The sequence below is a fragment of the Muscardinus avellanarius genome (genome assembly GCF_963383645.1).
Source record: "Muscardinus avellanarius genome assembly, chromosome: 12".
Lineage (NCBI taxonomy): Eukaryota > Metazoa > Chordata > Mammalia > Rodentia > Gliridae > Muscardinus > Muscardinus avellanarius.
Window position 1 is genome coordinate 96072322 of NC_137798.1, and position 143721 is coordinate 96216042.

Genomic DNA, 143721 nt, shown 5'->3' on the forward strand with positions numbered 1-143721 from the left:
CTCGGCATTTCCTTACCAGGTTCTTGTCTGCGGTGAGCGAAGAATGACACCCGCAGACCGCAGGAAGGGGAGTAAATGGTTTATTGGAAGCAACAGGGAATAGGGAAAAGAGGCCAAACACCCCAAAGGGGCTGTCGGAACTCTGGAGTCCAGCAGCTGCCTTCAGGACAATACTTTAGGGTAGCCCAAGCCGAATGCCTTCAGTTACAAGCTGCTTTCTCCCAGAGTCCACGCGATCTGCCAGAAAGGGATAGGGAAAAGTGGCCGAACACCCCAAAGGGGCTGTTGGAACTCTGGAGTCTAGCAGCTGCCTTCAGGTCACTACCCGAGTGTAGCCCGAGCCAAGTGCCATCAGTTACAAACTACTTTCTCCCAGGGTCCACGCGATCTGCCAGAAAAGTGCAGGTCACCCCTAGGAGCCCTGGTCAGACTTGATGTCCAGCAGAGGCCTTCAGGTCACTACTCGAGAGTTTCCCGAGCCACATGCCCTCAGTTGCACTCCACCTTCTCTCAAGGCTAACGTGACCTGCGAGAGAGAGAAAAGCTCCCCAAAGGGGAGGGGGTCCCCGAAAGGGAAAAACCTGTTTTGGTGGCTGTGCTAAGGGTTTTGCCGATGTCTGCGTGTCCTCTGTTGGTTGTGGTGAGTTTGGAATCCTGGGAATTCTGGGAAGCAGCTCTCAGAATTTGCATAGGGTATTTGCAAGTACCTTTGAAGAGTCTCCTTTCATTCAGTAGGAGTGCCAGACTTGCTCAGGTGATGGCTCCTGGGTTTGTTGATTAGTAAACCGATGGCTTTGTTGGTCCTTCTTATCTCTAAACCTTGCTTTTTCTACCCAGGCCTCTTCCCTATCTGCGTATTTCCTTTCTATCTCCTCACAAGGACACAGTGCGTTTGGTTAAGGTTGACCTTAATGACCTCTTTTAACCTAATGGCCTCTTTAAAGACCCTGTCTCCAAAGACAGTTCTGGGGTGTGGGGGGCTAGGCCCGCAGCATGAATTGGAGGACACAGTTTGGTCCACAACGATCAGGCAGCCACAGTGAAACTTGGACTCAAGACTTGACAGACCTCCAGCTTAGCCCAGCATCCCGAGGCTCCAGGTGGGTGGTAGGAAGGCAGCTGGGAGCAGCCTTGCCCCGGGGAGCCCGTGTCTCCGTGACCTGGGGTGGGCGAAGAAGGCCAGCTGGCAAGCTTGGCTTCTCTGTGTTCCCTGAAGGAGGACTCAGGAGCCCGGAGCCACACATCTGTGCCCATGGGTGAGGGGCCACGGGTTGTGACATACCGCAGGGGCTCACCTATGTCTCCATCCTCTCTCCTGGCCCCGAAGCTGGGGCTGTGCCAGCCATGCTGGGAAGAGCCACCAGGGTTCTGTGGAGACCTAGCATGCCCTGACCTGCTGCCCCACCATCCCCACGCCCACCCACTGCAGCTGGGCACGGGGTCCTCATCATCACAAGGCCTGAACTGGCCCGAGGTGGCCTGCCACACCTTGTCAGAGTGTGTGGATTTCACCCTGGATATCACTAAGTCCAGGCTAGAGACTGGGCTTGTCAGTGAGGCAGGAGACGAGCAGGAGCCCTGGGAGAGAGGAGGGTACACAAGAAGAGAAGGGGCCTCTGGGTGCGGCGTAGACACCACAGACACATGCACACATTGCACATGTGCACTCGTTCACACGCATGCATTTACAGGGCGTCCGGAAAGCCTGGTGTGCACCTGCCACTGCAGCAGCTGCCGCATCCACACGCAGGTGGCTGAACCCAGGGCTGGGGTCATCTGGCCTGGGGAAAGGGAACGACTAGGCAGGAAGCAGGCCCTGCCTTCGCAGGAAGGTCACAGGAGCAGGGTTGAGGGGGAAAAGCGCCAACTCAGCCCTCACACTGTTTGCTGGGAAATGTTGGCTTCTGTGGAGAGCCGTCCCTCCGGGAAGAGCCTCTTTGCAGCCCATGCAGCCCTGTGCCAAGAGGAAGTCTGCATCTCTGCGGCTTCGGGCTCAGCAAACCCACTCAGCAGTACAATGGGATGAGCCTGATCTAGGAGTCCGGAGACCCGGGGCTCAGGCCAGCTGCCAGCCCTCAGCAAGTTGCTTAACAGCCTGTGCCTCAGTTTCCTTATTTATTTATTTATTTATTTATTTATTTATTTATTTATTTATTTGCAGTACTGGGGATGGAAGCTAGGGGCATTCTACCTCCAAGCTTTACCCCCCAGCCCTATATTTTATTCTTTATTTTGAAACAGGGTCTCACTGAGTTGCAAAAAAAAACCTCACTAAGTAGCTGAGGCTGGCCAAGAACCCCGATCCTCCTGTCTCAGCCTCCCGAATGCTGGGGTAACAAGCATGCACCACCACGCCTGACTCTCCCCATTCTTAAAATGAGAGTGCTTATTATACCCTTGCTTCCCAGGCTCATCACCAGGGTTGTCCAACTTCCTGGGTGGCGGCAGGCAGGAGAAGGCCTTTTTGCAAAGGTAAATAAATGCAGGGCTAGCTGGGACAGCCCCAGAGGTTGTTTGCCGCTAAAGTCACGCAGCTGCGGGGACACGTGGCAAGTCCCCGGGTGATTCATCAGTCAGGCCTGCAGCCTGTTACAGGACTGTGCCTGCCCAGAGGAGGGGTTGCCCTCCCCAGATCCATTCACAGGAATTGTATGTCCCTAGCGAATACAGATGAAGATACACAGGCTGGCTGAACCTTAGGGTTCAGTTTGAGGCTGCGGTGGTGCCAGTAGATACACACATTCGGGGACCTGAGGGCACGGGGGTGTACATGATCCACCCGTAAGAAGCAAAGAGGGCTTCCTGGAGCCAGGGATGCCTGAGCAGCCCTTGAAGGGTAAAGAGCTGGCCCTGGCAGGAGAGACCACATCCCCATGTGAGGCCGGGAGCCTATTCACCATGGGTCTTTTATATTTCTGCATGCCTGGGGGAAAAGTCATTAACAGCTCTTTTTCGTTTTGTTTGGATTTTTGTTTTTGCTACTGGGGATAGAACCCAGGGGCATTCTACCTCTGAGCTACATACAACTCCAGTCCTATTTTATCATTTTTATTTTGTTTTATTTATTATTTTTTATGCTGCTGGGGATGGAACCTAGGGGCATTCTACCTCCAAGCTACACCCCCAGCCTGATTTTTTATTTCTTATTTTGAAACAGGGTCTCACTAAGTTGCAAAGGGCCTCACTAAATCGCTGAGGCTGGATAGGAACCACGATCCTCCTATCTCAGCCTCCCAAGTACTGAGATTACAAGCATGCACCACCACCCCCGGCTTATAATTTTTATTTTGAAACAGGGTCTCAGTAGGTTGATGATAATCTAAGTACTTGCTGAGGCTGTCCTCAAACCTGAATTCCTCCTGTCTCAGCCTCCCAAGTACTAAGATTACAGGTGTGCACCACCACATCTGGCTATTGATAGCTTTTATTCTAGACCCTCTTTTTAAGAGTATTTGAATAGGCATGGAAGTCCAGGCTATCTCTTCCTCCTGGGAAGAGCAAAGATTTTTTTTTATTGCCCAGGATAGTAAAACAATGTCTCTTATGTTGGAAGACAGTATCTTCCGCCAGGCCAAACTTTGAGAATGTTTACAAGCAGCCTTCTTGGAAAGATTGATTCCCTAAGATTGAGAGGGTTTTATTGTGGGGGTTTTGTGTGTGTGTGTGTTTTTGTTTTGTTTTTGCAGTACTTGGGTTCGAATCCAGATGCATTCTACCTCCGAGCTACACCCCAGCCCTATTTTTTATTCTTTATTTTGAAACAGGGTCTCACTGAGTTGCAGAGGGCCTCACTAAGCAGCTGAGGCTGCCCACAAACCGCAATCCTCCTGTCTCAGCCTCCCCAAAAGCTGGGATGACAAGTGTGCACCACCACACCCGGCTAAGATTGAGGTCCCTACACCAAGCCACAGACCCACCCATGCACAGGATCCTCCTGGCCCAGCGGTGCAGCTCGCGGGGAACTTGGCAGAGTATGAAGCTCCAACCACCTGCCCTGTGCCTCGGGCCCCGCAGTCTCTATGAACCAGTGGCAGGCCAGCCTGCTCCCCGGCCAGTGGGCCAGACCCGGTATGCTTGGCAGTTCTTGACAAGGAAAAGGAAAGATAAATGAAAAAAAAAAAAAAAAACCACAGAAAATGTTAATACGACTGTGCTGAGTATAAAGCTGACAGCAACAAGTGGGAGAGGAGGCAGAATTAGAAAGCTGGACCAGCTGAACCGGGAGGATCGCAGTTCTCGGACAGCCTCAGATACTTAGTGAGGCCCTTTGCAACTCAGTAAGAACCTGTTTCAAAATAAAGAATAAAAACATAGGGCTGGGGATATAGTTTGGAGTGAGAATGCCTCTGGGTTCCATCCCCAGTATCTCAAAAAAAAAATTTTTTTTAACCCAAAGACAATGGCCGGGCGTGGTGGCGCACGCTTGTAATCCCTGCACTTGGGAGGCTGAGACAGGAGGATCGCGCAGGTTCGAAGCCAGCCTCAGCTACTTAGTGAGGCTCTCAGCAACTTAGTGAGACCCTGTTTCCAAATAAAATATAAAATAGGTCTGGGAGTATAGCCCGGAGGTAGAAAGCCTCTGGGTTCCACCCCCAGTACCACCAAAAATAAATAAATAAATAAATAAAACCCAAAGACAAATAAACAAAAAATGTATGAACTGAGCACCTTACGAGCACCAGCAAGGTGGTCTCCACAGTGATGGAGGCTGGATAGTTCAACATCAAGCATATCTCGGTGTGGAGCCCCAGATCTCCACTGGACACTTGGGCTACAGTTTGATAGTTAATTGCACAGATTATTCAATCTCGGTTGGCGCTTGTGGTCTGTCACATGACTCTCAGCCAACTACCGCATTCTGCCGGCTTAAGTCTTCCACATTTCCCAAAGAGAGCTCCTCCCAGCATCCCTGCACCTTTGGTGGGCTCAGGCGCGCCCCCTCCTGTCTTCACTGCCGCAGTGCAGCTCGGTGGTCTCGCCATCCAGCCTGGAGCTCCGTGAGCATCCCGCAGGAGCAAGCTTTGCAAAGTGCTTCTTTACTCGTTCCCTGAAACCGCAGAGCCCCAAACTCTAAGGGCGGGAAAGTTTATCCTCACATCCTTTGCCCAGCCTTAGGAGCAGCTCATCGAGAAAGCACAGTCTGTTTGTGCTAATGGAAAACGAGCCCATCAGAACCACAGCACGGCCCTGACCTGGTCGGGCACAGTGCTAATTGCCAGTTGCCTCAAGTTCCAGGCAGAACCACAAGCAATAAAGGAGGCGTGGACCGCTGGACAAGACAGGTGCACAGGACGGCTGGGCGGAAGCACCGGGGTTTCGTTTGTGCTGCTTCTTGTTGTTAGTTTGCTTTTTCTCTAACCAGCCATCTAGCTGTAGGCTTTTTTACAGTTTTATTGAGACATCATTCACATGCCATGTGATTTCACCCATTTAAAGTGAACAATTTATGCCGGACGTGGTGGCGCACGCTTGTAATCCCAGCATTTGGGAGGCTGAGACAGGAGGATCGCGGACAGCTTCAGCTCCTTCGTGAGGCCCTCTGCAACTCAGTGAGACCCTGTTCAAAATAAAGAATTAGCCGGGAGTAGTGGCGCACGCTTGTAATCCCCACGCTTGGGAGGCGGAGACAGGAGGATCATGCAGGCCATGATCCTTTGAAGCCAGCCACGCTGGCTTAAGAGACCCTGTTTCCAAATAAAAGTATAAAATAGGTCTGGGAGTGTAGCCCGGAGGTAGAAGGGCTTCCAGGAACCCCAGTACCACCAAAAATAAAATAAAATAAATAAATAAATTAAAGAATTAAAAAGTAGGGCTGGGTTTTAGTTTGAAGATAGAATGCCCCTGGGTTCTATCCCTAGTACCGCAAAATAAAAATATAATACAAAGTAAATAATTTAAGATGGTTCCATCCCCAGTACCACTAAATAAATAAATAACTTTATACTCAGGCTTAGTACAGATGTCCCTTAAACAACCCGGGGTGGGGGGTAGGGAAGCCCACCACCACCAAGCAGTCAAATATCCACATTGAAGTGTGTGTGTGTGTGTGTGACTCTAGGGATTGAATTCAGGGGCATTCTACCTCCGACCTATTTCTCCGGCCCTTTTTACTTTTTGTTTTGAATAGGTTCTTGTTAGGTTGTTGAGAGTCTCACTACATTTCTGAGGCTGTCCTCAAGCCTATGATCCTGTCTCAGCCTCTCGAGTACTGGGATTACAGGAATGTGCCACCACGGGTCCACATTTAATTTTTGACTCCCTGAAAATGTAGCTACCAATAGCCTACTGTTGACCAGACCTTATTGATCATATAAACAATGAACACATATTTTGCACATCTATTACAGTGAAAGATATGCAAGCACCACTACTAATCACCTTTTACTGTGACACGCAGTTTACTGGATACACTGGTCGTGGAGGAACCCAGGATCCCAGGGCATTTTACCCAGATATGTGCAGAGCTCCGCACAGTAAGGAGGGACCGTGAACTGACTGCAGTAAGAGTGTGTGGAGTGTACTTAAGTTTATGCGATTATGACTTAATTCTGCATCTTTGGATCTGTTTACAAAGTCTCTGAGCTGTAAATGGCAGCCTGCATGGTCTGTATTTGTGTGCATAAGGTCTTTGTGGTATGGGATATTGAACCCAGGGACATTCTACCTCTGGGGCACTCTACCACACCCTATTTTATTTTGAAACAGGGTCTCACTAAGTCATTGAGGGCCTTACTAAGTTGCCTCAAACCTGCAATCCTGTGTCAGCCTTCCAAATAACTGGAATTACAGGCATGTGCTTAAGGTGTGTGTGTGTGTGTGTGTGTGTGTGTGTGTGTGGTGCTGGGGACTGAACACAGGGGCATTCTACCTCCAAGCTACACCCCCATTCCACAGTGTAGTTAACGATACTTTCACAGAACCCATCGCAGGACCTGAGTGTGTGGTATCCTGACCAAGAGAAACAGAGATCATGTTCTCTGGCAAGATGTCCTGCCTTGGCCCTGCTCCGGGGAGCCGTGACCCTGGCAGGGCCGTGTGGGAGGCATGATTTGCGGCAGGACCAAGGAGACGGTCCACCATGATGAGTGGGGAGAGGAGGAAAGTTCCAGGAGGAAGGGGCGGCGCATTCCAGGGTGAGCGGGGCAGCAAGTATCAGAGGCCCAGCAGGCAGAAACCAAGAGCGGAGAAGAAAGCACTGGAGTGGCAGGTGGGGAGAGAAGAGACAGGTAGGGGGCCCCACCAGAGGGCCCGGGCATGAAGTACCAAGTAGGGGGCCAGGAAGGAATGCTCAGCTTCAGTTATAAATCTTTATTAAGATGTGTGTCAATCATTGCAGAATAAAATACAAAAGCAATCAAAAATCATAGTTATTTTCTAAAAAATAGTTTTCCATCTGGGGCTTAGGGTCCTTTGCAATAAAATCATTCTCAAGACTTAAAAAGAGATTCCGGCTTCGAATTTCTCGGATGAAAGATTCTTGCTCCTGAAAACTTAACAGGCAAAAACAACGCTGGAAAGCAAATAAGCCTTTCTCGAGCCGGAGCTTTAACCTGCTCTAACTGGAGTCTTTGAGAGCTTCCCCGCGTGCTTGGAGACAGCCGGCGGGAGGAGCGTGTTGGGAAGGAAGGCCCGGGCGAGGCGGGGGCCCCAGCTGCGGGGCTCCCTTCCCTTCCAGCTGCACCTCTTTGGTCTCTGGTTAGTACGACCACAGCGTTCACTCTTGGAGAAGCATCGAGAAGGCAGCTTTTCAGTAGTAGCCAAGGCACACCTTGTCCATACTCGAGATGATCCTGTAAGTAACAGCGAGAAGAATTTGGGGAGCCAGGTCAGCCCCGAAGAAAGGAAAACACGTACCGCGATGTGGAGGGGGCGGTGCTTGCGACGGACCCCCCGAGGGTCACAACTGAGAAATCCACCAGCCGGTGTCCCCAGAGCAGCAGCTGATGGAAGTGGAACCCCCACACCTATGACACCCATCATTCAAACGCTGAGTGGCCCTTTACCTGTCGGGTAGATAAAGCCCCTCACAGAGGTTGGCCAGCACGTACAAGCGTCTCAAGGCGTACTCATACTGGAAGAAAACAGAGAAAAGCGCCGCACATCAACATCTCACCGTGCAGCCAGCGCCTAACGTGGGGAGACAAAGCTTCGCGGCCAGGGACATGGGCCTCCGTGGGCCATGGATCCCTCTCTTCCATAAAACTCTCGATCCCCGATGGCTCTGCTCCCCTGTGAGCGGGAACCGCCCTGAAGCCTGCCTTTTGAGTCCAGGGACCTCATTCTGAGAGACACATGCTGGGGAGGGAAGTGGGTAGCACATAAATGCCAAACTAGACCCCGCCAGGTCAGACTTGAGTAACCCGGATGTTCAATCCTAAGAAAACTTCAGGAGAGCCAAGCGTGGTGGTGCAGGCCTGTAATTCCAGTACCTGGGAGGCTGAGACAGGAGGATCGCAGGTTTGCAGCCAGCTTCAGGAACTTAGTGAGGCCCTCTGCAACTTAGTAAGACCCTGTTTCCAAATCAAAAATATAATAGGGTTGGGGGTGTAGTTGGAGGTGGATTGTCCCTGGGTTCTATTCCCAGGAAAAAAAGAAGGAACAAAGGGAGGGAGAGAGAGGGAGGGAAGGAGGAGAAAGGAGGAAACTTCAGGGAAGCCGGGCGTGGTGGTGAGTGCCTATAATCCCAGTACTTGGAAGTGGAGACAGGAGGATCACAGGTTCAAAGCCAGTCTCAGCAACTTAGTGAGACCCTACTTCAAAATAGGGAAAGTAAATGGGGCTGGGGTTACAGCTCACTCACAAGTAGAATGCCCCTGGGTTTAATCCCCAGTCCTGGGAAAAGCAACATCAAAAGAAAAAACACAAGCCGGGCGTGGTGGTGCACGCTTGTAATCCAGCATTCAGGAGGCTGAGACCTGGAAGATCGCGGTTCGCGGACAGCCTCAGCTACTTAGTGAGGCCTCTGCAACTCAGTGAGACCCGGTTTCAAAATAAAGAATAAAAAAAAAAAAATAGGATAGGGGGTGTAGCTCGGAGGTGGAATGCCCCTGGGTTCCATCTCCAGACCCGCAAAAAAAAAAAAAAAAAAGAAAAAACACAGCCAGGTGTGGTGGCGCACACTTGTAATCCCAGTACTTGGGAGGCTGAGACAGGAGGATCAGAGGCTTGCGGCCAGCCTCAGCTACTTAGTGAGGCCCTACGCAACTCAGTGAGACCTTGTTTCAAAATAAAGGATAAAACATAGGGCTGGGAATGCAGCTTGAAGTTAGAATGCCCCTCAGTACCACCAAAAAAAAAAAAAGAGTGAGAAAAAAAAAAAAACCAGCCCTCCAGGAGAGTTGGAGAGCTCCCATAGGAGGCAGGAAGATTCACTTTACTTCTGAAGGGCAGAACCCAAGGCCAGAGGTGAAGGGCGGCTGGCTCCGCAGCTCCCCTCTGCAGAGTTGTGAGGGCAGCCAGGGCCAGCAGGAAACGCAGAAGAGTTGGTGGCTACCATGTCCCAGGAAAACTTCGTACACAGAAATGGCTCCTGGGGCTAGGGGACAACAGGGGGAGGACAGGGTTGGTCCTCAGGCCATAACTGGCCAATCCATCTTTAGCAGGAGCCAAGTGTCCTACAGTACCAACCACGGGCTTTCTAGGCCCTGCTGATGTTGGCACTGTACCATCTGCAGGGATGCCCTCATCCCGCAGCATAGACCAGGGCGGGACTTCCACGCCACGTCCTAGGGAGTCCTGGTGAGGGGGCAGGAGGGCCGGCTGGGAGACCCAGCAGGAGAGCACAGCTGGGCTGCTGCGAGGGGCCCAGCACGGACAGCAAGTGTGTAAAGAGAAGTGAGCAGCCTTCAAAGGCTCCGTGTGCGTGTGTGAGAGACAGACAGACAGACACTGACTGGGGACTGAACCCAGAAGCATTCTACCTCTGAATTATAACCCAGGTCTTTTTATTTTTTATTTTGTATTTTGTGGTACTAGGGATTGAACCCAGGGGCATTCTACATCTGAGCTGCACCCCAAGTCCTTTTTTTTTTTTTGCAGTTCTAGGGATGGAACCTAGGGGTATTTTAACTTTGAGCTATACCCCCAGCCCTATTTTTTTATTCATTATTTTGAAACAGGGTCTCACTGAGTTGCAAAGGGCCTCACTAAGTAGTTGGTGCTGGCCTCGAGCCCTGATCCTCCCATCTCAGCCTACCGAATGCTGGGTTTACAAGTGTGCGACACCACGCCCAGATCTTTCTTATTTATTTATCTTTGTGGTGCTGGGGATAGAGCCTAGAGACACTCTAGCTTTGAGCTATACCCTCAGCCCTATTTTTCTATTTGGAAGCAGGGTCTCACTAAGTTGCTGAGACTGACCTCAAACCTGCAATCCTCCTGTCTCGGCCTCCCAGGTACTGGGATTATAAGAGTACGCGCCCCAACACCCGGCTTTTTGTTGCTGCTGTTTTCTTTTATTTTGCAATAGGGTCTCACTAAGTTCCCGAGGGCTTCACTAGGTAGCTGAGGCTGATCTCAACTGTGCGATCCTCCTGTCTCAGCCTCTCAAGTACTGGGATTGCAGGCGTGCACCACCACGCCTGGCCTCCAAAGGCATTGCCCTCTGTGACTGGGGGACTCTCCCACTCGCTAGGCAGAAGTGCTCCGGTGCCAAGGGTTATAGTCAGGGACCTTGGGCCTCTTCTTCTTCCTCTTCCTCTCCAATGAGGCCCCAGCATGAGCATAATGTCCCCTAAGCCCGGATGGAAGCTTCTGCAGGGTCGTGCACCTGCGGGCCCCCAGCGGACGCCCTGGTTTTGCTCTGGGGTCTCAGGGGCAGGGGGCGAGGCTCACCATGGGGATGTGCCAGTTGAAGCAGTGCGTGCGGAAGTGCGTCACCACCGCTTGGTGGCAGTCAAAGTTCCTGAGCAGCGCCCGCTCCGACAGAAAGCTCTCGGCATCCGCCTCGGTCTCCGCCAGCTGAGAGACGATTGTGTGCACCGTCTTATCGATCAAGTGCCTGGCCTGGGGAGAAGCACAGCCTTTCAGAACGTGTCTGACTCGACGCAGTCTTTCGCAGACAGAAGCATGGCTAAACACCTGTCCAGTGGGCTGGAACACGGGCCAATAAATGCGTCCAAAGAGAACAAGAGTGCTCACAGCTTGTGAGACAGCAGGAAACGCCAGGCCTTCTGGGGACCTCCTCGCAAGATGGGAACTGTAGAGTTAATATCGCCCGCTCTGAAGGAAGAAGGCTGTGGAAATGGTGCCCCAAAGCCGGCCGCTGTCCCAGGCGGGGTGCTGTGCACTCACGGGTCAATTGCCCGTGCAGAACACAGTGGACGGCTAGATCGAAGGCACGGTGGGGAGCGTAGCCCGGAGGTAGAAGGGTTTCCAGGAACCCCAGGGCCATCAAAAAAAAAAAAAAACACATATATATATGGCTGGGGGTGTAGCTCAGAGGTAGAATGCTCCTGAGTTCCAGGAAAAAAAAAAGGAACCACCATATGCAGCTTCTTAGCAGTATACAGGGTAGATGGGCCCCAGATCCCTTGATCCTTAAGGGGTCACAGTTAGTTTATTAATGGATAATGAAGACAACAGCTGCTCCACTCACCCACTCCCACTCTGCATGGAGCCGAGGCTGGTTTCCCTTTGCACATGCTAACATGGGGTAGGGCAGGGCACGGGGGTGACTGGAGGTCTGCGGGCTGGTTCTGAGCAGTGCTCGACACTGGGCAGGAGGCAGGGCCTCTCCTCTCTCTCTCTCTCTCTCTCTCTCTCTCTCTCTCTCTCTCTCTCACACACACACACACACACACACACACACACTGCCCACCTTGTCTGGGAACGGCCTGGGGAGGGTTCCTCTTAGCACTACTCACATCCAGATGCCGCTGGATCTGCCTGGTGAGCTTCTGGGCCCTCGACCCATCATTGCTTCTCATCAGCTTTCTTTTCAGGATGGCCAGGGGCACGTCGGGGCTCGGGGTGAGATCGAGGTGTGTGACTGGAGGCAGAGAAATGGGGGAGCTGGCCCTGTGCTTTGTACCCTGAAACTGCATCACTTTCATGGAAGAGATGGACTGGAAAGAGAGAGAACTGTAAGTGGGAAGAGCAGATGTGCCACACGCACCCTGGGTCCAGTACCCCCTGAGAGGCTCAGGGTTCATCCAAGGGCCCTATCACGGCCTGAAAACACATGGTCAGTCCCCAGCAGGAGGCAAGTTTGAGGACCTGAAGCCCACTGACGAAGGGCTGCTAAAGCACCCAGCAGGCTTTGCGGCAGAACAGCCACTCCTGCACAGGAAACAACGGCTGACCCACAGTCAGGCGGGAGCTTGGACCAGAGGGGCTTGAGCCGTAGCAACCCTGGATTGTGCTCAGCACCCCCGCTGCCCACCTGTCCCTAAAGACTGGCAGTAGGCAGGAGCCACGCATCTGTCCAGGTTAGAGCTGAAGTCTGAGTCCCACAAGAAATGGCAGAGGTACGGCACAGAGAGGCCAGGCCAGTGCTCACACCAGGACCTAGCTAAGGGGACTACTGCCTGGCTCTGCCTGCCCGCACAGGCTACTGCAGACTGCACCCAGCCACGGGGGCGGAAATGCCGCAAGTATTCCTGTTCTCAAACCAAGCAGCGGTCATCTAAAAACAGTTCTAACACCACAAATAAGAACACACACTACGCATAAACACAGTGTGCAAATAAATCCATCCCGTCTCTCTGGAGACCAGAAATGGCCAATGCCGAGGACCCCGTAAAGAGACTGAAAAGCCGCCGGCTGAGCCCATGTCCAGGGCAACACCCTCCCTGCCTCCCCCTGCTCTGTTCTCTACGCCCACACTCATGCCAGGCCAGGCCATGGTGTCCCAAGTGTACTTCTTATGTCCTGCGGCTGCTCCGCTGACTGGCAGGCCCGTGCTCTGCAGGGAATGGCTGAAGACAGTTAAGTTTTCTCCTCTCAGTCTTCCAGAAAGCTGGGCTTGCGCAGAGGGCACAGATCTGAGCGGGCGAGCCCATGGATGGTGGTGGGCTGTCTGCAGGATAATGTGCTGGGAGTCCTGCGCAAGCTCTTCCGCATGTCTGACCACACCAAGGGCTCCCCTAGGGCTTCACTAAGCCCCGTGTCTCCCGCAGCCAGACAGCCGCAGTGAATTCACCCCTGTGACCACCAGGCTATCTTCTGGATATAGACAGAGGAGGCGAAAGTGTGGCTGAGTCAGGCCTGGGGGAATCCAAGGCCTGGGGTTCTATGGGACAGTGCCACAGAATTTGAAAGGGAAGTTTTCAATCCGGGAACCCATGTACGGGGCCTATGCTTGGTGTTCCTCATGCATGACCTTCTGTCATGCACCGAGTGACCTTACAGAAGCCAGAAGCTCCAGGAGGGTCTATCGCTCTGGCTGCTAAGCCTGGCGAGGCCCCCGGGACAAGTGGCCAGGTGAAGCAGAGCCACCCTTGCCTTGATCATGCCTCACCTGGATCCCGTTTCTTTTCAGCAAGAGACAGACAGGCCCAGGCGAGCCCACCCGGGGCTCAGAAACGGAGCGAGGGTGCAGATCACCCACTCACTTTGTTACCGTACTGCATGACGTGGCTGGTATTGGTGTGGGACTTCACCAGCCGGTACTGCTTGTGGAGGGTCTCTTTGGTCAGATCCTCCTGCAAAAATGAAAGCATGGGTGTCCTTCGGGCTCAGAGCCTGAGTGTTAGACCGCAGTTGGCCAGCGGCCCGGGTGAGGGCTCACCACGTCCGAGTCTTCCATCCAGTTGACACTGTACCAGTCGCCCAGGTACGTGGACCGCTCCTCGTCGTAGTAGCAGGCGTAGGATGACTCGTTGGGGTTGGCGGCAGTAGTTGCATAAACTAGGGATTAAAGCATCTCTGAGTCCCATCTTATTATTCCCTGCCTGGGACAACACTTGAAGCTGGGGTCCTTCCGTGTGCCCAGATGAGCTGGAAGCTGGCCCCCTGAGCTCAGCATCGGGAGGGCAGGCGGACACAGCATGGCCACCCCGTCCACTTGTTACAATAACTCATCTAAAATTAAATGAGGAAGAAGGAAGAGCCAGTGGACAGCTTTTTGCTGCAGTAAGCAGATAGGCATGCTGAGCACATCGTGCTATTCTGAAAGAACGCTGACGAAGTTTAAGGCCTTGGGTCACTCGAAATTCTGGGGCTGATTTGGTTTCTAGAAAGAGTTAATATTTATTTAAAAGAAAAAAAAGCTCAGATCAGAGCTTAGGGTATAGCTTAGTGGTAGAGCTCACACTCCCCTGGAGTGAATCTTCATGATAGCTCCCACTCAGTCCCTACCCACCACGCTGGACACACACCTTACTCAAAGTGCAAGTCTCCCAACACACAGGCCCTAGTTTTACCCTCATTTTGGGGAGGGGGGAACTGGGATTGAACCTAGGGGTGCTGTCCCTCCGACCTACACCCCCAGCCCTATTTTACTTTTTATTTTTTTTAATTTTGTCTTTGTGGGTCTGGAGTTGGAACCCAGGGGCATTCGACCTCCGAGCTATACCCCCTGACCTAATTTTTATTCTTTAGTTTGAAACCGGGTCTCACTGAGTTGCAGAGGGCCTCATAAGTAGCCGAGGCTGTCCACGAACCTCGATCCTCAGGTCTCAGCCTCCCGGATGCTGGGAGTACAAGCGTGCGCCACCACGCCCGGCCCTATTTTACTTTTTATTTTGAAATAGAGTCATACTGGCTTACTGGGGGTCTGGCGAGGTTGCTGAGGCTAGATTGCATGTACCAGCCTGGCTTTTTGGGTTTTTGTTTTTGAAACAGAGTCTCATTTTATCCTCATTTTATAGATGGAGATGAGGATCAGACCAGAGAGTCTGACCAACATATCACAAAAGAAAATATCGGTCCAGACAAAGCCCATGTGGTTTTGGACTCTGGTAGCTTTGCCAGAACCTGGTGGCGTGCTGAAATTCACAGATTCCTATTCCTTGACTACTAATCCCTAAGGAACAGAGGAAGCCAGGGCTGTCACCAGGGTTTGTCCCCATGTCTGTACCAGACCCCTGTGATAGCCCTTGCCTAGGCAGAGCCCTGGGCTACACACTGGCAGCATCTGAGGACAATACACCCCACAGCTGAGCACCGTGCCGCGCGGGGCCCCCACCTACCATTGATGTCACTGGGCAGGTGGTTCATCATGGAGCCAGACTCACAGGCTTCAATGTAGAACACCATCTGCAAGGCAGGCGACACAGGTGAGCTCCTGCCCCTGCCAGGCGCTGGGGCTGCCGGGGCCCTGCCACCCCCAAGCCCACTTCAGTCTCTCGCTTTGGCTCTTGGGAGAAGTTGCTGCTGCTGGAGACTGCTGCCAGGGACTCCTGGAGCCCTGTGCCAAGGTGTATTCATTGCTCAGAGGATATTAAAACCCACTGGCTGATGTAATGCATGGGAGACGGAGCCACCTGCTGCTAAGGAAACAGTTCCAAAGAGCAAAGCCGTGCGGCAGGCCATCTTTCCGATCACCATCATATGCTCCCAGCAAAGCCTGGCCTCCAAACCCGCAGCGGCGGCCCTTTCGGATCCAGGAGCAATCTCCAAAGGCTAATCTTAGAGAAACAATGGTCAAGGCTGACAGAAGGAACCACTGCAGGTCCTGCTTCCACGGCCTCCCCACGCTTTTCCCCCAAGGCCACCAGGGGTTGATGCTACCTTCTGGTACATTCTGTGTTTGTGCATATAATGGATGGTCTTGTTCAGGTCCTTTACATGGAGCTGAAAGATAAGAATACCAACATCAGACCTGCACCTCGGGAAATCACTTTCAGGCAATCCATCAACAGGCACTTTATAAAGTTGTTGTTGTTGTTGTTTTTGGTGGTACTGGGGTTCCTGGAAGCCCTTCTACCCCCGGGCTACACTCCCAGACCTATTTTACATTTTTATTTGGAAACAGGGTCTCCTAAGCCAGCGCGATCCTCCCGTCTCTGCTTCCCAAGCGTCTCTGCTTCCCAAGCGTGGGGATTACAAGCGTGCGCCACCACGCCCAGCTTGTTGTTGTTTTTAAATCATTGCTTAGAAGTAACCATGGTGAAGAGTATGTAATCATCTCAGACTGTAATCGTCGCAACTGTCGGACACATTTTAAAAGTTAAGAAAACATGTGTCTTTATTCAGGACTTTGTCCAGGGCGTCCAGGGCTTTGCTCTACCGTGTCAGGTGCAACACAACTAGTCCTGAAACTGTGTCCGTCACTGTGATAGAGACCTATACAGGGACCAGTTGGGTGAGCTGGCCTTGGACAGACTTCAAGCTTCTCAACGTGTCCCCCCAAGCTATAGGCCAAAGGTACCAACCGGCCTGTACCCAGACACACTCCAGCTTTAATCTTAACACACGAGCTTTGTTTTCTACGGCCCAAGTTTATCTTTAAAATATTAAGAAAAATTGCTTGGGGCAGAGTTCAGCTGTAGAGTGCTAGCCTAGTGTGCACGAGGCCCTGGGTTTCGAACCCCAGCACTGAAAATAAAACAACAACAACAACAAAATACCCCAAGATCAAAATGTTAAGAGAAACTCACATCATCATTAGGGAAAACCAGTATCCCGGTGGCTCCGTGGTCGGTGAAGTAAATGAACACATGATCCTTGGGGCCGCTGCCAAGAGAGCAGAGGCAAGTGAGAGCGGGAGGCTGACTTGCTATTTCCATTTCTACTCTCATTTCTCTGAGAAGTTGCCCTAATCGAGAAGTTGAAAGTCTGGGGATGATGGTTGCCCAACGAGGGTGAAGGAGGAAACAGGGGCCCGGGTATGGCCCCCTCCCTCTGGTCCCGAGGCACCATGACAGCTGGGAAGGAGGGAGCTTGGCCGGTAGCCTGTGTCATGGCCGGTGTGATTTGATGTAGTGTGGTCCTCGCCATTGGGCCTCATCCCAGGCAGCCACACTCTCCAACCTGGTCGCGCCCAAATAAGTAAGGGAGGCAGGAAACAGGAGAGCACCTACAGCTCCCCTCCAGGCCTGGGGGTATTGCCCGTCCTCCTCCACCAGGGCTCCGGCTCAGGGCACTGCTTCAGGCTAGAGATGCGCCCAGAGACAATCAGTGCACCCTGCACACATGACCAGCTCTGCATGAGCTCATGCCAATGCGCCCGTGCCCAGGTTTCCCTTCTGGCATCAGAGAAACATGCTCCCAAGTCTCCGGAATTTCCTGAAAATGCTCCATCAGGAAATAATAAGCAACAGGACAGCCCTAGCCACCAGCAGGGCAAGCATAGGGCTCAGTGCTCCCCTCTGCAAACGTCAGTCCGCTCCAGGGTGCTGACCCGTGACCAGAGCACAGGCTGGAGGCAGGCAGGGATTCACAGCTGTCTCAGGCCCTCCACTGATCACAGGGCAGGCCAGTGCTACGATCCACAGGCAGCAAAGAACAGTGGGTTGCAGGGGGAGGGAACATTTATTAAGAGTTGTGAGGCTGGGCGTGGTGGCGCACGCTTGTAATCCCAGTAACTTGGGAGGCTGAGACAGGAAGATCTGGGTTCAAGGACAGCCTCAGCTACTTAGTGAGGCCCTCTACAACTTAGTGAGACCCAGTTTCGAAATAAAGAAAAATAGAGCTGGAGATATAGCTCAGAGATAGAATATCTCTAGATTCAACCCCCAGTACTGCACAGAAAAAAGAGAGAGAGAACTGAGGTTCAAGTAATATGTGCATATGAAAGTATCACTATAAAATCATTTATGATTACAGTGCACCAAAATTATTTAAACATTAGTGAGGTTCACAGCGATACAGTCGTGCATGCCCGTACATTACTGGGTCTGTTTCCTTCCCACTTCTCTACGGGTCTCTCGCTTTCGTGCGGTTCTTCCCTTTCCTTCTCCCTAGCTTCCACAGAGGAAAGGGAACATGAGGCCCTGGATGTTCTGAGACTGGCTGATCTCACACCGCACCGTGTTCTCCAGTTCCGGCCATTTTGCTACAATTGGCATAATTTTGTTCTTTGTGGCTGAGTCAAGTCCACTGTGCGCATGTACCACACGCGTTCATCACTTCCCGTCATGGACGGTGGGAGACGGGAGGAAGGAGAGAGACCACCGCTGTGGCGTGCCTGCAAGACTATGACTGTATCATGGACAGTTACAAAGTGCCAACTAAATAAAAGAGAGAAAGAAACCCAGGAGGAGCACAGGGTTCATTCAGAAAAGAAACGGGCCATCAAATAAGTCCCGGCCCTCTGCAGATCCCTCTGGGATCTTACAGGTAGACAGGGACAAAGAAGGGCGCCTGTTTGAACCCCCGGCATCAGCTGAGAACGCCGTGTGAGTCCACGGAACACAGCTACCTCTTGAGGACTTTTCCAGATCCTTTGCCCTTCACGGCCTCCTCGTCGCCTCTCAACACAGCAAGGAAGTTTTGTGGGGTAACATCCTACAAGGAACCAGGAGAAAGATCAGCTGCCAGACCCAACCGGGCCCAGACCACCGAGACTCCGGAGAAACCGCTCAGAACCTAGAGGGACCCCGGGCGATGGTGCTGTTCTTGGGGTGAGGGGGTGGGGTGCCACCCAGAGGCCGCCACCATCTTGCTTTTGGCTGATGGCAACTTGGTATGCCTGCCATTCCTTCTTGACCACTGGAAAGTCTGTGTGGAGAAACCCAGCAATTCTTTTTTTTTTTTTTTTCTGGTGGTACTGGGGGTGGAACCCAGGGGCTTTCTACCTCCGGGCTATACTCCCAGACCCATTTTATGTTTTATTTGGAAACAGAGTCTCACTAAGTTGCTGAGAGCCTCACTAAGTAGTTGAGGCTGGCTTTGAACCTGCGCAATCCTCCTGTCTCAGCCTCCCAAGCGCGGGGATTACAAGCGTGCGCCACCATGCCCGGCAAAACACAGCAATTCTGACTGGCATGGAAAGTTCTAGAACACCCCTTTTAGACCCACTCAAAACAAAATAAATTTGCATCATTTACTCCTTGAGCACGAATCTAACAGAAACATGAACGCTGATGAGAAATCAGCCTAGCAAGGTTCCAATTCTGGAACTACAGAAAGAAGGAAACATCATCCGTGAAACGGAAAGGAAGCCACTGGCCACCCGGGCCCCTCACCTCTCCGGTGTAATCCTTCAGGACTCCCTTGTACACATCCGTGCCATTGGGCCTGTTGATCACAATGCCTGGAGTGGGGTTGCTGGGAATCAAAGGACACAGTTGTAACATGAATGTGACCTGTCCCTGGAGTCTCCTCAAAATATACCCGACCTTGTGGCGACACAGCAAAGCACTGTGCTTGGCATTTCTCGCCCTGCGGGCCACCAGGGCGTTGGTGGTTTGGGCAGGAGCTGGACCAGGGGCTTTGGGCAGAGGCAGCTGGAGCAGGACTCTGAAGATTTAAGGCAGGGACTAAAGCCTCGGCCCCGCCCTCCTACTAGAAACCACAGGGCATCTGGGCCAGAGCTCACCAAGGGGTCCCTGGAAGCACAACCCCTGGGAAACAGGCAGGCAGGAAACAGGTTTAAACGCAGCTTCGGATATGTTCCGTGACAGACCAATGTAACCTCTGGGACAGCAGCAGGGCAGCCAGGAGCCAGGGAGATGAGAGCCGCGCTCAGTGCCCGGACCTGCTGTCCACCAGTTCCTCAAGAAACGGGATAGGGGACACTAAAGATCATGTGTAAATTAAATGCAGTAAGTTGCCAGGCACAGTAGTGCCTGCCTGTGGGAGGCTGAGACAGGACTGCAGGTCCAAGGCCAGCCTCAGCATCTTAGCAAGACCCTGCTTCAAAATTAAAAAAAAAAGGGCTGAGGGCGTAGCTCAGAGGTAGAATGCCCCTGGGTTCAATCCCTAACACCAAAAAACAAAAGCAATGTAATAAGTCATAAAAGCAACAGGTATAGAAAAAATGCACATTAGATTTGACAATTATGAGCCTTTTACAAACAGGCCAGCTGTGCTGTGTGTCCCCACTGAGCAGCTGGGAACACGCACCAGAGAATCCACAGACCCCAAAGAGCAGCCGTGGAGGCTGGGAGGAATTTGGGCTTTAACCCTTTCAGAGTACCCTCCACCGCCTTCCCCTACAGCCCTGCCCCTGCCAGGGTGCCCCAAGATACTTCAGAGCTCAACATGAGGGATCCCAGTGGCCTTTCATGTGGGGGATGCTTGTATGCTGACATCTGCCACTATCCTAAGAAGTCCTGTGAGACTGGGCACAGTGGTGGTTTTTAATGTCCCAGCATCCTTTGCCACCAAGTTCAAAGCGCCCCACTTACTCTTCAGAGTTGGCAATGTCATCGTACATCATCACGATGATCTGCTCGTCGGGAATCCCATTTCGGTGAATGATCTGGTAGGCGTGGCATGCGTCTGCCTGGGAGAGAGAAATTAGTCAAGTTCTACATCTGCCTACGAAGAGGCCCTCTGGGAGTTCTAATGAGCGTGTAACACACATCTGTCTCCCGGGAGTCGCTGTGAATCGTTCCCTATTGGTCAGGTGTTTAAACTGTTGTTATAAACATAAATAAGGCTGGGCATGGTGATGGAATCCTATACTAGGCAGGCTGAAACAGGAGGATCACAAGTTTGAGGTTTGCCTCAGCAACTTGGTGAGACGCTCAGTAACCTAACAAAACCCTGTTTAAAAAAAAAAGCCAGGCGTGATGGCGCACGCTTGTGATCCCAGCAGTTATTTGGGAGGCTGAGACAGGAGGATCTCAGCTGGAAGCCAGCCTTAGCTATTTAGTTGAGGCCCTCTGCAACTCAGTGAGACCCTGTTTCAAAATGAAGAATAAAACATAGGGCTGGGGGTGCAGTTCGGAGGTAGAGTGTCCCTGGGTTTCATCCCTAGTACGGCATTAAAAAAAAAAAAAAAAAAGACTGAGTATAGACTGAAGGCAGAATGCTTCTGGGTCAATCCCCTATACCAAAAACAGAAAACTGAAACCAACTTGAATCAGTACTTAATTACATTTAATCAAAAGCCAGGCATGGTGGTGCATGCTTGCAATCCCAGCATTTGGGAGGCTGAGACAGTAAGATCGCGGTTCGAGGCCAGCCTCAGCTACATGGTGAGGCTCTTTGCAACTCAGTGAGACCCTGTTTCCAAATAAAGATAAAAAAATAGGGCTGGGTATGTAGCTCAGAGGTAGAATGCTTCTAGTTTCAATCCCCAGTACTGCACCAAAAAAGAAAGAAAGAAAGAAAGAAAGAAAGAAAGAAAGAAAGAAAGAAAGAAAGAGAAAGATAGGAGAAAATATTTGGGACCTTGAATTAAAACTGCAAGAATATTGAAGACATGGTCCATTAAAGTATGGCCCATAAAATTAAAAATGATAAACTAAGTAAGCCGGGCATGGTGGCGTATGCTTTTATTCCCCGCGCTTGGGAGGCGGAGAGAGGAGGATCGCGCAGGTTCGAAGCTAGCCACACTGGCTTAAGAGACCCTGTTTCCAAATAAAAATATAAAAATGGGTCTGGGAGTGTAGCCCGGAGGTAGAAGGGCTTCCAGGAACCCCAGTACCACCAAAAGAAAAAAAATGATAAACTAGACTTCATCAAAATTTAAAATATTGGTGCTCAAAGGGCACCATTAAAGTGCTGGGGATACAGCTCAGTAGTAGAGCACTTCCCTAGCAATGGGGCCCTGGGTCCGATCCAAGCACTGCATAAAAGATGCCATTAAGAAAACTAAAAGATGGCCAGGTGTGGCAGTGTGCGCTTGTAATTCCAGGACTTGGGAGACTGAGATGGGGGATCCCAGATTTGCGGCCAGCCTCAGCTACTTAGTAAGGCCTCCACAACTCAGTGAGACCCTGTTTCAAAATAAAGAATAAAAAATAGGGCTGGGGATGTAGCTCAGAGGTAGAATGCCTCTGAGTTCAATTCCGAGTACCACAAAAAAAAAAAGAAAGAAAAAGGAAAAAGATGAACAATAGCCTAAGAAAATATTTGCAAAACATATCCAATAAATGGCTTATATCCAGAAGACAAAGAATTCTTGCACCCAATAAGATGATCCACTGAATCAAAAAATTGGCAAAAGATTTATTTTTTATGGTACTGGAGGTGGAACCCAAGAGCTTTTCTACCTCCAGGCTACACTCCCAGACCTATTTTATACTTTATTTGGAAACAGGGTCTCACTAAGTAGCTGAGGCTGGCTTCGAACCTGTGCGATCCTCCTGTCTCAGCCTCCTCCCAAGCGCTGGGATTACAAGCGTGCGCCACCACTCCCGGCACCCTGTGAGCATTTCATGTGATGGCGCATGCTTGTGTAATCCCAATACTTGGGAGGCTGACACAGGAGGATCATGGTTCATGGCCAGCCTCAGCTACTTAGGCCTTCTGAAACTTTGTGAAACCCTGTTTCAACATAAATAAATAATAAAAACAGGGGGTTCAGGGCCAACCTCAGCTACTTAGTGAAACCCTCTGAAACTTAATAAGACCCTGTTTCAAAATAAAAAATAGGAATGGTAGAATGAATGCCCCTGGTTTAAATCCCCAGTACCCCCCCCAAAAAAAAAGAATAAAAATAGGGCTGGGGGTATAGCTCAGAGGTAGAATGCTCCTGGGCTCAATCCCCAGTACTGCAAATAAATAAGTAAACAAATAAATAAATAAATTTGCATTTCATCTGAGAGGATGTAAAAATGGCTATAACCACATGAAAAGATACTCAACATTATTAGTCATTAAGAAACTGCCAATTAAAACCATAATGAGATACCACTTCACAACAGGGCAGATAATAATAAGTCCTGCTAAGGATCAGAGAATCAGGAACCTATGCAGGCAAGGTCACCTGTGAGAATGTAAATAGTACAGTCACTTTGGAAAACAATTAACAGTTTCTTTAAAATGTTTCCATGTGACCTAACAATTATGCCAGGCATCTATGCAGAAGATAGACAAAATATTTGTCCAAGCTGGGTATGATGGCAGGCTTGTAATCCCAGCCTATGGAAAACGGAGACAGGGGTACTGCAGTTTGTGGACAGCCTCGGCTACTTGGTGAGTCCCTCTGCAACTCAGTGAGACCCTGTTTCAAAAGAAAGAATAAACAATAGGGCTGGGGGTGTAGCTCGGAGGTAGAATGCCCGGTTCCATCCCCAGTACCACACACACACACACACACACACACACACACACACACACACACACAAATTGTCCACACAAAGATATGCACAGCAATGTTCTTGGCAGCATGGTTTATAAGAGCCCCAAATTAGAAACAACCCAACTGGTACACGAACAAGCAAAACATGGTGTGTTCATAAATGGAATACTATTTGGCAATAAAAAGGAACGGAGCATGGACGTAGACTACAACATGGATAAATCTCAACAGCATGAGCTAAGAGAAGCCAGACAAAAAGCACCACTTGTTAAATGTTCTGAAAAGGCTGGGTGTGGTGGGTCACACCTGCAATCCCAGTACTTGGAAGGCTGAAACAGGGGATCACAGGTTCAAGACCAGCCTCAGCAACTGAGCCAGACTCCCAGCAGAGACTCTGTTTCAAAGCAAAAAAAAAAAAAAAAAGGTCTGGGTTCAGTCTCCACTAATACACACACACGCACACACACGCGCGCGCACGCGCGCTCACGCACACACATTCTAAAATGCAAAAAAAGTTTTTTTTTTGTGTGTGTGTGTCTGGGGATGAAACCCAGGGGCATTCGACCTCCGGGCTACAGCCCCTGCCCTGTTTTTTATTCTTTATTTTGAAAGAGGGTCTCACTGAGTTGCAGAGGGCCTCACTAAGTAGCTGAGGCTGTCCGCAAACCACGATCCTCCTGTCTCAGCCTCCTAATGCTGGGATTACAAGCGTGCGCCACTGCGTCTGGCATGGTCCAAATTTTTGAGATAATTTTTATTAACTCTTTACTGGCATACTGATTATGAAATTCACAGTGATACATCACTGATCTGATCATTTCCCATCCCACACATGAGAGGGAGGCTCAGAGTGACACACTCCAATACGTACATAACATTCTTTGATCTCTCTCCTTCCCCTCCCTTTCTCCCTCTCCTCACCCCTTTCTCTTCTAATTTTCACCAGGTGCCTTTTCCTTGCGTAGCTTCCACGTATGAGAGAAAACATATGGCCCTTGACTTTGAGTCTGGCTGACCGCACTTAGCATAACGTTCCCCAGTTCCACCCGTTCTCATGCAAATGACACATCATTCTTCTTTATGGCCAGTAAAACCCCACAGTGTGTAGACACCGTATGTTCTTCACCCATTCATCTGCTGACAGACGCCCAGGTGGTCCCATAACTGGGCTGTAATGAACGGTGCTGCTATAAGCCCGGGTGTGCACGTACCACTATAATACTGACTTTCTTTTAGAACCATTCTGAGGGGTGGTATAGCTGGGTCATATGGTAGTTCCATTCCTAGTCTTTGAGAAACTTCTATACTGACCTCCACAGTGGTTGAACTAATTTATAACTCCAACAACACTGTATAAAAAAAGAGTTCCAAGCTGTACGTGGTGGCACACGCTTGTAATCCCAGCATTCGGGAGCCTGAGACAGGAGGAGCCTGGTTCATAGACAGCCTCAGCTACTTAGTGAGGCCCTTTGCAACTCAGTGAGACCCTGTTTCCAAACAAAGAATAAAAAAATAGGGCTGGGGTGTGTAGCTCAGAGGGAGAATGTCCCTGGGCTCAATTCCCAGTACCGCAAAAAATAAAAAAATAAAGAAAATAAAGAGTTCCTGTTTGCCCACATCCTGGCCAGCATGTATTATTGCTGTGTTCTGGTTGGCTGCCATTCTAACTGGAGTGAGATGGAACCTCAGTGTAGTTTTGACTTGCATTTCTCTGATTGCTAAGGGTCTTGGATGTTTTGGCATATATTTCTTGACCTGTGTATTTCTTCTTTTGAGAAGTGTCTGTTTAGTTCACTTGCCCAAGCCGGGCGTGGTGGCGCACGCTTGTAATCTCCGCGCTAGGGAGGCTGAGACAGGAGGATCGCGCAGGTTCGAAGCCAGCCTCAGCTACTTAGTGAGGCTCTCAGCAACTTAGTGAGACCCTGTTTCCAAATAAAATATAAAAAAGGTCTGGGAGTATAGCCCGGAGGTAGAAAGCCTCTGGGTTCCACCCCCAGTACCACCAAAAAAAAAAAAAAAAAAGAATAAAAAATAAGTACACTTGCCCATTTTGTTTTCTTTCTTTCTTTCTTCCTTTTTTTTCTTTCTTTCTTTTTTTTTTTTAGTGTAAAGTTGAAAAGGCCTAATTTCAAGAGACAGAAAGTAGATCAGTGTTGCCCGGGGCTGGGGAGGGGCTTGAAGTGGAAACTTCAAACATTCCTGAGGGATGATATACATATTCTAAAACTGGTTTATGGAGATGTTTGCACAACTTGGTAAATTTACTAAAATACCATTGAGTTGTACACCTGAAATGGGTGAATTTCAGATGACCTGGAAACTTTGCCTCAACAGAGCTGTGGATTAGTCAAGGGATGGGTGCTAAGTGCCTGCACTGCTGCTCTCCTGCACTGTCTGGAGCCCTCCACACCACCTGGACGGGGACGAGCTCAGGAAACACATGCTTGCTCAGGGATGCAAACCGAGGGCTCAGGAATCAACACACCCCATGTTCCTTCTTCCACATGCAATGGTCTCCAAGTCAGGGCATGGTTCTCTCCAGAGCCCGCGGAGGTCCCTGGCTGCCTTAGCTCAAAGGGATCTTCGTTGGAGTCTCATGAAACCAAAGTAGGGTTCAACCAACTCAAATAATTTGGAAACAGTGTTGAAGGGCTACTTGAATCACCTCCCTTGAATAGATATCTATATATGCAGTTTTCCCCTTCCAAACAAAAAGGCCACATCAAGAAATATGGGAGGGGTATTGCGCAAGACTTCACGGAAAGGGCAGAGGCCTCTGGAATGGTGGCCAGTGACTGCTGTGACTCAGTCGCCTCACAGCTTGCGTGGGGAGCTCTGCTGCTCTTACTAAGGCGTCCCGTGACTTCATGGTGAGGCTGCTGTCCTCACGCTGTCCCCGTGCACTGCCTCCATCGCTGACATAAGCTAAACAAACGAGTGGCCAGAGCAAGGCCAGTTGCAACAGGCACGCTCCATCCCCTCGAGGTGCCCCCTTCTCCAGCCAGGTCTGCTGGCCTGACAGGTGTACACGGCTCTCACCTCCCAAGGCACATCCTGAGTGCTGCTGCTGGGGCCCGGCCCTGGGCTGGGGCTTTGCAGCCTTCCTGAGCACTCTGTGAACCACAGGGGGAGCTCAAAGTGAGCCGAGGTCCTGGCTTCAGACCCAAAGAGCAGGGAAGCAGAGAACCACAAAAGTGCACAGCCACCTTCTTCCTGCCGTCCTGAGCTGTCTCTGGCAGACAGCCCTCAACTGCGTCCACTCTCAGTCCTGGACGCTCTCCATCCTACTCCCTCCCCACCACGCCCTCCTGAAAAGCAGATTACTTTTTTTAAGTTTAAGGGGTACTTTGCACCTACACGGACTAACCTAAAGAATGTCACACTAGTCACACTAAGTGAAGGGCTGGTCTTCAGAAAAGACCATACAGACGTCACCACCTTCTGCGGACACTTCCTGCTGCTGCTTCCACCTGCTCAGCCTGGCTTCTGTCCCTGCCACCCCAGATTTTGCCTCTTAGCCAAAAGGTCTCAAATATTTATTATCCAGTTTGTCATAGAAAAAAGTGTGCAGCACCCCCAGTTCTGTGTGTGTGTGTGTGTGTATACGTATGCGCACATGTGCATGGTACTGAGGGTTTGAACCCAGCAGTGCTCGACCTGTGAACTACACATGCAACCCTATTGTATGTATGTATGTATGTATGTATGTATGTATGTATGTATTTTGCAGTACTGGAGATGGAACCCAGGGGCATTCTACCTCCAAGCTACACCCCAAGCCCTATTTTTTTTTTTTTTTTGCGGGTCTGGGGATGGAACCCAGGAGCATTCGACCTCCGAGCTATACCACCCGCCCTATTTTTTATCCTTTATTTTGAAACAGGGTCTCACTAAGTAATGGAATGCCTCACTAAGTAGCTGAGGTTGTCAGCGAGCCATGATCTTCCAGTCTCAGCCTCCCAAATGCTGGGATTACAAGCATGTGCCACCAGGCCCAGCTCCCCCTGCCCTATTTTTTATTCTTTTGTTTTGAGACAGGGTCTCACTGAGTTGCAAAGGGCCTCACTAAGTAGCTGAGGCTGTCCATGAACTGCAATCCTCCTGTCTCAGCCTCCCAAATGCGGGGATTACAAGCATGTGACACCACATCCAGCTTCCTATTTTATCTTATCTTATTATTTTGGAAACAGTCTCCTTGCTAGGTTGCAGAGGATCTTGCTAAGTTGCTGCTAAGGCTGGCCTTGAACCTGTGATCCTCCTGTCTCAGCCTCCCAAGTACTGAGATCACAGGTGTGCACCACCATGGGCAATCCCAATCTTGGGGCAGACAGTAGTGGAGAGGCTCTGAGGGGAGAGGCTTGCCATGAGCAAGCTGAGCCCAGGGGCCCCTCCTCGCTCTTGTTACTGGGGTGAGAGCAGCACAACTTCTCTGGTTCGAAGTCGACAGGTCCCATTAATGGGATAAAAAGAGGGTCTGGCTGGTCCTTCTGCTCCTGACACCTCAGAATGGCCTCCCTCAGTTTCCCAGCCTCATTCTCCAGGGTCCTGCGTCCTGTCTGCCTGAACCATGCACCAGGCTGGCTCACCCTCTGACCACCTTCCTCCCTCCAGCAGGGTCAGGAGCTTTCCTGAGCCAGCACTGCAAATCTCTTCTCCCTCGCAGGAAGCAACCTGGACAAGAGCATGTAATGCCAGGCAAACAAGGGGCAAAGTCCCCCCTTGGCTCCTGGATAAAGGTTTGTTCTCTGATTAAGAGAAAGCCAGACAGATAAGATACACATAGGGGCAGGGTGTGTTGGCGCACGCTTGGAATCCCAGTATTTGGGAGGCTTACACAGGAGGATCACTGTTTGCGGCCAGCCTCAGGTACTTAGTGAGGTCCTCCGTAACTTAGTGAGACCCCGTTTCAAAAAAAAAAAAGACTAAAAAATAGGGCTGAGGGTGTAGCTCAGAGGTAGAATGCCCCTGAGTTCCATCCCTAGTACTGCCAAAAAAAAAAAAGATGCACATATGGCCTCCTTTTTTTCTACCAGGGTTTGGATGCAACGCCCAGACATGTTGCAGCTGTCTTGTGACTATGAGAACTTAATCAAGGAAAGGTCATGAGACAGCAGAGTGGCAAAATGGGAAGGCCGTGGGTACGAGACGACGGCCAAGGGTGGAGCTCCACTGTCTTGGCACGCAAATGGAGGCAGCTCTGTGCACCTGCAGCTCCCTGATGACAGATCCCTTCCCAGTAGGCCTGTGCTCCCTCCACCTGGAGCACTCACACCTCCTCTGGGCTCCATCTGCAGATGTCCCATCACCCTTCCCACCACCTCCAGCCTGCCTCTCCTCCATGAAGCCGGCCTCCCTCCCTCCCTGGACCGGGCTCTCTACTCCTGACCCAGACCCTGCTGGAGCTCCTGCAGGAGCCGGCCATCCTCAGCTGGTACACAAGTATTTCTACACCTGCCCTGACCCTGGGGCTCCTGACCCGAGAGCCCCCACCCCCGTTTCCTGCACCCATCGCAAACCACAGGCACTAAACTAAGTGGCACAGTATGTCAAGCCTGCTTTCGAGCCCAGGGACATTCTGCTGTGGTGGATTCCAGAATGCAGTACCACAAACAGGCTCTGAGAAGTATCACTGACCTGGGTTTTTTTTGTTTTTACCTTTCTTTTTCCTAAGGTTGCTATAATAAACCCTAACACATAATTTTTTTTTAACAGAAGACAAAGCAGGGCCCGGCATGTTGGCACATACTTGTAATCCCAGTTTTTGGGAGGCTGAGACGGGCGACCAGCCTCAGCAACTTAAGTGCGACTCTGTTTCCAAATAAAAAGTAAAACAGGCCTGTAGGTGTATCTCTGAAGTAGAACGCCCCTGGGTTCCATTTCTAGTACTACCACAAAAAAAGCAAAGTATTCTAAAACAAAAGATAATAAAGTAATACCGAAGGAGTATTTATGAGCAGAGGGCAGGCTCGGATCCCTGCCCCACACTTTACTTTTGGTGAGGCTGTTCAGCCTCAGTTTTGACATCTCCAGATGGGTCTATACAGGACCTACCCTTTTCAGACATGGGAGGATTAGATGAGTCATCACATGCCAAATGTCTGGAGCTGAGCCCGGCCCATGGAAAGCGCGCTAAGGGGCAACATCTGCCGGCATCACTGGCTGCGAGACACCCTGCATCACCAGCACTGGGCAGCGCGCCTGCACAGACGTGCCGGAGGGGTTTCTTTTCTCTGCCTTTCTTTCTCTTTCTTTCTCTTTTTCCCCACTAACGTTGTATCAAAAGAGTGTTATAATGAAGCCTCACAGGATGTTTTCTTTCTGATCTGGAAATAAACTATACTTTGTCATTTGTTCCAAAACTTGAAACGTAAGTAAAGCCATTTATTCTTCTATTGTTAAATCAATCCTTAAAACCAGAGGGTGGCTAGAGTTTCCATTAAGGAATTGTCAGGTACTGGATTTCTGTAGTACTAATAGTACATCTGTACATCACCTAATACAAAGCAGATGATATGTTAGATCTTGTTACCCAACCTGGCTTTTTCTCTCTCCCTCTTTCTTTTTTTCTTTCTTTTTGCAGTACTAGGGATAGAACCCAGGGCCATTCTACCTCCAAGCTATACCCCCAGCCCTATTTTTTATTCTTTTATTTTGAAACAGGGTCTCACTGTTGCGAAGAACCTCACGAAGTAGCTGAGGCTGTCTGTGAACCGCGATCCTCCGGTCTCAGCCTCCCGAATGCTGGGATTACAAGCGTGCGCCACCTTGCCCGGCTTCTAACCTGGCTTTTAGTCCTTGACTCTTTTTGAAGCTTTTTTACTTCTCTCTCATCTGTGACCTCACTTGACTCTTCTCTCCTGCTGACTTAACTTCAGAACCAACGTCTGACACTGAACTAACAGGTGGTGGCTTGAAGCTGGATGTAGAACTCCATGCCCCGGTATTCCACCCCCAGCCTTGTTGGACTGCAGAGTGAGGCCAGGTCAAGCCCAGAAGGCTCTTTCCTCTTAGTTCTGCTCCTGGGCCGCTTCCAGCAGCTCAGCTCCTCCTTGGCCCATTCTGGGAGGTTGCTTCACCTTCCAAGCACCACACCGCTGCAGGCCTCTGCATGCTCCAGCGGTCCAGGCCGCCTGCCCCTTTTCCAGCCCCCCCCCGCCCCTGAGGGGCGCTCCTGCCTCACTTGGCCTGGAACCCTGGACACAGACCATCCTGCCACAGACCAAGCCCCTCAGCCATCTGTTTCAAAATGGGGCATGGAGAAATCCATTTGTCAAGATAATAGCCAAAACCACCATAGAGCATAGAGAAAATTTTGAAAATGGCACCTGGTATTTTAAGTCTTTCTGCAACAAAAAATACTGTTGGTGATGGGTGGTGCGTTCACACAAGGACAAACTAAGGCTCTGTAATGTCAGTGTAGGAGCCTGCACAGGTTCTACCAGAAAGTTCTTTCTTGATGCTTTTCTCGCATAGTCTACAAGGTCTAGGTCACACCTGTTGGTGACCAGCTGGGGGCAGAGGCAGGCCAGCAGGGCGGGTCCAGGTCAGGATGACACAGGTCACTCTGCCCGGCCTCAGTGCCACCGTCCTCCTGTATCGGAGGACAAAGACTTCAGACTGTGGCTAGTTCTGCCTGCCTTCCATTTTGTGTGTGTGTGTGTGTGTGTGTGTGTGGTACTAGGGGTGGAACCCAGAGTCTTTCTACCTCCGGGCTATACTCCCAGACCTATTTTATATTTTATTTGGAAACAGGGTCTCACTAAGTAGCCGAGGCTGGCTTTGAACCTGTGTGATCCTTAGCCTCCCAAGTGCAGGGATTACAAGCGTGCGCCACCACGCCCGGCATGCCTGCCTTCTTCCTATTTCAATAGTTCATATTTTAGCAACACTTTTTAAAATTTCCTGGGAGCAAAGGGTAATTGGAAAACTCACATTTACTATTTCACTGATGTGGGGCTTATTGGGGATGGAATCCAGGGGTATTCTACCTCTGAGCTACACCTTCAGCTCTATTTTATTCTCTCTTTTGAAACAGAGTCTAGCCGGGCATGGTAGTACACACTTGTAATCCCAGTACTTGGGAGGCTGTGACAGGAGGATCACAGGTTCATGGACAGCCTCAGCTATTTAGTGAGGCCCTGTTTCAAAATAAAAAATAAAATAGGACTGGGGAAGCCAGGCGTGGTGGTTCACACTTGTAATCCCAGCATTTGGGAGGCTGAGACAGGAGGATCCGGGTTCACGGACAGCCTCAGCTACTTAGTGAGGCCCTTTGTAACTCACTGAGACCCTGTTTCAAAATAAAGAATAAAAAAATGGGGCTGGGGGTGTGGCTCAGAAGAAAAAAAAAAATGGTGCTGGGTTCTATCCCCAGTACCGGAAAAAAAAAAAATAGGAATGGGGTATAGCTCACAGTAAGAATGCCCCTAGGGAGCTGAGCATGATGGCCCACACTTGTAATCCCAGTATTTGAGAGGCTAAGAGAGGAGGATCTCAGGTTCAAAGCCAGCCTCAGCTACTTAGTGAGACTATATGCAACTTAGTGAGACCCTTATTTCCAAATAAAATATAAAATAGGTCTGGGGGTATAGGCCCCTGGGTTCCATCCACACTACCAAAAAAAAAGAAAAAAAAAAAAAAAACCAGGGGTCTAAATTGCTTAGGGCCTTGGCCTTGTTAAGTTACTGACTAGCCTTGAACCTGTGACCATTCTGTCTCAGCCTCCAAAGTACTGAGATTACAAGCATGGTACCTGGCTGTTTTAAAGCTGGTTGTATAAAAACCAGAGTGGCTGATGAATCAGCGTGTTTGCTATCTGCAACCTGTATTTAATAACTTATCCTTCTAACTCGTGGTTGGGGGGAGGGCACCTGACTGCACAGCTTCAATAGTCTTGGGCTGCTCCTCCTACAAAAGGCCAGGCCTGTGGTGTGTGTTGAAAGGAAAAGGGACCATTTTGCCAAGATAACTTTTTAATCAAGGCAAATTTCCTGTCTGGCTAGCTAGCACACAAAACCATTCAAGAAATGAGTCACAACTTCAAACAAACCCCCTATATTATATATAACAGATATGAAGAAAGGTAACGTGGGGAGACACACCTGCCCCGGTTCCCGCATGAGGCAGCGTGGCCAGCAGGTCCAAGGACAAGCCCTGAACCTGCGCTGCCCAGCACGGCACCCACTGCCTCGCGCACCCACCGGGGACTCGAAACGCTGCTTGCCGAGTTGAGACACATAGCAATGTCAATCCACACTGGATTCCAATTACTTGGTATGAAAAAAAGTAAGGTTAGCCGGGCGTGGTGGTGCATGCTTGTAATCCCCACACTCGGGAGGCTGAGACAGGAGGATCACACGGGTTCGAAGCCAGCCTCAGCTACTTAGTGAGGCTCTCAGCAACTTAGTGAGACCCTGTTTCCAAATAAAATATAAAAAAGGTCTGGGAGTATAGCCCGGAGGTAGAAAGCCTCTGGGTTCTACCCCTAGTACCACCAAAAAAAAAAAAAAAAAAAAAAAAAACCAACAAAAAAGGTAAGGTAACATTAATTTTTATATCCATGACATGTTGGGATGATAGAGGTTTGGACATACTGGTTTAAAATTAATAAACATTTTAAATTAATTTTGTAAAATTAATTTTGCCCACTGTTGTGTGTGTGTGTGTGTGTGTGTGTGGTACTGGGGTTCCTGGAAGCCCTTCTACCTCCGGGCTACACTCCCAGACCTATTTTTGCATTTTTATTTGGAAACAGGGTCTCCTAAGCCAGCGCACAGGGCTAGCTTCGAACCTGCGCAATCCTCCTGTCTCTGCCTCCCAAGCGCGGGGATTACAAGCGTGCGCCACCACGCCCGGCCGACCCCCACTGTTTTTTTTTTTTAAGTTTTTAAAATACGGCTACTTGCAAATTGACTACAACACATATGGCTCTCCTGTTGGACAGGGCTTTTCTAGAGCCAGCAGCCTGGGCTTGGATCCTGGCCCAAACACTTGATCCAGCTATGCCACTCGGAGCAAACTGTAGCTGGAAAGAAGAGATAAGAACCGGATCCATTGCAGTAAGCCCAATGCAAGGTGAGAGCTCATGGTATAATGTGCTCTCAGGAGGCAGCCTACAGTGTGGATTCTCAGGTAGTCTAAGCAGCTTGTTTCTCAGAATAAAAAGATTATACAAGCCAGGCGTGGTAGCGCACGCTTGTAATCCCCGCGCTTGGGAGGCAGAGACAGGAGGATCGCGCAGTTTTGAAGCCAGCCGCGCGCGCTGGCTTAGGAGACCCTGTTTCCAAATAAAAATGTAAAAATAGGTCTGGGAGTGTAGCCTGGAGGTAGGAGGGCTTCCAGGAACCCCAGTACCACCAAAAAATATATATATATATATATACAAATTCTTTTTTTTTTTTTGGTGGTACTGGGGGTGGAACCCAGAGGCTTTCTACCTCCGATATATACTCCCAGACCTAGTCTATATTTTTACTTGGAAACAGGGTCTCACTAAGTTGCCGAGAGCCTCACTAAGTAGCTGAGGCTGGCTTCGAACCCGTGTGATCCTCCTGTCTCAGCCTCCCAAGTATGGGGATTACAAGTGTGCGCCACCATACTCGGCTTATATACAAATTCTTTAAAAAAAACACCTTTATTGAAATGTAATTCACATAGAGTAATAGTGTCTTAAAAATAATCAAGTCATTGGTCTCTGGTACATTTACCATGGCCACTCTCTAATCCCAGAGCACTTTCGCTACCCCAGTGAGACCCCATATCCTTACCAAGTGCTCCCCATTTTCTCCTCTACCCAGCCCTGGCAGCCACTAATCTGCTTTCTGTCACTACTGTGGTTTCCCTAATATGAACTTTCAATTAAATACAATCATTACATGTGATCTATATGGCCGACCTTTTTCATTTAGCATATTTTAAGGCTCACCCCCACTGAAGAATGAGTATTTCATTCTTTTATATGGCCCAGTAATATTCCATTACATGAATCTGTCACTCATCATTTGATGGACACAGGGTTGGCCATTAAGGTGGTTGATGGACACGTTTTGGCCCTTACGAATATGGCTGGTATGAATGTTCATGTACAAGTTTCAGGGGGACACATGTTTTCCTGTCTCCTGGGTAAGATTCCACCTGGGAGTGAATCTCTGGATTGCAAGGTAACATTAAACTTCATCTTGTGAGGCCCTGATGGCCCGCTCCCTAACGTGGCTGCACCACCTCACGTTCCCATCAGGAGCCTGGGCTTTCAGTGTAAGTATTATAGGGAGAGATGGGGAGGAGGGGGAGAAGAGAGCAGCCTGGCAAAAGCATGGGGGTGGCCTGGGGTGCGCTCCCCAGAGCCCTGCTTCAGGCCTGCCTGCCTCCACTTGCTTGTGGCCTTGGGCCAGTCACCTCTTCTGTTTGGCCTCAGTTTCCCCATCTACAAAATGAAGGCATTGGAGCAGTGTGCCCAATGGGGTGGCTTGGCCCCAGGACACACGACCATGTCTGGAGGCATCTTGGGTTGTTACAGTGGGTGGGTGATGCTGCTTGAACCCGTGGGGAGAGGCAGAGGCCGCACGGAGCCTCCCACCCGCACAGGACAGCAGGGGCTCTCAGGGCCGCCCAGGCTGGGACGCCCTGCATGAGAGGAAGGTAGAGCCATACAAACTTCGGAGGAACTGCTGAGCTGTTTTCCAAAATGGCCACCCCATTTTACAACCCCCCATAACACGAGGGTCCCAAGCACTCTGCATCCCCACCAATGCCCGTATTGTAGCCAGCCTAACCAGTGTGTAAATGGTTCTTTAAAATGTCTTCTCCGTTCACAATGTCTTGGATTCAGTACACAATACTCATGTCATAAAGAAAAGGAAGAATTGTTCTCTTACCTGGTGCCTGTAGTTATACCAGCCGTTGGAGCCCGCGACAATCACCACCCAGTGCTTGCCCCCATCCTCGGGATCGGACACGCCAGCGGGAAAGGCCCAGGTGCCCAGGCCCAGGCTGAGTAGCACGGCCGCTTTCCAGATCATTCTGTGCCTTGGAGTTCACCTGCAGGAAGGTGAGACATGAAGAGAAGTCAATTAAAAAAGAACAGCAAAGACGGGTGAGCATACGGGCCCTGAGAACTGTCGCCCCCAGACGGGACCTGTAGTCATCAGACCGAATGTGCTGAGAATAACAGTGAAGCCAGAGAGGAAACCTATCTTTAGCTGCCTGGCCCCTTTGCCTTTGGGCCCCAACGTACAGTTACGCCTATAACCAAAGATTATCCAGAAAGCACTCCGGGCACTTTTTTGTGAGTGTGTATGCGGTACTGGGGATGGAACCCAGGGGCAGTCTACCTCTGAGCTACACCCCCAGCCCTATTTTTTATTCTTTATTTTGAGACAGGGCCTCACTAAGTTGCAGAGGGCCTCACTAAGTAGCTGAGGCTGGCTTTGAACCTGTGTGATCCTCCTTTCTTAGCCTCCCAAGCACTGGGATTACAAGCGTGCACCACCATGCCCGGCTTTAATTTTTTTTTAATTTTTAAGCGGGGTCTCACTAGGTCACAGAGGGCCTTGCTAAGTTGCTAGGGCTTCCCCACCAACTTGCGATCTTCCATCTCAACCTCCCAAGTGCTGGGATTACAAGTATTTGCCACCATGGCTGACATATGTTCAATATTCACAACACTGATGAGCAATTCAAGTTCCTGGGAGAACTCCCCGGATAAGCTACAAACATAATTCATGACTTTGTATAACACAGAGCATGTCCACGTGTTCTGTGCAATGGAAAGAGAAAATACTTTCATTCTTGTTTTACAGAAAGTGAAGGGGGAGGTACCGGAGCAAGGGACTTGCCCAGTGTCTGGGAAGAGTCAACTCTGGCCCGAGACCAGACTCTGTGTTGACCAGAGCTGCCTCTGGTGGACTGTGTGCTGAATTCGGGGACCCAGCACGCTCTGCTACATGGCCCTGCATGTCAAGACTTCATTCTTAATGAACTACACGCTCTATTTACATTCTTTTTACATTTTCATACCAAGATTCTTTAAGACAGGGTCTCATTAAGTTGCCCAGGCTGGCCCAGAACTCCTGGGGTCAAGCCATCCTCCTGGTCTCAGCCTCCAAAGAAGCTGGGACGACAGGCCTGTCCATACCCAACTAATGTCAGAATTGGAAATGAAAATGTCAGCACAAAAGGCAGGAATAAGGCCTCATTCTAGGAATAAGGCCTCATTCTGACCACCTCGTTTACAAGTCCTGATCATACTGTTCTAAATTAACTGCCTTCCTGTGCGGGAAAACACAGCCAGGCCTGGAACTCTGAGATAAGAGGAAGCGTGCAGTCTTTGAGACGTGGAGACTCAGAACAGGAGTCTGCCCCGGCCTGCAATGCCACTCAGCACGCAGTACTGATATGCACTCAGCCAGTCCGTCTGCTGACACCCGCTCTGCCAGACACCGTGTTGAGTGCTGGGAATCCAAGAGAACAGAAACAACACCTCTCCCATCACGGACTCCTGGAGCACGTGGCCGGAATGACCCAGCTCACGCCGAAGAGCCCAGCCTTAACATCCTTCTCTGGCTCACACTCAAAACTTGCAGTAAAATCCTGAAACACACAAAAGCTTAACAGTGCCTTGGGCAGAGGCTTCTCCAACTTGGACTAGCACCCGGCTCACCTACAGATTCTGATCTGGCAGGCCTTGGGGAGGACCTGAGGCTAACATTTCTGACAAAGTCCCCATGGTCAAGATGCCGCCAGCCTCAGAACACTGTGAAAAAGAGACCTCTGTATTAACCTCACAGGCTCTAGTCCACCTCGGCCCTAAACCCGCATCCTGGCCAAAACACTGTGTGCTCAGCACTGCAGATGTTTCCTACCCAGGAGCTATGTTCTCACCCTGTGAGCCCGAATCAGCCTTAGATTGAGGTTTCTGTAGCTCAGCTCCAAGGTCTGTGGATGTGTAACTAGAGTAAAGATTTGCTTTATTGGTTTTCTTGGAGGAAAGGGGTTTAACACCTAACAGGTAAGGGCAGTGGACTGCTGAGGTTTTCCCAGTGCTAGACCTGCTGATCTGTTAATGTGCACCCAAGGGGGCTCCTCCAAGAGCCCATCCACCTGGCCAGCCAGTGAACAAAAACACGTCCTCATAGCTCTCCAGGGCCCAACGAGGTGTGCTGATCCCCGGAGGCGAGCCGGCCAGCAGCTCTCACCAGATTCTGAACAACCCCAGGGGCCTCCTGGCTGCAATCAGGCCTCCCTGGGAAGCCTTCTAGATAGGAGTCAGCAAACTGTTTCCGTAAAATTCAGAACAGTAAACATTTTGGCATTGCAGAAGGAGCCATCTCAGCCGGACGTGGTGGCGCACGCGTGTAATCCCAGCATTCGGGAGGCTGAGACTGGAGGATCGCGGTTCGCAGACAGCCTTAGCTATTTAGTGAGGTCCTCTGCAACTTAGTGAGACCCTGTTTCAAAATAAAGAATAAAAAAACAGGGCAGGGGATGTAGCTCGGAGAACAAATGCCCCTGGGTTCCATCCCCAGACCCGCAAAAAAAAAAAAAAAAGAAGAAGGAGCCATCTCGGACACAACCATTCAATTCTGCCACTGTACCTCGAAAGCGGCCAGAAACAATATATAAATGAATGGACATAGCTATGTTTCAATAAAACTTTATATAAACAGGTAGTATGCTTGGCCCATGGGTCACAGTTTGCTGACCTTGCCCTCGGGGGTAAGAATGTGCCTCCCAGCCCATGTGACAGGGACAGCCTGACTGGCCAGTCTCATCTCTCATCAGCCATCACCAGCAGCTTCTCGGTCTGCACACGAGCCTCTGCTGAGTTTGCTTCCTGTGACTTAGCCCTGAAGAGACGTATTCCTCAGGAGACACTAGTGTGTAACTTTCCTCCTCATATTTAGGAAAAGAAAAAGGATGAGTGAAATACAGTTGGTCCTCCACACCCAATACAAATATCGACTTGATCAAACTTGAATTGAAAATATACAGGGGAAAACTTGCTTCCCCACTGAACATATACATACCTCGTCATTTTCCCCTGAACAATACAGTATAACGATCTGCATTTACATTGTACTATAAGTCATCTAGAGATGATTTAACGTATACAAGAGGATGAGCATGAATTCTGGGTAAATACTGCATCGTTTTATACACAGGGCTTGAGCATCCTTGGATTCCAGTATCCAAAGGGGCCCTGGAAGCAATTCCCGAGGGTCAGGGGACAACTGTCCTTGAACCAATGGTCAACCTATGAACAAGAGTAGAGCTCACCAGTTTAGCCGCTTCAATTAATCCAGCAGTCACAAAAAACAAAAATACTCTTTGGTTGCTTATACAAAACTCAGCTTTTATTGTTCATTCTTCTAATATGCTAGCAAGTTGTTCCTAGGGAAGAAAAGTGCCTCACTAATACTCAAATGACAGCTTCACGGTTCACATTTGGTGATGGTTCCCACTACCATTACTTATTCTTATCAACACAGAGTTGTGGCTCCTTGAACACACAAGGCTAAGTTAAAAGCCACGCAGCATGCTGGGGGGGGGGGGGCATGGTGGTGCATGCCTGTAATCCCAGCACTTGGGCGGCAGACACAGGAAGGTCACAGGTTCGAGGACAGCTTCAGCAACTTAGCAAGGACCCCAGCAACTCAGCGAGACAGTTTCCAAATAAAAAATAAAAGGGTGTAGCTTCGAGGCAGAATGCCCGTGGATTCAATTCCCAGCAGCACAGGGGGGGAAAAAAGTCATGCAGCAGGCTGAACTGAAGGGAAAATGCCACTCTGAAAATACATGCGCTAGCAATATTTTGGGGACCCCATTTGGGCCAGAGTGAAGATGAAACATAAAGCTAATAATCACCTACATTTATTCCCCTGAGTGGCCAGCTCACAGCAGCCAGCCTGGGATGGCACTTCCTCGCCAGCATGACTGCATAATTCCTGACAAGGTCAAAGCGTCAAAGTTACAAATAACCTCAGTTAAAGCACTGATGTCACAAATGACCTTGCAACATCCTCTTATTCCTAGTTTATCCGGGTAGAAAACTGAAGGAATGAGGGAGAGAGCGCTGAGGTCTGCTGCACCAGCTCCTGTGATTCCGCTGCTCTCAATCTCATCTCTATCACATGGATGTCACTGCCCACTCGCCCCTCATCCTGCCCTTGTACTCACGCCTTCCAACACGCCCACCGCCCAACACGTGGCCTGCGCACCCTCCAGCTGCTGCCAGGCACTGAACCGGGAGGCAAACAGACAAAGCCCTTTGCTGAGCTCACATTCTAGAAGAGAGACAACATCAAAACATCCCGGTTGTCAGCTGGTGTCAAAGCTACGGAGAAAAGTAAGGCAAGAGAGGGAGGAAGCCACAGAGATGTGGCAGGTATCGCTTTTTAAAAGATTTTAAGAAACTAGCTGAGAGAGCTAGCCCATTTGTAAGAGCAAAGCCCGGGAAGCCACATAAAAGGCCATACCCAGGATACCCAGGGACTGTCTAGCTAAATCAACCATGGTATACCATTTTAGTGCGATGTTATGAACTTTTTTTTTTTTTTTTGCCAGGTATGGTGGCCCATGCGTGTAATCCTAGCATTTGGGATGCTGAGACAGGAGGATATAGGTTCACAGACAGCCTCAGCCACTTAGCGAGGCCCTTTGCAAGTCAGTGAGACCCTCTTTCAAAGGAAAGAATAAAAAATAGGGCTGGGGGTGCAGTTCGGAGGTAGAATGCCCCTGAGTTCCATCCCCAGTACTACAAAAAAAAAAAAAAAAAAAAAAGCCGGGCATGGTGGCGCACCCTTGTAATCCCCGTGCTTGGGAGGCTGAGACAGGAGGATCACGCAGGTTCGAAGCCAGCCTCAGCTACTTAGTGAGACCCTGTTTCCAAATAAAATATTTTTAAAAAGGTCTGGGAGTATAGCCCGGAGGTAGAAAGCCTCTGGGTTCCACCTCCAGTACCAAAAAAAAAAAAGTATGGCAGCCGGGTGTGGGGGGGCACACTTGTAACCCCAGGAGAATCGCAGGTTCACACCTCAACAACTTAGTGAGGCCATTCACAACTTTGTGAGACTATTTCAAAATAAAATAAAATAGGGCTGGAGGTATAGCTCGGAGAAAGAATGCCCCTGGGTTCCGGAGGAGGAGGAGGAGGAGGAAGAGGAGGAGGAAGAAGAGGAAGAGGATGAAGAAGGAGGAGGGCAGCTTTCAATGTGCCCGGAGTGGAAAGAGCTCCACCGTATATCGCTGGATAATGGGAGGTGAATCTAAAAAAATCACCTCCATTACCCTCAGCCACCGCGCCTCGTGGCGGCCAGCCTTGGAGGGCAATTTCCTGATGAGCATTACTGCATGGTTCCCGCTGAATCATGTGCAAGAAGCAGACAACAGACAGTGGCTGCTCCAGGCAGGCTGGGGAGGGAAGGCTCCTGGGAGCTCCCGGAGCTGGTATGGCGCGTAGGTGGGAGAGCGGGCCAGGCAGGGATCTGTGCGCCATGCTGGGTGACGGCCCTTCCCTACCCGCCCTCGCCACAGCCCCATGAGCAAGCAGCGGTTCCTGTCCTTCAGACAAAGGAGGAAACGGAGGCTCTGAGAGGTGGAGAAACGAGCTGGGAAGTGGCACTCCTCGGACCGATTCAGATCTGGCTGTGAAGACGGCTGCGCTGTACCCCTTGCTTGTCTCAAGAGTTGCTTATGGGAAAGCCCGGCGGGCCCCACAGCCACGGGCACTGCACGCCCAGCCTGGGTCCAGGCACAGAGGCCTCCATGCTCGGCCCCAGTAGGCTTTCTGAATAAAGAGCTCTTATCTGGAGGATTACGGGCTCGAGGCTAGCCTCAGCAACTTAGGGAGACTCTGTTTCACAATAAAAAATAAATAAAATAGGGCTGAAGATATAGAGGGGAGGTAGAACATCCCTGGATTCAATCCAGTACTACACACACACACACACACTCAACGGAATGCACAGACCTTCCCAACTTCAGTCTCCACTGACAAGTCCTCTCTGTCCCATCGAGTCCCTGCTTGGGCCATGGGCCACACTCAGGAGGTCAGTGACTCACGAGAAGGGCTCCACTCAATTTCAAAATACATACCATCAGCCGGGCGTATTGGCACACGCTTATAATCCCCGCGCTTGGAAGGCTGAGACAGGAGGATTGCACAGGTTCAAACCCAGCCTCAGGTATTTAGTGAGGCTCTCAGCAACTTAGTGAGATAGAAAGCCTCTGGGTTCCACCCCCAGTACCACCAAAAAAAAAAAAAAAACCACCATCAGGTGGGTTTAATCTACCTGGGACTTTGGGATGGAGGGACCTTCCTAGGTCAATTGTCATGGGCAGTACAGGGGTTTAAGGCAAGGTCACAGAGCCCTCCAAGCAGCTAGGTGAGTTCAAACCCAGGTCTGACACCAATGCCCTCAGCCAACACCAAGTGTGACCTCTCACTTCAAGCCCTGGTTCACTGCAGGCTCTGGGTAGGCGTGGCAGATTATCAAAGCAGCTAATTAGACGATGACTTCTATAAAGAGCCTCCAAACCTGAAAGGCTTCACTTTATCCTACTGTGTTCTCCAAGGCTTTAGAATAAACACATCACACAAGTGGTGTTTGCTGACAACGTGTGAGAAACAAGGGAAGAGGAGGAGGCCAGCTTTCTGACCCAATGCTGGCCCTCAGAGCCCGTTTCAGCAAGAATCCCCTCACCTTTTATACCTAGTCAGTTCCTCTTAGAGGCAAATTTCCACTGAAGAGGTGTGGTGATACACCCTTGTAATCCCAGCATTTGGGAGGCTGAGACAGGAGGTTTGAGGTTCGAGGACAGCTCATCGACTACTTAGTGAGGCCCTTGGCAACTCAGTGAGACCCTGTTTCAAAATAAAGAATAAAAAACAGGGCTGAGGGCACAGTTCAGAGGTAGAATGCCCCTGGGTTCAATCTCCAGTGCAGGAGAAAAAAAAAAATCCATTGACAGGGTTCAAAACATAGTACCTCGCGCTGGGTGTGGTAGCGCACACTTGTTATCCCTGCGCTTGGGAGGCGGAGACAGGAGGATCACGCTAGTTCAAAACCAGCCTCGCTGGCTTAAGAAACTCTGTTTCCAAATTTAAAAAAATATAAAATAGGTCTGGGAGTGTAGCCCAGAGATAGAAGGGTTTCCAGGAACCCCAGTACCACCAAAACAACAACAACAAAACAGAATACCTCCAAATTCGGTACCTTGGCATACTTAATTTATTATGCTGACCCCTTCCCTTGCCCATGGGTGCTAAGTAACCAGGGACCCTGTACTTGGAGTCAAGCTCAATTGTTTACTTAAGTCTCTCTTTCCTTCTGCAGCAACTGGAAGATAATCTTACTTTTTTTTTTTTTTAATTTCTCTTTACAACAAGACACACTGAGCTGGGCGTGGTGGCGCACGCTTGTAATCCCAGCATTTGGGAAGCTGAGACAGAAGAATCCTGGTTCGCAGCCAGCCTCAGCTACTTAGTGAGGTCCTTTGCAACTCAGTGAGACCCTGTTTCCAAATAAAGAATAAAAAAGAGAGGTCTGGAGGTGTAGATCAGAGGTAGAATGTCCCTGGGTTCCATCCCTATTAATGAAAAAAAAAAAAAAGCAAGACACACTGACTACTAACGCAGGACGCAGGAGTTATCCTTGATTATCCATCTATAAAATGAGATGGTAGAATTAAATTATTAAGGGAACATTCAGTTCTCAAATTCTCTGATTTTTCTGGTTAAAGATTGAGATTAAAGCTGGGCATGGTAGCACATATCTGTAATCCTAGTATTTTGGAGGCTGAGACAAGAGGATCACAGGTTCCAGGCCAGCCTCAGCAATTTATCAAGGTCCTCAGCAAATTAATGAGACCCTGTTTCAAAATAAAAGAAAATAAAAGAGGTATGAAGGTGTAGCTTGGAGGTAAAATGTCTCTGGGTTCAACCTCTAGAAAAAAAAAAAAAGAAGGGATTTAAACAAAATCCAACTAGATCTTATCTCAAATGAAAAACATATTTATTTTATTCAGGCTAATTTACCTTTTTTTCTATAGGGAAAATTTGTGATTCAATAACAAAATAAATTCTAGATCAAACAACCCTTCAAAGCCATTCCAATTCTATCAAAGTCTAACTATATATTATAGAAAAAAGCAATGCAAACATTTTTTGTTTGTAGACATGCAAATGAATTCTATTAAATACAGGTGCAACTAATCTTCCCGGGCCAGTTCTGTTCCTATTTCCATATTCATTTTGATATTTCCAATCTACTACAGATGTAACTATATTTTGGAGTTTCTTCTGAACTGGCTGTAACATATCACATACTTTCCTCCTTAATAAGTAAAACAAAATCCTATGTATATAAGCCAGGCACGGTGGCTCATGGTTGTAATCCCAGTACTTAAAAGCTGAGACAGGAAGGCTCGCAGGTTTGAGGCCAGCCTCAGCTACTTAGTGAGGCCCTCTACAACTTAAACTGTTTCAAACTAAAGAAAAAATAGGGTTGGGGGTATAACTCAAAGGTAGAATGCCCCTAAGTTCTATCCCCAGTACCCCCACACACAAAAAAAATCCTATGGATCTGTTTGTTTTATTTTTTATTATTTATTTATTTATTTATTTATTGCAGGTCTGGGGATGGAACCCAGGAGCAATCACCTCCAAGCTACACCCTCTGCCCTATTTTTTATTCTATTTTGAAACAGGGCCTCACAAAGTTGCAGAGGGCCTCACTAAGTAGCTGAGGCTGTCTGCAAACCATGATCCTCAGGTCTCAGCCTCCCGAATGCTGGGATTATAAACATGCACCACCATGCCTGGCTTTCATTTTTATATTTGTACAAAGAGATGACTATCTTTTTGGGAAAATCTTGGTTTTTTTTGTGTGTGGTATTAGGGATGGAACCCAGGGGCATTCTACCTCCAAGCTCCACCCCCAGCCCTATTTTTTTTATTCTTTATTTTGAAACAGGGTCTCACTGAGTTGCAAAGAGCCTCACTAAGTAGCTGAGGCTGTCAGCGAACCGCAATCTTCCTGTCTCAGCCTCCTGAATGCTGGGATTACAAGTGTGTGTTCTACAACACCTGGCTTGAAAAATCTTTCGACATTAACAGAAAGCACAAAAAACTCATTTATTTCAACAGAGATATTTGTTTAAACTTACTAGTGGTTAAAAGGTTTTAAGTCAGCTGGGCATGGTGGCACACGCTTATAATCCCAGCATTCCGGAGGCTGAGACAGGAGGATCATGGTTCATGAACAGCCTCAGCTACTTAGTGAGACCATCTGCAACTCAGAAAGACCCTGTTTCAAAATAAAGAATAAAAAATAGGGCAGAGGGTGTAGCTCGGAGGTCAAATGCCCCTGGGTTCCATCTCCAGACCCACAAACATATATATAAATAAATAAATAATAAAAGGTTTTAAGTCTCTCACAAGGTCCAGGGTTAATAATTCCTCCACATTTTTATTTCCAGTGCTTATTTGGCATTTGATTTTCTTTTATCCAAATTACTATTTATGAAATCTGGTACCAATGTACTTTGTGATTTTGTTCCAAAATAGTTTAACATGACTAAATTTTACAGTTACATGTTAATTCTTAGGTTAAATTTTTACCTTCAGTCTTCAAGAAATTTAGGCATAGACATTAAAATAAAAAATAGGGCAGGCAGTGTAGGCTTGAAGGTCAAATGCCCCTGGGTTCCATCCCCAGACCAACAACAACAAAAAAAATCAAACACAAGTTACCTAATACTCAGACCATCCTCCTATAAAACAATAAACATTACAGATGAAATTTGTCTTACACACACACACACACCCCAAAATTAGCATCTCTTGCCAATTGATTCATCATACTTTTTGTGTGTTTGGTACTAGGAATGGAACCCAGGGGCATTCTACCTCCGAGCTACAGCCCCTGCCCTATTTTTTATTCTTTATTTTGAAACCGGGTCTCACTGAGTTGCTGAGAGCCTCACTAAGTAGCTGAGGCTGGCTTCGAACCTGTGCGATCCTCCTGTCTCAGCCTCCTAAACTCTGGGATTACAAATGTGCCCACCAGAGCCCCCCACTCCTGTTTCAAAAATTCTAACCATTATAAGCAATGTTGCAAGCCAGACCTGGTGGTGCGTGCTTGTAATCCCAGCATTGGGGAGGCTGAGAGGGAGGCTGAGACCAGAGGATCAGGGTTCCTGGACGGCCTCAGCTACTTAGTGAGGCCCTCTGCAACTCAGTGAGACCCGGTTTCAAAATAAAGAATAAAAAATAGGGCAGGGGCTGTAGCTCGGAGGTAGAATGCCCCTGGGTTCCATCCCCAGACCCGCAAAAAAAAAAAAAAAACAAAAGTTGCAATAACCATTCGAATCCCTCTTTTTGTACAAACCTCTAAGGGTATTTTCTAGATGTGAAATCTTTGGGTATATCCATTTTGCTACAGCTATACTGTTGTAAGATACACTTACTTGCACCAGTAGTGAATGACAATCTAATTTTCTTCAAAACTCACAATTCCTAATCTGATGGATAAAAAGATTTTTTTTTTTTTTTTTTTGGTGGTACTGGGGTTTCTGGAAGCCCTTCTACCTCCAGACTACACTCCCAGACCTATTTTATAGATTTTATTTGGAAACAGGGTCTCTTAAGCCAGCGCGGCTGGCTTCGAACCTGCACGATCCTCCTATCTCCACCTCCCAATCGCAGGGATTACAAGCGTGCGCCACCACACCCGGCTCTAACTATGTTTTGATGTCTGCCTTCTGGATTAAAATTTTCAACCCCCTGGATACACATGGAAACTTCTTTTTAATGCCAACAATCTTCAATTCTTTTTATTACAATAAGAGGAATTTTACTCTTAATGCATAGAATCCAAATAAAAGATTTATATAAGTTTTTTTAAAAAGGCCCTTTTGACAATACAAATGTGAAATAGGACCCTTCAAACAAAGACCAATTTCAGTAATAGTTTACATACAGCAATAATTTATTCTGAAATGTTCATTTTGTTTCTGTTGAGTGGAAACTTCTTCATAAACTGGGATTTGAGTTACAATCTACTAAGCAAATTCTGCAGTTAAAAAATTCTGGCCGGGCGTGTTGGTGCACGCTTGTAATCCCCGCACTTGGGAGGCAGAGACAGGAGGATGGCGCAGGTTCGAAGCCAGCCGCGCTGGCGTTAAGAGACCCTGTTTCCAAATAAAAATATAAAATAGGTCTGAGAGTGTAGCCCGGAGGTAGAAGGGCTTCCAGGAACCACAGAACCACACAAAAAAAATTTTAATTAATTAAAAAAATTAAAAAAAAAATTCTGGGCACTGCTTCAAAGGATAGTCATAGGTAGGAAAACTCCCAAGAAAGATCTCAATATACAAACATGCAGTGCATAATTTTTTTTGATCAACGACAGACCACGCACATGATGGGGATCCCATAAGACCAAAATGGAGCCGAAAAATACCCGTCACCAATGACATCACAGCTGTGTAATTAGCCACTGTAATCAATGCTGCACTCCTGTGTTAGCAGTGATGTTGGTGTAAACAAACCTACTGTGCTGCCCAGTCATATCAAAGTACAGCACATGTAATTATATGCAGTGCAAAACACTTTATAAAGATAATAAGCCGGGCGTGGTGGCGCACGCTTTGTAATCCCCGCGCTTGGGAGGCTGAGACAGGAGGATCGCACCGGTTCAAAGCCAGCCTCAGCTACTCAGTGAGGCTCTCGGCAACTTGGTAAGACCCTGTTTCTAAATAAAATACAAAATGGGTCTGGGAGTATAGTCCAGAGGTAGAAAGTCTGGGTTCCACCCCCAGTACCACCAAATAAATAAATAAATAAATAAATAAAATAAGCCACTTATAAGCCACTATGCTGCTGGCTTATGATTTTACTAATTTTTTTAAACGGGTCTGGGGATGGAACCCAGGGGCATTTGACCTCCGATATATATCCCCTGCCCTATTTTGTATTCTTTATTTTGAAACCAGGTCTCACTAAGTTGTGGAGGGCCTCACTAAGTAGCTGAGGCTGGCTGCAAATCGCGATCCTCTGGTCTCAGCCTCCCAAATGCTTGGATTACAAGCATGCGCCACCACGCCCGGCTTGAATTTACTAATTTTATCATTATTTTAGAATGTACTTCTACTTCTGTTTTTGTTGGGGGGGAGGTTCTTTTCAGTGTATTGCATGAAGGAGTTATACTAGTTCAAATTAAAAAGCGGGCCCCAAATCATTACATTATAGAAGCTGTAAAGTTTTAAAACTTGTGACAGAATGGAATTTTCATTGCAAGGAAATCCTTTTAAGCGTCATTGAGCCACTGACTTAAAACCCATGAACCTTCAGCTGCTTGTCCTTAGCCGGTCCAGTCTCTACCAGGAACCAGCATTTGTTCTTGCACTAGTCACCCTGTAGCTGAATTATTTCTCCATATTCTGAATGCTTACTTAATTACAGTACAATTGCAGTCAAGTGTCTTCTTAAAAGCCTTCACTAAGCCTGGTATGATGATGCAGGCTTATAATCCCAGTACTTAGGAGGCTGAGACGGGAAGCTGAGACGGGAAAATCGCAGGTTCGAAGCCAGCCTCAGCAGCTTAGTGAGGCTTTCGGCAACTTAGTGAAAGCCTGTTTCCAAATAAAATAGCAAATTGGTCTGGGAGTGTAGTCTGGAGTTAGAAGAAGGCCCCTGGGTTTCATCCCCGGTATCATAAATTAATAATAATAATAATAATAATAATAATAATAAAGCCTTCACTCGTTTCTTTTTATCATAATCATCAGCAATCCCCTGGACAGTGGTTAAGGGTCTTCCCACCATTTCTGTGTTGAATTCTTATATGGATATAATCCTCAGTGCCCACAGGAAGCAGGTCATCACCCTTACTTGCATCAGCAAAGGGTCAAAAGAGTGGAGGTTCTGAATAATAGGATTCCTTTTCCTCTGTGGAAATGGCCTGGGGAAGGTGCTGTGGGAGAAGGCAGGCAAGACAGAGTATTGGGGAGTGAGGGGGATGTTGCTGAGTCCTCGGTGGCAGCTCAGTGTCTGGGGCCCTAGTTTCATTTTTATATTTTTTAATTTATATAAATATATATAATAAACCGGGCGTGGTGGCACACACTTTTAATCCCAGCATTTGGGAGGCTGGAGACAGGAGGATCCAAGTTCTTGGTCAGCCTCAGCTACTTAGTGAAGCTCTTTGTAATTCAGTGAGAGCTGTCTCAAAATAAAAAGAATAAAAAATAGGGCTGAGGGTGTAGATTGGAGGTAGAATGCCCCAGGGTTCCATCCCCAGTACCGCAAAAATAAATTAAATAAATAAAAGCTGGGTGTAGTGGCGCTCACTTGTAATCCCAGCATTTGGGAGGCTGAGATAGGAGGATCAGCGTTCAAGGACAGCCTCAGCTACTTAGTGAGGCCCTTTGCAACTCAGTGAGACCCTGTTTCAAGATAAAGATCAAGACGGGCATGGTGGTGCATGCTTGTAATCCTAGCATTTGGGAGGCTGAGACCTGAAGATCGTGGTTCAGACACCCTCAGCTACTTAGGGAGGCCCTCTGCAACTTAGTGAGACCCTGTTTCAAAATAAAGAATAAAACATAGGGCAGGGAGCCGGGCGTGGTGGTACATGCGTGTAATCCCAGCGCTTGGGAGGCTGAGATAGGACTGCACAGTTTCGAAGCCAGCCTCAGCTACTTAGTGAGGCTCTCAGCAACCTAGTGAGAGACCCTGTTTCCAAATAAAATATAAAATAGGTTTAGCAGTGTAGCCCGGAGGTAGAAAGCCCATGGGTTCTGTCCCCAGCAACACACACACACACACACACACACACACACACACACACACACACACAATTAGGGCAGGGGGTATAGCTCAAAGGTCAAATGTCCTTGGGTTCCATCCCCTGACCCGAAAAATAAATAAATAAATAAAGATCAAAAATAGGACTGGGGTGTAGCTTGTCCTTGGGTTCCATCCCCAGTACCAAAATAAATAAATTAATTAATTTTAGTTCTGTTATTTACAGAGAATACTCTCTATACTCTCCACCTCCAGCCCTATTTTCTATTCTTCGTTTTGAAACAAGGTCTCACTAAGTTGCACAGGGCCTCACTAAGTAGCTGAGGCTGGTCACAAACCTATCCTCCTGTTTCAGTCTCCCAAGTACTGAAATTACAAGCATGCACCGCCACGCCCGGCGACGACCAGCCTGTCTTTAATGTGGCCTCCCTCCAACACTTTTCTAACTACATAAGCCAAGATACAGATCTTACACTACATTCAGCTTCCTGGGCATTAAGGACAACATCCAAATCTCTCACAGCAGCACAGGACCTTCGAGATGTACCCCTCTATTTTGAGTCATAAAATTCACCACCATGAAATCCCTTGCTCCAACCAGGCTCTATGACTCCGGGGAGGTCCAGAGCATCATCTTTTCTGTATCTTCACCATACTGTTTCCTGATGAAATGCTTTCCTCCCACCTCGCCAGCTCCTGCTCATCCCCGGACCTTCGCCTAAGCATCCCCTTTTTTGCCAAGTCCCAACCCTTCCCCAAAGTTAGTTAAATGCTGACCACACCTGTACTCCTGCCCCTGTGGCAATGCAGTTGTTCACTAGACACTGCCCCTCTCCTTTTACAAAATAATCCTGCCTCGAGACGCTTAATAAAGCTAGATACACGTTTGCTGTGCAGCCCTAGTCAGGAAAGCCGAGCTACTCCAATCCCTGGAGACCACGGGGTGGGTCTCGGACCCTGAGTGCTTATTTTCACCTGTAAAACAAAGCACTTGCCACAGAGTTCCTTCTTCTAGCCCCTGAATGATTGTGTTTGACCCAGAATAGTCCTAAATCTAATAGGAACAGGGGACCACACTCGGCTTTCACTTTCAGGGTTGATATGGGTCGTTCAGAAACTCATCAGCTCAACTCCGGGAGCCAGAACCTTTCTGAGGGATATTTTGGGTATTTCTGTTTGGGTATTTTTGTTGTGGCATACAGTCCTCCCCAGCGGGCGTAGCCCTGGACACTACACGCATCAACTGCCTGACCTAGTCCTAGACGGTAAAGACAGGAACCGGGCCCGAACCCTGCCCGGCCCTCCCTGGCTGCGGAACCACAATCAGGTTTCTTCTCGTGCCTCAGTTTCCCCCTCCAGAGCAAAGCGCCGCTCCCAGCAAAAGCACGCGCAAAGGGGAAAAAAAAAAAAAAAGTTTTGAACCACCACCACCCTTGGGAGAAATTAGGTTGAGGAGGTCGCGTTTCCCTTGGGATTCGTCGCCTCCCGAAAGTCCCCTTGGCAGGGCGAGAAATACGTGACTCAGGATCGGGGGGTGAAAAGCCCAGCCAAGAGGCGAAGAGCCGCGGCTGACCCTCCCCTGGCCCGGGGCGCCGACCCGACCCCGATCCCCCGGGGGGCCCGTGGTTACCTGCGCTGCTGACCGCGGTGGCTGCTGGCGGCGACCGTGACTGCGGAGCCAGCAGGACCGTGGGAACTGCGAGCGGCGCGCAGCCTCAGACCAGCCACCTTCTGACGTCCGCGAGCAGTGATTGAGCTTTGGCGCCGCCGCTCCCCGCGCGGAGAGCCTTCTGAGACGCCGCGATTGGTGGAACGTTGGGGCGGGGCGTCTGCGAAAACCAATAGCAGATGAGGATGCGGCTGGCTAGATGGAAGACAAATCCTTGCGGGAGTGGGCGGGGCTTCGGAGTCCCTGAGTCCGCTGGAGACCCGGGCTGGGCTTGCGCAAGGCCCTTAGGGGTGGCCAGGGGCAGAACAGGGTTCCAGAAGTGATTGATCCCTTGAAAGGATCACACTGATTCCCAATCTTGTCTGCGCACTGGACCCATTCCAGGGAAGCTTCAGGAATACTGATGCACCCTGGTCATCCCCAGAGATTGTTGGGATTTTATTGTTCCGCCTTTGGCCCAGGATTCGGGATCTTTTAAAAGAGCCACAGATGATTCAGTCACTCAGACCCATTTAACCCTCACCAGAACCCTATGAGAGACGGTCGTCTGCACCCTAGCTGGACAGATGGGGCACTGGGGAAGTTTAATGGGCTCAGGGGGATTTATTTCCCCAAAGTTATAGTAAGCCTTCAGGGCAGAACTGGAACCGGGCATTCTGGTTCCTTAATCCCAATAGGGCTGAGGGTGTAGCTCAGAGGTAGAATGCCCCTGGGTTCAATCCCCAGTGCCACAAAAACAAAAAAGAAAAAGTTTACCAACCCCTGGATTAAGCAACATGGCTGAGTAGCCAAAAATCATGACTTGAAAGTGATGTTTGGCCCCAAGCCCAGGTCCGTCCAAGTCTGTGGCCAACACTCACGAGAACTCTGTTTCTAGACCGCCCCAGTGGGGGACAGTAGCACGTCATGCTTTCAGTTACTCTACATCTTTAGTAGGGGCCCCTTAAGTGCTAGGTGTAGTTGAACAATGAGATAAAACAGGGCGTTATTTCTTCCCCTTTAGGAATTCTGTTTAGTTTACAGAAATGGGTCCTTAACCTCTCTCGAATTTATCCACCCAGAATAAATGGTGGCCTGAGGGCCTGGAACAGCCCCTTTGATCTCCCTCAGCAAGCTTGTGTGTGCTCCGAGTACAGAACTGAAGAAAGTGGCTGTAATTCAAGTGCTGAGCAGCCCCAGCAGAAGCTGAAAGGTCACGTGAAGACTGCGCTGTGCGGGGCTGCCCCTGGCCTGGGCACAGGCACTCGTGAACTCTGCCCTAGAGCAATCTGGATTTAAATCCCCACTCAGTCCCTTCCCTTCTCCCTGCCTGAGTTTTCTCAAGTCGAAAATGAAAAAGAAAGTTTCTACTTCTTAAGGCCACGCTGAGAACTAAATTCATTAACACAGCACTTAGGGCCAGATAACTTGTACCAAGTATCAGCTACTGTCTAGGCTCAAGGGATCCCTTTGGCAGCTGGGCTATACCTTGAGGATTTGGGTGAGAAAGTTGAGGTGGGAATCTGTGATGGGAGTTGCCGGTGCTCCCAGTGCCCACTCGAGGGATGCCAGCTCAGCGTAGGAAGCGCTCAGCCAATGAGAAGCACCTTTGGCTCAGGTGGGCACTAAACAGCCCCACAGGCAGGTGGCATCGGGTTTCCTGTGGACCATAGGCATGGGGACTTCCCCATCAAATGCCCCTGAAGAATTCCCTGGAGAAGAAAAGTCATGCCTAGGATTCTGCCTCCATGCAGTCTGAGATTAGCAAGGCCAGATATGAGCTGGCGCTATCACAGAGTGTAGCAGATAACTAGGTCACTGGAGCCAATAGCGCTGATAAGGTATTTCAGGAAGTCTTTTTTTTGTAATGTAATAATGAGAGATTAAAGAAGAAATTAAGATCATGAAGCAACTAGGATTGAAGAAAGTGTAAAACATGTGGGTGAGTTGTTTGTTTGTTTTTTTGTTTGTTTGTTTGTTTTTGCAGTACTGGGGATAGAACCCAGGGGCATTCTACCTCTGAGCGACCCAAATGCTGGGATTACAAGCATGCCCCACCACACCCAGCCAACCTCTATTCTTTATAAATCAGTCTCAGATGTTTATGTAATAACAACAGAAAATAGAGTAACATGGTCTATTTCTTTCTTTTTTTTTTGTGGTATTTGGGGTTGGACCCAGAGACTTTCTACCTCCGGGCTATACTCCCAGGCCTATTTTATATTTTATTTGGAAACAGGGTCTCAATACATTGCTGAGTGCCTCACTAAGTAGCTGAGGCTGGCTTTGATCCTCCTGTCTCAGCCTCCCAAGCGCGGGGATTACAAGCGTGCGCCACCACGCCCGGCTAACATGGTCTACTTCTAAAACGATTTCTAAATATATAGAATAATAGTCGGGCATGGTGGCGCATGCTTGTAATCCAAGCAGTTTGTAATCCCAGCATTTGGGAGGCTGAGACTGAGGATTCTGGCTCCTGGTCAGCCTCAGCTACTTAGTGAGGCTCTTTGCAACTCAGTGAGACCCAGTCTCAAAATAAAGAATAAAAAATAGGGCTGGGGACGTAACTCGGGGGTAGAATGCCTCTGAATTCCATCCCCAGTACTGCAAAAAATAAAATAAATATATAGAATAATAATATAGAATACATAGTCTATATAATAGAATATGGAATATTCTAGTAGCATAGAATATTCTATATAATAAATGTGTAGAATAATATATAGAATAAAGTACATGTTACCAATATGAAGCTCAGTAAATTTTCACAAAGTAAACACATCTAGATAACCAACACTTAGATTAAAAAATCATTTAGATAAAAAAATATTGAGCCTGGCCAGCACTCTCAAAGTGCCCCCTTCATAACTGTATATAATATAAAATTTGCCATTTTAACCTTTTTTTGAGGTAGGTACTGAGGATCAAACCCAGGGGCATTCTACCTCTGAGCTACATTTCCAGATATTATTTGTTTTTGTATTTATTTATTTATTTATTTATTTATTGGGGATCAAACCCAGGGACATTCTACCTCTCAGCTACACCCCTATTTATTTATTTATTTATTTATTTATTTATTTATGCAATACTGGGGATTGGACTCAGGAGACTTCTACCTCTGAGCTCCACTCCAGCCCTACTTTTTATTATTTGGAAACAGGTCTCATTAAGTTGCAGAGTGCCTCACTATGTAACTTGCCTGGCTACAAACCTACGACGATCCTCCTGTCTCAGCCTCCCAAGTCCTGGGATTACAAGTGTGCACCACCATGCCTGACTTTATTTTTCTTTTGAAACAGATTTCACTAAATTACAGAGGGTCTCACTGTAGGGGTGCTGGAAAGCAGGCTGGAAGAAGCACTTTCCCCCACCCCAGTATGAGAAGTTAACTAGAGAAGTCTTCTTCCATATTAGGATTAGAAATAAGGTATTAAAATATAGAGTTAAGATATAGAAGTAAGGTAGGATTGGAAATAAAATGAAGATCCATAAGCCCAGCTGCCCAGGTTGCAGGATTCAAGGACGAGGGTAGGGGACCCACAAGGTCAAAGCCTCTAATCTCCAGCTTGCCTGCCAAGGTCTTTGTAAATGGGACCCCATCCCCATATCTCTGAGCTAGATCAGCAAACAAGGCCAGGCTAATCTGCTCTCCAGGCAGATTCTTCAGTGCAGAGATAAGCCTGGCCCAGCCAAGGTGGGTGGGTGGGAAAGGCAGAGCAGGCTCTGGCGTGTGTGAATGCATGTTTTAAAATTATTGGTTGCCGGGCGTGGTGGCGCACGCTTGTAATCCTCGTGCTTGGGAGGCAGAGACAGGAGGATCGCGCAGGTTCGAAGCCAGCCGCGCGCGCTGGCTTAGGAGACCCTGTTTCCAAATAAAAAAGTATAAAAAATAAGTCTGGGAGTGAAGCCCAGAGGTAGAAGGGCTTCCAGGAACCCCAGTACCACCAAACAAAACAAAAACAAACAAACAAACAAAAAAAAAAATTATTAAGCCGGGCGTGGTGGCGCACACTTGTAATCCCAGCATTCGGGAGGCTGAGACCTGGAGGATCACGGTTCGCGGACAGCCTCAGCTACTTAGTGAGGCCCTCTGCAACTCAGTGAGACCCGGTTTCAAAATAAAGAATAAAAAATATGCCGGGCGTGGTGGCGCACGCTTGTAATCCCCGCGCTTGGGAGGCAGAGACAGGAGGATCGCGCAGGTTCGAAGCCAGCCGCGCGCGCTGGCTTAGGAGACCCTGTTTCCAAATAAAAAAGTATAAAAAATAGGTCTGGGAGTGTAGCCCGGAGGTAGAAGGGCTTCCAGGAACCCCAGTACCACCAAAAAAAAAAAAAAAAAAAGAATAAAAAATAGGGCAGGGGGTGTAGCTCGGAGGTCAAATGCCCCTGGGTTCCATCCCCAGACCCGCAAAAAAAAAAAAAAAAAAAAAAAAAAAATTATTGGTTGTACTTGTTTGTCCTTGTATCTGATTGGTTGTATTCTAAGGTTGGTGGGCTCGAACTTTTGGCGGGCTCTCACGTGTGTAACCACTCCCTCCTAGGGTTATAAAATTCAGAGCGTGGAGTGGGGAGGGGTCGAACCTTGACCATTTAGTGTCGAAATTCGACCCCTGGCTAGCTGGGACAGAGCTGCAGCACAATAAACCTCGCTTGCGTTTTACATCTCTTGTGAGTCCTTCGATATTTGGGTTGGTGGGCGATTCTCGGACCCTTCATCACTAAGTTGCTGAGACTGACTACAAAACTAAAATCCTCCTGTATTGGGATTGTAGGCATACACTACCATGCATTGCTACTTTTAACCTTTTTTTTTTTTTTGTGGTACTGGGGTTCCTGGAAACCCTTCTACCTTCGGGATACACTCCCAGACCTATTTTTTTTTTAATTTTTTATTTGGAAACAGGGTCTCCTAAGCCAGCAAGGTTGACTTCGAACCTGCGCGATCCTCCTGTCTCCGCCTCCCAAGTGCGGGGATTACAAGCGTGCACCACCACGCCCAGCTCCTTTTAACCATATTTAAGCATACGTTCAGTGGCAACAATTACATTAGCATGGTTGTACAGCCATCACCACCATTTCCAAAACATGGCATCATAATCTTCAGCTTGCAAGCTGTTCCATTCCTCCTAGAATAAAATCCTACCCTGCTAATCTCACCTGATCCCTGCCTCACCCAAAGACCTCACTTCCTGCTACCTCTCTCCTGCCTCTCCCGCCACCTTGGCATTCTTACCTATGAATTTATAGTTCTTGGTTTCTTGTAATACACTTCTCCTCCCAGTCACTCAGCTGGCTCCTGTCCCAGTGCGCAGCTCTTCCTCAGAGTGGTCATCCTCGGCCAGTGGACGTGAAAGTGCCCCAAAACCTCTTTCAGTCTAGCCTTCTTCCTGGCTTTCCACTTTCAAGATTTGTTCATTTCCTGGCTGGGGATTAAAATGTAAACAGCTCGAGGGCAAGGTTCCAGGTTATTTATATTCCTTATGCCTAAAATAGTAGTTGTCACTAAACAAGCTGCCATTACCTAGCTAAGTAAGTGCTTGGTAACCGAATTAAGTGGTATGATAAAAGGCCGGGCATGGTGGTACATGCCTGTAATCCCAGCATTTGTGTGTGTGTGTGTGTGTGTGTGTGTGTGTGTGTGTGTGTGTGTGTGGTATTGGGGAATGGAATCCAGGTGTCTTCTACCTCCGGGCTACACTCCCAGGCCTATTTTATATTTTGTTTGGAAACGGTCTCACTAAGTTGCTGAGAGCCTCACTATGTAGCTGAGGCTGGCTTCAAACCTTCACGATCCTCCTTTCTCAGCCTCCCAAGTACTGAGATTACAAGTGTGCACTGTGCCGGTAATGGGAAATGTCTTTGATACTAATTTCAAAATGTATTGACTTCACATGCTTTGGCATTAATTTTAAAATATAGAAAATAGTCAGAGAAGCCGGCGTGGTGGCGCATGCTTGTAATCCCCGCGCTTGGGAGGCAGAGACAGGAGGATCGCGCAGGTTCGAAGCCAGCTGCGCGTGTGCTGGCTTAGGAGACCCTGTTTCCAAATTAAAAAAATGTAAAAATAGGTCTGGGAGTGTAGTCCGGAGATAGAAGGGCTTCCAGGAACCCCAGTACCACCAAAAAAAAAAAGAAAAAGAAAAAGAAAAAGAAAATAGTCAGAGATTTGGTGTTGTGCAGGTACTCAGACAGGGAAGGAACCCTGCAGAGTTCCCAGCACCAAGGGTGATTATCAAGAAAATAGAGGTAGCCCAGGGCCTTTGCATTTTAAGTTTACAGGGAAAACAAATTCTAGCAGACAGGTTAGGATGTGGGAGGATGGCATAAGCTTTCAAGATTATCAAGGTAACACATTTGGGGGTCTTAAAAGACTTGAGCTCACACCTATAGGAAGAAGACTTTTTGTCAGACAGGATATAAGATAGTGGATCTCCACGTCAAAAGCCTTGCCCCAGAGAAGGGGCGGATCTAGTTGGGTCAGAAAGATGATTGGTTAAGCAAAGATGTGAGATAAAATTCTTTATAAAAAAAACTGTTCTAGCTGGGCATGGTGGCGCATGCTTGTAATCCCTGTGCTTGGGAGGCTGAGACAGGAGGATCACACAGGTTCAAAGCCAGCCTCAGCTATTTAGTGAGGCTCTCAGCAACTTAGTGAGACCCTGTTTCCAAATAAAATATAAAATAGGGCTGGGAGTAAAACCTGGAGGTAGAAATCCTCTGGATTCCACCCCCAGTACCACCAAAAAAAACTGTTCTATATCCAAAAACTTCAGTAATTTATTTTCAAGTTACTCCACTACACTCTCTGTGTAGTGCTTTATAAGTTCTATCCTATTTTTCTAGCGTTGTAATAATAACATTACTTAAGTTAACAGCAAAAGAGTTTGGGCTATTCTTTTTCTAAAATAGCTCAAAACCCGTGGCTACATCTCACACTGGTACAGTTTTGCTGTACCACCGTAATATGCACCACCATGCCTGGCTTAATCCCAGCTTTTGGGAGGCTGTGACAGGAGGATCAAGGTTTGAGGACAGCCTCAACTACTTAGTGAAGCCCTCCACAACTCAGTGAGACCCTGTTTCAAAATAAAGAATAGCCGGGCGTGGTGGCACATGCTTGTAATCCCCACGCTTGGGAGGCTGAAATAGGAGTATCACACAGGTTCGAAGCCAGCCTCAGCTACTTAGTGAGGCTCTCAGCAACTTAGTGAGACCCTGTTTCCAAATAAAATATAAAATATGTCTGGGAGTATAGCCTGGAGGTAGAAAGCCCCTGGGTTCTGTCCCCAGTACCACCAAAATAAATAAATAAGAAAGAAAGAATTAAAAATTAGGCAGGGAGTGTAACTCAGAGGTTGAATATCTCTGGGTTCCATCCCCAGACCCCCCCCCATGCACACACACACAAATAATAATAATAAATAACACAAGTTTACTTAAGTCTTAAAGTTGATGTATGGGAAATACAGATCACCTGACCTGTAGCCCAGTGAAGGCAGTCTCTGGTGATAGGGATTGAATCCAGGGGCCTTTTACCTCTGAGTTACATCCCCAGACCAATTTTATTTCTTATCTGGAATCAGGGTCTTGCTAAATTGCTGAGGCTGGCTTTGAACTCGTGATCCCCCTGTTTTGGCTTCCCAAGTACTGGGATTACAGGCATATGCCACCGCAACCAGCAAGCTCTGGTCTTTATATCATGGTCTGGGTTTGAGTTCTGACTCCACTACTTACCAGCTGGATGTTCTTGTCTGTAAAACGGAAATAATGGTTAATGTGTGTGTGTGTGTGTGTGTGTGTGTGTGTGTGTGTGTGTGTGGTGGTACTGGGGGTGGAACCCAGAGACTTTCTACCTCTGGGCTATACTCCCAGACCCATTTTTTTATATTTTATTTGGAAACAGGGTCTCACTGAGTTGCTGAGAGCCTCACTAAGTAGCTGAGGCTGGCTTTGAACCTGTGCGATCCTCCTGTCTCTGCCTCCCAAGCACATGGATTACAAGCGTGTGCCACCACGCCCGGCTAACGGTTAATTTTTAAAACCTTGGGAAGATGAAGAAGACACAGAGCTGCCCAAGAATCATTCATATAGCTTCATTCATCCCCCATGACACTATATAGGCTGGTCTCACAACCATCTTGAAATTCTGCACTGTAGCCAAAGTTACAGTTTTTTGGTCACCTCTCTGCCCTGATCATAGCTTACTGAGACCAGCAGGATCTTCACCACGTGATGTTTCAGCCAGCTTTTTGTCTCTGTGACCAAAATCCCTGACAAGAACAACTTAGATGAGGGAAGCTTTATTTTTGGCTCCTGGTATCAGAGATTTGAGTCCATAATCATCTGCATCCATTTCTTTGGGCCTGGGATGAGGCAGAGCATCATGGCAAAAGGGTGTGGTTTAGGAAAGCTGCTCAGCTCACAGCAGCTGGGAAACAGAGGGAGAGAGTCTTGCCATACTGGGAACTATGCTTCCAGCACATAAGCTTTAGGGGACGTTCCAGATCCAACCCATCACACCTGGCCTCGCAGCTTCCTCTCTCTGACCACTACCTGCTCTCTGGCTCCCACCTGGACAGCCACAGTGGCCTCTTGCTGAAATCAAGCACACCAAGCTCATTCCTGCCTCAGGCCCTACCCTGGGCGTTTTCCTCTGCCCAAAACCCTTTTTCACCAAATTCCCCAAACTTACTTGTTTGCATTGTGAAGTACAATAAGAATAAGAAAAATGCATATGAACATGTATATATAGTTGAAAGAATAATTATAAAGCAAAATCACTCACGTACCCACCACCCAGACCAAAAAATAACACACCATCTGCCGGAGCCAGCCGGCAAAAGTACGGGTTCCGAAGAGAGGCGTGAGGATTAAATAATTCAATTCAAGCATGGGAGGATCGCCAGTCTCTACTGGGCCGATGACCAGTTTATTCTCTTGTGGTTATTTATATAGTTTCTAGCTTTGGGTTGTACAGGAATGCAAGAAAGACAAGTCCAAAGGGCCCAGCCTCAACTGTTTTCTTTGAATAACGAGAAACAAACTAATCCAGCCTGTCTGAGTTTATGTACGTGATTGGGATCATGCTGTTTTTATGCCTTCTTTTTTGGGGGAGTAAGAGTGTTGGGAATTGAACCCAGGGGCATTATACCTCTGAGCTACACCCTCAGCCCTGTTTTGAAATAGGGTCTCACTGAGTTGTGGAGGGCCTCACTAAATTTCTGAGGCTGCCCCTGAACCTATGATCCTCTTGTCTTGGCCTCCCAAGTTCTGGGATTACAAGCGTGTACCACCACAACTGGCTGCTCCTTCTTCTTTTAATAAACATTATGTGCACAACAATCTTCCATGGACTCACAGAAGTAGTTCATTCGTTTTCTTTCTTGTGTATTTGTCCATTTTAGGTTTTATTGATTGATTAATTGATCACTCATGATCACCCAGCTGATAAATGGCAGAGCCAGGCAACAGAGTAGAATCAGTTATTTATTGTCTGGTTCTCCGCTAGACTATGAGCTCCAGAAGGACCAAAGCCGTGTCTGGTTTGATTATCTTAGCACCACTGCTACCCAGTACAGAGCCCAGCACATGGCAGAGGCTCGGTACGTACTCGTTGACTCACCTTGGGAAAGCCCTCCTGATCTCTCTTTATTTATTTATTTATTTATTTTTTTTTTTTGCAGTACTGGGGATGGAACCCAGGGGCATTCTACCTCCGAGTCACACTCTCAGCCCTCTTTTTTATTCTTTATTTTAAAACAGGGTCTCATGGAGTTGCAGAGGGCCTCACTAAGTAGCTGAGGCTGTCCGCAAACCAGGATCCTCCTGTCTCAGCCTCCCAAATGCTGGGATTACAAGCGTGCGCCACCACGCCCGGCTGTATACATGTTGAAATACAAAATTCATTGAAAAATCTGAGGCCCCACAGAAAGGAAACCCAACCCACAGTTCTCAGATTTATTTCTGGCCACACTGTATGTCACCACCGCTGTTCTTTCTCCTTTCACTTCCACTTTTTCCCCTGAAGTCACTCTTTTACTGCAAAAACTTGCACTTGGAAGGAAAAGATTGGATTCTGTGGGGTCAGGCTCAAGTACAGTGATGTATGTGTCAGACTTTTAACACAATGGAGAAAGAAACGGAAAGATCTTTGGTTTGTGTCAAGCAACCCTGAATATAATGAGTAGCATGTTCCCATTCAGATGAACTGTGTAGTATTTTGAAAAAAAAATCAGGATATACTAGGAAGTCAGGGACGGTCCATAGGAACTGCCGTGGGTCAGCTCCCTCGAAGCCGCGCCTGAGAGGCCATCCTTGGGCTAATGAGTAGCCATGTTCAGGAGGAATCAGGAGGGGAGTAAGGAATCAGGAGTGGAGCAAAGGAAGAACTTCCGCAAAGACGTAGGTTTGGGAGGAGGTGAACTTCAGCCTGATCCCTCAAGGAGCTCTGGAGCATGGCTGGTTCTGTACAGGTTGTTCTTCCCAGAAGCAAGAAAAACCTGAGCTGTCAGTCACTGGTCAATAAGGGAGCTGCCGCCTCCCAGCCGTCTCCTGTGGGGGGATGGCTTCCTGCAACCAAGGCAGGCTAGGAACCATCGGAGAAGGATGCGGAGTGACCCAGCAGCCAACACCATGGTAGGCAAGAGGCCAGAGGCAGTGCATGGCTGAGTAATGGGAAGCTGGGCGGGCACCAAGAGCATCCGCTACTCGGGTGCCATCGCAACCCATGTCTGATGCTACAATCGGGGATGTATGGTAGTTTTTTGTTTTGTTTTGTTTGTTTTTTGTTGCACTAGTTATATATATATTTTTTCCTGGTGCTGGTGGCTGAACCCAGAGGCATTGTACCTCCAAGCTACAACCTCAGGCTACCAAGTGTGTCACCACACCCCACTTATTTTTGTTTATTAATAGGCTATTTGTGCTGGGCGTGGTGGCGCACGCTTATAATCCCCGCGCTTGGGAGGCAGAAACAGGAAGATCGCTCAGGTTCGAAGCCAACCGCACACGCTGGCTTAGGAGACCCTGTTTCCAAATAAAAAAGTATAAAAATAGGTCTGGGAGTGTAGCCCGTGGGAGTGTAGCCGGAGGTAGAAGGGCTTCCAGGAACCCCAGTGCCACCAAAAAAAAAAAAAAAGAAAGCTATTTGTGGAGTGTGTGTGTTACTGAGGATTGAACCCAGGGGCATTCTACGTCTGAGCTACACCCCCAGTCCTATTTCTTTTTCTGTTTCCTTTTCTTTGTGTGTGTGGTGTTGGAGATTGAACCCAAGGGCCTTCTACATCCAAGCTACACCCCAGCCTGATTTTTTATTCTTTTTATTCTTTTTTTTTGTGTGTGTGTGTGTGTGTGTAGTATTGGGGAAAGAACTTAGGGGCTTTCTATCTCTGAGCTATACCCCCAGCCCTGTTTTTTATCCTTTATTTTGAAACAGGGTCTCACTAAGTAGCTGAGGCTGGCCACAAACCTGCGATCCTCCTGTCTCAGCCTCCCAAGTACTGAGATTATAAGTGTGTGCCACCATGCCTGGCCTGATTTTTTATTCTTTATTTTGAAACAGGGTCTCACTAAGTTTCATAGGGCATCACTAAGTAGCTGAGGATGGCTCCAAACCTGTGATCTTCCTGTCTTAGCCTCCCAAGTACTGAGATTACAAGCATGTGCCACCATGCCCGGCTCATTTTTATTTTGAAATAGAGTGTCTCTAGGCTTATGAGAGTCTCACATTTTTCTGAGGCTGTCCTTGAATCTGCAATCCTCCTGTCTCAGACACCTATGTACTAAGAGAGTACAGGTGTATGCCACCGTGGCCAGCTTCATTTTTGTTTTTAATAGACTATTTATTTATTTATTTATTTATTTATTTTTGGTGGTACTGGGGGTGGAACCCAGAGGCTTTCTACCTCCGGGCTATATTCCCAGACCCACTTATATTTTATTTTGGAACCAGGGTCTCACTAAGTTTCTGAGAACCTCACTAAGTAGCTGAGGCTGGCTTCGAACCTGCATGATCCTCCTGTCTCAGCCTCCCAAGCGCGGGGATTACAAGCGTGCGCCACCTCGCCCGGCTTAGTAGACTATTTTAAAAGCAGTTTTAGATTCACAGCAATATCGAGCAAAAAGTTCAATGCTGGGAGTTCAAGTTTCTCCTATGGGAATTCTGTGTTCAACACATGGGCTCTCTGCTTGGAGATACACACACACACACACACACACACACACACACACACACACACGGCTTCCCGATCATCAACATCCCACAGCAGGGCGGTACAGTTATAAAAAAGTCTGCTAGATAAGTTGGTGTATTCCTGTAATCTCAATGAATCATCAGTAATCTTCTATTGAAAGCCGGAGCCGGGTGTGGTGGCGCAGGAGCCGGGTGTGGTGGCGCATGTTTGTAATCCCAGCACTTAGGAGGCTGAGACAGTTCAAGGACAACCTCAGCTACTTAGTGAGGCCCTAAGGCAGGGGGTGTAGCTCAGAGGTAGAATGCCTCTAAATTCAATCTCCAGAACCCCCCCAAAAAAACCTGCAGTGACACATCGTTATTGTCCAAAGTCACTGCAGTAGTTGACATCAGGGTCCTAGGGTTTCGGCTTGGTGGTGTTCATTTTATGAGTTTGGGCAAACATATAAGGACATGTACTCACCATCATAAAGCACACAGGGCAGTTTCACGGCCTAAAAAGCTTCTGAGCTCTGCCAGTTTATCTCTGCCCCTGACCTTTAGACTGCCTCCAAGGTTTTTCTTTTGTAGAATGCTTCATAATTGAAATCACGTGGCATGGAATCTTTTCAGATTAGTGTCTTCGATTTAGCAACACACGACTCAAGTTTCCTCCATGTCTTTTTATGGTTTAATCATGCATTTATTTCTGGAACTGAATAATATATTCCATTTTCCGGATGTACCACAGTTTATTAACTCGTTTGCCTACTGAAAAACAGTTTTGTTTTGTTTTGTTTGTGGTACTGGGGACGGAACCCAGGGGCATTTTACGTCTGAACTACACCCTCAGCCTATTTTTTATTTTGAAACAGGGTCACCGAGTTGCAAAGGGCCTCACTAAGTAGCTGAGGCTGTCTATGAACCACAATCCTGCTGTCTCAGCCTCCCAAATGCTGGGATTACAAGCGTGCGCCACCATACCCGGCAGCTTATTAATTCATTACTGAAAGACAAGTTTTGAGAAAAACAAGCCATGAGTACAGCTGTTTTATTATTCGTGTGTGTGTGTGTGTGTGTGTGTGTGTGTGTGTAGTACTGGGGGTGGAACCCGGGGGCTTTCTACCTCCAGGCTATACTCCCAGACCTATTTTCTATTTTATTTGGAAACAGGGTCTCACCAAGTCGCTGAGAGCCTCACTAAGTAGCTGAGGCTGGCTTCGAACCTGCGCGATCCTCCTGTCTCAGCCTCCCAGGCGCGGGGATTACAAGCGTGCCCACCGCGCCCGGCCAGCTGTTTTATTATTAACATTCATGTGCAGACTTTTGTGTGAGCATGTTTTCAACTCCTTTGAGTAAATACAAAGGAATGCAATTTCTGGATCGAACCGTGAGAGTGCATTTGGTCCATTTGGCCTTACCAGAAACAATCAGAAGCCGGGCATGGTGGCGCACACTTGTAATCCCAGTACTTGAGAGGCTGAGACAGAAGGCTCTCAGCCACCCTCAGCAACTTAGTGATGTTACGGATTGGGAGAATATGGTTTGTGGAAACTCCTTCCCGGGAACCCCTGAGAGGGTCCCAGACACACTTTCCCCCAACCCATAACAAAACCCCAAACGACCCCAAACAGAAGAAAAAACCATGGATTCTTGTCCTAAACTAAGAATAAATATGCATAGCTTGGACCGTTGCTGAAGATTTAAAGAAGTTTATTAGAAAGATAGAAATACAGAAAATAGAAATACAGCCCCATGCCAAGATGGCATGAGGGGATGACTCGAATGAGTACACCAAAGGGCTTACACGTACACTCGGCCTTTTACACCCATGACCTCCATCTTGTTTGCATGACTCTGACGTAGTGAACATCCCTGTAAGGTACCTCTCCTAGCAAGGTGTGGTGAGGTGTCTCCTTTCATGAAGGGCAAGGTCAAACCCTGCCCTATCTCCCCCTAGATCATCATGTAGATCTGTCTGTAGAAAGAGGAAGCCCTTGCTCTCCACTATTGACTTGTTAATTACTTTGAGCTAGGTTGATTTACATTGGAATAGCTGCCTGTTTTAGGCAGAAACCAAGTCCTTTCTTTACCCATGTCTGCCGCCATTTTGACACAACTATTTTGAAATATACCAATTATTTTCTTTTGAAATATATTAATAATCAGAGCTTTCCCAAATCTTCCTAGGCCATTCCAATACTGGTACAGTGAGGCCCTCCACAATTTAATGAAACCCTGTTTCAAAATAAAAAATAGGGCTGGGGGTGAAGCTCAGAGGCAAAATGCCCTTGTGTTCAATTCCCAGTATTGAAAAAAAAAAATAGAGAAAGAGAGAGAGACAGACAGACAGACAGACAGACAGACAGAGAGACAGAGAAGAGAGAGAGGAGAGAGAGAGAGAGAGAGAGAGAGAGAAAGAGAGAGAGAAAAGAAAAAAGAAGCGCCAGGCATGGTGGTGCACGCTTGTAATGCCCATGCTTGGGAGGTGGAGACAGGCGGATCGCACAGGTTCGAAGCCAGCCTCGCTGGTTTAAGAGACCCTGTTTCCAAATAAAAATATAAAAATAGGTCTGGGAGCCGGGCGTGGTGGTCTACGCTTGTAATCCCAGCATTCGGGAGGCTGAGATAGAAGGACAGCAGTTCACGGACAGCCTCAGCTACTTGGTGAGGCCCTCTGCAACTCAGTGAGACCCTGTTTCAAATTAAAAATAATAAAAAATAGGGCAGGGGGTGTAGCTTGGAGGTCATATGCCCCTGGGTTTCATCCCCAGACCCGCAAAAAAAAAAAAAACAAAAAAAAAAAAACAGTGTAGCCCAGAGGTAGAAGGGCTTCCAGGAACCCCAGTACCACCAAAAAATATAAATAAATAAAAAATTGCCAGGGTCCAGCCTCGGCCAGTCCAAGGGTCTTGAAGGAGGTGTAGAGTCGGTGAAATTGAAGAATGAGAGACGCTGTGCTTAGTAGCAGAGGGAAGGCATCTCTGCCTACGCCCTAGAATATACTTTATTTACACATGAATATGACAAATTATAGCAAGCCACATCATATTTTGCTTTTCTTTTAGTTCTTCAAAACCACATTACACATATAGGCCAGGTAACTCACCCCTTACGGAGGGAAACTTGAATTACATAAACCAAACCTTTCATTTATTTGACATAGTTTCTTAAAACCATAGTTGTTTAGGCCAAGTGGCATATATTTTCTTATTTAAGCTGGCAAAAGTAGCAGGAATTTGAGCAGTTTAAAAGAAGAGATAAGCCAGGCTTGATAGGCACACTTGTAATCCCAGTATTCAGGATGCTGAGACAGGAGGATCTCAGGTTCACGGCCAGCCTCAGCTACATAGTGAGGCCCTCTACAACCTAGTGAGGCCCTCTTTCAAAAATAAAGAATAAAAAAAATAGTGCTGGGGGTATAGGTCAAAGGTAGAATGCCTCTGGGTTCCATTCCCAGTACCACAAAAGAAGATAGTAATGATTTTATGATAGTGTTGATCATTTTATATGCATTGTATTCATCTTAATCATTGATGACTTACAAAAAAAAAAATCTTTTCTAGTACCTTAAATATATGTAGTTCTTGAGCTGGGCATGGTGGCACATGCTTGTAATCCCAGCATTTGGGAGGCTGAGACAGGAGGAACATGGTTCACAGACAGCCTCAGCTGAGGTCTCAACTCAGTGAGACCGGGTTTCAAAATAAAGAAGCCGGACATGACAGAAGGATAACACAGGTTCAAAGCCAGCCTCAGCTACTTAGTGAGGCTCTCAGCAACTTAGTGAGACCCTGTTTCCAAATAAAGTATAAAATAGGTCTGGGAGTATAGCCCGGAGGTAGAAAGCCCCTGGATTCCACCCCCAGTACCACCACCAAAAAAATAATAATAATAATAATAATAAAATAAAGATTAAAAAATAGGGCAGGGGGTGTAGCTCAGAGGTCAAATGCCCCTGGGTTCCATTCCCAGACCCGAAAAAAAATTTTTTTGTAGTTCTTAGAATTATCTACAGATTTTTTTTCTTTCTTTCTTTCTTTTTTTTTTTTTTTTTTTTTTTTTTGGTGGTACTGGGGTTTCTGGAAGCCCTTTTACCTCCGGGCTACACTCCCAGACCTATTTTATTTTTGGAAACAGGGTCTCTTAAGCCAGCACGGCTGGCTTCAAACCAGCGCGATCCTCCTGTCTCCACCTCCCAAGTGCGGGGATTACAAGTGTGCGCCACAACGCCTGGCCTATCTACAGAATATTTTAAAGGTTATGAAATTAGTTTTCCCGCTTAAGAGTCTCAGAAGTAGTGGGGTAAAGGTACACGTTGCTGTCAGTTGATAACACTGTGATTGTTATCTGTTCTGTTAGTAACTAAGGCCATGGTGTACTTTTTGACCTGGGTTCAAGCTTCATCATTAGCAAACCTCACAATGCCTAAGGAACATTTCTGAACTGGTCAGAAGATATGTCAGAAGAGTCTTATATTAAGGAGGAACAAATACTAAGTTTTAAAAAATTACCTAAAACACCCAAAATATAAAAAGAATTTTTCATGTCTAGTCTGTCTTCAGGGTGTCTTAAATTAGCTGCACTCAGCTCAGAGTGGTGGTCCAGGCTTGTATTTCTAATACCTGGGAGGCTGAGACAGGAGGATCACAGTTCTGCAGCCAGCCTCAACAATTTAGTGAGACCCTTCACAACTTAGACTCCGCTTCAAATAAAAAATAGGAGCTGGGTGTGGTGGTGCATGTTTGTAATACTAGCATTCGGGAGGCTGAGACAGGAGGATCACAGGTTTGTGGCCAGCCTCAGCTACTCAGTGAGGCTGCCTGCAACTTAGTGAGACCCTCTTTCAATATAAAGAGTAAAAAATAGGGCTGGGGTTTAACTTGCAGGTTGTAATGTTGAATTTGAGTTGGGGAGTCACGAAGGAGGCAAACACCAACCAGGTTATTAAAAGCGGCTTTCATCAGCCTAATTAACTGGCACCTTTGGGTGAGTCTGCCGGCCATGGGGAAGGGACCGATGATCCACACGGTCAGCAGAGTTGGCCTGTAGTCCCAGTCAGTCAGCAGAGTCATGTGGTGGGACAGAAGTACCAATGTTTAAAGTGGGGCGGGGGAGTTTGGGTGGGCTTAGCAGTGTGGGAATGCCAATTTTCTCACGGAGTCTCCACGATGCCTAGAGTCTGTCTCGCAATGTTTGGGGTCTCGAGGCACCTGGATTCTCGAGATATCTCCGCTTCTGGCTTCCAGGGTTCTGCCTCCTGTCCCTACTGCGGGGTCCATGGGGGAAGGGAGGGACCCGATCTATCATCGGTAGAATACCCCTTGGTTCAATCTCCAGTACTAATAACAAACAAACAAACAACCCACAACAACAACAAAAATAGAGCTGGAGTATAGCTTAGAGATAGAAGGTCCTTGAGGTTCAATCCCCTGTACCAAAACACATACACACACACACACACACCACCACCAACAACAACAACAAAAATAGAGCTGGAACATAGCTTAGAGATTTAAGGCCCCTGGATTCCACCCCCAGTACCACACACACAACACTCACAAAGGAATAAGGGTGTAGCTCAGAAGCAGAATGACCCCCAGCTTCAAACCCCAGTAATACACACACACACACACACACACACACACACACTACCTTCTTACTAAAAAAAAGCCACAAGTCAGGAAAATGTCTTCATATGTATTTATGTATTTATATAACTTCAATATCATTCTCCCTTTAAATTTATGGTATTTATTTCATTGTCTTGAAAGCAATATAGAGCTGGGCATGGTGGTGCACACTTGTAATCCTAGTATTTGAGAGGCTGAAACAGGAAGATCGTGGTTCATGGCCAGCCTCAGCCACTTAATGAGGCCCTTTGTAACTCAGTTAAAACCTGTTTCAAAATAAAGAATAAAAAAACAGGGCTGGGGGTGATGCTCGGAGGTAGAATACCCCTGGGTTCCATCCCTAGTACTGCAAAAGAAAAAAAAAAGGCAGTATAATTTGAGCCATGAGACTGAAGCAGTGATTGTGGTCCCAGGTTCAGCCTTAGACGCTGCAGGTCACGTGTCCCACTCTTGTGAGGACAAGGGAAGTACCCTTAGTTCCCAACTCACACAGTGGACATTGGGCCTGTAAGCACGTCTGGGGTGCCAGCTGATCATTTTTACAGACTCTAGCTGTCATGTGATGGTGTGGGCTGGTTGGGTCAGATGGTTCATCCACATTAGTTCAGCTCAACTGAGCCAAGCATTTCCCCTAAAGGTGTGTCCTGGTTGAACTCGGCTTCTTTCACATTGTGATCTGCATAGAATGTCATCCTTAGGGAACACTGTTAGATTAATAAAGAAGAGTGAGAGCTGGGCGTGGTGGCACACGCTTGCAATCCCAGCATTTGGGAGGCTGAGACAGGAGGATCGCGGCTCACGGTCAGCCTCAGCTACTTAGGTCCTTGTGACTATGTTGCTTTACATGCAAAAGGGATTTTGCAGATGTGATTAGGGCCTTTAGATTGGGAAATTATCTTGGATTTTCAAGGTAGTCCCAGCACAGTGACAAGGATCATCCTAAGGGACGGGGCGGGGTGGGGGGCAAAAAAGGGAAGTGTCAGAGGGATGAAGCAGGAGACTCCTGAGGCCGTTGCTGTGGGGATGGAGGGAGGCCAAGAGCCAAAGGATGGGGGCCCTGGAGAAGCTAGAAAAGGGAAGGAAACAGATGCCCTGGAGAGCCTCCCGAGGAGCAGCCCCATCTAGACCTTGATTTTACCCCAGTGAGAAGAACCATGTCAGACTTCCAACCCCCAGAACTCTAAGAAAATAAATTTGTGTTGTCTTAAGCCACCAAATTAGTGACAGTTTGTTATCACAACTGCAAGAAACTATTGCGCTATTGTGGTGACCTCAACTTCACTTTCACATCTAACAGACCCATTCAAGAAGGCGTCATTGCTTGAGATTAAGAGCACAACCTAGCCAGGCATTGCGGCTCATGCCTTTGTAATTCCAGTACTACTTGGGAGGCTGAGACAGAAGGATTACGGGTTCAAGGCCAGTAGCATGCTGTAACTCAGAGAGACCCTGTTTCAAAATAAAAAATAAGAGGCTGAAACAGGAGGATTGCAGTTCACAGACAGCCTCAGCTACTTAGTGAGGCCCTCTGCAACTTAGTGAAACCCTGTTTCGAAATAAAGAATAAAAAATAGGGCTGGGGGTTTAGCTCAGAGGTAGAAGGCTTCTGGGTTCCATCCCCATTACCAAAAAAAAAAAAATAGTCAAAATAAAAAATACAAAGGGCTGGGGATGCAGGGTTGAACTTGAGATTACAAGTGTGGTACACTTGTAATCCCAGTACTTGGGAGGCTGAGACAGGAGGATTATAGGTTTGCAGCTAATCTCTGCTACTTAGTGAGGCACTTTGCAACTTAGTGTGACCCTGTTTCAAGATAAAAAGTGAAAAATAAGGCTGGAGGTGTAGCTTGGAGATAGAATGCCCCTGAGTTCAATCCCAAGTACTGCAAAAAAAAAAAAAAAAGGAGGCGGGGTTTAACTCAAAGGTAGAATGTCCCTGGGTTCATCCTCAGTACTGAAAAAAAAAAAAAAAAAAACCTGCTTAAGCCTTTTTTTGAAACAGGGTCTCTTACGCCAGCACGGCTGGCTTCGAAACTGCGCGATCCTCCTGTCTCTGCCTCCCAAGCGCGGGGATTACAAGCGTGCGCCACCACGCCCGGCCTGCTTAAGCCTTTCAAAAGTCATTTTCTCCCTTCCATCAACTCCATTCAAATCTCAAGGTTCTAAAGATCATGTTTCCCCTGTAACTCAAGCTAAAGGTTTCAAGGAAGTCCTCTCTCTGGAGAACTGTTTGTGGGAACGTTTTGTCCAAGATCCTGGCTAAGGCAGACAGAGGAACTCAGCCAGAGTCCTTTAACAGATTTTCTGGTTCCTGCAACCACCGCCTGCTCATGCATCAATATTTAGTCCAGGAGCGGGTGGCTGGAATGTGCTTGTATCTAGTTCCTCAAAATATCATGAGGAAGCCGGGCATGGTGGTGCACGCTTGTAATCCCCGCGCCTGGGAGGCTGAGACAGAAGGATCGCGCAGGTTCGAAGCCAGCCTCAGCTACTTAGTGAGGCTCTCAGCAACTTAGTGAGACCCTGTTTCCAAATCAAAGGTCTGGGAGTATAGCCTGGAGGTAGAAAGCCTCTGGGTTCCACCCCCAGTACCACTTTAAAAAAAAAAAAAAAAAAAAAAAAAAAAAATATATATATATATATATATATATATATATATATATATATTGTGAGGGCTTAGCAAATGTTGGCTGAATATCTGTCAGTGATGCTCTTGCTCCAACTTTTGGTACATTTCTAGGATGAATGACATCCCCTTCTGACTGTGTGTGTGTGTGTGTGTGTGTGTGTGTTACTGGGGATGGAACCCAGGGGCATTCTACCTCCGAGCTACACCCCCATCCCTATTTTTTTATTCTTTATTTTGAAACAGGGTCTCACTGAGTTGCAAAGGTCCTCACTAAGCAGCTGAGACTGTCCACAAACCACCATCCTCCTGTCTCGACCTCCCAAATGCTGGGATTACAAGTGTGTGCCACCATGCCCAGCTCCCTTCTGACTTTTGGGTGTAGATTTTTGGGCTTGAAATAACTTTGGCAATGATACAGCCCAGGACCCTGGTTTTGCAAATGAGGAAACTGAGACACTAAAAGATACACAATGCATACCATCACGTATGCGCACAGAATCACAACGCAGCCCTTTTGGTTTCTAGCTCAGAGGCCTCTCTGTTGGGGCAAGAGTTGAATATCCTGCTTGCGTCTGGGCTGACCTCCAGACATGCCCCAAGAGAAATATAACCCAAATTCCTATTATTATCTTGTCTCATTTTCTTGCACATTCTGTCACTGAAAACATTTTTAAATTCAGTGTTCAACTAATCAAAGCAATACTACCAAAAATCACCTCTCATCACATCTGTCTTCAGACCCCAAAGGCACTGAAAGAACATTGGCAAAAATCCCCGAGTGTTTTGAGTTAAGATACTAGAACACCTGATTTTCCATACCAGGGCTGAATTGTAAAAATAGTGAGATAGTAAGACTGGCTTGTTGTTGTCCACAACACACACACACACACACACACACACACACACACACACACACACACTTGTTCAAAAATAAAAAATAGTTCACATGAGAACAGAGTTCCTCTTTTATCTTGTTTCTTTATGACAAACATTCAGTGAAGAGTCACATCACTGACAGAGGATATAAAAAATGAAAACAGGAAGCCAGGGATGACTGGCGGCTTGGTGTTCAACAAAAGACTTAAATAACTTCAAGCTCTTGTGAGTGGCAGCCGAATCAGTGAAAAACTATACAGACTGTCTGCACAGGCTGCTGATCAACAACCAGGTCTCTTCCTCCCCTGTGTCATTCAGGGAAGGAAGCCTGCTTTCCTTATAGTATTCCTACATCTGAGCAAACCTTTACTCCTATATTACCCCCTGAAAAAAATTCTTTACCCAAATTGCCTAAAAGTTCTCTTATTTCAAGTATTGTGACAATATGTAGATCTTGTACCCAATTTAAAATGCTTTATCCCCCCCCCCCGCCCCCATTTCTCTCTCTGTTTGTCTTCTGCGGATTTAACCCAGGGGTGCTCTACCCCTGAGCTACATCTCCAGCTCTTTTTTTTTTTTTTTTTTCCAGTACTGGGGATGGAACCCAGGGGCATTCTACCTCTGAGCTACACCCCCAGCCCTATTTTTTATTATTTATTTTGAAACAAGGTCTCACTGAGTTGCACAGGGCTTCACTAAGTAGCTGAGGCTGTCCACAGACTGTGGTCCTCCTGTCTCAGCCTCCCAGATGCTGGGATTACAGGTGTGTGACACCACACCCGGCTTAAGGAAACATTTTAACTGACATTTGTGTACATACACAACATTAAAAATGCTAGCCAGGCGTGGTGACACAGGCTTGTAATCCTAGCATTCGGGAGGCTGAGATAGGAGGGTCGTGGTTCTTGGACAGCTACTTAGTGAGGTCCTTTGCAACTCAGTGACACCCTGTTTCAAAATAAAGAATAAAAAATTGGGCTGGGGGTATAGATTGGAGATAGAATGCCCCTAGGTTCCATCCCCAATATCACACACACACACACACACACACACACACACACACACACACACACACAGCTGGGTGTGGTGGCACATGCTTGTAATCCCCAGTATTTGGGAGGCTGAGACTAGAGGATCCAGTTTCACTGTTAGCCTTAGCCTCAGCTACTTAGTGAAGTGCTGCGGACCAGCTCAGTTGGCACTGAATCCACTTGGGACCAGGGTTCCTGGAAGGTGGGCAAAAGGCTTCGTCTGTCTTCTGCAGAGGCTTCTCTGCAGGGATTTTTCCCTTTTTATGAAATAAACTCCTTCAAGTTTCTGTTTATGATGCTAAAAGCGGAGCTTTCTCTCCGGGAAAAATCTGAAATGACCGACACGAATAATTGCCTCCTTCTCGTGCAACTGACGGGTTTATTTCCAAAAACCAGCAAATTTGTAATTTTTCCCCAGTGCTTCCCTAGTGGATAAGTGTAAACACCAAAAAACAGTAGTGAAGTACAGAGTGAAGAACATGTAAATCACCAACCATAAACAAGACAAAAGTAAGGCCTGTGACGTCATAGGTCTTTTGTGATTGAGATCAGCCCCCTGACCCTGCAGGTGGGTCTTAGGGGACAAATACCTGGAAAGAATAAGGGTCACACCCAGGGTTTTTGGAGAATCTGGCTTTTAGAAACTCCTTTAACCCTCTCAGTTTCTTAGGCTCTGTCCATCCTTCTCTATCTAGTAACTTCTTTGAGCTGGATGGGGGACGAAATTGGAGGCTTCAGCTTTCATACATGTAGTTGGTATGGGGGAATCCGTGTCATGTACATCTATGATGATCCAGAGGATTGTGATGAATGTCTGCCGGATTTTGTCTGCAATACCATCTGATGTCTGAACACTTCAACCCTGTTAAACAACACTTAAAATATATTTTAGCAGACAGGTCCCAAAAATCAACATGAAGTTTTTAGATTTAATTGTCAGGTGTACTCCTTTAGCCTCTACCATTCTCTTTTAATAATCCATCTTCATTACATATGCATATCACAAACCTTCTGTTTTTTATCCTGGTCCTTTTGAAATGGGGGTTTCTTGAGAGGAAACCCAGCAAGTTCCTGTCTACGGTGAGCGAAGAATGACACCCGCAGACCTCAGGAAGGGGAGTAAAAGGTTTATTGGAAGCAGCAGGGAATGGGGGAAGGGTGGCTGAACACCCCCAAAGGGGCTGGAACTCTGGGTCCAGCAGCTGCCTTCAGGACAATACTTGAGAGTAGCCCAAGCCAATTGCCTTCAAGTGCAGGCTGCTTTCTTCCAGCGTCCACGCGATCTGCCAGAAGGAATAGAGAAAAGTGGCCGGACACCCCAAAGGGGTGGTCGGAATTCCGGGGTCCAGTAGCTGCCTTCAGGGTCACTACCCGAGTGTCGCCCGAGCCAAGTGCCCATCAGTTGCAAACTACTTTCTCCCAGAGTCCACGCGATCTGCCAGAAAAGAGGTACAGGTCACCCCTAGGGGCCTGGCCAGCCTTGATGTCCAGCAGAGGCCTTCAGGTCACTACTCGAGAGTCGCCCGAGCCACGTGTCCTCAGATGCACTCTGCCTTTTCTCAGGGCCAACACAACCTGAGAGGGGGGGGGGGGAGAACGGCTCCCCAAAAGGGGAGGGGGTCCCGAGAGGGAAAGTCCTTACCGCTTGCAAGTCCCTTTTTGATTAGGGTGACTTTTGGGATTCCAAGGAGAATTTGCATAGGGTATTTGCAAGTCCTTTGAAGGGTCTCCTTTCAGGAATGCCAGACTTGCTTGTGGGTTTGTTGATTAGTAAACAGATGGCTTTTGTGAAGCTCTGACCCTTCTTATCTCTGAGCCTTTGGAATTTCAGGCATTTGTCGCCCCTCAGGAAACTCAGGAAATTAGCTTTTTTCTATGGAGGCCTTTTCCCTATCTGCCTATTTCCTTTCCGCCTCCTCACTTTCTTTTCCCATTTGGGACAATCTTAGGATAAACTTTACTTCATACAAAATGCTTTCTTATTCTCACAAGATTTCCTTTCTTTATAACCACCAAAATTTCATACCTGCACATTTATTATACCTGTCTTTTGTTCTGTCATAACTATTTCTTAACCAGGTGGTGTCGCCCTTTCTCCGGGCAGTGCATGTACTAAGTGCAAGGGTCAAGATTCTTCCTGGCCCTCATTGTAATGATTAGAATGAAGGTCAATGATAGAGAGGAATTCTACATTTGTAATCGCTGCAGCTTGAGTGCTCCCACAGCACCTAAATTCTGACTAGATTTTTTAACCGCTTGGAGCAAAGCCGAGGGCGTTTAAAGGAACCAGACATATTTTACCAGAAAATTTATCCCAAAGTTCTGGTTTTTTAACTCGTTTTATGCCATTGGAGCCATAAGTATAGAATCATTACCAAAAGAACAATAGCTTATAAAAGAATATCTAAGAGCAAGGGGTACTCTGGCCAGGGACAAAGCTCCCTCGGGGCTGCTTTCTTTAAGCATTTGCCGAGTCATGCGCGCAGGCTCACACGTACAGACACCGAGGAAGACGATGAGGTGGCAGTGAAGTCTTCTGCAAGTTAGTGAGACCCTTTGTGTGCGTGTATGGTGTGTGTGTGTGTGTGTGTGTGTGTGTGTGTGTGTGTGCCTCAGTTAGGGTAATGGTGGTTTAGAGAATGGTCATCCCGGAGACCCTGTTTCCAAACAAAGAATAAAAACTGGGCTGGGAGGTGTAGCTCGTAGGTAGAATGCCCTGGGTTCAATCCCCAGCACCACACAAAAATATAAATAAAATAAAGAATTAAAAAATAAGGCTGGGAGTGTAGCTCAGAGGTAGAATACCCCTAGATATTCTATCCCCAGTACTCCCATACACACAAAATGAAATTTAAAAAATCAGATCATATTGTCATGGGAATACATTACTGATAAGTAAAATAAAAAATTAAATGCGAGTAAAATAAAAATAAGTGAGTACGGCGGAGTGTGAAAAACACGAGAGAGGTCCGGTACACGTGGCATGTAAAGTTTTAATGGCACGGCTCTCCCGGGGATCAGGGCGAGGCACCGTGGGGCCCGCGCGCCTGTCCGAAGCTTGAGGACGCGGGCTCTCCTTTTAAAGGCATGCATCTCGCGAGATGAGGGTTTACTCGCGGGAATGCCCAATTCTCGCGGGGATTTCAGCCCCTCCCTTGCCCTGCAGAGGTCATGTGACACAAAGTCACATGAGTGCAGGACCCAACTTAACATTCCGGCCTTTTGATGGTAGGGATAATGGATGACGTTGGACCCTCTAGCTTCTTCCTGCTGTCAAGGGGCGTCGTCAGGGGCCCCAGGCCGGGAGGAGTCGGGAGTCCAGTCCCCCAGAAGGGGGTGCAGGTGGGTGCATAGCTGCAGTGCGAATTGGAGGTTACCCTGGACAGCTTAGTGATGTGCGCTTGAGGAGGCTTGAACAGGCAAGGGCTATTAAAGAAAAAAACAAATCATGAGATTGAGCAGGCGACCAAAAAGGAGACTGGTTTACTCAGTACCTGGAGAGCTACCCTGAGCTGGCAAAGAGGATGGAGGTTGAGGGATCCAGGAGCCATCAGTCTTCAGCCAGGCTGAGTAGGGCCAGCGGCGGGGCCTGGTCTGGAAAGGTGCTCCCCCTGTGTTGAGGCACCTGGGGCTCACCCTTTTCCAAGGGCACTGTTCCAGTGGCCCTCCTGGCCACACGCCGAGCAGTCTGATTGGTAGGCGTGGCTTTGCCCCACTTGAGGCAGGCTCCTGGAGGTAGTTGTTGTTGCAGTCCTCCACACGTAGGTGGCGCTCCAGGGGGCTGAGCCGCCACCGCCAGCCGAAGGGCAGCTACCAGGGATCGGCTTTTTTGCAAAGTCGGAGTGTACGCTCCATTTCCGCCTCTTTCTCTCTGGAATTAAAACTTAGATGCTATGTTAAGGTTCTGTCAGCTGCGACGGACCTATACTCACAAAGAGCAAGTCCCGAGACGGGTGTCCAGCAAGAATGGCAACGCGGACTCCGCACGGACAGACAGAGAGTGTCGCCCCAGCCCCGGCCTGTCGTTTCCCGCAGCACCTAGGGCACGCCCGAGCGGGCCACCCAGCAAAATTGCAGTCTGGCGCAGGCCAAGATGGTGACTGTGACATCACCAGGCAGTGACTATGCGCCATCACAAAATGGCAGCTGGCGGGAAAATAAATGGAAGCTGATGGGGGAGAGCATTTGGAGGGATACCAGACCGCTTATAAAAGTTCCTAACTATTCCTGGGCCACCGCAACCTATTTCCCAACTCGTATCAAGGCAGACAGGCTCTCAGGGCATCTGCTAGTATAAAGGTTCGACTCCCCATAATTGGTTCGCGGGCGGAAACGAAGAACAGGAAATGGGCGTCCCCGATTTCCCTGCTCAATCGTTCAGAAACAGAGGTTAAGAGATAGGGAAGAACGTCTTCATTCCTTCTCAAAACCGGAGGATGACCTGGTCATCCGCAGCGTGGTCCCAGTGGACCGGGGGACAATGGGTCACCAAGCGCTTGGATTTTTGGGTCCCAGTGGACCGGAAGACCCAAGTCCGGAACCCGCTAACCAAGGGAAGGAGGCAGTTTACTGGAGTGAAGTGTTGCCAGCCAGCGCTGGCTGCGACAGAAGCGCTGAGAAGCTGCTGGGAGCGTGGTGGAGCTGGGGCGCGTGGATGCCGGTGGCTGGTGTGGACGGCACTGGCGGCTGGCGCAGGTGGGATCAGTGGGGGTGCGCAGGCGGCATGGCTTGCCGGGCCTGCGGCGTGGAGACAAAATGGCTTCCAGGCACGCGCCAGACGCTGAGGCTGGGCCCCGAGGAGCACCGCCAGTGAGCCTGGCTCGGGGCGGGTGGGGCAAACCGGCCAGAGGTCCCGGCGGTGACCGGAGAACCAAGCTGGAACGGTGCTTTAGGAGGTCCAAGTGGCAGGCAGAGGTCCTGGCCCGCGCAGGCGGTTGGCAGGCAGAGCAAGTGCCAAGCTGCCTGGCTCGGGCCGGAAAGATGGCCGCCGACTCCGGAATGGCCAGGCCCAGGCAGCAGGGGTGGACAGGCACAGGGTGAAGGGCGCCAGGGCGCGAGTCCGAGTGGAGGAACCAGCTGGAGCGCGGGCTGGACTTGGCGGGCTGGGGGCTGTTTAGCAGAGTGGCGGCCGCCTAGATGGAGGAGGCAGGCGGCCCCGGCAGGCGGGTCTAAGCAACGCCAGGCGCGGAGAAGACATAGGCGCGTGGTGTGGCGCAGTCCGCGGGCGGCGCGGTCCCATTCCAGCGGCGGGCAGCGTGGGCAGGCGGGAACGGCGGCTTTAGGAGGTCCAAGCAGCAGGCAGGAGCAGAGCAGGTGCCAGCATTACCCAAGGACCCTGGCTCCGGGCGGGTGGAACTGGCAGCCTGGCGGCCGGCGGAGCCTGCACGCCCCGGCAGTGGTGGCTGTGGCCGCAGTGGCAGTGGAAGATTGCCATCGGCGCTCCAGAAGAGAGCACGTGGGTAGGAAAAGATGGCCACTGGCTCTCAGCAGAGCGCAGGGCTGGAATGATGGCCGCAGACTCTCAGCAGAGTGCGGGGCCGAAAAGATGGCCGCGAGCTCTCAGCAGAGCTCGGGGCTGGAAAAATGGCCACCGGCTCTCAGCAGAGCTCGGGGCCGAAAAGATGGCCGCGAGCTCTCAGCAGAGCTCGTGGCTGGAAAGATGGCCGCGGACTCTCAGCAGAGCCCGGGGCGGGAAGAAGGCCGCCGGCTCTCCCGGAGAGCGCGGGGCTGGGGAAGAAGGCTTACGGTCCGGGCAGGCACGGGGCAGCAGCGGCGGCAGTGGTGGGAGCAACGCCTGCAAGCGGAGCACTGGTGTGGGACCTCACAGTCGAGCTGCTGGCGGGTCGGAGAGTCCGGGGCTCAAAAAGAGAGTAAAAATAAAAAGAGAAAACAGAGAAAAAAAAAAAAAAAAAGGAAAAAAAATGGGGAGGGACCCAAGAGTTCTCCCGGTTCGGCACCAAATGATAAGTAAAATAAAAAATTAAATGCGAGTAAAATAAAAATAAGTGAGTACGGCGGAGTGTGAAAAACACGAGAGAGGTCCGGTACACATGGCATGTAAAGTTTTAATGGCACGGCTCTCCCGGGGATCAGGGCGAGGCACCGTGGGGCCCGCGCGCCTGTCCGAAGCTAGAGGACGCGGGCTCTCCTTTTAAAGGCATGCATCTCGCGAGATGGGGGTTTACTCGCGGGAATGCCCAATTCTCGCGGGGGTTTCAGCCCCTCCCTTGCCCTGCAGAGGTCATGTGACACAAAGTCACATGAGTGCAGGACCCAACTTAACAATTACAATTCTGTAGGGTTCTTGGCTTATATGGCAGAAAAGAATTTCAGCATGTGCCAGTCAGAGAACAGACAGGTTTTATTTAGGAAAGCAAGAGATTCAAGGGGGAAGGCAGGCCATCTTAAGAGGTGGTGGCGCACGCTTGTAATCCCAGCATTTGGGGGGCTGAGACCGGAGGATCCCGGTTCATGGCCAGCCTCAGCTACTTAGTGAGACTCTTTGCAACTCAGTGAGACCCTGTTTCAAAATACGAAGTAAAAAATAGGGCTGGGGGTATAGCTCGGAGGTAGAATGCTCCTGGTTTCTATCCCCAGTAATGGGGGGGGGGGAAATCAGATCATATTGTCATGGGAATACATGACACTTTTGTAGAGTTATTTACTTATGTGGCAGAAATGAATGCCAGCATATGCCAGTCAGAGAACAGATAGGTTTTATTTAGGAAAGTGAGGGATTCCAGGGGGAAGGCACGCCATCTTAAGAGGTGGAGAGCATCTGGGCAAGAGAATCTTTGTGGCCTTTTCAGTTCTTTTATAGAACCTCCCTGAGTAGGTGGGTGGGGGTCCCACAGTGGAAGTCTGGACTGCTTTTAATCTTCTGGTCCCCCTAGCAAGGAGGGGTGGTGGGTGGCTGGTGTCTGATCTTTGTCCTCCTTAAGGACCCTTTGTTTACTATGCTTTTCAGGAGTCCCAGGTGGGGAGAGGGGCCATTGTGATTAAGCCTGTGGTTTACTGAGGCTTCTAAGACAGAATGTACCCTATAGGATGAAGTAGGCATGCCATCTACCATGCACTTAAACAATATTGCATATTTGCCAAAACGGCTTCTTAGCACAAGAGATATTTCTCAAAAGAAATATAACTTTAAGCTGGGCGTGGTGGCGCATGCTTCTAATCCCTGCACTTGGGAGGCTGAGACAGGAGGATCGCGTAGGTTCAAAGACAGCCTCAGCTACTTAGTGAGGCTCTCAGCAACTTAGTCAACTTAGTGAGACCCTGTTTCCAAATAAAATATAAAAAAGGTCTGGGAGTATAGCCCGGAGGTAGAAAGCCTCTGGGTTCCACCCCCAGTACCACTAAAAAAAAAAAAAAAGAAATATAACTTTATAGAAAAATCTAGATGAGTTCCTTTGTGTGTTTCATGGGAAATCACAGAAAGTTTTAGACCTAGATAGAGGTGGCTAGCCTACATACCTAACAAGGCAAAGCAAAAGGTACAATCAAATTTTCTTAGCAGTTTCAGTCCTAGTGCCTGACAACAGGTTAATGCCACACAATTAAGTACCCAGTTTTTGTGTACCTAGAGGAGACAGTGGGATTCATCAGATGAATTGCTAAAGTGGTCAGAATGTGTTAACAGCCCATTCTTGATAGATGACCATAGCAGCAAAAGAGATTATTGATATAAGACACCATGGGAAAACTTTTAGGTGGTTTTAATCAAGCTGTAGGTCTATATTACTATAACAATACCATGTGGGATAATGTCATTGGCATTATGTTTTTTTTTTTTTTGGCAGTACTGGGGATGGAACCCAGGGGCATTCAACCCCAACCCTGTTTTTTATTCTTTATCTTGAAACAGGGGTCTCCTGAGTTGCAAAGGACCTCACTAAGTAGCTGAGGCTGTCTGCAAACCTCGATCCTCTTGTCTCAGCCTCCCAATTACAAGCGCGCACCATCATACTGGCTTAAGGGGAGATCTTTTAAGGTTTCTCCAGCTCCTTGCCTTTGGAAGCCCCACATACCCCGAGAAGAAGTGTTGTGATCTTGTGAACTTAGCCCTTGGCCTGCCTCTGCTCCTGTCCAATGATAAGGTGGACCAAAGACTGGTAGCATTCTTCAACTGGGGCTTCCAAATCGCATAGATTGAGTTGGAGTCCAATGGCCAGGTCTGCTCATTCATTAACACCCTGACTCATTCATTCCTCATTCCTATCTGGTAGGACTTTCCACTTGCTTGTTAGTTAGCTTGTGGGCTCTGAGCTTTCTGAGAGCAGAGCGGTTATCTTAATGCCTAGCCCTGTGTCTGGGATAGACACGGTCAGGGCAAGAGAAGGCCAGCGACTGGGGGACTTTCAAAGCATGACTTCAGATGGGTGAGGAGACCCATCTGCACAGAGCAGAGGGTACTTGTTAGGGAAATAGCACTGGACAGGTAAAGCAGGGTCCCAAGGTCTCTGCCAGGCTGCCTCTACTCCCTAGGTAGGACAAAGTGGGAGGGATAAGGATGGAATAAGCACACATATTTGGCTACTTTTTACATTGGGATACAGGCCCTGGAGAGCTATCCCCTACTTTTGTTTAGATGGTTTATCTCCAAATCACAGCTCATGGTCAGTTTACAGGGGCATGATGTCCATGAGCCGGCAGTGCCCCTCCCTGGGCCCTGTTGCCTGCTCATGTCTGTTCTCTCCTCCCTTGGCCTCTGGAACCAGGGTTCTTCATCCACCTCGTCCTTCCTGAGCTCCCAGATCCTGAGGGCCTTGCAAAGTTACAGAGGCTGGCACTCCTGATCCTGATCCTGTAATCTTCCTGTCTCAGCCTCCCAAGTACTGGGATTATAGGTGTGCACCACCATGTCTGGCTTCCAATACATAAACTTTGAGGGACACTTTCAAAGCATAGCAGTAGTGGTCCAGGAAGTCTCATCAAGGGCTCAGTTGTGAAGAGATTTGTGCCTGGGGGAAATTTAGCTACTATGTCAACATGGAAAACACCATAATCTACCTATCACATCTGGAGGAACTTCCAAACAAGACAGGGAATGTGAAATCCCCTTGGATCATCCAGGGCCAATTCGTGGGGATATTAAACCCTGTGCCCTGTAAACAAAAGGTTACAGCAATATTCACATTACTTGTAAAGCCAGACTTAGCATACACAAGTATTTTCAAGTACTAAGCGCCCTCTGCTGCTGGGAGAGTAAAATGCACAAAGAGATCTCAATTTCATTCTGGGGACCGATGTATTATAGGGGGACCACCAGAGAGGACCACTCAGATTTAGTTTAAGCCAGATAGGAAGTCTTTATTAGCCATCCAGTGACTACACTGCAGGATGTTTAATCCTGAGTGCAGCCCTGAGATGTTTCTCAAGGTTTTTTTTGTTTTGTTTTGTTTTGTTTTGTTTTGTTTGTTTGTTTGCAGTACTGAGGATGGAACCCAGGGGTATTCTACTTCTGAGCTACACCCCAGTCCTCTATTTTATTCTTTATTTTGAAACAGGGTCTCACTGAGTTGCAAAGGGCCTCGCTAAGTAGTAGCTGAGGCTGTTCACAAACTGCGATTCTCCTGTCTTGGCCTCCCAAATGCTGGGATTACAAGTGTGAGCCACCACGCCTGGCCCCATGTAGGATATTGAGATTGATGTTGGTATTATCACATATGCATAGTGTTCATAAAGTGGTTCTCCTTCACTGGTCCTCCCTCTCCCAGCCCCCCTTCCCCTAGACCATCTCCTGGCTCCATCACCGGAAGTCCCTCTTGTATCCCGATTACACCCTAACGTCCACTTATGAGAGTAAACAGATGAGGCTTCACGTTCTGTGACTGGCTGATCTCACTTAACATAATGTCCTCCTCTGAGCTACACCTCTAGTTTTTATTTTATTGTATTTTATTTTGCAATATTGAGAATGGAACCCAGAGGAATTCTACCTCAGAAGTACATCCCCAGCCCTATTTTTATTCTTTATTTTGAAACAGAGTCTCACTGAGTTGCAAAGAGCCACACTAAGTAACTGAGGCTGTCTGCGAACTGCAATCCTCTGTCTCAGGCTCCCAAATGCTGGGATTACAAGCGTGCACCACCATGTGTCTTCTAACCACCAGTTTATGCTGTGCACCGGGGCTATCTCATTTTCTGGATCTCTAACCAAGCTCCATTAGTATGTCTGTTTATTTTTTGTTGAAAATTGAACATTTTAGCATATTATAAACCGGTCATGGTGGTGCATACTTGTAATCCCAGTACTTGGGAGGCTGAGACAGGAGGATCACAGGTTCAAGGCCAGCCTAGGCTACTTAGTGAGGCTCTCAGCAACTTTAGTGAGACCCTGTTTCCAAATACAATAAAAAATAGGTCTGGGAGTATAGCCCAGAGGTAGAAAGCCCCTGGGTTTCATCCCCAGCACCCCCCCACACACACACACAACTTAGCATATTGTAGCAACTCTACTCTTATATTTTCCTGGGAGGGTGATTTTTTGTGTATAAATAAATAAATAAATAAACAAACTGTGTGTGTGTGTGTGTGTGTGTGTGTGTGTGTGTGTGTGTGTGTGGTGCTGGGGGTTGAACCCAGGGGCCTTCTATCTTCAGGCTACACCCCCAAGCCTGTCTTAGTTTTTATTTTGAAATAAGGTCTCATTAAGTTGCAGAGAAGCTCATTAAATTGCTGAGGACCTGGGGATTGAACACAAGATCTCTACGTACAAAACAAGTGCTCTACCACTGAGTTATGCCTCTAGCACCCCAACCCATCTTGATGAGAATAGAACTCCTACTGGCTTGCAGTGTTTGAATTCCACCTCTGACCAATCAATGATTGACTGCTAAGTTATGATGACCTTGTTGAAAACTCTAACCAGTCAGTTCTGGAAATAAAGAAAAAAAAAAGAAGAGGAAAACAGAATCAGTGTCAACACACTGAAGGGAAGAAAAACTATGCAGAATTAGTCCAAACAAGTTACTACACAAATACGCAAACAAAGCTGGGCATGGTGGTATATGCTTGTAATCCCAGTACTTGGACCTGGGAGAGAGAGACCTGAAAGGGGAAACATCGAACAGCTGCCTGATGAGCAGATGCCCTGAAATGAAGTCACGGACAATTGCCTGATGAGCAACTGACAAATTTATTCTCTAAACCTAGGATTCTTATACCTTTTTTCCAACTAAGTTAAGTATTATGTTTCATGGGAGGATGTCAAAGTCACTAAGATACAATCATCAAAGGAAACTAACCAATCAACAAGCGCAGGGCGGGGGGGGGGGGAGGAGGCCAGAGCAGCCCCTTAAGGATTAAGATAAGCTCCCTCTATCACTAGGGGCTTTGAGGTGAATTCGGACGGACTGGAGTTCTACCTGGAGTTTTGGGGAGTCTGACCTTTCGCCAGCCGCTCTCTTCATTCCTTTGGAATCTTTCATTCCTCAGACTTCGTCCATGTCCTCCGTCACCCAGCACTGCAAAAACAAAAACAAAAAATCAGATGTCTTGGGGCTTGGCATGGTGGCACACGCTTGTAATCCCAACACTTGGGAGGCTGAGACAGGAGAATCATGATTCGTGGACAGCCTCAGCTACTTAGTGAGGCCCTTTGCAACTCAATGAGACCTTGTTTCAAAATGAAGAATAAAAAATAAGGCTGGGGTGTAGCTTGGAGGTAGAATATCCCTGGGTTCCATCTCTAGTACTGCAAAACAAAAACAAAAACAAAAACAAAAACAAAACAACAAAAAAACAAAACAAAACAAAAAAAAAAACAGATGTGTTGGGGAACCATTCAAAACTCAATTTCCAAGATTACCCTGGTATTTAAATCCCTGGGTCTTCTTGTTCCTCCTCTGTACCTGTACAAGGCTTCATGTTCAGTCAGGGATGAGACCATTAGGGCTCTGGCACACCGTCTTCTAACCACCAGTATATGCTGTGGGCCGGGGCGATCTCATTATCTGGATCTCTAGCCCAGCTCCCAAAAGACCTGATAGTCGGTTGTTCAGCCAACCATATTACAACCCAGGTTGCTATGGTTTTAGAGTTTTCATCTGAGCCTCCCTCTTGGCCATGGAGCTTTCCTGGCTCCGTTTGTCATTAAGACAGTCCCTCCTGCAGCAAAAAAAAAAAAAAAAAAAAAAAAAGGTCTGGTTTTTGCAGTTTACCCAAATCCGTTTACCCAGCCCTGATCAAACTATCGCAGAGATAGGGGAGAGGAATTGGAAATTCTCCCTAGGGTTAAAATGTCACTAATTCATACTGTTCTTATGAAGGGTTTAGTAGTTTTTCTTGAATAACTGCTTTTTTTCGGTACTGAGGATGGAACCCAGGGGCATTTTATTCCCAAGCTATATCCCCCAGGCCTATTTTTTATTCTTGATTTTGAAACAGGTTCTCACTAAGCCGAGGGCCTCACTAAGTAGCTGAGGCTGGCTGAAAAACCGTGATCCTCCTGTCTCAGCCTTCGAATAACTGCTTCTTAATTTTGTTAAGTCTGTAGTCAGTTTCCAGAGAATTAAAATGGTTGTCAAGTTTTATCATTCTTTTTGGGGAGAGGATTGTTTTTGTATGTGTGGTATTAGGGATTAAACTCAGGGGCATTCTATCTTCAAGCTACACCTCCAGCCCTATTTTTATTTTTTATTTTGAAACAGGGTTCACTAAGTCGAGGGGGGCCTGAGTAGCTGAGGCTGGCCTTGAACCTGTGGTCCTCCTGTCTTAGCCTCCCAAGTACAGGGATTTCAAGCTCAGCTTGGGAGAGGATTTTTGCTAAACTCTCTACTCTGCCATTCCAAAAGTCACAATACAGCTCTGATTTCTTAAAACTTCCATCCCTACATTTTACTCGGAATTTCAACTTCCCAGCATGGTGGCACATGCCAGTAATCCCAGTACTTGGGAGGCTGAGAGGAGGATTGCAGTGTCAATGACTTAGCAAGGCCCTTCGCAACTTACATGGACTTAAAAAAATAAAAAACTGAGAGGTACCAAAACAGTTTTTGTACCTTCCCTATCCTCTGGAGCAGATTAGCTTGGTTGCACCAGAGGCACCCTCTCCCCTTTCCTTCTCTAAAAGTTAGTATCTCTGGTGGCATGGGACAGGGTAGAGAAAAGGGCAAATTTTCTTATTCACTGGACAAGGTTGTGGCCTCTCTGGGATGGGTGTGCTGTTTCTCTGGCTAATCCTGCTTGGACCTAACGACTTTGGAGAAAGTGAGGTAAAGGGAGTCTTTGTGGAAATTCTTAACTGGTCAGAAGATATGTTAGAAGAGTTTTATAGCCGGGCGTGGTGGCGCACGCTTGTAATCCCCGCGCTTGGGAGGCGGAGACAGGAGGATCGCGCAGGTTCGAAGCCAGCTGTGCTGGCGTAAGAGACCCTGTTTCAAAAATATAAAAAATAGGTGTGGGAGTGTAGCCCGGAGGAAGAAGGGCTTCCAGGAACCCCAATACCACCAAAAAAAAAAAAAAGAAGAGTTTTATATTAAGGAGGAAGAAATATTAATTTTAAGGTTTCTTCCCTTTGGTGGTACAGGGGACGGAACCCAGGGGCTTTCTACCGCCAGGCTATACTCCCAGACCTATTTTATATTTTATTTGGAAACAGAGTCTCACTAAGTTGCTGAAAGCCTCATTAACTAAGTAGCTGAGGCTGGCTTTAAACCTGTGCGATCCTCCTGTCTCAGCCTCCTAAGCGCAGGGATTACAAGCATGCACCACCATGCCCAGCCTAATTTTAAGTTCTTAAAAATTACCTCCAAAATATAAAAATAATTCTTCATGTCTATTCTTTCTTTGGGGTGTCTTAAATTAGCAGCAGTCAAGCCAAGCGTGGAGGTGCATGCTTGTAATCCCAGCATTTGGGAGGCTGAGACAGGAGAATCCAGGTTCGCGGCCAGCCTCTGCTATTTAGTGAGGCCCTTTACAACTCAGTGAGAACCTGCTTCAAAATACAGAATAAAAACTAGGGATAGGGGTGTAGCTTGGAGGTAGAATGCCCCTGGGTTCCATCCCCAGTACTGCAAAAAATAAAATAAATTAATAAAATAAAGGATAAAAAATCGGGTCGTGTGGGGCATGGTTGGCGCATCCCTGCTCTTGGGAGGCTGAGACAGGAGGATCGCACAGGTTCAAAGCCAGCCTCAGCTACTTAGTTAGGCTTTCAGCAACCCTGTTTCCAAATAAAGTATAAAATAGGTCTGGAAGTATAGCCTGGAGGTAGAAAGCCTCTGGATTCCACCCCTACTATCACACACACACACACACACACACACACACACACACACACACACACACACACAGGGTCGGGGGTATAGCTTGGAGATAGAATGCCTCTGGGTTCAATCCCCTCCAGAAAAAAAATTATTGAAACAGTCTTTATTGGGGGTCCTTTCCTCTTTCCTTTCTATCCTTTAAGTTTCAGCTGACGGATCTGATTTAAAATGCTCCCTCGACTCTCATCAGTATTTCCTGCCTCCTGGTCACTATGGCTCTAGCAAGGCCCTTAAAACAGTCTTGCGCATTCATTGGTTTATATATCTGTCTCCCGCACAGCCTCCGGCGCCCTGTTGGCCCGCGCGTAGGCCACGCCCACTTGAGGGCGTGACTTACAATGTTGTGCTGGCCGCGTGTAGGCGTCTTCCGGAAGCGACTACGTCACACGCACGCAGGCACGGCCGCGGCCGGCGGGAGAGGGCGTGGCCACGCGCGAGGCCCCCGCTGCCGCCGCCGCCGCCGCCTGAGTCGCCTGCTAGTGCCGGCCGCACTGGGCTCCCCCCCTCGCAGGCAGCTCGGAGGCCACTCTGTTTTGGGGTCCTCGCGCCTTTCCACGTCTCCCGGAAGACGTAGCCGGCGACGGCGCGTCGGGAAGGAGCTTTACCAGCCCGAGTCCTCTGCGGGCCGGCTGCCGAGGGGGCCGGGCCCCGGAGGGCGACGAGGCCGCGGCGCCGCGCTCCGGCGTCCTCAGGTGAGGCGGCGGCGAGCGCCGGTGGACCGGCCGCCTCGGTCGGGGCGTTAGCGGCCCTGGGCGCCGGCCCCTCCGCGGAGACCTGCTGTCTCCCTCCGGCGGCCCGCGCTCGCCGGGGCCAGCTCAGGGCTGGGGAACCGGGGAGACTCCCCTAGAGCGTCCGCCGGCTCGTCCATCCCTCCCTGCCCGGCCGCTGCCCGCTCAGAGGCTGCCCGCGGTGGGGAGCGCAGCGGGGTCTGTCCGCACCCCTGCGGTTCGCGGACTGGCGGAGCCCCTGGGCCTGACGGAGGCCAGCCTCACTCCCCCGGCCTCCCTTCCTCCAGACAGGCCCTGCCATCCAGTCTGCGGACTCGGTCCCGGGCGGCGTTGGAGGAGTTACTGAGGCTCTAAACCTCTGAGGTCCGCTGGCGCTGGTGGTCAGTGCCCTGGGCCCAGCTTACTGTTTGTTTAATTAGGTCATCAACGTTAAGGTTCATGTGTGTTTTTAATGCCCTATTAAATTGAAAATGAGAGACAGGCTCTAGGGAGCTAATAAGTGTGTTTTGGTTGTTTTATTAGGGGAAGTCATTTGCACCCAGTCCCCAACAGCGTTTACTTTATATTAGTACTTAACGCCTGCATGGGCTTTTATATGCCAGAAAGTATTTCATCTTGATTTTCGTTTTATTTCACACAGACTAAAATACACAGACACATAATAGTCTTTTTTTTTTTTTTTTTTGGTGGCACTGGGGATGGAACCCAGAGGCTTTCTACCTCCAGGCTACACTCTCAGACCTATTTTATACTTTATTTGGAAACAGGGTTTTACTAAGTTTCTGAGAGCCTCACTAAGTAGCTGAGGCTGGCTTCGAACCTGCGTGATCCTCCTGTCTCAGCCTCCCAAGCGCTGGGATTACAAGCTTGCGCCACCGAACCCAGCAAGAGTCACATATTTTAAAGAGCATGTTTTATTTTATTTTATTATTTTTTAAAATTTGTGCGGTACTGGGGGTGGAACCCAAAGGCTCTCTACCTCCAGGCTATACTCCAAAACCTATTTTTGGAAACAGGGTCTCACTAAGTTACTGAGAGCCTCACTAAGTAGCTGAGGCTGGCTTGGAACCTGTGTGATCCTCCTGTCTCAGCCTCCCAAGCGCGGGGATTACAAGCGTGCGCCACCACGCCGGCTAGAGAGCATGTTTTAGATTCCTGATGAGGTTTTGAGAGGCAGGAGTTAAAAGATGGGTTTGGCATTAGGCTGACATGCCATTTAAAGCCTTTTTTTTTAAAAAAAAAAAAGGATATTGCCACTTACCACACCATGTTGTGAAAATTACATGTGATCATGTTTGCACAGCCTCTGGCACATGAAAATTCCATTTAGTAGTATTTATCAGTGCATGTATGTGTGTTAGATTCCGGGAACTGATTGGTGAGCATAACAGACATGGTGTTTATGCAACATCCCCCTCCCTCAACAGGAAGAGATAGGTGTTTAAAAAAGACACAAAATTATAAAGCATAAGGCCAAAGAAAGGGTGAGAACAGAGAGGGATAGTACCTAATGTATTTACTTATTTATTTTTCAGTACTGGGGATGCAGCCCAGGGGCATTCTTCCTGCAAGCTATACCCCTGTCCTATTTTTTATTCTTTATCGAGTTGCAAAGGGCTAAGTAGCTGAGGGTGGCCATCAACCCAGATCATCCTGTCTCAAGCGTCCCAAATGCTGAGATTACAAGCATGTCACCCTGCCCTGCTGATAGTTCCTAATTTAGATGGAAAGAAAGAGAACTCTGAAGTAGGTAACATTCCAGCAAAGAAGGAAAGAATGCTAACTTTGAAAGAGTTCTGGGCAAAAGGAATGATTTGCACATTCAAAAAGTGGTTGTTAGCCAGGCACGGGGGCACACGCTGGTAATCCCAGTACTTGGGATCCTGAGACAGCAGGTTCGCAGCCAACCTCAGCTACTTAAGCCCTCTGCAACTTAGACCCTGTTTCAAAATAAAGAATAAAAAATAGACCTTGAGATGGGGCTCAGAGATAGAATGCTCCTGGGTTCCATCCCCAGTTCTGCAAAAAATAAAATAAAAAATGGTTGTTGACCTTTTTATATTGCTGAGGATTAATTACTTAATCATTACCTTAATCTAGTATGGCATACCATAAATATTTAAATATAACTGGGCATGGTGTCGCACGAGTATGTGGGAGGCTGAGACAGGAGGATCACAGGTTTGGGGCCAGCCTCAGCTACTTAGTGAGACCCTGTTTCAAAATAAAGAATGAAAATTAGGGCTGAGGTGTAGCTCGGAGGTAGAATGCCCCTGGGTTCCATCCCCAGTACTGAAAAAAAAAAAAAAAAAGTATATATGCTGGATGGATGGTTATGCAATCACATTTCTTATACCAAACTTAGCATAATGGGCACATAATAGGTACTGAGTTTTTTTTGTTTTTTTTTCCCGGTACTGGGGATGGAACCCAGGGCCATTCTACCTCCGACCTACATCCCCAGCCCTATTTTTTAGTCTTTATTTTTTGAAACAGGGTCTCACTGAGTTTCAAAGGACCTCCTAAGTAGCTGAGGCTGGCTAAGAACCACGATCCTCCTTTCTCAGCCTGTTGAATGCTGGTATTACAAGTGTGCACCACCACGTCCGGCTAGGTGCTGAGTTTTTTAATTAGTAAATGTACTTAAGCATGTATGTGCACACCTGAATTACCCATAATAGTGACTTTTTTTTTTTTTTGGTGGTACTGGGGGTGGAACCCAGAGGCTTTCTACCTCCGGGCTATACTCCCAGACCTATTTTCTATTTTATTTGGAAACAGGGTCTCACTAAGTTGCTGAGAGCCTCACTAAGTAGCTGAGGCTGGCTTTGAACCTGCGCGATCCACCTGTCTCAGCCTCCCAAGCGTGGGGATTACAAGCGTGCGCCACCACGCCCAGCTGTGACTTGTTTAAACATTGATGATTTTGTATTAATTAGAAGAAATTTTGAAGTTTTAGCACTTTGAAACAAACTTTAGAGTTTTTATTTGGTTGTACTGGAACTCATAGCAAAGTACTACAGAATGGGTGGCTTGAACAGTAGAACTTAATTTTCTCACAATCCTGAAATCCAGATCAAAGTGTTGGCAGGGTTGGTTTCTTCTCATGCATCTCTCTTGGATTGCTGATGGCCACCTTTTCCATGTGTCTTTAGGAATTTGTGTCCAGATTCCTTATAAGAACACCAAATTATTGAATTAGGGCCCACCTTGACTCATTTCAATTTAATTACTTCTTTAAAGACACTTTCTCCAAAAACAGTTACACTCTGAGGTCTGGGCATTTGGACTTCAGTATATGTATGGAGGGGGCACAATTCAGCCTACAACAGCTGCTTTTGCTAAATAAAATTCCCTTTATTGGAATAATAATAAAGAAGCCGGGTGTGGTGGTGCAGGCTTACAATCCTAGTACTTGGGAGGCTGAGACAGGAGGATTGAAGGTTTATGGCCAGCCTCAGCTACTTAGTGAGGCCATCTGCAACTTGTGAGACCATGTGTCAAAATAAGGAATAAAAAATAGGGCTAGGAGCTGGGGATGGTGGCACACATGCTTGTAATCCCGCTACTTGGGAGGCTGAGACAGATGGATTTTAAGGTTCGTGGCCAGCCTCAGCTAAGCCTTCCACAACCCAGTCGTGTCACATGCTTTATTGTGGTTCACAGATAGCCTCAGCTATGTAGGGAGGCCCTTGCAACCTAGTGAGACCTTGTTTCAAAATAAAGAATAAAAAATAGGGCTGAGGGTATAGCTCAGAGGTCAAATGCCCCTGGTTTCCACCCCCAGTACCATACACACACACACACACACACACAATTAGGGCTGAGGGTGTATCTCGGAGAATACTTCTGGGTTCCATCCCCAGCAATGCAAAAAAAGAAAAAAGAAAAAAAGAAAAGAAAGAATAAACAGGTAGTAGTAGTTGTTGTAATAATAGTAGTAGCTATTAAATAAGTGCTGTTGTGTGCTAAGCATTCTTTATTTTTTATTTTTCTGGTACTTGGGATGGAACCCAGGGGCATTCTACCCCTAAGCTATACCCTCAGCCCTATTTTTTATTCTTTATTTTGAAACAGGGTCTCAACTAAGTTGCAAAGGGCCTCATTAAGTAGCTGAGGCTGTCCTCGAACCTTGATCCTCCTGTCTTAGCCTCCAAATGCTGGGTTACAAGTGTGCGCCACCACGCCCAGCACTAAGCATTCTTCAAAGTACTTTTATGTATTTAATTTTAAGATTATTCTGAGCCAAGCATGGTGACATGTGCCTACAGTCCTTGCCTGGGGATGCTGAGACAAAAGGACTGCTTGAGTAGGAGTTCAAGGTCAGCTTGGGCAACCTAGCAAAATCCCATCTTAAAAACCAAACAAAAACATCCTGTAAGGTCAGTAGTTTATTCTCCCCATTTTCCAAATCAGGTTTCTCAGCTTTAGTAGCTTGCTCAGGGTTAACCGAGATAGTAAGAAACTGGGTTAAATAGCTGAGGCTGGCTTCGAACCTCTGCAATCCTCCTGTCTCAGCCTCCCAAGTGCAGGGATTACAAACGTGCACCACCACGCCCGGCTTAGAAACCGGGCTGTTTTCAACCCTGACTGCAAGAATGACTCCAGAGCCCAGTCTTAACTGTTACAATCTGCTGGTATGCCACACCAATCATTTCATGTTCTTTTTTCAGATTTACCAATAGGAGTATTCTCCTGTCATCATGTCTTGGTTTGCTGATCTTGCTGGAAAGGCAGAAGATCTTTTAAACCGAGTCGATCAAGGGGCTGCAACCGCTCTCAGTAGAAAGGAGACCACTAGCAGAAATACTGACTATCCTGAACTTCACCAGCAAAATGCAGACTTGACTTATCAGACGGGATCTAAAGCTAATTATATTTCTTCAGCAGCTGATAACATTCGAAATCAAAAAGCCACCATCTTAGCTGGCACTGCAAATGTGAAAGCAGGATCTAGGACACCAGGGGAGGCATCCCGGCCTGTGGAAAACACATCTGCTCCTAGGCCTTCATCTCAGTTTGTCCGAAGGAAAAAATCAGAACCTGATGATGAGCTGCTATTTGACTTTCTTAATAGTTCACAGAAGGAACCCACTGGGAAGGTGGAAATCAAGAAAGAAAAGGGCAAAGCACCTGTCGTCCCAACTTCTCGGACATCAGGTGTCAGTTCTGTGAACGCCAGTGGACCCACCATCAAAGTCACGGAAGGAAATTCTGGGAGCCAAGGCCACGGTAGTTCATCAGTCTTCCCTTTCTCTCAGAATTAAGCAAACTGGATATGTCATCATAGCTTAAGATGCTGTGATAGTATTTCTCACCCACTAATACAGGACCTATCCCTACTGCATGAGAGCAGACTCTGCAAATATGTGGTATGAATGATAAAGGCAACATTTAATGCTATGTGTTAATACTCAGTTACAGTAGGGATCTTTGAATGGTGTTTGTTGAGTAACTACCAAAACTGGTATCTAAAAAAACTGAGCCGGGCGTGGTGGCTCCTGCTTGTAATCCCAGCATTCGGGAGGCTGAGACCAGAGGATCACGGTTCGCAGGCAGCCTCAGCTACTTAGTGAGGCCCTTCGCAACTCAGTGAGACCCTGTTTCAAAATAAAGAATAAAAAATAGGGCTGGGGGTGTAGCTCAGAGGTAGAGTGAACCTGGGCAATCCCAAGTACTACAAAGATAAAAATAAAAACATCAGAAGGACTGGGTATAGCTCAGAGGTAGACTTCCTCTGATACATATGCCCCTGGGTTCCAACCTCAGACCCGCAAAAAAAAAAAAAAAAAAAAAAAAAATGTGTTAAATCTGATTCTCTAAGTATCTTAAGATAAAAAATTTCAAATCTGAAAGAAAATGTTTTAGATTTGAAGCTATCTCAGTTCTCTTAACTTTTGTTACAGCCAGGCATTGTGGTGCACACTTGTAATCCCAGCATTTGGGAGGCTGAGACAGGGGGATCTCAGTTTATGACAGCCTCATCTACTAAGTGAGGCTCCTTGCAACTCAGTGAGACACTGTTTCAAAATAAAGAATAAAAAATGGGGCTGGGGTGTAGCTTGGCGGTAAAATGTCCCTGGATACCATCCCCACCTCAAAACAAATTTTTGTTACTGAGAGTATAAAAGTGACAAGAAACTGTACTTCACACATATACTGTTTTGAGGGGGAGGATTGTGTGTTTTCCTCCATTATCTTGCAGAAGTAAAGCTGAAAGACTGAACTTTGATTCAATTCAAAGCCCTAGCTTTTTATTCTTTTATTTTTATATGTGTTATATATATATATTTTGTATGTATTATGTATTTTTTTTTTTTTTTTTTTTTTGGTGGTACTGGGGGTGGAACCCAGAGGCTTTCTACCTCTAGGCTATACTCCCGGACCTATTTTATATTTTATTTGGAAACAGGGTCTCACTAAGTTGCTGAGAGCCTCACTAAGAAGCTCAGGCTGGCTTTGAACCTGTGCAATCCTCCTGTCTCAGCCTCCCAAGCGCGGGGATTATAAGCGTGCGCCACCACGCCCGGCTATATGTATTATGCATTTTAAAAATTATGTTTAAGTCCTAAATACATTCTAATTTTAATTATGATTTTTCTGTGGCCCTTGAGTTATTTTAAAAATCTTTTCCTTAATTCCAAACATGAGATTTTTTTCCTGGTTTTAAATTAAGATTTCTAGCTTAATTGCATTAAAGTCTATATTATAGTAATTCTTTGAATTTTAAGATTAATGTCTCATTAAGTCAGTTTTTAAATGTACTCTATACTTAGATGCTATATTTGTCTACATATTTAATTCATGTTTTGGTATGTCATATATATTTATATATAATACAGATAGGTCCTTGCATTATGTTTGTAAACTTTAAATGTGTAAATTATGCTTTCATATATTCATCTTTGACCTACTGTTTTGCTTGCTTGATCTAATGACTGACAATTTTTATATGAAATATATAATGGCCCTTTTAGCACTCCATTTTTATATTTTTACATTTGTTTTATTTTATTTTTGCAGTACTGGGGATTGAACCCAGAGGCATTCTACCTCTGAGCTATACCCTCAGCCCAATTTGTTGCAGAGGGCTTCACTAAGTAGCTAAGGCTGGCCTCGAACCTGCGGTCCTCCTGTCTCAGCCTCCCATGTAGTGGGATTACAGGCGTGTGCCACCATGGCTGGCAACACTTTTTTTTTGGGGGGGTGGTACTGAGGATGGAATCCAGAGGGCATTTTACCTCCAAGCTACACCCTCAGCTCTATTTTTTTTTTCCCCCCCAGTTCTAGGGAAGGAACTCAGGAGCATTTACCTCTGAACTATAGCCCCAGCCCTTTTTTTATTTTGAAACAGGGTCTCACTGACTTGCAAAGAGCCTCAACCACAATCCTCCTGTCTCACCCTTCCAAATGCTGCGATTACAAGCATGTGCCACCACGTCTGGCCCTAGCCCTATTTTTTATTCTTTATTTTGAAACAGGGTCTCGCTGAGTTGCAAAGGGCCTCACTAAGTACCTGAGGCCATCTGCGAACCTCCATCCCACTGTCTCAGCCTCCCAAATGCTGGGATTACAAGTGTGTGCCACCATGCCTGAGGGCTCACTCCCAGGGGCATTCCACCTGCGAGCAACACCCCTGCCCTATTTTTTTTTTTTTTATTCTTTATTTTGAAACAGGTTCTCATTGAGTTGCAAAGGGCCTCAATAAGTAGTTGAGGCTGTGTGCGAACCTTGATCCTCCTGTCTCAGCCTTCCAGATGCTGGGATTACAAGCGCGCACCCCCACGCCCGGCTCACTCTTGTTTTTTTTTTTTTTTTTTTTTGGTGGTACTGGGGTTCCTGGAAGCCCTTCTACCTCTGGGCTACACTCCCAGACCTATTTTCTGTATTTTTGAAACAGGGTCTCTTAAACCAGCGCGGCTGGCCTCGATCCTCCTGCCTCTGCCTCCCAAGCACAGGAATTACAAGCGTGTGCCACCACGCCCGGCTTCACTCTTGTTTTTAAATCATCTTTGTCGCTGGGCGTGGTGGCGCACACTTGGAGACAGGAGGATCTCCGCTGGTTTGGAGCCAGCCTCACTGGCTTAAGAGACCCTGTTTCCAAATAAAAAATATAAAATAGGTCTGGGAGTGTAGCCTGAAGGTAGAAGGGCTTCCAGAAACCCCAGTACCACCAATAAATAAATAAATAAATAAATAAATAAATAATCTTTGTCTCTATGCATTCCCTACCCTATTTGATAATTAATTTTTATTTTTTTTAATTAAGTAAAATTAGCCAGGCGTGGTGGCGCACGCTTGTAATCCCAGCATTCGGGAGGCTGAGACCGGAGGATCGCGGTTCGCGGACAGCCTCAGCTACTTAGTGAGGCCCTCTGCAACTCAGCTCGGAGGTCGAATGCCCCTGGGTTCCATCTCCAGACCAGCAAAAAAAAAAAAAAAAAATTAAGTAAAATTCACATACATTGAAATGCACCCAAATCTTAGCTATTCAGGCAAATAGTATACTCATGTAACCCACAGTTTTATCATGATAAAGATTTGTTTGCCCTCGCGTTCCTTTCCAGTTACTCTCCCTAGCCCATTCCTAAAAGCATGCACTGTGGTGGTTTTCTCACTCTAGTTTTTGCTTGTTCTGAAGCTTCGTGTGTTTGGACACAAACTGTACGTGCACTTTTCAGTCTGACCTCATACTCAACTGTTCATGATTTTCACTCATGTGCTTTTTTTTTTTTTTTTTTTTTTTGGTGGTACTGGGGTTCCTGGAAGCCCTTCTACCTCCGGGCTACACTCCCAGACCTATTTTTATATTTTTTATTTGGAAACAGGGTCTCCTAAGCCAGCGCACGCGGCTGGCTTCGAACCTGCGCGATCCTCCTGTCTCCTCCTGTCCTCCTGCCTCCCAAGCACGGGGATTACAAACGTGCGCCACCACGCCCGGCTTACTCATGTGCTTTTAATTGTGTAGTATTATGCGGATACACTAGTCCAGTTTCCTTGGGGCACTGTGATTGCTTCCGGTTTTTGGTTCCTTAGAAAAGAATGCTCTGAAGATCTTTGTACTTACCTTTTTTGAGCAAATTTTTTCATTTCTCTTAATTAAATATCTAGGCGTGAAATTACTGGGTCAAACAATAGGTCCATATTTAATTTAAAAAGAAACAAACCTTTTTCCACAGTGGTTCTATAATTTTTTTTACTCTCAACTGGAAATGTGTGAGAGTTTCAGTTGCTCCAAATCCTGTAGTTTTTTTAATTGCAGTCATTCTAGCAGGTATGTGTTGGTTCTCCTTGTGTTTTTTTTTTTTTTTTTTTTTTTTGCGGGTTTGGGGATGGAACCCAGGGGCATTCGACCTCCGAGTTACACCCCCTGCCCTAGTTTTTAGTCTTTATTTTGAAACTGAGTCTCACTGAGTTGCAGAGGGCCTCACTGAGGAGCTGAGGCTGTCCGTGAACCGCGATCCTCCAGGTTTCAGCCTCCGGAATGCTGGGATTACAAGTGTGCGCCACCACGCCCAGCCTCTCCTTGTAATTCTAATTTGCATTTCCTTGATCACTAAAGGTATTGAGCACTTTTTCATGTACTTGGTTGTCTAACCTTGCAAAGAGTCAGGTCTTTTGCCCATATAGATATTGTTTTAGTCGCCGGGCGTGGTGGCGCACGCTTGTAATCCCCGCGCTTGGGAGGCGGAGACAGGAGGATCGCGCAGGTTCGAAGCCAGCCGCGCGCGCTGGCTTAAGAGACCCTGTTTCCAAATAAAAAAGTATAAAAAATAGGTCTGGGAGTGTAGCCCGGAGATAGAAGGGCTTCCAGGAACCCCAGTACCACCAAAAAAAAAAAAAAAAAAGATATTGTTTTAGTCACTTTTATCATTTAGATAGAGGTTTTTTTTTTTTTTTTTTCAGAATTGGGAAGTCTACTGAGAATTTCTAAGTATACTTGTGGGATTTTAGCTGTAGCAGTCAATTTGAGCCTAAAGGCATTGTACCAAATTAAGCTTCTAATGTGTTTATGTTGTCCATGCCAATGAATCATAATGTATTCTTTCTATGTAGAAGCTGCTAGTAATTCAGATGCTGGCCCGCAAGACCAGGAGGATTCTTCAAAGGAAAGTGCGCCATCAGACGCCACCTGCACCGATCAGAGCCCGGCACCCGGTGATGATGGCAAATCACATGAACTGTCGAATCTTCGCCTGGAGAACCAGCTGCTGAGGAATGAGGTGCAGTCTTTAAATCAGGAAATGGCCTCACTGCTTCAAAGATCCAAGGAAACTCAAGAAGGTAGGGCTTTATGTAAGTTGATTGGGATTAGGAATTTAAATTTCAAATGTAAACTAAAAGCTTTACATCCAGTTAGAGATGCTTTAGATGAGACTTGTAAAATGGTATCTTCATAGAAATGTAGGACCTAAATTTGGAAAATAGGACCCATCATCCTCCTACCAACCCCAAACACAGACTATTGCTAGTTTTAGTGGGGGAGTTGTTTTTTGTAGTAGGGATTGAACTCAGGAGCTTTCTACCTCTGAGATATACTCCCAGCCCTTTTTATTTTTTGTTTGGAAACGGGGTCTTGCTAGATTGTTGATAGTTATACTACATTGCTGAGGCTGGCCTCGGACCTGCAATATTCCTGTCTCATCCTTCCAAGTACTGTGATTAGAGGTGTGTACCATCACACTTAGCTTTGATGTTTTCTTTAGGAAATTAATTAATTTAAGAACTAATAGAAGCTGGGCGTGGCGGCGCACGCTTGTAATTCCAGCATTTGGGAGGCTGAGACTGGAGGATTGTGGTTTGCGGACAGCCTCAACTACTTAGTGAGGCCTTCTGCAACTTAGTGAGACCCTGTTTCAAAATAAAGAATAATAAAAGCTGGGCGTGGTGGCGCACGCTTGTAATCCCCGCGCTTGGGAGGCTGAGACAGGAGGATCACACAGGTTCGAAGCCAGCCTCAGCTACCTAGTGAGGCTTTCAGCAACTTAGTGAGACCCTGTTTCCAAATAAAATATAAAAAAAAGGTCTGGGAGTATAGCCCGGAGATAGAAAGCCTCTGGGTTCCACTCCCAGTACCACCAAAATAAAGAATAAAAAATAGGGCAGGGGGTGTAGCTTGGAGGTCAAATGCCCCTGGATTTTATCCCCAAAACCTGAAAAAAAAAAAAAAAAAAAAACCAAACTAATAGAAGCCAGGCATGGTGTTGCACACCTATAATCTCAGTACTTCGGAGACTGTACAGGAATATCATAGGTTCAGAGCCATCCTCAACAGCTTAACAAGACCCATTTCAAAGTGAAAAATAGAGTTGGGGATGTAGTGTGTAGGTAGAAAGCCCCTGTGTTCAAGCTCCAGTACCAAAAACAAAAGAAAAAAAAAAAAAAAAACAACTGACATGAACCAAACATCACCAATCATTTAGTTTGTCTGACTTATTTATGCTGAACATTTAAAGGGAACTGCTACATGAACTAAAGGTGGAATTAAACAAAATAATGAACAGTAGGAGGCAGGGTCACAGTATTGCAGCTCCAGGTGGCATAAATGTACATGGATTTCAGCTTAAATAGTTCTCTCACGAATTGTGCAGTAGGTGTTCCTGGAGTCTAAACCCCTCAAATTCCTAAAAACAATGAATAAAAAGGAAAAAACCTCATGACCAAGGAAGTGATGAAAAGATAAGAAAGTTACTCTGAGTTTAGCTGAAGAGAAGACAGAAGGGCAGGGGATGGCTGCCGCGGCTCCTGGGGCCAGGGAGGAGCGCGGGAGGAGCTTTGGCCAGGCATGGGGAGGCCCACGGAGTGAAAACCTTTGCTCTGCCCAAACTAATGTAGACACAAAAATAGAGCTTTTTTGAAACCCTGTAGAGTTTGCTTTAATATTTTAAAAACATATATATATTTTAATGGCAAACTGCAAATACAGATGGTATGCAGGGCATACTATTGTATTCTGAAATGGGGTACTACATTACTCTTTCTGCACCAGTTTTCTAGCTTAAAAAAAAATCTTCTTAGCCAGGCCTGGTGGCACACGCTTGTAATCCCAGCATTTGGGAGGCTAAGACCAGAGGATCACGGTTCGTGGACAGCCTAGTTACTTAGTGAGACCCTCCACAACTTAGAGAGAACCTGTTTCAAAATAAAGAATAAAAAGTAGGGCAGGGGTTGTAGCTCGGAAGTCCAGTGCCCATAGGTTCCATCCCCAGACCTGCCCCCCCCAAAAAAATCTTGCAGTAGTAACTGGAAGAAACAGTTTCTTTACTATTATTATCTTTGGGTTTTTAATTCCTTGTGTGTGCGTGCGTGTGTGTGTGTGCGTGCGTGCGTGCGTGCGTGCGTGTGTGTGTGTGTGTGTGAATTTCTTAGAGTTTGAACCCAAGGCCTTGAGCATGCTAGGCAGTGTTCTACCACTCAGCTACATCCTTAGCCCCGGTATACAGGATTTTTTGTTTTATTCTTCCTAGATTATACCTTTGATTTGCATTTCTTCTATTCTTTTATCTCTTTCTAGCAGAACTGTGTACATTCACTAACCATTTAATATATTACATATTTCATATAACATATGAAATATGTTATATATACATTTATTACATAATTCATATAACAACATATATTAATATGTTGTTAATATTACTATCTACTAGTGTTGGCTCTCAAAGGCTTTATGATATATATCCAGGAAAAAACAATATTGTAGTAGGAGCCAACTTCATGCCCCTTTCTTTTCTACTAACTGTACTGTAGGCATTAATGTTGGCCTTGAAAAATGGGTCTCCCATTTAGGGCCAGGAAAAAAAATGAAAATACCCGTAAGCTGCTAATTTTGGCAACAGATCCAGTGCTATCCGGACAAGAATCCATGTGTGCCATGAGAAAGATGTGTGTGGTTTTGCTAATACTGAGGAAATTCATTTTTTATAGAATTAAACACAGCAAGAGCAAGAGTTGACAGATGGAATGCTGACCATTCAAAGAGTGATCGACTAACTCGGGAGCTCCGCGCCCAGGTCGACGACCTCACTGAGGCAGTGGCTGCGAAGGATTCCCAGCTGGCCGTGCTGAAAGTGAGGCTCCAGGAGGCCGACCAGCTGCTGCGCTCCCGCACGGAGGCGCTGGAGGCCTTGCAGAGCGAAAAGTCGCGGTAGGGAGTCTATCCATGATGCTCAGTGGCTCATCCCATACCCGCAGTGGTGGACATTGCAGTATGGAGACTGGGCTTTTTAGCGATTTGCTAGATGGGAAACTTATTTTGGTGATGTTAGAAATGTGTATGATTACAATGGAGTCATTATTTGAACTATGAAATCTATCACTAGCAAATTCTGAATTTAAAAATGGAAGAGCAGGATGTCATTAATCTTTCCATTTATGGTATTTGCTTTTACTTGGAAGAAATACAGTTTGCATGCCATTAGAAAGGGAAAAGAAAGCCGGGCGTGGTGGCGCACGCTTGTAATCCCAGTGCTTGGGAGGCTGAGACAGGAGGGTTGTACAGGTTCGAAGCCAGCCTTGGCTATTTAGTGAGGCCTTCTTTCCAAATAAAGTATAAAATAGGTCTGGTAGTATAGCCCCTAGGTAGAAAGCCTCTGGGTTCCACCCCCAGTACCACAAAAAAAAAGAAAGAAAGAGAGAGAGAAAGAAAGAGAGAGAGAGAGAGAGAGAGAGAGAGAGAGAGAGAGAGAGAGAGAGAGAGAGAGAGAGAGACGGACACGGAGGGAGGGAGGGAGGGAAAAGAAGCCAGGTGTGGTGGTACTTGTAATAGGAGGCTGATACAGAAGGATTGTGGTTCTCGGACAGCCTCAGCTACTTAGTGAGGCCCTTTACAATTAATTGAGACCCTGTTCCTAAATAAAAAATAAAAAGTAGGGATGTAGCTCAGAGGTAGAATGTCCCTAGGTTCCATCCCCAGTACTGCAGGGAAAAAAAAAAGGTAAGTGAGTGAGTGTGTGTGTGTGTGTGTGTGTGTGTGTGTGTGTGTGCCTGTATGTGCACACATGTTCCTGGGGATTGAGCCCAGGGACATTCTACCTCTGAGCTGAACCCCTAGTCCTTTTTATTTATTTATTTTTTTAATTTTGAAACAGGGTCTCACTAAGTTGCAGAAGGCCTCACTAAGTTTCTGAAGCTGACCCTGAGCTTGCATTACTCCTGTCCCAGCCTCCCAAGTACTGGAATTACAAGTGTGTGCCACCACACCCAGCTCTATAGTTAGTCTTCTTCCTTTTCTCTTGAGCCCTGAGAAGTGCCCTGTGTCAGCTGATGTGTTCTCTTATAGCATAATGCAGGATCACAATGAGGGCAGCAGTCTACAGAATCAAGCTCTGCAGACTCTTCAGGAGAGACTGCACGAGGCGGACACCACGCTGAAGAGGGAGCAGGAGAGCTACAAACAAATGCAGGTTCGGAGGGGAGCGGCCAGCATTTCAGTGACACTTGCTGTTTCCTGACACATTTATTCTTTTTCTTTTTTTGTACTGGGGGTGGAACCCAGAGGCTTTCTACCTTCGGGCTATTCTCCCAGCCCTATTTTATATTTTATTTGAAAATAGGGTCTCACTAAGTTGCTGAGAGCCTCACTAAGTAGCTGAGGCTGGCTTTAAACCTGCACAATCCTCCTCAGCCTCCCAAGCGCAGGGATTACAAGCGTGCGCCACCATGCCTGGCTATGACACATTTATGCTTCAATAAAATTTAGTAGCGCATTTCAGAAAAATCTCTTTCTGTGACACAAAAGAGATACTTGAAAAGTTAGCTTGATCCTTGCTAAATTTATTTCATCGTATATCTGAGATACAATTAAAATAATTAGAGATATTAAAACAGCTAGTTAAAGATAGGATCATTTCTTCTCTTAATTTGGTTGTGCAATAACCATCACCATTATTTGAGTAAATGCTGATTTGGGGAATCTTGTTTATTTTTGTTTGTTTATTTAAGTCTTTTCCAATTCCAACTTGATCACATTTATTTTAAGGCAAAATTGCACATCATATTACTGACACGTTTACTTTTCCTTCTGTTTTTTTTTTTTTTTTTTTTTTTTTTTTCAGTATTGGGGATGGAACCCAGGGACATTCTTCCTTAAAACAGTATTCCCAGCCCTATTTTTAAGTTCTTTCTTTTGAAACAGGGTCTCACTGAGTTGCAAAGGGCCTCACTAAGTAGCTGAGGTTGTCTGCGAACCATGATCCTTCTGTCTCAGCCTCCCGAATGCTGAGATTACAAGTGTGCGCCACCATGCCAGCTCTACTGACACTTGTTAAATAGTTGTGTATCTAGCTCAGTCTCAGCCCTGTCTGCACGTTAGAGTCAAGTCTTCTGTGTCACATTTCCGATGCCCAGTTTCTACTCCCACAGAACCTGGTTTCATTGTGCAAGCAGGCTCGAGCATTGGCCACTTGTTTTTACAAGATCCACGGGTATGCCAGTGGGTGGTCAGGGTCTCAAACCCCTGCTCTGAGCCTTACCTCTTCCAATAGGTAGAAATAATCCAGCCTTGAAAGTAAATATTAGGTAATGTGTTTATGTTTTTGTTTTTAATTTTAAAAATATATTTTATTTAACAGTACATGTAGCACATAGTTTGAGGAACATTAATCTGAAAATCTTAAATCTGAAATGCTCCAATATCTGAAACTTGTGGAACACCATACCACAAGTGGAAAATTTTACACTGTGAAACTATCTTATGCACAAAATTACTTAAAATATTGTATAAAATTATATTTAGGCTATGTGTTTAAGGCATATATAAAACATAAATGACTTTCATGTTTACATTTGAGAGGGGGTCTCATCCTCAAGATGGTTTCAAAATCTGATAAAAAACTGAATTTTGAAACACTTCTGAGTCCCAGGCATTTTGGATAAGGGGTATTCAACTTATCATCTTAACATGCAGTAAATACTAAAAATTATTAACGAAATATTTTACATTATTTTTTTTTATTCTTTTTTGTGGTTCTAGGAATGGAACCCAGGGGCATTCTATCTCTAAGCTACACCTCCATCCCTATTTTTATTATTTATTTTGAAAGAGTCTCACTAAGTTGTGGAAGGCATAAGTAGCTGAGACTGGCCATGAACCTGCAATCCTCCTGTCTCAGCCTCCCAAGTACTGGGATCACAAGCATTCTCCACCACGCCCCAGCTGTTTTGCATACCTTTAGTACATGTTGTGTTTTACATTTAGAGCACAGAGTCTCACTAGCTTGATTACATTCTCATTACTTCCCAAGGCATCCTTGAACCTGTGATCCTCCTGTCTCAGCTCCCAAGTATCGGGATTACAGACATGCACCACTGTACCTGGGTAGAATTTCTGTTCTTCAGCTCTAACAAATTAAGAATTTTTTACTTTTTATTGTTAGTCTGAGCTAATAAATCCCATTAATACACCTGAATAAATGGCTATAAAAATATTTCAAAGCTAAATAATCTAATAAGTATAATATAAAAATTTATCACAGAGTGAGTTTGCTGCACGCCTTAACAAGATGGAAGTGGAACGCCAGAATTTGGCAGAAGCAGTTACTCTGGCAGAAAAAAAATACTCCGATGAGAAGAAAAGAGTTGATGAACTACAGCAGCAGGTCAAGCTATGCAAGTCGAACTTGGAGTCTTCTAAGCAAGAATTAATTGACTACAAGCAGAAAGCCTCTAGAATACTCCAGGTAAGCATGGGATGTACATGATGCATGTTGAGACATCGCAGTTAACCGGGACTCTGACACTCTTCGTAGACACTGGGAGATGGTCTGTTCTTGTTTGGCTGGATTGCTTTGCTCTACTTAGAAACTTTATGAAAACCATAAAATGCCTTTAAGAGTCTTTCACTCCCTCACTCAGAGCTTCTGCCCACTGCCTTGATCACTGCAGTGCTCTTTGGTGTTGCACAGCCATTGCCTTCTTCCTCGTTGATCCCCTGTTGAATTTTTCAGAGCAGTGGATTTAGGCTTCATCCAAGTCTCAGCGTCACCGCAGCCAGCCTTTCCCCTCCCTTAGCTCCAAGGTGACCGTACCCTCCGCTGAACTAAAAGACTGCAGCTGCCTGACGTAGTGTTCAACTTCTTTCCTTTACCAATCGTATCGCAGAGAAAGCTTGTGCTTTCATTTTTCTCCCCAGGATAAATTTTTCTGCCAGTGCGATGATTCCATCTCCTCTTACTTCATTTAAGTCCTTTCTTATACGTCTGTCTGTCTCTCTTCTCCCTTGTGTCATCCTCTGCTGCTGCCTCTGGCTTAGCTTAAGAAGAGCACATGGTTACTTAGAAGAAACGAAGACTAGATCTTAGACTATGGGGACAAAACCAGTCTTTTTCGCTTTATTTTGGACTATTTCCCTTTCCCTCCCTCCCTCCCTCCCCCCTTCCTTCCTTCCTTCCTTCCTTCCTTCCTTCCTTCCTTCCTTCCTTCCTTCCCTCCTTTCTTTCTTTTTGCAGTACTCGGGATGGAATCTAGGGACATTCTACCTCCAAGCTATACCCCCAGCCCTATTTTGTGTGTGTGTGTGGGGGGGGGGTACTGGGGTTCCTGAAAGCCCTTCTACCTCTGGGCTACACTCCCAGACCTATTTTTATATTTTTATTTGGAAACAGGGTCTCTTAAGCCAGCGTGGCTGGGATTACAAGCGTGTGCCACCACGCCCAGCCCCAGCCTTATTTATTTTGAAACAGGGTCTCACTGAGTCACAAAGGGCCTCACTAAGTAGCTGGGGCTGGCTGTGAACACGATCCTCCTGTCTCAGCCCCCCCCAAATGCTGGGATTACAAGTGTGCGCCACCACGCCCAGCCCCTGTTCTTTCAAGGTCGGGTATACAGAATTGTATATATGCTGCCCTCATCTCTTTAAAACTTAGTAACTCCTTTATATAATTTCTGTCTCTACTACTTTTATGAACGTGTCTTTTCAAGTCTGTAATGACCATCTTCTCCTTTTCTTTGTTTTCATACACATTGATTTTGGTAGAGCCAAAAAACCTTGTATACCATGCAGAGGAATTTAGTTTTGGTAGAGAAGGAAGAGCCTTCTCACACCACCTTGGCTCTCTTTGTCCCGCAGCTGTTCCTGTCTCTGGGATTTATCCCACATCTCCAAAGTAGGAGTCTTGTGTCCCACCTGCTTTCATTTTCTTTCTTATCACGCGTTGTCACGCACTCGCTGCATCACCTTCGCCTCTTCTCCCACCAGGCGGGAAGCTTGAGTTTCCATGGTCACTTTTTTTTTTCGGTACTGGGGATTTTGTTGTATTGGAGATTGAACCCAGGAGCATTCTACCTCCAAGCTACACTTATGGCCCTATTTTTTATTTTTTATTTTGAAACAGGGTCTCATTAAGTTGTGGAGGGTCTTGTTAAGTAGCTGAGGCTGACTGTGGACCTGTGATCCTCCTGTCTCAGCCTCTTGAGTACTGGGTAATATTACAAGCATGCGCCATTATGCCTGGCTCCCCAGAATCAGCTTGACAGGATCATTTTATTCTTTTATTTTTTCCATTTAACCCCAATCTCCTGCTGGCTGTCAACACCTTTTTTTTTTATTACACTTTCATGAAATACATCTCTCTCCTCTAAACCCTTCTTTTTCAGTATTAGTCCTATATCATAGTTAATTCACCGAGAGGGTACTTATTGAGCACCTATTCACTAGGCACATGGTAGGTGTTGAGTACATAAAGCTCAAAAGATATGTTCTCATTCTTTTGAAAGGGGCAGTCAGCTTAGTGGGAAGATACAGAAGTAATTAATAGAATAAAAATTTTTTTTTTTTTTTTGGTGGTACTGGGGTTCCTGGAAGCCCTTCTATCTCCGGGCTACACTCCCAGACCTATTTTTACATTTTTATTTGGAAACAGGGTCTCCTAAGCCAGCGCGTGCGGCTAGCTTCGAACCTGCACGATCCTCCTGTCTCTGCCTCCCAAGCGCGGGGATTACAAGCGTGCGCCACCACGCCCGGCTAGAATAAAATTTTTGATGCAGTAGAGTGGGAACTCAAGAGGAAAAGGTCCTTAAATGTACTTGGAGATGGAAAGGATCGCTGCACTGAGGAGATGTTTTATAAAGAGATATTTAAAGGATGAGTAGGCAGACTCCTGCTAGGGGAAGGATTCCAGGTACAACAGCCTATGCCAGAGCCAAGGCCCTGGGAGAACGCGACATACCTGCGGAAGCTAGTTCCCTACTGCTGTAGCAAACATATTAGAGATTATAGCCGGGCGTGGTGGCACACGCTTGTAATCCCCACGCTTGGGAGGCTGAGACAGGAGGATCGCGCAGGTTCGAAGCCAGCCTCAGCTACTTAGTGAGGCTCTCAGCAATGTAGTGAGACCCTGTTTCCAAATAAAATATAAAATAGGTCTGAGAGTATAGGCCGGAGGTAGAACACCTCTGGGTTCCACCCCTAGTACCACAAAAAAAAAAATTAGAGATTAAGAGATGGGAAATAAAACACAGGGATAGGCAAGAGCCAAATTGTGGAGGGCCTTGTATACCATGCAAAGGAGTGTTGCTTTTATCTTATTGGAGGTGGGCAGAGAGGTGTTATAAAGTTTGAGTGGCATGATCAAGATTGAGTGAAAGGGCTATATGGCAGCAATGGTGAGGTGAGGTGAGGCGAGGCGAGCCTCCTCCTTGCTCAGCATTGTACCCCAGCACAGTGCCAAGAAATTATTGAAGAGGGATGGGGGAGGTCATGTGTCCTCAGCTTTTCCTCACCGTGGCTGACGCACACGACTTGAAGGAGGGAGGCTTATCTTGGCTCATGGTTTCAGAGTTTGCAGTCTGTGGTCTGAGGCTCCATGTTCTGATGGAAAGATGTGGTGGAAGAAAGCTTTTCAGCTCATGGCAGCCAGGAAAGAGGGCGGGAGGGGCCAGGACAAGAGACAGTCCCCAGTTGCCTGCCCCCAGTGACTGCTTCCTCGTACCATGCCTTATTCACCTACAGTTACCACCCAGGATTCCACTCAGATTATTAATCTGTTAAGTATATTAATCCATGGATGAGATTAGAAACCTCATGACACAGTCATTTTCTAAAGGCCTCACCTCTCAGTGGGCGTCGCTGTATTGCCCTCAGCATACAGCTGTGGGCACATTCTAGATCCAAACCATACAGGTGATGAGATCAGAGGCAGCTGGGTGAAAGAAGTTGCTATCCAAACGTGCGGGTCTGATGTGAGTTTGTTTCAGTGAGGATGGCAAAACAGGACAGCTGATATGTAGAAGGTAGAATACACAGACTCGGGGACTTCAATGTAGGAAGGGGAAGAAGGCACATGGAATCTAGGATTACTCCAGGGTTCTGGTCTGCACGTATGAGTGTTGTTCCCCTGTATGAGAAGAGGAAAACAGGAAAGACAGCAGGTTAGGGTTGCGGGAGATTATGACAAATTTTGGTGAGTTTACAAAAACATGTGACATTGGGGTAGTATCCGGAAGATAATTAGAAATACAGGCCAGAAGCTTAGTAGAAAGATGTGAACATTAGCCTTGGGAAGATGGCACGGCAGTCGGGAGCATGGGTAGGATTAGCCAAGAACAGTTCCTAGCCTGAGAGAGAAGTTTGGCAAAGAGCTAAGGACACATTTACAGACTGAGCAAAGAAAAGGCCCGAGAAGGGAAGTGGTCAGAGGCTGGAGAGAAGCAGCCATCAGCCCACGGTCCACGGAGCCAAGTAAGGGGAGTTCCCAGAGACATAGCTGGCGCTGATGTGCTGGGGACTGAGCAGGGCCCCCGGGGATCTCACAAAGGACAGCCCCAGGGTGCATTGGGAGGTGACGGGATGAAGGACCTGAGGAAGGACACTGGCTAGATGGGGGCGTGGGGTGGGTTATTTATACATAACTTAAAATTATGTATATGATCATGTTTTGTTATAGAAAGTTTGAAAAACACAAACAAGTTCAAAGAAGGAAATACAAATTACCCATAATTCTACCAGTTAGAAAAATTCTTTTTGCTGGAGAAGAGTGACTACAGTATATTCAAGACAAAATCTGTTGGTCCTTGTTGTTATTGGTCTAGAATTGGTGCTTTATAAACTGGCCTTCACATGGTGTACCTCTTCCAACTTGTCCTTTATGACAGGGTCCACAGACTTTCTATAAACAGCCAAAGACTAGACATCGTAGGCTTTGTGAGCTATATATGGTCTCCATTTCATGATGTTATTTTTGTAATCCTTTAAAGTACACAGTCCATTTTTACCTTGTGGGCTGTGAAGCAGGCCACAGGCTAGATTTGCCTGTGGACCGTGGGATGTGTGTACTGCTTCCCCACACTGCCACATGAACCTCCTGAGATGTATCTGTGGTCTTTCACTTTATTTTCCCTTACCAAATAAAATTCAAACAGTTTAGCCTGGCATCCAGAGCCCTTAAAACTTGGTCTCAGCATACTACCCAAGCTGTGGCACAATACCTTCTCGTAGACCCTCTGTTATTTTTTCTTTTTTTATGTTTCACCCTGAGTTTTCTTGGCACTTTTAAGAATCTTAGCCATATGTCAAGGACAGCATACATGCTATCTTTCAGATTAAACCATCTCTTCCCCAGAAGTTTTTCTTCTGCTTAGTATGTTGCAAGTAATCTTTACCATATCCCTCTCTTCTCTTGAATTTATTGCCTTTTATTGGATATGTGTAATTTCCTTTTAGTTTATGAGGCAGAGTTTACTATTTGGAGCAAGAGACATGATCTTCATTACATAGAACACTTAGCTCAGTGCCAGATCCATTGTAGGTGTTCCATAAATATTTGTTGAGTGAATGTGATGAAAAGAAAAAGAATGAAAAAAATCTTGATGTTTGGTTTGTTTGTTTTCAGTGCTGGGGATTGAACCTAGGTGTGCTATACCACTGAGGTACATCCCCAGCACTTTTTATTTTGAGACGGCCTTGCTGAGTTGCCCAGGCTGGCCTCAAACTGGCAATCATCTTGTCTCAGCCTTCCGATTTTACAGGAATGTGCCACTGTCCCTGGCGAGAATGATCTTGTTTAAGAGAAGCTTTGAATCATAACATGATTGTTGGGATAAAAATCCAAGGATATTACAGAGCAAGGATCTATTCTATTTTTATCTCTGTGGATTTAATAATCTGTGAAGTTTCTTTGATAGATATAATAATTGGAATGTTTCCTTAGTGGGTTAGTTTCTATATGCTAGGACGATATTCAGTAAATAAGCTACCTGGAGATGTAGCTCGGTGGTAGAATATGTGCTTGTCATGAGGCCTGGGTTCAGTCCCCTGCCCACCCAGAAAACCAAAATCAGTATACAAGCTAATGCCTGCTTTGCTTAAACATAATTCTTTTCTTTTCTTTTTTATAACAGTCCAAAGAAAAATTGATTAACAGCTTAAAGGAAGGCTCTGGCTTTGAAGGACTAGATAGCAGCACTGCCAATAGCATGGAGCTAGAAGAACTTCGGCATGAAAAGGAGATGCAAAGGGAGGAAATACAGAAGCTGATGGGCCAGATCCATCAGCTCAGATCTGAGCTCCAGGTAAGACTCACTGTGTTCAGCTTTCCAGAAAACCATTTACACCCAGCTAGTATCATTTTGAGAGGTAGTTGATTCTCTATTTGGGGAAAAAGGGCATTAAGAACAAGTTACAGTTTGGGCTTGTCTGTAAAACTGGGATCTTTTCTGATATTAGCATGGCCTCAGGGATGTTCTGTTCATTATAATTTTATGCATTATCATTAATAGCTTATATGTAATGACTATATTTAATTCAGTAAATTCAGGCCATTTGTTTCACTTAAAAATGAGGTTTTTTTGTTTTTGTTTTTTGTGGGTCTGAGGATGGAACCCAGGACCATTCGACCTCCAAGATACATCCCCCTCCCCTATTTTTTTATTTTTTAATTTGAAACAGGGTCTCACTAAGTTGCAGAGGGCATCACTAAGTTGCAGAGGCTGGCCGCAAACCACGATCCTCCAGTCTCAGCCTCCCAAATGCAGGGATTACAAGCATGCGCCACCACGCATGGCTGATTCTTTTTTCTTTTCTTTTTTTTTTTCTTGACAGTACTGGGGATGGAACCCAGGGGCATTCTACCTCCAAGCTACACCCTCGGCCCTGTTTTTTATTTTTTATTTTGAAACAGGTTTTCACTTAGTTGCAAAGGGCCTCACTAAGTAGTTGAGACTGTCTGCAAACCATGATGCTCCTTTCTCAGCCTCCCAAATGCTGGGATTACAAGTGTGCACCACCAATCCTGGCTTGGGATTCTTGACATAAATATTATAGGAGAGAGTCTCTACAGATGGGAGCAGATAAAGCACAGGGTAATGAGCCTTCCTTTGTTAAAAAAAAATCACAAGGAATATTCATCTGTGCATTCATTCTGCAGGTTGTTGACCTGTAAGATTTTTGTGAACCACAGAGGAGGTGTGGAAGTTGTGAGAATATGATACCTTGTCTAGAGCAGAGACTTGAGTATCAGAAAGACCTGAATTTAGATCCCATCTTTGGTGCTTAATAGATGTTGACTTCTGTGAGGCACTTCATCTCTCTGACCCTTAGTTTCCTCATGTATAAAATATAGCTAAATAAGGTTCTCTTGAAAATAGGGGATAATATATAAAGTGTTGTTCTTGACATGTAACAGATCTTCAGTAATAGCCACTGGTATTTCTGAAATTTTTTATTTATTTATTTATTTATTTATTTATTTTTTGCGATACTGGGGATGAAACCCAGGGCATTCTACTTCCGAGCTATACCTCCAGCACTATTTTTTTTATTCTTTATTTTGAAACAGGGTCTCACTGAGTTGCAAAGGGCCTCACTAAGTAGCTGAGGCTGGCTGTGAACCCTGGTCCTTCTGCCTAAGCCTCCTGAATGCTGGGATTACAAGTGTGCACCACCATGCCCAGCTGAATATTTTTTTTTTGGGTGGTACTGGGGGTGAAACCCAGGGGCTTCCCTACCTCCAGGCTATACTCCCAGACCTTTTTTAAAATAATTTATTTGGAAACGGGGTCTCACTAAGTTGCTGAGAGCCTCACTCAGTAGCTGAGGCTGGCTTCAAACCTGTGCGATCCTCCTGTCTCAGTTTCCCAAGCGCTGGGATTACAAGATGAGCCACCATGCCCGGCTTGTAAGTAGAATTTTTAAGCTGAGTGTGGTGGCACAGTTCTGTAATTCCAGTACTTGAGAGGTTGAGATAGGATTGAAGGTTGAAGGTCAACCTCAGCAATTTAATAAGACCATTTCAAAATAAAAAATAAAGCCGGGCGTGGGTGGCGCACACTTGTAATCCTCACACTTGGGAGGCTGAGACAAGAGGATTGCATAGGTTCGAAGCCAGCCTCAGCTGACCCCGTTTCCAAATAAAATATAAAATAGGTCTGGGAGTGTAGCCTGGAGGTAGAAAAGCCCCTGGGTTACACCCCCAGTACCACCCCAAAAATAAATAAATAAATAAATAAATAAATAAATAAATAAATAAATAAAAATTAAAATAGCTGGGGGATTAGCTCACAGATAGAATGCCTCTGGGTTTGATCCCTAGTACCAAAAAAAAAAGTAGGGTTTTTAAAAGTCTATAACTTTGGGAGGCCAAGACAGGAGAACTCTAGGTTGATGGCCAGCCTCAGCTACTCAGCTACTTAGTGAGGCCCTCTGCAACTTAGTGAGACCCTGTTTCAAAATAAGGAATAAAATATAGGACTGAGTATGTAGCTAAGTCGTAGAATGCCTCTAGGTTCAATCCCCAGCACAGAAAAAAATAATTAGACCTACTTTTTATTTTTATTTTACTTATTTATATGTTGTAGTACTGGAAATGGAACCCAGTGGCATTCTACCTCCGAGTGACACCCCTAGCCCTATTTTTTATTCTTTATTTTTGAAACAGAGTCTCACTTAGTTGCGAAGGGTCTCACTAAGTAGTAGCTGAGGCTGTCTGCAAACTGTAATCCTCCTGTCTCATCCTTCCAAATGCTGGAATTGTTTACAAGCATGCGCCACCACGCCTGGCTGGCTAGCTACTCTATTTTTTTTTTTTTTTTTTTTTTTTTTTTTTTGCAGTACTGAGGATGGAACCCAGGGGCTTTCTACCTCCGAGTTATATCCCCAGCCCTATATTTTATTCTTGAATTTTAAACAGGTTCTCACTAAGTTGCAGATGGCCTCACTAAGTAGCTGAGGATGGATGGCCACGAACCTGTGATCCTCCTGTCTCAGCCTCCAATGCTGGGATTACAGGTGTGCGCCACCACACCAGCTTATAACTACTTTTTAATTCTAAAGAATTCAGTCTTATTAATTTAAAATTTGAGTAGATGCTAAACTTCTTCATACCTGTCCCACATTTTCTGAGTGAGATATGAAAAATATGATTTTTTTAATTTTTAATTTTTTAATTTTTTATGGTACTGGGGATAGAATCCAGGGGCTTTCTACCTCTGGGCTCTCCTCCCAGATCTATTTTATATTTTATTTGGAAACAGGATCTCAATAAGTTGCTGAGAGCCTCACTAAGTAGCTGAGGCTGGCTTCGAACCTGCGTGATCCTCCTGTCTCAGCCTCCCAAGTATTGGGATTACAAGCGTGTGCCACCACGCCCGGCCAATTGAAAAAAAAAAAAAAATCTCTGGCAAGTTTTAAAGAAAATGCTGCATGCTGTACTTTCCACCAGTCTGTTCTGGCATGCTCCTAATGTATCAGAGTCACCTGGATCACTGATAGCCAGTGTGCATGCTCTGGTATTTGCCGCATCCTGTGCCCGATTCTGTATTATTGCCACTGTAGTGATGAACACCTGTTTTGGCCAACATGGCATAGTACTCTTTCAGATTTCCTTAGAGCTGGACAGTTGTTGGCGAGGATGACCAATTTCACTTTGCTCTGTCTGATCATCTTCAGCGTCTTGTACCCCAGCATGTACTTTCCACTTTTCATTAACAAGCTGGAGCCTAAAGTTGATCGACTCCAGGGACTTTTTCGTGTTCTTTGCGGTCGCCATCTTCCTGCCTTAGGTGCAGGACCGCCCCCAACTACAAGCAGCCGCCAAGATGTCCGGAGAATGAAAAAGGCAAAAAATATTATTTTGAATTTAATATTTTATCCCAACGTTATAAATGAAATTGGCCCACTTTCTTACCCTTTCCCAAGAAGAGAATGAAATCTGTAGTAAAAATTATTAGGTGTAAAGCTGGGCGTGGTGGTGCTCCCTTGTTATCCCAGCATTTGGGCGGCTGAGACAGGAGGATCGTGACTCGTGGCCACCTTCAGCTACTTAGTGGGGCCTTTTGCAATTCAGACCCTGTTTAAAAATAAGGAGTACAAGCTGGGCGTGGTGGCACAAACTTGTAATCCCAGCCCTTGGGAGGCTGAGACAGGAGGATCACATAGGTTTGAAGCCAGCCTCAGCTACTTAGTGAGGCTCTCAGCAGCTTAGTGAGACCCTGTGTCCAAAGTATAAAGTAGGTCTGGGAGTATAGCACAGAGGTAGAAAAGCCCCTGGGTTCTACCCCCAGTACCACAACAAATAAAATAAAATAAAGAATGCAAAATAGGTCTGGGGATGTAGCTTTGAGATAGAGTGCCCCTGGGTTCCATCTCCAGTGCCTCAAAAAAAAAAAAAAAAAAAGTATTAGGTCTAGGTCTAGAAAAATGGAAGAGTTGTCAATAATTATAACAGCTATCATTTGTGAGCACTTGTGTGTCAGACATTTCACCAAGCAATTGACAAACCCCACACATGTATTCCTTACCAGACCCCTGTAAGGGAGGACATGCTATTCTAATTTTATACTTGAAGAAATTTAAGCACAGAGAAAGAAAGTACCTGGCTCCCAGACTGTCAAGAGTGGCCGAACCAGGATTAAAGCCATAGTCTTAACTCTAGAGTGTGTTCTAAGCCATGGCACATTCTCATGCTGTTTTTTTTTTTTTTTTTTTTTTTTTTTTTTGGTAGATCTGGATATAGAACCCAGGGGTATTTGACCTCTGAGCTACACCCTCTCCCCTATTCTTTATTCTTTATTTTGAAACAGGGTCTCACTAAGTTGCAGAGGGCCTCACTAAGTAGCTGAGGCTGTTCACGAACCGCGATCCTCCAGTCTCAGCCTCCCAAGTACTGGGATTATGAGTGTGTGCCACCACACCCAGCTCAAAAGTGTTAGTTTTTTTTAATAGAAATGTCAACCTCTTGGTTCATTCGTGCTCATGAAACCCCGTGGTTTCTGTGCTGTAGCAGCTGCCACATCCTGTCATCCTGCTTGCTGTTAGCTTTATTATATAGTGAAGGTATCGGGATCTGTGCTTGTTACAGGCTGAATCCACGTCCCACTCATCTTTTCCCCTCCACTGACTCCTGGGCCTATTTCATGACCTGTGATGGTGGCTCAGTAAATGTTGCACCGAGCGCTTAATGACTGCTTTCACATTCTTCTTCTGTTTCTCCTTTTTAGGATATGGAGGCTCAGCAGGTTAGTGAGGCAGAATCAGCAAGAGAACAGTTACAAGATCTGCAAGACCAGATAGCTGGGCAGAAAGCATCGAAGCAAGAGCTGGAGACAGAGCTGGACCAGCTGAAGCAGGTGAGTCTGGGATGCCGTTCCTGAGGAAGGGCCTGTCCTCCAGGTCCCCCGAGAGGCCTCCCGGGACAGCTTAGGGCATGGGCTCCAGGAATGTGATGGTAGATGAGGTGCTGTAGGTACCCCTGCCTTATATTTTTTGTTTGAACAGATAAAAAATACAGGCAAAAAATGGTGATATGACTTGACTAATATTGTAAAACTAATTAGAGAATAGAATAAAACTCAGTATTCTGGTCTCAGAGCCCAAAATTCTAGACTTGTTACCCTTTGTCTGTATTTTAGGATGTCTTCTTGTCAGGGTAGATAGTATAGAAAATTTTTTTTTTAATTTTTTATTGGCGCATTATATTCAAACATCATATTAGGAGAAAATTTTTAAATATTCTGTATTAGTTAATTTTCATAGTTTATTGCTTTAGTATCTTCTGGGAACTACAGTAAATATGACTTAATAGAAATACAATGTTAGTGCCATGGTAGCTTCTTTCTGTTTTTTTAATTGTTGTTTTTTGTGGTACTAGGAATAGAACCCAGAGGTTTTCTACCTCCATGCTACACTCCCAGACCTATTTTATATTTTATTTGGAAACAGGGTCCCACTAAGTTGCTGAGAGCCTCACTAAGTAGCTGAGGCTGGCTTTGAACCTGCGCCCCTCCTGTCTCAGCCTCCCAAGTACTAGAGGTGCTCTCACCGCGACGCCTGGCTCTCTTCTTTCTGTTTGAGAAGAAAATTTTTACACAGATAATTACCAGTTATGTTTTAAATTTTATTGTCTATTTAGCAGTTATTTGTTCCCAAAGACAAATTACTATACATTAATATATTTATCTAATATCTAATAAATATCTCTGATGCACTGAGTAGCTACAGCATTATAGGCGCTTAGTATATATTATTTTATATAATAAATCACTACTCTTTATTTTACAGAAGAGGAAACTTTTAATTCTCAATCTATCACTTATAACATTTCTACCTTTGAATATTTAAATTCTTTTTTATTTTTATGAATATTTAAGTGTGTGTGTGTGTGTGTGTGTGTGTGTGTGTGTGTGTGTGTGTGTGTGTGTGTGTTTTACTTGGGATTGAACCCACAGACATTTTCCCACTGAGCTATATCCTATTCCTATTTTATTTTTATTTTAGAACAGTTTTCAGGCATAATAGCACATGCCTGTAATCCCAATACTTGAGAGGCTGAGACAGGAGGATTGTAGGTTCAAGGCCAGCCTCAGCTACTAGTAAGGCCTCCACAACTTAGTAAGACCCTGTTTCAAAAAAAAAATAAAAAAAACTAAGGCTGGGGTATAGCTGAGAGGTAGAATGCCCCTGGGTTCAATCTCCAGTACCGAAATAAAATAAAATAGGCTAAGAGTATAGTTTGAAGATAGATTACCCTGGGTTCAATCCCTTGTACAGAAGGAAGGGAAGGAAGGAGAGGGAGGAAAGAGAAAATTCCCTGTCTCTGGCTTTGAACCTATGATCCTCTTGTCTCAGCTTCCCAAGGACTGGGATTACAGGAGAGCACCATTATACCTGGCTTGTTTTTAAATTTTTTTTTTTTTTTTTTTTTTTGGTACTGACATTCCTGGAAACCCTTCTACCTCCGGGCTACACTCCCAGTCTCATATATATATATATATATATTTTTTTTTTTTTTTTTAAATTTGGAAACAGGGTCTCTTAAGCCAGCTTCGAACTGCGCGATCCTCCCAAACATGGGGATTGCAAGCATGCGCCACCACACCTGGCCTGTTTTTAAAATCTTTAAAGACTTTTCTCTCATTGGGATTTATTATGAAAGTACTTAAAATCTGTTCCCTGAGTAGGAAGAAAAACACTCCCCAAGCAGCAGCCAGCAGTGTATGTCAGAGGCCGTCTACATCATTTAACTGTGAGATTAACTGTTCTTGCAGAAATAGCATTCTTTCTTTTTTTTAGTGGGGGGATACTGGAGATGGAGCCTAGGGGCATTTTAACTCAGAGCTATACCCCCAGCCCTATTTTGTATTTTTTATTTTGAAACAGGGTCTCACTGAGTTGCAAAGGGCCTCACTAAGTAGCTGAGGCTGTCTGTGAACCTTGATCCTTCTGTCTCAGCCTCCTAAATGCTGGGATTACAAACATGCACCACCACACCCAGCTTTTATTTTTATTTTTTTGCGGTACCGGGGATGGAACCCAGGGGCATTCTGTCTCCAAGCTACACCTCCAGCCCTATTTTTTAACTCTTTTTATTTTGAGACAGGGTCTCACTGAGTTGCATAGGGCCTCCCTAAGTAGCTGAGGCTGTCTGCAAACCATGATCCTCCTATCTCAGCCTCCTAAATGCTGAGATCACAAACGTGCGCCACCACGCCCGGCCTTCAAAAATAGCATTCTAGTTTATTCGCGGAGTTGTAATACATTAAAAAGCAAAAATGTGATGTGCCTTTTACTTAGTGAAATATCCTTATTCTGTCATGGCAGATGGTTTTATTGCATCTGCTCCCCAGTGCCCTTCTTAAAATGAGGGAGTCAGGTGGAAAAATGGGATGAATTTAACTGTAAGCTATTTATTTAGTAATCAGATGTCCTCGAAGTAAAGTACTTAACCTTAGGATTAAATGTGCTTGTCATTAATTTAAGCAATTTCCAGCCTTGAAGTTTGTGCTTGCTTAGTGCCTCAAAGAAATAACAAACCTTGTAAATTGTGGTTCTCCTGCCCTGATTGCACTAGTCTCTTTTCTCACATATCTCCTGAGGTGAGCAGGCTGAGGTAAATGTCTGAGGCAGTCCAGCAGCTTGATTCCAGTTCACAGTTGCTCCTCCGCAAAATATTGCCTGATATGTTTAGCACATGAAACCGCTCAGTGCTGTGAATCAGTCATTCGGGAAATGCGCGTTGAGACACAGTGAAGGGGACTTCCTTCTCACAAGAGACCTCAGTACCAAGTGTCGACAAGGGGTGCGGCTGAGACTCACTGCTGAGGGAAAGCAAAGTGGTGCAGCTGTTTTGAAAACAATGCAGGAAATAATTTGGCAGTTTTTCCTTTAAATTAGAATATACTTACTATATATGACACACCAGTTCTCTTCTTTATGTATCTACCAGAGAAAAATGAAGACATGACCACATATAGACTGGTGTTTGGATATTTTATAGGAGCTTTATTCAGAAAAGCAGAAAACCATAGGAACCTAAATTTCTGCCAGAGTATATAAACAAATTATAGTATATCCATGCAGTGAAATACGCAGCAATCAAAAGGAGTAAGTTATTGATTTGAGCTACACATAGAAATGTTACGCTAAATGAAAGAAACCATACACAAAATACTATATACCGTAAGTTCCCATTTATGGAGCTTTCTAGAATAGACAAAACTATAGTAAAAGAAAGGCTGTCAGAAGCCAGGGGATGGGGAAGGGGACTTAATTGAGAGTGCATAAGAGAATTCCTTGATATGATAGAAGTGTTCTATATCATGGTTGTGATGATGGATACACAATTGTCAAAATGCATATAATTTTATACTTAAAATTCTTGGATTTCACTGGTCGTGGTGGTGCACGCTTGTAATCCCAGTATTTTGGAGGCTGAGACCGGAGGATCACGGTTCGTGGGCAGCCTCAGCTACTTAGTGAGGCCCTCCGCAACTTAGTGAGACCCTGTTTCAAAATAAAGAATAAAAAATAGGGCAGGGGGTGTATCTTCGAGGTCAAATACCCCTGGATTCCATCCCCAGATCCAGAAAAAAAAAATATTGGATTTATTGTGTGTAAATTAAACTTTTTTTTTTTTTTTTTTTTTTGCGGTAGCAGGGATAGAACCACAGCGGCATTCTACCTCTGAGCTACACCCCCAGCCCTATTTTTGTTTCTTATTCTTTATTTTGAAACAGGGTCTCATTGAGTTGCAAAGGGCCTCACTAAGTAGCTGAAACTGGCTGCTAGCCTTGATTCTCCTATCCCAGCCTCCCAAATGCTGGGATCTTAAGCATGTGCCACCACGCCTGGCTTAAGTTAAACTTTAATAAGATCAATTTTTATATATTGTCTGATAGTATAAGAAAAAAAAAAGTCAGGCATGGTGACGCACACTTGTAATCCCAGTACTTGGGGGCTGAGACAGGAGGATGGCAGATTGCTAAGAGCCTCAATAAGTAGCTGAGGCTAGCTTCGCACCTATGCGATCCTCCTGTCTCAGCCTCCCAAGTACTGGGATTACAAGCGTGCACCACATACCTGACGAACATTTTTAACTTTAAGTATTTGTTTCTTTAAATTATATTTTAGGAAGGGACTTATTAGCTCAAAAGCTATAAATCTTTAAGGCTTATATTTTACAGATTGAAGGAGTTTATATCAGTTTGTTTTTAGCAATAAAATTTCTTTTCATCCTTGCCTATATTAGATGTAGTTAAAATTTGTTTTGTTAGCCGGGCGTGGTGGCGCACACTTGTAATCCCCGCGCTTGGGAGGCGGAGACAGGAGGATCGCGCAGGTTCGAAGTCAGCCTCTCTGGCTTAAGAGACCCTGTTTCCAAATAAAAAATAATATAAAAAATAGGTCTGGGAGTGTAGCCCTAAGTTAGAAGGGCTTCCAGGAACCCCAGAACCACAAAATAAATAAATAAATAAATAAATAAATAAATAAATAAATAAATAAAATTTGTTTTGTTAATAGGTTAAATCCGGTAACTTATTAGCTAATTCATATTTTGTTGATAATTAATCAGAATCAGTATTTTTCCCTGTTTATTACTAGAGATTATATTGCTGTGGAAAAGAATATATTGTGTTTCTTTTTCTTTTCTTTTTTTTTTTGTGTGTGTGGTACTGGGGATGGAACCCAGAGGCGTTCTACCTCCGAGGTACACCCCTAGCTACACCCCTAGCCCTATTTTTTATTCTTTATTTTGAAACAGAGTCTCACTGAGTTGCAAACAGCTTGACCAAGTAGCTGAGGCTGCCTGCAAACCGCAATCCTCCTGTCTCAGCCTCCCAAATGCTGGGATTACCAGCGTACACTAGCACACCTGGCTCCATTGTGTTTCTGATTTTGACAGATTTTGCTAAATTCCCTTTATAAAGTTTGTGCCAATTTATATCCATCAATCATCTATGAGAGTTATTTCACTATAAGCAGTGTGAAAATATGGTAGTTTATTAAATTTTGATATTTGCCAGTCTCCTATGTAAAAGATGGTGTCTCAAGGCAATTTACACTCATATTTTTCTGGCTTTGAGTGAGGCTAAGCATATTTTCATAGTATTTAGTAGCCATTTATATATTGTTAATAATAGTTGTTTTATAGTTTGATTTTTTGAAATCTGTTTGTGGAATTTCCATCCTTTTTCATATGGATTGCATGAATTTTCCCCCAGTTTGTCGATTGTTTAGTTTGCATGGGGTTTTTATTTTGTGCTATGTAGAGGTTTACTTTTTATGTAGGCAGCTTTATCATTCTCTTTTATAGGCTTCTGGATTTTCATAGTGTGTCTCTTTCTGAAATTACAGAGAAATTCACCTGTGTAGTTTTCTCATCATACTTCTATGATTTACTCTCACATATAAATCTTTAATCTATTAGTAATATATTCTGGTATATGATATGAAGTGTGGGCCCGACTTTTTTCCCCATATGGCTGTCTAGCTGTTCTCCTACCATTTTAAAAACAATTCATCTTTTACTTACTTATTTGAAATGCCACCTTTATTATGTCCTGAAGTTCTCAAAGTTTGCAGACTTATTTCTGGACTTTTTCCTCTTCCACTGATTAGTTCATCTGTTATGTACCAGTACCACATTGCTTTTACTTTCTGAGAAAGTATCTTCTGACATCTTCACGATGCATTCCCTTTCTGCAGTCTTTCTGACTGTTTTCTTTTGCAGTTTTTCCAGATTAACTCAGGAAGAGAGCCTTATGTAGTTTTTAAAAAGAACCAAAGAAGCAGCAGCAGCAACAACAACAACAACAAATAGCAACTAAGCCGCCAAGCACAGTGGTGCAAGCCTATAATTTCAATACTTGGAGGCAAATACAGAAGGTTTATAAGTTAGAGCCTACCTTGGGAAACTTAGGGGAACTCTGTCCCAAAATGAAAATAAAAAGGGCTGAGGATATAGCTCTGTGGTAGAATGCCCCTGGGTTCCCTTCCATCTCCTGTAACATAAAAAATAAAAAGCAACTTACTTTTTCTTTTTATTGGGATCATTTCAAATATATTAACGCACTAGGTGAGAGTTGACATATTTATGTTGTCCTGATATCCAAGAAAGTGGTGTGAGGTTTTATTTGTTCCAATTCTTTATGTTCTTTTTTTGTTGTTGTTGTTGGTACTGGGGTTCCTGGAAGCCCTTCTACCTCCGGGCTACACTCCCAGACCTATTTTACACTTTGTATTTGGAAACAGGGTCTCTTAAGCCAGCGAGACTACCTTCGAACCTGCGCTATCCTCCTGTCTCTGCCTCCCAAGCGCGAGGATTACAAGCGTGTGCCACCACGCCTGGCTTTATTCATTTATTTATTTATTTATTTATTTATTTATTTATTTTTAAGTACTGAAGATTGAATCTAGGGGCACTCTACCTCCAAGTTTCACCCTCAGCACTATTTTTTATTCTTTATTTTGAAACAGGGCTTCACCAAGTTGCATAGGGCCTCATTAAGCAGCTGAGGCTGCCCATGAACCTGGGATTCTCCTGTCTCAGCCTCCCAAGAACTGGGTAGCATGTGCCAGTGTGCTCACTTAATTTTTTTTTTTTTTTTTTTTTTTGTGGTGCTGGGGATTGAACCCAGGGACATTCTGCCTCCGAAATGCACCCCCAGCTCGATTTTTTTATTTTTTATTTTGAAACGGGGTTTCAGCAAGTTGCGTAGGGACTTACTAAGTAGCTAAGGCTAGCCGCAAACTGGATCTTCCTGTCTCAGCCTCCCAGGTACTGGGATTACAAGGGTGCGCCACCACACTCGGCTTTAAATTTATTTTTTAACTGTACATAAAAGCATAAAACAGGTTTTAAAATTTATTTTATGAATATTATATTGCTAGCAATATTGATTTTGTCCTGTATGTAGTGAATATTTTCTTCAGTTTATTGTTATTATCTTAGTGTATACTTGAGATTCATAAAGGGATTCACCTATTCTTTCTCATTGCAGCAAGATAAAAATATTTTCTGTGTTTCTGGTGACTTATCCTATTAAGAAATATTCCAGGCCTCTGTTTACAGCGTGATGCTCCAGTGTCAGAGCCGTCCAGGTTTGTGCACTTACCATGGACTGTATGAGCAGCATGTGTTGATGGACGCCTGCTCCAGGTCAGCACTGTTTGAGGTACTAGGTGCGCTACAGTGAACACTGGTTTAGCTCTTTTTCATTTCTGTCTCACATTGTAGGAATTTCACTATATAGAAGAAGATCTGTATCGAACAAAGAACACATTGCAAAGCAGAATTAAAGATCGAGAGGAAGAAATTCAAAAACTCAGGAATCAGGTAGGAATCACCCTTCGCAGCTTGGGAAAGATGTCCTAGTAAAGCTGCGTTTTCTTAAAAGGATGCAGTAAGATTTCTCTTCTCATCTTCTCATCTGAGTTCTGTTGTAAGCTATTCGCATGCCATGAGTCTACATGTGCTATATGCAGTGGCTTGCTTCTTTATAAGAGTGCCTTGGAGCCAGTCACCCAAGGTTAGAATTGTCCCTGAAATTTAGTGCTTCTGACTGTAATATGGTTCTGCTGGTTGTCAGTTTCCTTTTCTAACAAAAGTTCAATGGTAACTCTTCCTATTAGTGATTGATAGGCTCTCTTTAAAGTCACAAAGACCTTTGTGTGTATGTGGAAGGGTACTGGGGATTGAACTCAGGAGCAGTGTGCTTCTGAGCTACACCCTCAGCTGTTTTTATTTTTTATTTTGAAACAGGGTCTCACTAAGTTGTGAGGGTCTCTCTAAGTTTCTGAGGCTGGCCTCAAACCTGTGAGCATCCTGTCTCAGCCTCCCAAGTATGGGAATTACTGGTGTTTACCACCACACCCAGCTAAGACCCTCTTTTAAACTCTTTTAATGCTAACATTACAGAAAATAGTGCCACCCAGATGCCTTTCACCCAGATTGACCAGAGCCTCTGGAGATTGAACCCAAGGGCATTCCACCTATGACCTACAACCCCAGCCCTGTTTTTTATTCTTTATTTTGAAACAGGGTCTCACTGAGGTGCAAAGGGCCTCACTAAGTACATGAGGCTGGCCATGAACCACCGTCCTCCTGTCTCAGCCTCCCAAATGCTGGGATTACAAGTGTGCACCACGAAGCCTGGCGCACGCGCACATGCGCGCACGTGTGCGCGCGCGCGCACACACACACACACACACACACACACACGTTTTTTTTTTAATTAGGCTGCTAGTCTGAATATTTTTTCATTCTTTAAAAACTACTGTATGGGCCGGACATAGCAGCACATACTTGTAATCCCAGTACTTGGAAGGCTGAGACAGGAGGATCGCAGGTTCACAGCCAGCCTCAGCTACTTCGTAAGGCCTTCTGTAGCTTAGTGTGACCTTGTTTCAAAAGAAATAAAAGGGCTTAGGGGTGTATCTCGGAGGTAGAATGCCTTTGGGTTTTATCCCCAGTACCGCAAAAAAAAACCCCACAAAAAACTTACTGTATGGGAGTAGAAAAACATATTGAGGAAAATAGGCCTTAATCATATCCCCTAAATAGACATGTAAAGTTAACAAAAATTAACTAGCTATAAAGCCTAGAAGCTTTATGAAGAATCTTTTTACAACTTAGAGGAAGATGGATATCTTAGATTTCTTGGATGGATTTTCTTAGCACTAACTATAGAAGAAAAAATGATGAATTGGAATTTATCAAAACTGAGATGATGATGATGGTGATGATGGTGATGATGATGATTTGCAGTACTGGAACCCAGGGGCTCTCTACCTGCAAGCTACATCCCCAGCCCTATTTTTCATTCTTTATTTTGAAACAGGGTCTCACTGAGTTGCAAAGGGCCTCACTAAGTAACTGAGGCTGCCCTCAAACCTTGATCCTCCTGTCTCAGCCTCCCAAATGCTGGGATTACAAGTGTGCACCACCATGCCCTGCTCCAAAACAAATTTTTGCCCACGAAAAGACATCATTGGCCGGGTGTGGTGGCACATGCTTGAAATCCTAGCATTCGAGAAGTGGAGACCGTGGGATTGTAGTTCGTGGACAGCCTCAGCAACTTAGGCCCTTCACAACTCAGTGAGACGCTGTTTCAAAAAATAAAGAAGAGGTAGTGTAGCTCAGAGATAGAATGTCCCTGGGTTCCATCACCAGTACCACCATAAAAAAAAAAAAAGACATCAGTAAGCCAGCATGATGGTGCACAATTATAATCCCAGTACTTGGGATACTGAGATGGGATGATTGCAGGTTCAAAGCCAGCCTCAGCAGCTTGGTGAGGCTCCCAGCAATTTAGTGAGACCTTGTTTCCAAATAAAATATAAAATTATTCTGGAAGTGTGGCTTGGAGGTAGAATGCCCTGGGTTTCCATATCCAGTAACACACACACACACACACACACACACACACACACACACACACACAGTCAGTAAACCAGATAGATAGAAATTCACACAGTAAACCAGATAGATAGAAATTCACAAAGTAGAGATGAAAAATCTAAGGGCATGTTCTCTATGCTAAACCACCGTATTGAATGATGGTTTCAGATTCCTGTTGAGAAATTTGAACTGTAACCTATAAGTCCATGCTTTCAAATATTTTTGACTATGATACCACTGTGAGAAAAACATTATGTCAGCCATGTGTGATGGTGTGTGCCTATAATCCCTGTACTCAGGAGGTTAAGACAGGAGGGTCACAGGTTCGACAACAGTCTCAGCAAGTAGTAAGACTCTCAGTGAGACTAAGCCAGGTGTAGTGATGCATGCTTGTAGTCTCAGTACTTGGGAGTCTGAGAAAAGATGGTTGTGCAGGTTTGAAGCCAGCCTCAGCTATTTAGTGAGTGAGATCCTGTTTCCAGATAAAATATAAAATAGGTCTGGGAATGTAGCCTAGAGGTAGAAGGCCCCTGGGTTCCATTCTCAGTACCACATTTACATGTACAAAATCAAAACAGAAGTTTCACAAATAATATTCTCACATATTATGTTTTATATGAATATCAGGAAAAAAATCCCACTCTATTCTATTACATGTCTTAAGTGTTGGTTTTTGACCCGCCAAATTCATTTCATGGCTGATACAATTTGAAAATCATTTCTGTAGACATTAAAAGAATTTTTAGAGAGCTTAGGAAAAACAACAACCAGTGCCCCAGTTTACCTGTGAAAATCTAGCAGTGTGATTTCTCTATTGTGTATCTTGCACCTTGCGTGATAGCTCTGTGAATGTGTTCCCTTCAGCTTACCAACAAGACTTTAAGCAACAGCACTCAGTCTGAGCTGGAGGGTCGGCTCCATCAGCTGACGGAGGCCCTCATCCAGAAGCAGACCATGCTGGAGAGTCTGAGCACCGAGAAGAGCTCCCTCACCTTCCAGCTGGAGCGGCTGCAGCAGCAGCTGAGCTCGGCCTCCCCGAGCGCGAGCAGCGGAGCCTCCATCAGCATGCCTGGGGCCGAGAACGGCGAGGGTGAGCAGGAAGGAGAGAGCGTGCACCAGGCAGGAACGGCAGAGACCGCCTTTGGCTGGAAAGCAGCTTCAGCCAGCGAGGGCCCCGTGTTCTCCACTGAGACCGGGCACGTGCTGTTGGCGTTAGCACTAGTGAATGACACCCTCCGGGGTGTTAGACTCAGAGAGGGAAGCCGCAGGGCCGAGAATGACAAGATGGTGCCGATGGGCGGATAACTCAGGAGAAATAGGAAACCTGAAGCAAAATTTGTTTGAATACTCTTTCATTGAATAATTATGAGTACTAAAGCTAGTGCATAATCCATATAAGTTTGTTCATGCTTATCAAAAGATTTTAATAGAGAAATCTGTAAATGCCCCAAATATATAGATTCAAAAGGAGTATTCTAGTTAAACATCAACAGATTAGATTCTTAATCTTAGAACCTCAGAAGTCTACATGTCTTCAGCAAATCTCTGAGTTCTTTAAAAAAATTTTTAAATACTTTTTTTTTTCATTTAAAGAGATACATGGAGCTAGGTGCAGGGATGGAATTGTAATTTAAGTAGGGTGATTATGGAAGCTGTCATTGCAAAGTGGTCCCAGAGGCGATAAGGAAGTGGACCTTGCGATGGCCAGGAGAAGTGTTCCAGGCAGAGAAGAGCAGATGCAAAAGCCCAGGGGCGGGTGTGCTCAGGGAGGCCAGTGCAGCTGGAGGGGCCTGGCGAGGTAAGAGTGGCCCAGCACGGAGCCAGAGCGTGGAGGAGGCTTGTCGGCCTGTGTAAGGACTGCATCTGAGGAGCTAGGAAGATGCAAGGGACCCACAGGAGTGCCTGGCTCGTCCACCTTTTATCAGGATGCCTCTGGCTGCGGGTGTGGTTCAGTGGCAGCAAGGCCCTGGATTTGATCCCTAGCACCACAAATTAGTGAATAAATAAGACTAGACTGCAGGGGACTCCGAGCAGAGGCAGGGAAACGAGGGAGCCATTGCGTTAGTGTGAGAGGTGATTGTTGACCAGGGTGTGATTGTGGGGTGGATTGGGGGCTTGTTTTAAAGATGAGCTGACAACTTGCTGGAAGATTGGCTGTGAATTTTGAGGGAAAGGGGTGGTGGGTTTTGGCCTGAACAGATGGAAAAATGGGGTTGTCCCATAATGGGACCGGGAAACACCCACCCTGACTCACAGAGTTGGCGCGCTGAGCGTGAGGGAGCTTCGGCATCCTGAGGGAGTGCGCAGGGGTGGGGGGCCCGGAGTGCGGGCGGGCTGGAGGTACGAGTGTCGGTCGAGTCCACAGCTTTGTAGGAAGGTGTTCACCGCACTTTTCATAAGGCCCGTTAACGTGTGTGTGTGTGTGTGTGTGTGTGTGTGTGTGTGTGTGTGTGTGTGTAGTACCAGGAATATAACCCAGGGGCATTCTACCTCTGAGCTCCACTCCCAGCCCAATTTTTTATTTTTTATTTTGAAATAGTGTCTCACTTAAGTTATGGAGGCTGGCCACAAACCCAAGATCCTCCTGTCTCAGCCTCCCAAGGACGAGATTTACAAGCATATGCCACCACACCCAGCTGCTAATGTCTTTTAATTTTTGCTAAAGTTGTTTCCTTTGTATTTAGTTGTTTCATTTTTCTGGGTATGGAAGTTTAAACATTTTCTGTAATCCAATTTATTTTTCTCTTCTTTATGGTCTTATCTACTTTGGGTCTAATGGTTAGAAAATTAGTCTTGAGAATTTCTTTCACATTTATTGTATTTCCAGCTATAATTTTCTTAGAAAGTTGGTTTTGGTTTCAACATATTAGTCTGTTTTCTTATTTAAATAGGCACACGCCTGCGGAGCGTTCCTGTTCTTTTTAATGATGCGGAAATGAATCTGGCGGGAATGTATGGAAGAGTCCGCAAAGCTGCCAGTTCCATTGACCACTTTAGGTAAGCAGAGCCGGTCTGGGTGAGCAGGGCCGCGCCTGCTTTTGGAAGCCTTCTGTGGCTGGGCACAGCCCCTGCAGAGCTCACAGTCAGAGGGCCACTGGCCTGCTTCCTTTCATGATATTTCAGTGCCATGAAAGTGGCTTTTCTCTTCTTTCAACAATAAACTCTGTAGAAAAGGTCTCATTCAATCCCATTGAGAATGCCTCTGCCTCATGTAAAATATCCTTTTGGATGTTTTATCCCAGTATCTTATCATATGATTAGAAAATGCTACTGTATATACTGAATGTATTATTATACATAGTACATAAATAATGCATAGAATTTGTTACGTGTATTGACATACAAGTTTTTTTGGTATGTGTGATACTGGAGATGGAACCCAGGGGCATTCTACCTCCAAGCCACACCCCCTGCCCTATTTTTTATTCTTTATTTTGAAACAGGGTCTCACTAAGTTGCAGAAGGCCTCACTAAGTAGCTGAGGCTGTCCGCAAACCGCGATCTCAGCCTCCCAAGTCCTGGGATTATGAGCGTGCACTACCTCGCCCAGCTTAACATATAAGTTTTTACTCTTGCCAAGAAAATGTTTTAGTGTTTTTCGCATAGCCTTGATAAAGTGCGTGTCACAGTGACCCACTGTGCCCTTTCCCCGTAGTGCCTACAGTTAGTCATAGTTTTAATGAATCGTCATGTCAGCTTTGCTTACCTCTGTCAGTTTAAAGCTATGGTGTTAAAATAAGGAGACTGATAGACTGTGATTCCTGAAGCCACAGGGCTTACCTCCAAATTAAGAACATGTATGTCAGCTCTCCATTTAGCCAGCACACGCAGGCATAGAGAACCTACATGCAGTATGTTGTGCTAGTGTCAATAAGAGAAGCAGAGAGGTGGGTTAGTATGTTTATCCATCTTAACAGGAGAAAGCGTTGCAAGCACATGAGTAATAACGTCTGGACATCATTTTGCATCTGTACTTAAGTGTTTTCCTGGGTTTTTACAGTGTTGTCCTTTTAGAAGCACTTCTCTGCACAGAAGTTCCTAGATGACCTGTTCCCAAGTTAATGCTGGCCGGGCTTTATTTTTCCTATTCATGTGATTTACCTCATCTTCTAAGATTTCATGAGTTCCTGATAGAAAAATGATTTAGAGAGGGATTAGCTTTGCCTCGTCTAATTGTGGCCACAGATTTCAGTGAAATACCTTGCAGTAAGGTTTAACAGCCAGACCCAATAATGATGGAAGTGTTTACTTTGACACTTCTATATAGTTATTTAAAGGTTTGGTTTTTTGTTGTTGTTTTTTTTGTGGTACTGAAGATGGAACCCTGGGGCATTCTACCTCTGAGCTTCACGCCCCCCAACCCTATTTTTTTTTTTTTTGGTGGTACTGGGGTTCCTGGAAGCCCTTCTACCTCCGGGCTACACTCCCAGACCCATTTTTATATTTTTATTTGGAAACAGGGTCTCTTATGCGAGGGCGGCTGGCTACGAACCTGCGTGATCCTCCTGTCTCTACCTCCCAAGTGCCGGGATTACAAACGTGCGCCACCACGCCCGGCCAGCCCTATTTTTTATTCTTTATTTTGAAACCGGGTCTCACTGAGTTGCAAAGGTCCTCACTCAGTAGCTGAGGCCGTTCGCGAACCGCGATCCTCTGGTCTCAGCCTCCGGAATGCTGGGGTTACAAGCGTGCGCCATCACACCCAGCTTAAGTAATTGTTTAACAATCCATTATAAAATTATTCTTCTGTGGTAGCCACTTAAATACTTTGAGTGAAATTTTTAAAAAGCACTAGCTATTAACAAAAAAAGATTTGTTTTGAGACTAATTTTCTTTTGTCTCTCTTCCTGCTCCTGTTTGCACAGTATTCGCCTGGGAATTTTTCTCCGAAGGTATCCCATAGCGCGAGTGTTTGTAATTATATATATGGTAAGTAGCGATGCTGCGCTTGATTTTTAACCAGTTGTGTTTTTTCCCCCTAGCTGCTGATCTTACTGATATGTCAGCAGTCAGTGCTGAAAGAGAATAGAACTCAAGTTTGATAGTCTTTTTCTTAGGGTTGGGAGTGTAGTTTAGTGGTAGTGTTTGCTTCACATGCATGAAGCCCTGTGTTCAAGACCAACACCACACCAAAAGAGAAAGATTACGTGCAGCATAATAATTAGTAGTAATTACCTCCGTGGCTAAGCCCCGCTAATAATAAAAGTACAACACAGAATGATTTCATTTTTGTCTTGATGTTACAAAGTTGCTTTAATTATTTTTAGGTATGTGTTTTGCTGTATTTACTACAAGGATGTCAAGGCCAGTGTGTCTCCATCCAGATTTCTCTAATAAAATGGCTACAGTAGTTTGGGGTACCATTTCATGTGGCTGTGTGCCTAAAAAGCCCGCGCCCTGTACTGAATGGGTACTTCTCAAAGTGGGTGGGTTGAATAAGGTGGGCTGCTTTCTCAAAATAAAAGCCTAAGCCTACTTAAAAGGAAATTTCTCTATGAAAGGGAAGTTATCCCTTTAAATAAAACACTTTGAAGAAGGGATTATGGGAAAAGCCCAAAGAAAGAAAAAGGGAATGGCCTCAGAGAGGGATCAGAGCCCCCACGAGGCCGATTCCCAGGTGCCGAGGTGGTGAGTGGCCGCAGGTGGCGGGGCACTGAGAGCCACTCTCCAGTCCTCAGGACTGCCCTGAGGGGGCTGGACCCCAAGTCAACCTCGGACATCTCACATCACTCCCGTCAAGAATATTTTCCCTCTCCAGATCTTGGCTAAACTCTCTCTCTCTCTCTCTCTCAAAACATCACCCATAACTGTTTTACAAAGCCTTGCAAACCAGCTCCCCATGTGGTCTCCAGCCAGCCTCCTGTGTATTGTGCAGTTGTGATCATTCCATCTACTCTGCACAGTCCCGACTGTGTGTGTGTGTGTGTGTGTGTGTGTGTGTGTGTGTGTGTGTGTGTGGTTTGTTGAAGTCCGGGGCTTCACCCTGGGGGCGTGGCAGCTCTAGACTGCCCTCCCTGGCACTGAGCTCATCTAGTTGCGTGTTCATCCAGTAAACATGTCCCGAGCCCCCGCCGTGCCTCAGACCCGAGCCTCCATCGGGACCGCGAGGCAGGGCTCCTGCCTCAGTGCACCACTGGAGGGCCTGGGAAGACGGGTTCATGGCAACCCACAAACTGTTCTTTCTTTTCTAGGCTTTGCTTCACCTCTGGGTCATGATTGTCCTATTGACTTACACACCAGAAATGCACCATGACCAACCGTATGGCAAATGACCTGAGCCCGGTGTTTCTGCGACCAGCAGGCTTTTTCTAGACCTGGAATCTGCAAAAGGGCCAGTGGAACTGCTGAGAAGGCTGCACAAGATTACTTTATCACTACAGGCTTTTAACTTTTTAAGTTATTACACAACTCCTCTGCTACCTAAATCGTCCTCTTATTTCCTTCAAATGGTGAGAGTTTCTGAAACAGACAATAATTTAATAAGCTCAGCTCTGCTTTTTCTGAGTCTCATGGTCTTAATATGTATAGACAGTGATATGGGGGTTGTTCACCTCTGTACATACCTTCCTGTATTTTAGGTGACACTGATTATGATTTATAATCAGGGAAACTAATTGTATTTAGTGATAAAAATAAACAAAAATTCTTTTTTGATAATTTAGTCTGCTTTTGTATTTTCATATACTTTGCAAAAGAGATTTACTTTTTACATGTTGAAGGCCTGATCGTTGTAAATCTTCTTGTAAACGCATAAATAAAACTTACTGTGCACTTTTCTTTTTTAAATAATGGTTTTTCATCCCCATTAAACGAGAACTTTCCAGATGGACTCGAGTCGCAGAGCCAGCAATCCCAGCTGCAGTGGCTCGAGCACGCGCTGGTGGAGGCTCCCGACGCTCCCGCGCCCCACGCCCGGCGGAAGCTCCGCTGGCCACACCGGGCCCCTTCCGCCCAGACCAGGCGGAGGTGGCCCTGCCCGTCCCGTGCTGTCTCCCTCTCATTCCTGTCCAGCCCTATGTCTTCCTCCTCTTTTCTTCTTCTCCATGCTATACCTTGGGTAGTTTATGGCACCCATAGCTCCTGCTTGTACTATTTAGAAAAAAAATCTATTTTAGCAACTATGCATTTTATTTTCTTTTAGTTGCATATGTATGTATGTATGTAATGTGTCATGTATGTATGTACTCAGGATTGAATCCAGGGTTACTCTACCACTGAGCTGCACTCATAGCCCCTTTTAGTTTTTATTTCGAAACAGACTCTCACAAAGTTGCCATGCACTAGTTTCAAATTTGCAATCCTCCTGTCTCAGCCTCCCAGATTCAAGTGTGTACCACCTACCGCTGGCTAACTGCATTTTAATAACACTCAAGGGTAGAGATATTGTAGTTAATTACCCTTTGAAAAGACATTTTCTTTAAGTCCGGCACAGTAGACAGGAGGATTCCAGTGCTGTTTTGCTCTGCCGGTTCACCTTCCTGGCCGAATCCTTAAGCGGGCTTGTCACTGGGGCCTGCTGGTCTCATGTGTAGCTAACGTGTGGACCTTGGACTTCATCCAGTTTCTCACCTGTCGAGGAGATCTTCACTGCAGTCACTTGGTGCCTAACTGAAAAGCAGTTTCTGTTTCTAACAACATCACTACTATGACTTTAATCTACACATAAATCCTGTAAACCCTTCAGAAGTCCTGGCACACTCTGAGATGTGTATGTTTTTTATTTTTATCATAAGATAAAGTTCTGAAGGTCACGTTAGGTATGTTTGGGCTTTTTTTCAACCTATGAATGAAAAAGTTCCATAACAAACACAGTAAATATCAGGGGTTGGCATAGAAGCACTTGACTGAATGTATGCGGGAGTCACGGCACGGTTCTTAGTTGGCAACACCCGCCCCGCAGCCTGAGCTGTGAAGTCAGTCTGATCTCAGGATGAAGTGAGAGTTTAGTCTTGTTGATACATTTTGAAGTTTTTTTTCCTCTGATTTGGAAACATTTCTAGAAAATGATTAAAACCAGGTTACAAACTTAAAATGAAAAACAGCCCATGCCTGGCTGAGGTGCCTTGCCAGACGTTCTGACCCTGTGTACGTTCTCTTGGCTTGCCAGGATGTCTGTAAATCTTTTGTTCAGTCTTTACACATTCCTGGATTTAGAAATGGTTTGACTAAGTGTTTCCGGGATTGTTTTTCCGCAGTTACTTAAATGTTTAGTTGAGTTTCAGTTTCATTATTCTTGACCGCTAACAGACTGGGGATTTTTTTAAAGTGCTACCATTCACTTATCCTCAGATCACATGAAACCTCGATCAATGAAAAGGGCTCACCTGAGAGCCTGATTTGTGTCCTCATTTTGAGGCATTTATTTAAGGGCATTTTAAACTTTATTTCATTTATTTATTTATTTTTGTGGTACTGGGGGTGGAACCCAGGGGCTTTCTACCCCGGGCTACCTCCCAGACCTATTTTATATTTTATTTGGAAACAGGGTCTCACTAAGTTGCTGAGAGCCTCACAAAGTAGCTGAGGCTGGCTTTGAACCCGTGCGATCCTCCTGTCTCAGCCTCCCAAGCGCGGGGATTACAAGCGTGCGCCACCATGCCCAGCTAAAATTTAAATTTAACCTCAGCACCACACAATATTTTTTTCCATTTCTAACTGTGATGGCTGCCATTCCTATTGCTACAGACTCGGGCAAAGAAAGAGCGAGGATCTCCTTAAGACACCATGCAAGTGGGCTCACCCTGTTCGTTCTGTAGATGAGAAGTAGAAGGTCTGGGGTGGAGAGTCCAGCCTGGTTTTAAGGAGCCTGCCATGCCCACGGCCTGTGGGACAGGCAGGAAAGCTACTCAAATCGCCCTGTTGCCGGAGGCCAGCTGAGCGCTGGCAGGGACAGGCGGATGGGGTTCCGTGTCTGGATGGAAGAAGGAAAGAGCTAGTGTTACTGGTCACGGACCAGCAGCCGAGGGACTTGGGCTGTGATTGGCCAGAGGAGAGAACCGCGAAGGCTGCCCTGGAGACCAGAGTTCCCACTGGTCCAAAGTGGGAAAATGCGGACTAAGCGACCCTGAGCTTGGCCGCTTCTCATCAGTGTTAGGCTGTCCCGGCAGACACACGCCCGTCACGGCAGTGTGAGGACATTTGAGCAGCCAATGCCTTACGTATTGAAACCCTGTATGTAGAAGATACTACAAGGAGCCTGGCACTGTGGCACACACCTGAATTCCAGAACTTGGGAGGCTGAGACAAGAAGATCGCGGGTTCACGGCCAGCCTCGGCAACTTAGCCAGACCCTGCTTCAAAATAAAAGGTAAAAAGAGCTGAGGGTGTAGCGTAAAGGTGTAGAATGCCCCTGTGTTCAACCCCCAGACACATGCACACACACACCCACACACACACTCTCTCCAAGGGAAAAGAGTGGTAAGATAATTTTCTTTTAAACCATAATAAAACTACGAAATGATCTGACTTGTGAGTGTCGTGTGCCCTGGCCACTCCTAGGAGTGGTGAGAGTGTGATAGAAATCCCTGCACTAGTGTCAGAAGCTGTGGAGAAAAACCAGTGTGTGGAGGGGGGGGTTGGAGGGCCGTCCTCCGCGGAGCTGGGGGCACTTGGGGCCCTGCAGAAGAGGGGGCAGGCCCAGGCATGGGTTGGGTCTGTAAGAAGCCTGGCCTGGTGATGAGCCGCTGGCTGGGCCCAGAACTGCCAGTGTCAGAACAATGCGCTTCAAGGAGCCAGGCCCGCGGGAACCTGTGGGCCACCATAAATACTCGAAGACCCCCAAGTCCCTTTTTATTTCTTTGTGCTGACCCCGTCTGCCCCTGAGCCTCACCTTTTTTTTTTTTTTTTTTTTTTTTTTTTTTTGGTGGTACTGGGGATTGAACCCAGGGGCATTCTACCTCCAAGCTATAACCCCAACCCAATTTTTTATTCTTTATTTTTGAAACAGGGTCTCACTGAGTTTCAGAGGACCTCACTAAGTAGCTGAGGCTGGCTGCGAACCCAGAGCCTCCTGTTTCAGCCTCCCAAGTACTAGGATTACAAACGTGCACCACCACACCTGGCTTGAACCTCACCTTCTTTTTTTTTTTTTTTTTTTTTTTTTTGGTGGTGGTGGTACTGGGGATGGAACCCAGGGGCTTTCTACCTCTGGGCTAAACTCCCAGACCTATTTAATATTTTATTTGGAAACAGGGTCTCACTAAGTTGCTGAGAGCCTCACTAAGTCGCTGAGGCTGGCTTCGAACCCATGCGATCCTCCTGTCTCAGTCTCCGAAGTGCGGGGATTACAAGCGTGTGCCACCATGCCTGGCGAACCTCACCTTCTTTAAATATGGAAAACCTTTGAAAACCTGTGTTTGGGACCTACAGACTTGTTCCAAATGTTCACATGCAAATGCTGGATAGTAACAATCGGCTTTGCTGAGGCCAAGGGGCTGCGCCTGGAGGGGGCTGTTTTCCTGTGTGGTGACTCAGAATACAGATGGATTCGTTTGAACACTCCCGCATAACTTTCCGGGCTCCAGAGTCCCAGTTTACTCATCCTGGTTCCGAGCGCCTGCTGCACACAGATGCCCCTAACCAGAGAACCTCGGCTTGACCTGGCTGTCTCTTCGTGTTCCATCTTGCCAACTGGACCCCAGGCTTGAAAACAAGATCTGTCTTACCACGATTTTACCTAGAGCCTGGAACACTGCAAGGCACTTAGAACTCAAGGAAGAGTGGACAAACCTGTCAAGACCAAGGCAAATGAGAAACAGTAAAGAAAGTGTAACAAAGTCAAAACTTAAAGCTGGAGGGCCTAACCGGCGTGGTGCCCAACACCGCCCATCCTCAGTTTCCACATTCTTAAGACTGGAGGAAATGCCACCGACAGAAAAAGAGCATTTTATAGGTTGTAAAGTGTATTCATGTTTTATTTTTAATGGAAGGCATGTTTAAAGTGAAATGGAGCCGGACGTGGTGGCGCACGCTGAGACCGGGATCACGGGTTCTAGGGCAGCCTCGGCAAATTAGTGAGCTCCTAGGGAGACCCTGTTTCAAAACGGGCAGGGGGTATGTAGCTCAGAGGTAGGAAGCCACTGGGTCCAATCTCCAGTCCCTCAAAAAATAAAGAATAAACAAAGTGGAATGAAACCGAGAAAGTGCAAACCGGCTCTGCCGACCCCGTCGACGGTGTTCCTGTGGAAAATAAGCAGTACTCAGAATGAGACCAGGACGAGGCCGCTCCGCGAGCACAGACATTACCAAACAGGCCCCTAAGCAATCCCGCTGCTCCACCAGTAACAGTGACAGCCCCACTTCCCTATGTAGCAATCCCTGAGGTCCCAGGTACCAAATACCCCTTGCTCTGGACAGCCTCCACCCCAGGCTGGCCCCGGATTCCTTAACCCCCCTCACAGTGGCCCAACGCAAGCTGGGACTCTGCCGGGCGCGCCCGTCGCCCTCACCACGCGCAGCACGGCAGCCGGCTCGGTGCCCCTAACCTCGGCGCTTCTGTTTTCTTTCTTTGTTTGGGCCACAGGCGTGGTCTTTGGCCAGCTGTCTCAGATAGGTGCTCCGTGTGTTCAGCTCTATAGCTTGACAGACAAGCAAAGGAGTTGCGAGACCCCCCCCAGGTCCCCCGGTTCCTTGCCACGTGGGGTCGTGGGGTCGCACACGTCCTTGGTTTGTTTCGCAGGGCCACCGGTTTGGACTGTTTGTTTATAAAACATTTGTTCCTCAAATCTGTCTGGCGCAGAGTCTTCCACGCACTTCTTGGCTAGAACCTCGCGGTAGCTTTTAGTCGCTGGAGGAAACTCTGCCGTGATTTTTCAAATACCGCTTGGTCCTGGGATGGAGCCAGATGTGCTCTGATGGGAGGTAATGGCTCTCCATCAGCGTGAGAGGGAGCAGGTGTGCACCCGCTCGCGTCTGACGGATGTCTTCGGGCTCTGGGAACAGACACTCTGCCAGCCACCCAAGCAGGAAATTGCCTTCCTGCAGAAGGTAAACAAGAGGCCTTGCTGTATTTTTAGCCAAAGATTGGACGTAAAAGCATATCAAGTTCCTAAAGTTTATTTTTCCTGATTATTAGAATGATGTTCTTTAATTACGGAAAATAGAGGAAAGTTTTTTTTTTTGTTTTTTTTTGGTGGTGGTACTGGGGTTCCTGGAAGCCCTCTACCTCCGGGCTACACTCCCAAACCTATTTTATATTTTTGAAACGGGGTCTCTTACGCCAGCGCGGCTGGCTTCGAACCTGCGCGATCCTCCTGTCTCCGCCTCCCAAGCGTGGGGATTACAAGCGTGCGCCACCAAGCCCAGCCACAGAGGAAAGTTTAAAGAAGAAAATACCATGCATCCATAGTTCCACCCCACCAACTAATCACCCTTCACATTTGGGCCTATTTCCTTTCTTTTCTCTTCCTTTGTTAATTAATTAATTCGTTGTCCATGTATAGGTTGTAGGAAGGTCCAGGAGTGGTTGAATTCATGCTCTTCCTCTCCCCTCTTCTCTCTCTCTCTCGCTCTCTTTTCTCTCTCACTCTTTTTCTTGGTGCTAGAGATTGAATCCAGGACCTTGCTCATGCTAAGCACATGCTATAGTAATGATCTACACCCCTAACCCACAATTTTCGTTAGGGGCAGGGGTTACTGGGGATTGAATCAGTGAGCTACATCCTCAGCTTTTTTAATTTATTTATATTTATTTATTTATTTATTTATTTATTTATTTATGCGGGTCTGGGGATGGAACCCAGGGGCATTCTACCTCCGAGCTACACCCCCTGCCCTATTTTTTATTCTTTATTTTGAAACCGGGTTTCACTGAGTTGCAGAGGGTCTCACTAAGTAGCTGAGGCTGTCCACGAACCACAATCCTCTGGTCTCAGCCTCCGAATGCTGGGATTACAAGCGTGCGCCACCATGCCCAGCTGTTCATAGTGTTTTTATAGGTGGGGTGATACCTTGAGAACTTAGTCCTTACTCCCCAACAAACTTTCAGTGGTTTTTAAAATGCGTTGAAGCCGGGCGTGGTGGTGCACGCTTGTAATCCCCGCGCTTGGCAGGCTGAGACGGGAGGATCGCACAGGTTCGAAGCCAGCCTCAGCTACTTAGTGAGGCTCTCGGCAACTTGGTGAGACCCTGTTACCAAATAAAATATAAAAAAGGTCTGGGAGTGTAGCCCAGAGGTAGAAAGCCTCTGGGTTCCACCCCCAGTACCACCAAAAATAAAATAGAATAAAATAAAATAAAATAAAATGTATTGATCCTTGCCTGGATTATATTGGTAGTTGCAAAATGGTGATTTTCTAATTCTTTTTTTTTTTGCAATACTGGGGCTGGAACCCAGGGGCATTCTACCTCCAAGCTACACCCCCAGACCTGTTTTTTCTTTTCTTTTTCTTTTTCTTTTTTTTTTTTTTTTTTTTTTTGTGGTACTGGGGTGGAACCCAGAGGCTTTCTACCTCCCGGCTATACTCCCAGACCTTTACTTTAATATATATATTTTATTTGGAAACAGGGTCTCACTAAGTTGCTGAGAGCCTCACTAAGTAGCTGAGGCTGGCTTCGAACCCGTGCAATCCTCCTGTCTCAGCCTCCCAAGAGCAGGGATTACAAATGCGTGCCACCTCGCCTGGCTTCTGTTTTTTTAATTTTTATTTTGATACAGGGTCTCACTGAGTTGCGAATGGCCTCACTAAGTAGCTGAGGCTGTCCGCGAACCGTGATCCTCCGGTCTCAGCCTCCCGAATGCCGGGATTACAAGCGTGCGCCACCACGCCCAGCCCGGCTGTGATTTTCTAATTCTATCATCATTCCTTCTGTTCTTGAGAGCCAGTCTTCTTCTTTTCGTATGAACTAGTCTTTTTCTTTCCCTCCACGCCAGCCTTCTCTTTTTTGTGGTCTGGGGATTGAACCCAGGGGCATTCTGCCTCTGAGATAGACCCCCAGCTCTATTTTTATCTTCTGTTTTTGTTTTGTTGTTGTTGTTGTTTTTGGTGGTTCTGGGGGTGGAACCCAGGGGCTTTCTACCTCCAGGCTATACTCCCAGACCTATTTTATACTGTATTTGGACACAGGGTCTCACTAAATAAGTTGCTGAGGGCCTCACTCAGTAATGAGGCTGGCTTTGAACCTGTGCGATCCTCCTGTCTCAGCCTCCCAAGCGCGGGGATTACAAGCGTGCACCACCACGCCCGGCAAGGGTTAGAATCTTTAAAAAGGCAGCTTAGCAAGCCAGAAAACAGCAGGATATCACTTTGGCTTATCTCTGTGCCTGATAGCCGGTCAGCTTGAATACAGAAAGGGAGAGCTCTTTTAGCGTTCGCATTTGAAGGTGTTTTATAAACCAGGTTATTTGAGCCAGAAGACTCAGCAAACGAGAAGCCGAGGAATGCGCTGGACGTTCTCACGACGTAGGAGAGGGAGGGCGGCACCACCTGAACTGAGATGCAGTACTCTCCAGGTATGGACAGACGCCGCTCAGGTCTCAGCTGCTCCAGGGCCAGAGCCCCGAGGCTCCTGACAGTGCCCCGCAGCCTCTTCCCTCGGACCCCCAGGCGCCCAGGGTCCCCCCACACGCACGCGCATGGCCATGTGGGGAAAGACAGCTCCAGAGAATGCGACGAGGCAGTGCCCCAGCCCCCTGGACCCATTACACAGTCCTATAAGCCACAGGAGGTAGGACCCCGTCTGACCCACCTCAAGCTCAGAACTTCATTCTGAGGGTTAGGATAGCTCTCAGGAGGAGTCACCTTCTACTCAGGTCCACAAAGGGACAAAGATTTCAATTATACTTCTTGGGAAGCTGAGATAGGAGGATTGCAGGCTTGAGGCCAGCCTCGGCAACTTAATAAGACCATGTTTCCAAATAGGGCTGGGGTGTAGCTCCGAGGTAGAATGCCCCTTGCCCATGTGTGCAGGTGCACACACACACACACACACACACACACACACACACACACACTGGTTGGAATGCAAATCAGGATGTGCTATGGAGAGAAGGTGCTATCCCCACTCAAGGCTCTGCACCCACTAAGTCCCCTGTCCCAGCTCCGTACCAGCATTGCTACACCCAGACTTTTGCTGGCCACACAAAAACCCATTCCATGGGGAGGCCTGTCCTCCTCCCCTTAGTCCACTCATGCATGCATTACCCAAAACTGGCCTGGGCAGCAGGGAATCCGCTCACACTCTGTCCCCGCCCAGGGGGCTCTAGCTAAGGGCCGGAGACAACATTAAATACCTCAGACACGCAGGTAATCGCAAATACTACACACCGGATGCCCGTGGGGAGGGCAGTTAGGACCGCGAGGAGGCGCTAGCAGCCAGCAATACTTATTCAAACACAGAAACCAAGCCTTAGAGTCAAGGATGCCTACAAACTCCAGAAAGATTTTAAAAAATGGACAGACATATCAGAATAAACTTGCATAAACACACACAGGAGAACATCTCTGAGGAACAAATGGACACCGCTTTCCAAGGGGTAACAGCGAGCCCGACAGCTGACTTCTCACAGCAAGCGCGGAAGCCAAGAGGCAGCGTGAAAGTCCCTCCCACGTCCTGAGAAACAACCATCACGCCCAGATTCTATAGTCAGCAAAAGCACCTTTTGTGTGTGTGTGGTACTGGGGAATTGAGCTCAGGGGCAGTCTGCCTCCCAGCCTGATTATATTCATGTGTTTGTTTGTTTGTTTGTTTTAGTATGGTGATTGAACGCAGGGGCATTCTACCTCTGAGATACACCCCCAGCCCTAATTTTTTATTCTTTATTTTTGAAACGGGTCTCACTGAGTTGCAGAGGGCCTCGCTAAGTAGCTGAGGCAGTCCGCAAACCACGATCCTCCAGTCTCTGCCTCCCGAATGCTGGGACTACAAGCATGCGCCACCACGCCTGGCTTCTATTTTTTGTTCTTTATTTTGAAACAGGGTCTCACTAAGTTGCAAAGGGCCTAAGTTACAGTAGCTGAGACTGTCCGTGAACCCAAATCCTCCAGTCTCTGCCTCCCAAATGCTGGGATACAAGCTTGTGCCACCATGCCTGGCTTATTCTTTTATTTGAAACAGGATCTCACTAAGTAGCTGAGGCTGGCCGCGAACCTGTGATCCTCCTATCTCAGCCTCCCAAGTTCTGGGATTACGGGAGTGTGCCACCACGCCCCGCTATTTTTTTTTGTGTGTGTGTGTGTGTGTGTGTGTGAAACGGGTCTCACTAAATTGCGGAGGGCCTCACTAAGTAGCTGAGGCTGGTTTCCAACCCATTATCCTGTCTCATCCTCCCCACTACTGGGATTACAAGCGTGCGTCACCGTGCCGGGCTCAAAAGCATCTTGTAAGAATCAGAATGAAACAAAGGCATTTACAAAAGGAAATTAGACTATAACCGATTCTGGGAGACAATGAGGAAGGATGAGTCCCAGGACTTGCCGTCACATGGCTTCCAGACTGTTCTGGGAGGTTCATTTTTGTCCAAGTCTGAATGGTAGAAAGTTGGAGACATACTGTGCCCAACACTGCTCTTACCTGAGAATGAGCTACACAAATGGATGTATTGGTTAGCTACTGCTCCGTAACAAAATCTCCCTAAAACTCAGTCACTCAAACACTAGTATTGCTCATGAGTCAGCAGGGCGCTGTTGGTCCGGGCAGGCTCCGCCGATCTTGCTGGGCTGGCTCATGGTCTGCAGTCAGCTGGCAAGTCTGCCAAACGCCGCTGGTCTGCATGGCCTCATCCCATGTCTCGGCTGGCTGGCTATCATCGGGGGTGATGGGAGTGACTGGGCTGTGCGTCTTCTGCCATCCAACAGGTTACCTCAAGCTCTCTCAGTGATGTTGGACGGGAACCAAGGGAGTGAGCAGAACTGCAGGGCCAGGCTTTGGGTGGTACTCCCCCCATCTCAATCTCTTCCTTAAGGCAAAGTAGGGAACAGGCTCCACTCCTAAATGGGAGAAGCTGGAAAGCCACATGGAAAAGGTCTGGGAGGGGGATGGGAGGAGGACGGAGGGGAAGAGGGAGACTCCCTGATGCACAGGAGGCGCGTTCACAAACACGAGGAGGGAGGGGAGGGAATGCGTGGGGACTGGGGAAGGGCTAATGAGTGCTGTGTGTGCGTGTACGCCTCTACCCTCTTGTACCCCGTTAAGATGTATGACTACAGTGCACCAATAAGATAAAAAAAAGATCAAGAAAAAGAAAAGGGCTGGGAGGGAATCAGGAGTGCAGGGGCCAGTGTTTCCACTTAGTCTATCAAAGTGACTTGGAAAGAAAAGCCACAAGCCAAAAGCCACGGGTCTTGGGAGAAAATAATTGTAACTCCCAGGTATCACCCCTTACGCGAAGGGCCTTCTGTATTACGCATCGTTAGGCACCACTGACAGGGGTGCGCCGCCAGCGGTGACGGGGCAGGACCCGGAGCAGCAAACGGATGTCAGGCCAGCCCCTAACCTGCCCAGTCCACTGCTGTTGTTGTTCTTGTGTTTTTTTGGTTTTTTTTTTTTTTTTTTATTACTGGGGATAGAACCAAGAGGCGTTCTATCTCCGAGCTATACTCCCAGCCCTATTTTTAATTCTTTATTTTGAAACAGGGTCTCACTAAATTGTAGAGGGCCTCACAAAGTAGCTGAGGCTGGCTTCGAACCTGCGGTCCTCCTGTGTCAGACTCCCAAGGACTGGGATTACAAACGTGCACCACCATGCCCGGCTTCCAATGAAGCAGGGGTGTGTGGTCGTGTGTGCATCTAGGCTTCAGATACTTCTGTATTTTGTTTTCTTAATAAACAAATGTGAAGCCGGGCATGGTGGCCCATGTCTGTAATCCCAGCACTTGGGAGGCTGAGACAGGAGGATCGCAGGATTGAGGCCAGCGTCAACAACACAGCAAGACCCTGTCTTTAAGTTTAAGGGTTGGAAGTGTAGCTCAGAGATGGAATGCCCGTGGGTTCAGTCCTCAGTACCATATAAATAAACAAAGCTGAGACTGAGAAGAAACAGTGTTTGTTAATGTTTTGAACACATTAAAAAACACTGTACAAGGCCGGGCGTGGTGGCGCACGCTTGTAATCCCAGCGCTTAGGAGGCTGAGACAGGAGGATCGCACAGGTTCGAAGACAGCCTCAGCTACTTAGTGAGGCTCTCAGCAACTTAGTGATACCCTGTTTCCAAATAAAATATAATAGTGCTGGGAGTATAGCCCGGAGGTAGATAGCTCCTGGGTTCTACCCCCAGTACCACAAAAAAAAAAAAAAAAACACTGTACAAATTCAAGGCTAAAGAATATCCTGGAAAGCTGGACGTGGTGGCGCACGCTTGTAACCTCAGTACTTGGGAGGCTGAGATAGGAGGATGGCCAGTTAGCAGCCAGCCTCAGCTACTTAGTGAGGCCCTCCGCAACCTAGTGAGACCCTGTTTCAAAATAAAGAATAAAAAATAGGGCTGGGGGTGTAGCTTGGAGGTAGAATGGCCCTGGATTCCATCCCTAGTACCACACACACACACAAAAAAGAAAAGGATATCCGGGAGAGCATCCCTCCAGCGACAAGTAGTGGAAGTGCGTGACGGGCTCTGCCCCCGCTCGGCACGCCGCTGCCTCTTCCGAACCTTTGTTTTCCCACCTGCAAAACAGAAAGCCATCTGTTTTGGGAGATGCTAAACTTGACAATGCCTGGTTCTGCCCTCCACATACCAGGTGCTCAATAAATATGGGTTCCCTTCTCTGGTGTCTCCTTCTGGGAAGGAAAGGGAGACCGGGAAGGGCAGCT

General features: G+C 46.6%; 2 protein-coding genes and 1 pseudogene across 4 annotated transcripts; 1 reads left to right on the top strand and 2 right to left on the bottom strand.

Annotated features, from left to right (window-relative positions):
- Nucleotides 1–1026: 1026 nt before the first annotated feature.
- On the bottom strand, nt 1027–50593 carry LGMN (legumain; the record flags this gene model as incomplete). The annotated part of the gene is made up of 17 exons (XM_080707192.1): nt 50515–50593; nt 34954–35116; nt 20235–20332; nt 19071–19152; nt 18305–18390; nt 16542–16617; nt 15673–15735; nt 15132–15198; nt 13730–13848; nt 13554–13643; nt 11865–12065; nt 10834–11004; nt 8004–8071; nt 4953–5047; nt 1690–1781; nt 1425–1578; nt 1027–1160 (listed from the first exon to the last, which is right to left on the bottom strand). The coding sequence occupies exons 2-17, from the start codon at nt 35095–35097 to the stop codon at nt 1027–1029; spliced, it is 1740 nt and encodes a 579-aa protein (XP_080563318.1). The 5' UTR covers nt 35098–35116; nt 50515–50593.
- Nucleotides 50594–92574: 41981 nt separating this feature from the next.
- On the top strand, nt 92575–131249 carry GOLGA5 (golgin A5; the record flags this gene model as incomplete). Of its 2 annotated transcripts, none has more annotated exons than XM_080706780.1 (12): nt 92575–93103; nt 97928–98155; nt 100799–101018; nt 102153–102276; nt 104347–104550; nt 110207–110377; nt 115301–115429; nt 122815–122913; nt 125842–126067; nt 127869–127974; nt 129843–129906; nt 131169–131249. In XM_080706780.1, the coding sequence occupies 12 exons, from the start codon at nt 92575–92577 to the stop codon at nt 131247–131249; spliced, it is 2181 nt and encodes a 726-aa protein (XP_080562906.1). The 2 variants fall into 2 exon arrangements, with proteins under 2 accessions (XP_080562906.1, XP_080562907.1); XM_080706781.1 differs by having other exon boundaries at nt 97931–98155.
- LOC308271523 (large ribosomal subunit protein eL30-like) lies at nt 113489–113850 on the bottom strand (annotated as a pseudogene). Its single transcript has one exon. The product of its transcript is annotated as a large ribosomal subunit protein eL30-like (transcript).
- Nucleotides 131250–143721: the final 12472 nt, after the last annotated feature.